At 35.3% G+C, this 107,508-nt stretch overlaps 1 protein-coding gene and 1 pseudogene across 1 annotated transcript; one reads left to right on the top strand and one right to left on the bottom strand.

Annotated features, from left to right (window-relative positions):
- Positions 1-5,684: 5,684 nt before the first annotated feature.
- Positions 5,685-92,565, bottom strand: BMT2 (base methyltransferase of 25S rRNA 2 homolog). Its single transcript, XM_032643675.1, has 5 exons — positions 92,293-92,565; positions 77,690-77,831; positions 60,805-60,975; positions 24,886-25,000; positions 5,685-8,903 (listed from the first exon to the last, which is right to left on the bottom strand). The coding sequence occupies exons 1-5, from the start codon at positions 92,450-92,452 to the stop codon at positions 8,274-8,276; spliced, it is 1,218 nt and encodes a 405-aa protein (XP_032499566.1). The 5' UTR covers positions 92,453-92,565; the 3' UTR covers positions 5,685-8,273.
- On the top strand, positions 9,645-11,037 carry LOC116759666 (annotated as a pseudogene).
- Positions 92,566-107,508: the final 14,943 nt, after the last annotated feature.

The raw sequence follows: 107,508 nt of genomic DNA, 5'->3' as shown, positions 1-107,508 counted from the left end.
TAAATGACACACCCACAGGTGCCATGACAGTTCTGAGGACAACCATAAAAGGTCAAAAAGTGGGCCATGGCCCAATTCCTGGAAATCTCCACCCCTTCCCCAAAATAACTGGAATAATTCTCCCACTAATTGGCCTTTGAAATTACCCAGCCCATAAAAACTAACCACCCCATATTTCGGGGCCTCTCGCCTTCTGAGATGACCCACACTCTTTCTGTGGAGTGTGTTTCTCTCTAAGTAAATTCACTTCTTACCTATCATTTTGTCTCTCACTGAATTCTTTCTGCAAGGAGACATCAAGAACCTGAGCTTCTTTAAGTCCTGAGACCAGGTGTGTGATCTCAGCTAAAAGACCATGGGTTCAGGTCCCAATCTGGGTTCCGGCTGGGTTGAAGTCCCAATCTGAGTTGCATGATTTTACCACCACACTCCCCCAACTCTGCACCCTAGCCTGCTTCCATTTCCTCAAATGCAGGGACATGTCCAGTTTTGCTCACCATTAAATAGGCCTACGTGGTGCCTGATATATAGTTGGTACTTAAATATTTGTTAAATGAAATAATAGAACAGAGTAGGTCCTCTCCTCCCACTTATTTTCTATTAGTGTCTTCTATCTTCTTGTTCTATTTCCCCTAACAGAGTATGAATTTCTTCATTTTCATTTCATAGATGGTGAGGGGTTGGAGTGGACAGCACGTCTATAAGTGATGAAGCACCCTCAGACTCAGATTCCTCATTTGTAAATGAAAATTTTGTGTTTGATTCTCTCCAGACTCCTGTCTAACTCTAAATTCAATCAGTACCCAGCTCCCAAATCTGTAACTCTGTTTCTCTGTTTCTCAGCGTCACATTTCCAACTACCTGCTAGATGTTTCTACTTGAATATATTGTCCTCACTTCTAATTCAACTTGCCTTTGATGGATTCCCACCACCTGCACCCTGTTTCCATGTGTGGTGAATTCTCCCCTGTTGACTGAAAAAAATGCACAACCTAAAAGTTGAGAATTATGTTTTATCTGGCAGACAAAACAGAGGACTTAAGCCCAGGACACAGTCTCAGATTGCTCTGAGAGACTGCTCCAAAGAGGTAAGGGAGAAGCCTCGATATATAGGAGTTTTCACAACAAAGACCAAGTAATCGGAATTTCAAAAGATTAGTGTTAATTAAAGAAAACCAGACATCTCAAGTTAATGAATTTAACACTTTTCTATGTATGGGAAGATGCAATAGTCTGGGCTTACTGAAATCATTTCTTTGATATGTACATCAGCTACCTTGAGCCAGTATCCTGTGTTTTCCCATCCTGAGTCTCCTCAGGTCTCACCTTCCGGCGGTGGGGAGGGACCTGTAATTTGATGGCTGCAACATTCTTTGTTTACTGACATGGCAGCCAACATTTTTCACTCACACCCCCCAACCTTACAAGTCTAGTAGCTGAAACTGAAATGCCAAGTATTTACTCAACCAATCATGAGCACCAGCTGGAAGCTATTGACTCAAAAAAGCAGGCACAGAAAGCTATGCTCCCTGGGTAACTGCAGGAATGCAGCAAGGTAAGCTCCTGGGGCAGTAGTGAGAGTGGTGATGGTGGCTGTGAAATGGTTAATGTGTGTGGAAGGCACAGAACAGGCAAGACTAAAAGAAAGTAACAGGGCTATTAAAGCCTATTTGCTAAAACAAATAATACTATGTGTTATATCCCTACTATGTGATAAGATTGTATTACTTGTTTTATATAAATTGTTTTTAAACCTATCTTCAACACAGCAAAATGTGTGGATTAAGAAATAAGTCCTGAGGAAATTTGCCCAAGATGTCATAGTATTTAATGGTGGAAACCTATCTGGATATAAAGTCATTGGGCAGTAGTTGGAATAATGTATCCCTTACACAAATTAAGAAACTGCTGGAGTACCACTTCTCTTGTGGAGTTGAAAGATATCAATTAGCTAAGTCTTCCTTTTTAGTATGTAGTAAAGGTAATGATGGTTTACAAACTTATTTTATTGGCAATGAGAGAGAGGTGGGGATTGGATGTCACAGAGACATGGTGAGAAAGGATCTGAGATTAAGATACAAGAAATCTAAATGGGTAGGAGTAAGCAAGCGGGGGGAGGGGGGAAGTTACTTAGTATTGATCTAAGCTATATTTTATACAAACCAATTCAGACTTTTCTGAAGTATAAATTGAGCTATATCCTGATTCTGAGAATACATTAAGTAATAAACAATATAAAACAGACCTAGACCTTCTCCCCTCCCCTGAAAAAAAATTCATAAACTAAGTATTGGCAGTGAAGCTGTGTCATCTCGCTTGCATTCTATAAAGTAAAATGAATTCATCTGCAAATATTTATTGATCACCTGTTTGTGCAAGGCACTTTTCTCAGCTGAAGATACAGAATAGGATGGAAGAGGGCCTTGCCCATATGTATAGACAAACAAGGAAAAGGATAAACTTCAGATAGAGTGATGCAGAGACTACTTTAGATTATGTGGACTGGGGAGATCCTCCTGAGGAGGTGACATGCAAGCTAAGATCTGATTAGCAAAAATCAGCTAGCCGTGCAAATCCAATATAAGAGGGAGAAATTCTAGGCAGAGGGACTAGCTGTTGCAAAGGTGAGCACAGGCTTGGTTCTCCCTTGCCCCACCCCCAGGGGGTTAACATTGAAGGTGAAGGAGAGAGTGTAGGAGGTTGAATTGGGAGAGGCAGGGAGGGGCATAATTTATATTTGGTACTTCCATGATGAGAGATACCCATATTTAATTGCATCTAGATTGGTTATGAACAGTGTGCCATAATCACATGAACAGATTTCATTGATATGTATCACCAAATGCAGCAGTGCCAGAATATACTATTCTTCAATTTTAAAGTTTTTCTTGCTTCATATTAATGCAAATGTATTTCTTTTTTTTTCTTAAGTTACATTGTTAGCTCTGAAGAGCACAACAGACACCTATTCCTTACAGTACCTAGTCTAGTGTAATAGTGTAGTAATGAAGCCTCAAATGATGAATCAAGCAGGACTAAGGAGATGGTTTGTGACATTCTAACTCCCATTCTATAGCTCATTCCAATTGGCATCATTCTCCAGGCCACTGGGGTCCCTCCTACCTTGATAATACTTCTGGTCACACAAGATCCAGAACTTTTCCTATCAAAATGTTATCTTGACTTTTAAATTCCAGGTCTCTATTTTTCCACAGTAACCTGCACTCTGGTACTTTAATCTGTGATAATATTTCAATGGGGTTGAAAAACATAAAAGCTCCTTTTCACAGTCAAGCCATTAGACCCTCTGTCTCAGGTCTCTTTCCTAAGCATCTTTCTACTTGCAGGCAGGCTCCAGGGATTTAGCCTGCTTACCTCTCTTCTTGCCAGCAATCATGCATCTACTTTACTTCTAGGCCTGGCTTTGCGAGTGTTTTCTCTTAGATTCCTAGTGAAAAGGCCTGTGGCGATTTAAAAACTATAATTGTTTCTGGATGACTTTATCTTTCCTACATACTTTAGCCTGTCTCAGCAAACCCTCTCCAAACGGGATATGTTACAGGACAAGAGTTTGAGGGAGAACTAAATTAATACTGGCCATGGCCATGTTTGTATTCTTTTTCCTTGGTAGAAGGTAATGGGAATAGCTAGAGTGGCATTAGTTAACTCCAGGAAAGATTTGTAGGTCTAGGGAATAAATGTAAATGACTTACATGTGGATTCCATAATAGCCTCATGTAGACTGTATCTGTGACAAGAAGTCATATTCTTCTAGATATCTGATTCCCCCCACACCAGCTCAAAGGTATATGGAAAGAATGTTATTAGGAGATCACTGATTTACTTCGTTGTGTCTGCCTTCAATAGATAAGACATACAAGCAATAAAAATGCATGTACATTCTCCTGGCTATTCTCTGTAAAGAGGTACAAATAGGCCCAGTGCCAGGAAATGCTACCAGGCATTGTTTTGTCTTTTGAGTAATGCTTCCTACTACTTTTATCATTTACGTAGGTATTCCAATCCAACAATATTAACAAATTTATGTTTTACAATCTTATTGACAAATTAAGAAACAATCCTGCAGTCAACGCCTATGACCTAATTTTTTGTATTTTCCTGTAAGTTAAAAAACATAGGTACCATCTTTGGTACTACTGATGGGGCCAATCTTAGAAACTGTTAAAATCTATAGTGCAAAACAGTTATCAATATATTCAATTACTAAAGACAAGCAGTGACATGAATAACAAGTGCTTTATATTATTGCAAAAAGTGGAATTGAGCAAAGGTGTTCTGTTTAAAAATAAAATTCACAGTTGAACACTGCTTATGTAGACTCAAAGTTACCACTCAGTAGTGCCATCTGTAACAAATTCTTATCTGAAAAATACATACTAAACTACCGAGCTCATTCTGAAACAAATTTGGGATAAAACATACATTCAAACTTGAGTTTAAAATAAATTAAGAGATTCCAATTATTAAGGTTTGAATATCTCTAAGACAAAATAGGGTTTAGAAAACCTAATACTTCTCTCCTTTTATAACATTTAGAGGTCTTAATTTGTTAGCTATTGTAGCATGCTTGTTTATTGGGTATTATGTAATATAGGCCACCACTAATAATTTTGGGGAGCTTTGTGTTCAGTTGATCATGGACATGAATTTTTTATTGTGAACTATCATGCAAGTTACTGCAAATCAAGTTTTTGGAACGAATAAAAAAACTATAATACAAACATTCTTTGTAATAAACGTTTGTATTGTTTTTTGGGACTAGTAATTTAGAGGTATTTGGTTTTCACCTTTGCTGTCTAACAATTTCCAACACCAAGAAGGAGCCAGATCTTAAGTCTACATTCTACTTACCTAGTATGTGGACTCTTGAAGACGAATACCATTGCAGCACTGTGCTCAAAAAGTGTGGGAAAATGGAGCAAAAGCTCAATTCCATTTTTTCCTTGCCTTTAACGATTAGAATTTTCAGTTTGCACTTTTCTGGAGGGATGAACAATATATCCCTCTTATCTACAATGTGTTTGTGATTTGCTAAACAGTTTTTGTTGTGTTTTAAAATTTTTTTGTCTCTTTTTGTTCTATTTAGGAAACAAATTAAGGAAGTTAAGCAGGAGCAAAGGTATAGGATCAGTAGGCAATCATTCCTAAATACATATGTTAACTCCATGTAGAATGCTTGTTGTCTTCATTAGATCGTAAGTTCCAATGAAAGCAGGGGACTGAGAACACACCAAGCCCTGCTGTTTCCCCAGCATATTGCACTTGGTAGAATTCAAATATCTGTTTAATGAATAAAGAACCCTTTCACATTATGAGAAAGCCATCTGCTGCCCTAAAATAACTGATATACTTAGGTAAATTATCTTGGATGTAATTAACTTTCAAGAAAAGCAGGGTATGATATAGTTGACATATAATGAACTATAATTTGTTGTTTGTTGTCCTTGTTCGTCGGTAAATAGCATGATAATGGATAAGTCACTTGAGCTCTCTGGATCTCAGTGAATGAATTTATGAAATTAAGGGACTGGACTAGATGAAACCAGATAGAAAATTCTAAGTCATTTAAGTTTTAAATTGCTTCCCAATTCTGAAATCACTTAGTGAGATTAGGTCAAGACCACAAAACTTTCAGTTCGTAAATAACAGACAAGGAATATTAGAAAATTTAAAATTTTTAATAAATGTGCTTTGTTCACAAAATGTGAAAAAATACAACAAACACAAACATACATTTTCAGGTAAGCCACCTCCCACCACTTGGCAACTACCATATAAACCACTTGATCTAGTCATAATCCTGAAGAAACCAAGCAAATGATCATTTGTTTTTGAAACATCAAATTATTTTGGAGAATACTGTTGTGAATGTGACAGGACGCCCCTTAACTTCTTCATATCCAAACAAAATCATTCTCAAGAGTACCCATACAGTATTAAAGGCTCTAATAACTTCTTGTGTCATTACATATATAATCTGGCACCAAGCCACATGACTGCTTATATTTTAACATTTATATGTTGAATTGGCTTTGGTGGAATACGTATTAGTTTAAATCCTGCGCCAACCTAATTTTGAAGATGAATTTACAGTAGTAACAAATGAGATTTATAAATCCAAACAAATTTATACTAAGTGAGAGTATAGGTTTTTATAAAGAGATTTTTCTTTAAAGTACTACTTAAAATACATCATGCACACTTTGGAGCATAAGCAGAATCAACATCTGTAAACAATCAGAAGAATTTATAGCACCAACATTTTAGCTGTAACACATGGGCTAACTCCAAGGTCATATATCAATACTTACACCAGCCTCTCAAAAGCACTGTTTTCATTTACTTTCAAAGCGCTTTTGTTTGGTATGTTGCTTTTCTTTGCCTTTAAGATAGCATTTAGCCAAATCACAGAAAACGGACCGTATGGTAAAGGAGGTACTAACAACACACATTTTTCTATGTTACCCTGAACACAGTGTTTTTTTTCTTCTTTTGGGCGAGTTACAAGACTTGACCTGTAGTTCTTAATTGGAAAGAAAGTCCTAATTATTCCTTATTATTAAGTAATCTTATGCTATTGAAAGTAAACGAAAAACTTCAAGTTACTTCTGGCATATTTGAGCAACCAATATTTATTGCATTTACTCAACTGACTTTTAGGTTAATTACAGTCTTGTTACTTTCATTAATTTAGAATGTGAAATTTAATTTGAAATATTGGGTATACACACTCAACCATTTATATCTTAAAGGGTAAATTTTTTATTTCTAAATAAAGTTTGACATTCAGAGTTAACTACAGCAATTCACAATAAGCACAAAAACACTTTTATCAGAGTAAAGAAGTTCAGTTTATGAATTTAGGATCAACTATTGAAAATGCAAATTTCCTTTAAAAACGCACACACACAACATTAACCATGAAATCTGAAACTGTGATATTTCAGTGCAAAAACCTCAGTATGAGGTAATTTTAATGTAATAACCACTTGAAAAAAAATCCACACAGTGGCACTCTTAAAAATGATAGTTTACATGACAATTGCTGGCTGACAAGACAATGTGGACTAAATGTTCTTAGCCATTTAAACTAATCTTGTCTTGTTGGACATATATTTCTCCTTAATCATTTGCTTCTGATTCAGAAACACAGAAAGGCATTTATCAATGTGGAAAGGGAAAATTCCCACAGCCAACTAATGGTTTATATATTCAAAGAAAAATTTCTGCTAGGATTTAGATAGAAATTAGAATACCGAAACGTCAAAACCATTTTATGAGATTACCAGCAGAGGGTTAATTTAAAATTTTTCTATATAATTCCAGACTTGTAGTGCAGCACCTCCTAATGGAAAGGTGAGGACCCTATTAAGGTTGGTCTAGGTAGAACATAAGCTCTCTTACAAGTGCAAACCCTTTCACAAATGTGTTTCGGGTCAGTATTGAGTATTATATTGTTCCTTGCTTAAATAGAAAATTTTGTAAATGAAACCTAAATGTAAAAAAGTAAAAGTGAATTCTCACCGTTAAATATACTTTACACCAAGGCCCAAATCAACAAGAAAGATATGAAAACTCTATTTTGGCAATGGTGTTTACTGTACTATGCTAATCAAATTAGAATACATACTTTGGGGGAAATATCTCCCCAATGTCTGATGCTGCCAAATGAGCAAGCAAGAAAGAATAAGAATTATCAATTCCAAGAAGTTTGGGGAATGTTCAATCATCAGACAAAACTGAGCCAAAATGGCTTTCTATAACAGGTAACAATTTAGTTAGAAAAAAGAATAAGTGCATCACAAAACTACTAAACCAATCTATCTCTGTCACATTTAACTTGTGAGTCATCAAAGTGCAATCTACAGCTTTCTACATATCTTAGTTTCTCATTGCAATGGTTTAAAGTCAACACTGAAAAGATGAAAATAAGAAAAATACATAGCAAATTATGCTTCATTTTTCACAATAGCACTAAAGAGAAAAAGGTACCTTTCTATAATATCTTAGTGCTAAATGCTAAAATAACAGTGGTTTCTGCTATGACAGGAGTCACTCTGCATGAAACTTTAAGCTTTCTATATAAGAATAAATTTTAAAATCCAGAAGTAGAAAAAAATAGCAAACTCTGTAAACCTTTGCATTTCTTCTATGCAAAGCAGGTTTTAAGTACTGAGTTCATGTTAGTATTTCTGATTAGTGTAAGCAATTAAGTTTAGGAGTCTGGACTGAAAGGGCCTTTTGCTTTTATATTAACTTAAAAGTAATATGGGATCTTCTAGCTCATAGAAAGGAATAGAGCTGGATTGACTTTCTCCAGAATCTGAGTCGTATGGAGCTTCAGGGAGCTCTGTGAAACCATATGCTAGCTGTTCATCTTCTATATCTGATCGAACGTAGCAGGAAGGGTTAGAATATTCCTCATCTTCTATACTGTTGAAATCTTGAGGAATATATAACATCCCTGGGTAGTTCCTACTAACCAAGTCACTTGTGGTTTTTAGGGAGGTTTTTCTAAATGCCATCAGATGCATATGTGAAAATTTTGAATACTTGAAACGTTTAAAGCCCAGGGACTCTATAGCAATCTTCCAGCTTTTCATCATCATAGCGTGACGGTTCTGATGGGAGGAATCAGGTGTGATGATAAGCAATAAACCATTTAACACTAACAGTTCATGGGCTTTCTTGCAGCAAATCCATCGCTGGTAAGGTGATGGAAAATAGGAAAGAAGGAGAGAGAAAACAACCACATGGAAAAGTTCTCCAGGAAGAGAATCAATAGGGTTTTTTAGCTGCTTCAAAAAGGCATCTATAGCATCCTGTGCAAGCTGGAGTGGTTGCTGAAGCTGCAAATTCAGGAAGTCACATTTATACACACTCTGCAGAAAGGGAAAAACAAGGCATGTTAAGAATTTTAAGATTACCTCCACCTAATTACATACATTTTAAACCAAGCTATTTCATAGCATTTCTATATAATTCAAGCTTTAATTATGTACCTTTCCCTTATAAATATTCCACTTGCACAGACTTATTCAACCAAAACTTTTACTCAGAAAAATCTCAGAGTAATTAAGCCCAAAGAATTTCTAGTCATTATTAAAAAAAAATATTTCTGAGTAACAATTAATTAAGAATTAGAAATAATGTTTAAGTATATATTTTTTAAAAATAATACGGGTTTATTTGAAATTTTATTTGGGTAAGAGCCTACAGGGATGATTTATTTCTAAACTTAGTCATATTTATATTCACTTAAACATTTATAGTTACCAAAAAACAGGTTTACATAAAAATAACTTTAAACAAGAAATACCATGAAATAAAGATGAATCAAAGAAGTCAAAGAGGATAATGAAAGAGTTATAAATGTGTAAAAACAAAATACCAGAACTTTTAAGGTCATGAAAAACATCTTTTCAACCATTAACTTTAACCATCTCAAAAGTAATTTTAATAATATATTGATTCTATTAAAAAGCTGATCTCCGGCTTGAAACAAACTATGTATTAAATTTAATTAACTGAGTCAAATGACCATGAGATACACTACAAGTAAAGAAATAAACAGCACTGTATCATTTGCTGAATATTAAAACTCTATGGAGACCCTCTGCCTCTGCCCTGAAGGGGCTGGATGGGCGAGTTTGGCGCGATGGCTCAATCCTGGGCGGCGGCGGCGGCGGCTGGAGGCGGCAGCGCGTCCTCCTCCCTGTCCCGGCACCGGCGATGACCGGAGCGAGTGGCCGCGGCCCCCGATGAGACTGCTCGCGGGCTGGCTGTCTGAGCCCGGCGTCCGTGTGGCTGGCGCGGAGGATGTGGACCCTGCGGAGCCCGCTCACCCGCTCCCTGTACGTGAACATGACGAGCGGACCGGGGTGGGCTGGCGGCAGCCGAAGGCAGCAGGAAGAACCACCAGTGGTTTGTGTGCAACAGAGAGAAACTATGCGAATCACTCCAGGCTGTCTTTGCTCAGTTACCTTGATCAAGGAACACAGACCTAAACAACAGCACTGAGAAATCGGGCTGGCTATTTATCCAATTATATCACTGTTTTGTGTCATCTGTTTTTAGCCAGTTTATGTCTAGAACATCTATCAATGGGTTGCTAGGAAGAGGCTCAATGTTTGTGTTTTCACCAGATCAGTTTCAGAGACTGCTTAAAATTAATCCAGACTGGAAAACCCACAGATTTCTTGATTTAGTTGCTGGAGATGGAGAAGTCACAAAAATCATGAGCCCTCATTTTGAAGAAATTTATGCCACTGAGCTGTCTGAAACTATAATATGGCAGCCTCAGAAGAAGAAATACAGAGTGCTTGGTAAAAATGAATGGCAGAATACAGGGTTCCAGTATGATATCATCAGCTGCTTGAATTTGCTGGACTGCTGTGATCAACCCCTGACTTTGTTAAAAGATATCAGAAGCGTCTTGGAGCCAACTAGAGGCAGGGTCATCCTTGGTCTGGTCTTACCTTTTCATCCCTATGTGGAAAACATAGATGGCAAGTGGGATAAACCATCAGAAATTTTGAAAATCAAGGGATAGAACTGGGAAGAACAAGTGAATAGTCTGCCTGAAGTTTTCAGAAAAGCTGGTTTTGTTATCGAAGCTTTCACCAGACTGCCATACCTGTGTGAAGGTGACATGTATAAAGACTACTACATTCTGGATGACGCTGTCTTTGTTCTCAAACCAGTATAAACATGTGGAGGTTGAAGTCTTCAGAGTCCACCCCAAGAATGTATGCTCCGGAAGAGGGTCTGTGTTCTCAATTTTGTGAAGGGAGGACATTTGGGGGCTGCCATTCTAAATATCATGCAGGAATTTTAAAAGCCAAAATACGAATTATTTCTTTGTAGTGTGTAAAAAATGTTTTTGAAAAACAAAACCCCAACTCTTTGAGGACTTTTATTAACTCTTTACTCAGTAATGCAGGTCACACTCCGATTATGGGAGATATATGTATTTTTTTGAATTTTTGAATTTTATTTATTTTTTATACAGCAGGTTCTTATTAGTTATCCATTTTATACATATTAGTATATGTCAATCCCAATCTCCCAATTCATCACAGCACTCCCCGCCCCCGGCCACTTTCCCCCCTTGGTGTCCACATGTTTGTTCTCTACATCTGTGTCTCTATTTCTGCCCTGCAAACCGGTTCACCTGGAAGATATTTTTTTTATACTTAATTGCAGGAGGGACTCATTCTCAGGCAAAGCAACAGTCATGACTTCACATGGAACCAATAAATATGGATTGTCTTTAATAAAATGAAGACTGGCAATAAAGCTGTCCATCCAGTTGCAAATACTGGTTACAGGATATAGCCACTGATACTCTTTTACGTTTAGAAATTCTATCATTATTCAAAAAATGTTTTTAATCATGCTAATAAACGTTTTTGGAGATGGAAAAAAAAAACCAGAACTCTGTGGAAATAATCCAGAATAAGAAAGCAGTTTTAAAATTAGATTAAAATTAGTTACCCTTATATACAACAATAGTTAATTAATTATCAAAGATATGAACTAATACCTTAGTCCCTCAATTCTGTTAGTGTGTAGACAAGCTGGTCACATAAGCATCTGGACTATCTATTAGGAAATGCGACACAAAGTTCTACTACGTGGAACTACGCGGAAAAAGATTTTCTTCCTTTTGCTCCTTTTGGGGCAGGGGGATAGCTTTATTGAAGTATAACTGGTGTACAACCTGAAGTATAACTGACACACAAACATTTAAAGTGCACACTTTGGTAAGTTTTAACATTTATACACTCATGAAACCACTACTACAATCAAATTAATGAATAGATCCAACACCTGCCAAAGTTTTCCTGTGCCCCTTATATAATCCCTTCCTTGTACCCTCCCTGTTCTTCCCCTGCCACTAGGCAATCGTTGATGTGACTTCTATCTCTATAGATCAATGGGTATTTTCTAGAATTTTATGTAAGTGGAATAATACAGAATAATGTACTATTTTCATACAGCACAATTATTTTCAGATTAATCCATTTTTTTGCTTGTATTGATAGTTTATTCCTTTTTAATTGCTGAGGTAGGCTACTATATTAAGATATACCACACTTCGTTTATCCATATACCTTTCATAGATAACTTGGTTGTTTCTAGTTTTTGGCTATTACAACTAGAGCTGCTTATGAGCATTCCTGTTTGTCTTTGAATGAACATGTTTCATTTGTCTTGGGCAAATACTGAGGAAAGGGGTGGCTGGATCATACAGTTCGTGCATGTTTAACTTTTAAAGAAACTTCAAAACTATTTTCAAAAGCACTTATACTGAGTTTTACATTTCTACCAGGAGTTTATTGCAGTTCCAGTTCCTCCAAATCCTCATCAACACTTGGAATGGCCAGGCTTTTAAATTTTAATCATAGTCACAGGTGTGTAGTAGTATATTGAAGTTTTAATTTGGATTTTCCTAATGAGTAGTAATGTTTACCTGAGTATCTTCTTTGGTGAAGTGTTTGTTCAATTTTTTTGCATAGTGAAAAATGATTGGGTCGTTTTAAATGTTAAAAACCTATTTTCTTTTTTTTTTTAATAAATTTATTTTATTTAATTAATTAATTTATTTTTGGCTGCGTTGGGTCTTCGTTTCTGCGCGAGGACTTTCTCTAGTTGCGGCGAGCGGGGGCCACCCCTCATCGCGGTGCACGGGCCTCTCACTGCTGTGGCCTCTCCCGCTGCGGAGCACAGGCTCCGGACACGCAGGCCCAGCAGCCATGGCCCGCGGGCCCAGTCGCTCCGCGGATGTGGGATCCTCCCGGACCAGGGCTCGAACCCGCGTCCCCTGCATCGGCAGGCAGACTCCCAACCACTGCGCCACCGGGGAAGCCCCAAAAACCTATTTTCTTATTGAATTTTGAAAGTTCTTTATTCTTCATTCAAGTCCTTAATCTGATATATAACTTGAAAATATTTCTCTCAGATTATGGCTTGTCTTTTCATTCTTTTAACAATGTCTTCTTTTTTAATTGAAATATGGTTAATTTATAATATTAGTTTCAGGTGTATAGCCCAGTGATTCAGTATTTTTAGAGATTATACTCCATTAAAGTTATTATGAAATGGCTATATTCCAGAGTGCTGTACAATATATCCTTGTTGCTTATCAATTTTATACACAGTAGTTTGTACCTATTAATCACATACTCCTATCTTGCCCTTCTTCCCTTCCCTCTTCCCCACTGGTAACACTAGTTTGTTTTCTATATCTGTGAGTCTGTTTCTGTTTTACTATACATTCATTTGTTTTATCTTTTAGATTCCACATATAAGTGATATCATATAGTATTTATCTTTGTCTGACTTATTTTACTAAGCATAATATTCTCTAGTTCCAACCATGTTTTTGCAAATGGCAGAAATTTCATTCTTTTTTATGGCAGAGTAAGGTTCCATTGTGTGTGTATGTATGTGTATATACCTGTATGTATATATATGTGTATGTATTTTCTTTATCCATCCGTTGATGACACTTAGGTTGCTTTCTTATCTCAGCTATTGTAAATAACGCTGCTATGAAAACAAGGGTGCATTTATCTTTTTGAATTACTGTTTTCATTTTCTTCTAATATATACCCAGGAGTAAAACTGCTGGATCATATGGTTATCTATTTTTAGTTTATTGAAGAACCTCTATATTATTTTCCTTAGTAGCTGCACCAATTTACATTCCCACCAACAGTGTACAAGGGTTCCCTTTTCTCCACATCTTCTCCAACATTTGTTATTTGCAGACTTTGAGGACAGCCATTCTGAGGTATAAGGTGATATCTCTTTGTTGTTTTGATTTGCATTTCTCTAAATTAGCAGTGTTGAGCATCTTTTCATGTTCCTATTAGCCATCTGTATGTCTTCTTTGGAAAAATGTCTATTCATGTGTTCAGCCCATTTTTCGACTGGGTTGTTTGTTCTGTTGATATTGAATTGTATGAGTTGTTATTATATTTTGATATTAACCCCTTGTCAGTCATATCATTTGCAAATATTTCCACCCATTCTGTGGGTTGTCTTTTTGTATTGTCGATGGCTTCCTTAGCTGTGCAAAAGATTTTAAGTTTAATTAGGTCCCATTTGTTTATTACTGCTTTTATTTCTTTTGTCCTAGGAGACAGATCTGAAAAAATATTGTTACAATTTATGTCAGAGTGTTCTGCCTATGTTCTCTTCCAGGAGCTTTATGGTATCATGTCTTATGTTTAAGTCTTTAAGCCATTTTGAGTTTATTTTTGTGCATGGTGTGAGGGCGTGTTCTAACTTCATTGGCTTACATTCAGCTGTCCAATCTTACCAGCACCACTTGCTGAAGAGACTGTCTTTTGCCCACTTTATATTCTTGTCTCCTTTGTCATAGATTAATTGACCATAGGTGTGTGGGTTTATTTCTGGGCTCTCTATTTTGTTCCGTTGATCTATGTGTCTGTTTTTGTGCCAGTACCATGCTGTTTTGAATACTGTAGCTTTGTAGTATAGTCTAAAGCCAGGGAGCGTGATATCTCCAGTTTTGTTTTTGTTTCTTTTTTCAAGACTGCTTTGGCAACTTGGGGTCTTTTGTGATTCTATATGAATTTTAGGATTAATTGTTTTAATTCTGTGAAAAATGTCATGGGTATTTTGATATGGATTGCATTAAATCTGTAGTTTGCTTTGGGTAGTATGGCCCTTTTAACAACCTTAATTCTTCCAATACAAGAGCACAGGATATACTTCCAAGTTTATGTGTCATCTTCACTTTCCTTCATCAATTTTTTATAGTTTTCAAAGTATAGGTCTTTCACCTCCTTGGTTGAGTATATTCCTAGGTATTTTATTCCTTTTGATGTGATTTTTAAATGGGACTTTTTTTTTTACTTTCACTTTCCAATAGTTCATTACTAGTGTATGGAAAAGCATAAGATTTCTGTATATTAACCTTATATCCTGCAACTTTACTAAATTCATGTATTAGTTCTAATAGTTTTTTGGTGGAGACTTCAGAGTTTTCTATATAAACTATCATGTCATCTGCAAGTAATGACAGTTTTACTTCTTCCCTTTCAACATGGATGCATTTTATTTCCTTTTCTTGCCTGACTGCTGTGGCTAGGACTTCCACTACTATGATAAATAGAAGTGTGAGAGTGGGCGTCCTTGTTTAGTTACTGAATTTAGAGGAAAGGCTTTTAGCTATTCACAGTTGAGTATGAAGTTAGCTGTGGGTTTGTCATAAGTGGTCTTTATTATGTTGAGAAATGTTCCCTCTATACCAACTATGATGACAGTTTTTATCACGAATGGATGTTAAATTTTGTTAGATGCTTTTTGTGTCTATTGAGATGATCATGTGACTTTTATCCTTTTGTTAATGTGGTGTATCACATTAATTTGCAAATATTGAAACATCTTTGCATCCCTGGACTATATCCCACTTGATGATAGTGTATGATCTTTTTAATGTATTGTTGTTGGATTTGGTTAGTTAATATTTTGTTGAGGATTTTTGCATTTATTTTCATCAAAGATATTGGCCTGCAATTTTCTTTTTTGTAGTGTCTTTGCTGTTTTTGGTATCAAGGTAGTGGTGGCTTGTAGAATGAATTTCAGAGTGTTCTGTCCTTTTCAATATTATGGACTAGTTTGAAGAGGAAAGGTATTAGCTCTTCTTTGTATGTTTGGCAGAATTCCTCTGTGAAGCTATCCAGTCCTGGACTTTTGTTTGCTGGGCGTTCTTTTAAATTACAAATTCAGTTAAACTACCAGTGATCAGTCTGTTCAAATTGTGTTTATTCTTGATTCAGTCTTGGCAGGTTGTATGTTTCTAGAAATTTATCCATTTCTTCTAGATTGTCCAATTTGTTGGCATATAACTGTTCATAGTATTATTATTTTTTTTTTTGGTATCTCTGTGGTATCAGTTGTTATTTCTCCTCTTTCGTTTCTTATTTTGTTAATTTGGGTTCTCTTCTTTTCTTGGGTGACCCTAGCTAAAAGTTTATCAATTTTGTTTGTCTTCTCAAAAACCAGCTCTTAGTTTCATCGATCTTTTCCATTATTTTTGGCGGTCTCTATTTTATTTATTTCCTCTCTGATCTTTATTATTTCCTTCCTCCTGCTGACTTTGGGCTTTGTTCTTCCTTTTCTAATTCCTTTAGGTGGTCCACGATTAGGTTGTTTGAGATTTTTTTTCTTGAGGAAGGCCTGTATTGTGATAAACTTCCCTCTTAGAATTGCTTTTGCATCCAACAGATTTTGGGAAGTTGTGTTTCAGTTTCCATTTGTCTTGAGGTATTTTCTGATTTCCTCTTAGATTTCTTAATTGAACCATTGTTTTTTTTAGTAGCATGTTGTTTTAGTCTCCCTGTTTGTTCTTTTCCCATTTTTCTTCCTGTAACTGATTTCTAGTGTCATACTGTTGTGGCTGGAAAAAATGCTTGATAGAATTTCTATTCTCTTAAATTTGTTGAGACTCGTTTTGTGGCCTAGCATGTGATCGATCCTAGAGAACATTACACATGCACTTGAAAAGAATGTGTATTTTGCTGTTTTGTGATGGAATGTCCTGTAGATATCTATTAAGTCCAACTGGTCCATTCTGTCATTTAAGACCACTGTTACCTTATTTTTTTCCTATCTGGGTGATCTGTCCATTGATGTCAGTAAGGTGTTAAATTCCCCTACTATTATTGTATTCTTGTCAATTTCTCCCTTTATGTCTGTTAGTTATTTGCTTTATATATTTAGGTGCCCTTTTGTTGGATGTATATATGTTAATGAGTGTAAAACTTCTTATAGTGATCCCTTTATCATTATATGCCTTTCTTTGTCTTTTGTTATACACTCTGTTAAATTCTATTTTGTCTAATATGAGTATTGCTACCCCCACTTTCTTGTCATTGTATGAAATATCTTTTCCATCCTCTCACTTTCATTCTGTGTGTATCTTTAGCTCTGAAGTGAGTCTCTTATAGGTAGCATATAGATGGGTCTTGTTTTTTAGGCCAATCAACCACTCTATGTCTTTTGATAGGAACATTTAGTGTATTGGCATTAAACTGATTATTGATAGGTATGTACTTATTGCCATTTTATTACTTGTTTTCTGGCTGTTTTTGTAGCTTTGTTCTTTTCTTCTTTTGTTTCTTCCCTTGTGGTTTGATGAACTTTCTTTAGTAGTAAGCTTGTGTTCCTTTCTTTTTAATTTTTGTCTATCTATTTTAAGTTTTTTTATTTGTGGTTACCACAGTGTTCATATGTATTGACCTATAATATAAATACTTATTTTGAACTTACAGTCATTTAAGTTCAAACACATTCTAAAAGATCTACATTTTTAATTCCCCTCCTATTTGTGTTTTGACGTCATATTTTACATCTGCATGATTCTCCCTTAACTGTTTATTGCAGTTACAGTTGCTTTCACAATTGATTCTCTGTCTTTACTATATATTTCCCTTTCCTAATGGGATCTTCCCTTTCCTGTAGATCCTTACTTCTTTCCACTTAGAGAAGAGCCTTTAACATTTCTTTTAGGGTAGGCTTAGTACTGATAAACTATTTTTTGCTTGTCTGGGAAGTTCTTTATCTCGCTTTCTATTCTTTTTCTTTTCTTTTAAAAAATTTTTAATACAGCAGGTTCTTATCCCTTTCTATTCTAAATAATCGTTTTGCTGGGTATCCTAGTTTGCAGGTTTCCCCTTTCAGCATTTTGAATATATCATGCCACTCCCTTCTGGCCTGCAAAATTTCTGCAGAGAAATCAGCTGATGGCCTTACAGGAATTCCCTTGTATATGACTCTTTGTTTTTCTCTTGCTGTCTTTAAATTTGCCATTTCTATTATGCTATGTCTTGATATGGGTCTGTTTGGGTTCATCTTTTTGGGACCCTCTGTGCTTCCTGTACCTAGATATGAGTTTTTTCTCTTTCAGGTTTGGGAAGTTTCCAGCCATAATTTTCTCAAATACATTTTTGATCCTCTTCTCTCTTCTCCCTCTGGGACCCGTTTAGCCCTATTTGTGGACTCTCTGTTATATTTCATTGATAATCTTGACACTAATACCACACTGTTTTCATTACTATAACTTTAAAATAAATTTTGAAACTCTCCAACACTATCCTTTTAAAAAGTTGTTATTCTAGGACCTTTGGATTTCCACACAAATTTTAGAATACATTTTTCAATTTCTACAAAAAAACCTGCTAGAATTTTTATCAGGATTGCACTGTATCTATAGATCAATTTTGGGAAAATTGATGTGTTAAAGATTTTGAGTTTTTCCACCAATAAATACAGTATATATCTCTACTCATTTAGGTCTTCTTTACTTTCTCTTGATAATTTATAGTTTTCAATATACAGGTTTGCCATATATTTGTCAGCTTTATATTTCATATAAATATATGTTCATATATTAAATACTTCATATTTCTGATGCTATTATAAATGGTACTATTTTTAATTTCTAGTTGATTGTGGCTAGTATATATGAATTGATTTTTATATGTTAATCTTATATCCTGCAACCTTGTTAAACTCACTTACTGGCTCTAGTAGCTTCTCTGTAGATTCCACAGAATAATGTAATAGATGATCAATGTCATCTGTGAACAAAGACAGTTTTACGTCTTATTTTCCAATCTGGATGCCTATCATTGCTTTTTCTTGCTTTCCTGCACTGGTAAAAACCTCTAGAGAATGCTGAATAGAGATGGTGAGAGTAACCTTATCTTGTTCTTTTTTCAGTTTTTATTGGAAAAACATTTTTCTTTCACTGTTAAGTATGATGTTAGCTGTAGGTTTCTTTTTTAGTGTATTACTGTGATGAAAAGAATAAGTGGAGTTTTTTTATGGCATATGTAATTTTATTTTTAACCATTTTTAAACTGAAGTATAGTTAATTTACAATGTTGTGTTAGTTTCAGGTGTACAGCAAAGTGATTCATTTATATATATATTCTTCAGATTCTTTTCCATTATAGATTATTGCAAGATACTGAGTAGAGTTCCTTGTGCTATACAGTAGGTCTTCGTTGTTTATCTATTTTCTATATAGTAATGTGTATATGTTAATCCCAAACTCCTAACTTATCTCGCCACCAAACCCGTCCCCCACTATCCCATTTGGTAACCATACATTTGTATTCTGTCTGTGAGTCTGTTTCTGTTGTGTAAATAAGTTCACTTGTATCATTATTTTTAAAGATTCTACATATAAGTGATACCATATGCTATTTATCTTTCTCTGTCTGACTTCATTTAATATGATAATCTCTAGGTCTGTCCATTTTGCCACAAATGGCATTATTTCATTCTTTGTTATGGCTGAGTAATATTTCATTGTGTATATATACCACATCTTCTTTATCCATTCATCTGTTGATGGACAGTTAGGTTGCTTCCATGTCTTGGCTATTGTAAATAGTGCTGCTATGAACACTGAGGTGTATGTATCTTTTCAAATTGGAGTATTCTCCAGATATATGCCCAGGAGTGGGATTGCAGGATCATATGGTAACTCTATTTTTAGTTTTTTAAGGAACCTCTATACTGTTCTCCATAGTGGCTGCACCAATTTACATTCCCATCAACAGTGTAAGTGGGTTCCTTTTTCTCCGCACCCTCTCCAATATTTATTATTTGTAGACTTTTTAACGATGGCCATTCTGACTGGTGTGAGGTGATGCCTCACTGTAGTTTTGATTTGCATTTCTCTAATACTTAGTGATACTGATCATCTTTTCATGTGCCTGTTGGCCATTCATATGTCTTCTTTGAAGAAATGTCTATTTAGGTCTCCTGCCCATTTTTGATTGGGTTGTTTTTTTGATAATAAGCTGTATGAGCTGTTTGTATATTTTGGAGATTAATCCCTTATTGGTAGCATTGTTTGCAAATATTTTCTCCCAGTCTGTAGGTTGTGTCTTTTTGTTTTGTTGATGGTTTCCTTTGCTGTGCAGAAGCTTTTAAGTTTAATTAGGTCCCATTTGTTTATTTCTCTTTTTATTTCCATTACTCTAGGAGACAGATCAAAAAACAAATATTGTTGCGATTTATGTCAGAGTGTTCTGCCTGTGTTTTCCTCTAAGTGTTTTATAGTATCTGGTCTTATATTTAGGTCTTTAATCCATTTTGAGTAGATTTTTGTATAGGTGTTATAGATTATTTTTTTTTAACATTAAACCAATCTTATACTCCTAGAATAAATCAAACTTAGCCATGATTTATTATCCCTTTTGAAATACTGTTGGGTTCAATATGCTAGAATTTTGTAGACAACTTTTCTATGTTTATGATGGATATGGTCTATAAGTTGTTGTTGTTGTTGTTGTTCTGTAATGTCTCTGGTTTTGGTATTGGGGTAATGGCCTCATAGAATAAGTTGGGAAGTGAAGCCATTTGAGCCTGGGATTTTCTTTGTGGGAAAGTTTTTAACTGCCAATTCAAATTTCTTTAATACATTTAGGGCTACTGAGGTTATGTATTTCTTCATGAGTGAGCTTTGGCAGTATGTGTCTTCCAAGGAGTTTGACCATTTCACTTAAGTTGTGGAATTTATTGGCATAAAATTTTTTGTAATATTTATTTTCCTTTCTTTTAATATTGGTAAAATATACATGATATCACACCTTTCTCTTTATTTCCTAATCAGTATGGCTAGTGATTTATAAATTTTATTGATCTTCTCAAAGAGGTAGTGTTTGCTTTCATTAGTTTTTCCCTACTATTTTCTGAAGGTTTTCTATTTCATTAATTTCTCCTGTAATCTTTATTATTTTCTTTCTTGTATTTTAGATTTAATGTGGGTTTGTTTTTTTTCCTAGTTGGAAAGTTGATGTCATTACTTTGAGACCTTTCTTATTTTTCTAATAAAGGTGTTTACTATTGTAAAATTTCCTCTAAGTACTATTTTAGTGATTTTAGTGGCATCCTATGCATATCTTATGTTTTTGATATCATATGTTTTTATTTATCTTCATTTGAAAATATGGTCTAGGGCTTCCCTGGTGGCGCAGTGGTTGAGAGTCCACCTGCCAATGCAGGGGACACAGGTTCGTGCCCCGGTCCGGGAAGATCCCACATGCCACAGAGCGCCTAGGCCCGTGAGCCATGGCCGCTGAGACTGCACGTCCGGAGCCTGTGCTCCGCAACGGGAGAGGCCACAACAGTGAGAGGCCTGCATACTGCAAAAAAAAAAAAAAAAGAAGAAAAGAAAATATGGTCTAACTTTCCTTGTGAGTTCTTCTTTGACCAATGTTCTAATTGTTCCATCAATTATTGAGAGAGGGGTAATGAAATCTTCAACTATAATTTTATAAATGTCTATTCGTAATTGCTACCTTATCAGTTTTTGGTTTACGTATTTTGAAGCTCTGTTATTAGATGCATATATACTGAGGATTGTTTTGTACTCTTGATGAATTGACCTTTTTATCATTATGAAATGGCCATCTTTACTGCTGGTAATATTGCTCTGACATCTACTTTGTCTGACTGTAATAGTGCCACAGTGTCTTTCTTTTACACATCCTATTTTGTGTGTTTATAATTGAAGTGCATTTCTTATAGGCAGCATATATTTGAGTTTTGCTTTTTTTAATCCAATCTGACAATTTCCACCTTTTAATTGGGGGTATTTAGGCCATATCTATTTAATGTAATTATTGGTAAACTTAAGTTTAAATGTATGCTCTTGCTATTTATTTTCTATGTTTCCCATCTGTTCATTGTTTCCTTCCCTTTTCTGCCATCTTTTGGATTAAAGAAATTTCTTTGTAATTCTATTTTATCTCCTTTGCTGGCTTATTAGCTGTAACTCTTTATTTTACTGGTTGCTTTAGAATTTATAGTCTACATCTTTAACCTATCATAGTCTACCTTCAAATAGTATTTTACCACTTTATATATATTATAAAAACCTATTACTATACATATAGTATATTTCCCTTTCTCCCCTCTTGTGCTATTGTTATCATACATTTTATTTTTATATAGATTATAAACTCTACATTACAACTGACTCTTGAACAACACGAGTTTGAACTGCACAGGTCCAATTATACATGGATTTTTCCAAGAAATATACAGTTAGTCCTCTGTATCTGTGGACATGGAACCCAGGGATATGAAGAGCCAACTCTAGGACCTGAGCATCCACAGACTTTGATATCTGTGGTGTGGTGGGCTGTCCTGGAACAATTCCCCTGGGTGCTAAGGGTCAGCTCTACTATTAGTTAGCTTTTATCAAGTTCAGAAAAATTCTGACCATTATTTCTTTCATTCCTTTCTTGGGGGGGCTCCAATTATGCTTACATTTGGCCATTTGAAATTAACTCACTGCTTGCTGATGCTTTTCCATTAAAAAAAAAATCTCAGTTTAATTTTGGGTAGTTTCTATTGCCATGTCCTCAGTTTAACTTTTCTTCTTCAATATCTAATGTAGCGTTAATCCCATTTAGTACTTGTTTCATATCATAGATCATAGTATCCGTCTCCAGAAGTTAGATTTGGGTTTTTTAAATTATCTTCCATGTCTCTACTTTACTTTTTGTTCATACAGAATACAGTCATAATGTCCCTATCTTAATGTCCTTGTTTCCGAATTTTAACATCTGTGTCAGTTCACAGTTGGTCTGTGCTGGATGACTGACCTCCTCATTGTGGGTCCTATTTTCTTGCTTCTTTACTTGGCTGATTACTTTTTTATTGGATGCTAGGCATGGTGAACTTTACTTTGCTGCGTCCTGGATGACTTGGTATTGCTATAAATATTCTAACTTTGCTCTAGGATGTAGTTAAATTATCTGGAGACAGTTTGATCTTTTTGGTTTTTGTTTCAGGATTTGCTAGGTGGGACTACAGCAGCCTTCAGTCTAAGGCTAATTATTCTCCACTACTGATGCAAGGCTTTTCTGTGAACTCTACCCAGGCTACTGTGATTCTTGAGGTTTCCAGTGTGGCTGGTGGGAACGGGTGCTACTTCCAGCCTGTGTGAGTGTGCTGGGCACTATAACCTCTAGATCTTTGAGGTGGTACTTCCTCCAGTCTCATGTAGTTTTCTCACAGATGTGTACTGATAAGTACTCAGCTGAGTACTCAGGGAGGATTCTTTGCAGACCCCTGGAGTTTTCTCTCTGTGTAGCTCTCATATCTTTGGTACTTTGTCCATGAGCCTTAGCTGTCTTGGTCTCTCAGGACTCTCACCTCTGCTTCTACAACTCAGTACCAGCTGGACTCTGCTTGGGATCCCCTGTTTGTGCCACACGTTGGAAACTCTCTGAAGGCTGTATGCTGGTGCAACCATATGGCTCATCTCATTTGTTTTCCATCTCTTGGGGATCACTGTCCTTCATTACCTGATGTCCAGTGTCTTGTATATTATTTTGAATATTTTGTCCACTTTTTAGTTGCTGCAGGCAGGGGGAAAGTGGATCAGTCTGGTCCTTGTCACTCCATCTCGACTGGAAGTATAAGTTTCTTCCCTTTGTTTTAAAATTAGTTATAGGGTTCTGGAACTATCAAAGTCAGAGTCTACTACTGAACTCATGTATAGTAGTTCTTTTGCCTATCTAATGGCTTTACAGTTGAAAATTTATAGCCCTATATATAAATAAGCTTAATATTTTAATATTTGAGCCTTAGGTTTAGATCAAATGGTCATCATGTCTTACCAGTCCTTGAAGGACATCTCTAATGTGTGTCTTGAGGAAGGAAGGGGAGAGAATCCATGTACAAATCCACCTGCACTTTAAAACTATAGCTTCTAATGGCCCAGGAATTCTCTGCAGTGGTAAGCTAAGAACAGCTGTTTTACCGTACAGCAAGTATCTGTCTACCTTTAGGAGATAATAGTAACGCTTTCAGCATTTTCTTATTCGTCAGTGTTAGTCACATAGATTCAATATAGACAGTCAAGCTCATAAAAATTAAAGAATAAATTCATATGAAAGTTGACTCTTCATGCAGGAACTTTTTTCAATAATAACAGCAAACATTTCTTTAGCACTCACTATATAACAGGTGCTTTGTTAGGTGCTTTAAATACTTTTTCTCAAGTAAACACGACAACAATCTTATAAGGTATAGTCCATTACAAACCCCACTGCACAGACGAGAAAACTGAGGCTCAGAGAGTCAAATCAGAGAGTCAAATCAAGGTTGAAAATAAGATTTCATTCTTTTATTCAACAAGTATTTAATGAGTACTTAGTATGCCAGGCACTCTTCTAGGTACTGGGAATATAGCAGTGGAGGAAAAAAATCTCTGAGCCTGAGTTTATACTCTACCACAATCTCTTTATAGCAATAAAAATTTGTAAAAAAATTTTTGTGTCTGGTACCATATCAGAAGTATAATGGCAAATGTTATAAACTTATGTCATTGAGGGGAAAAAAAATCTAATTTTAAAAGCAGAGGAAACATTCTTTGTAAAGTTGTTTAATCTACTAAGTACAAATAGCTGGGATTTAATAAAGTTTTGGCTGTCTCCAAAGCCCTTGCTCTTTCCACTATTCCATAATAGCTCTACATCAGAGTACATTTCAGAAAGAGATGCATTAAAAAATAAAATAAGGAATCTTTGCAACTTACTTAAGTTTCTTGATTGAAATGACAGATGATAAACAGGGAACAAAACAAAATGAAGACAAATATGGTATTGGTCAAATTAATATTAGTTAACTAAATGCTCAAATTTTCACAAAATATACTTTTAGTTTTGAACAGAAATAGTCTCTTATCAACTTGTACACAAGAAATATATTTGCTATTTCAGGAGTGTAAAGACAGTGCTTTCCTTTGTATATATATATGTAAAATATTCATCTCAAAACAAACAGAACTATGCATACCTCTACAGCAGGTACGATGTCTATGCCAACAGTTAGAAATTCTTCAAACTTCAGAAATGGGTTAAAGCAGCTGCCAACATCAAGTAATCTGATCTTTCCTGAGGTTTGTAGCAACCTAAAAATAGATTATTTTCATTATGCTTTTTATAAGATGAAATAAAATATAAGAAAAATTCAAACATTTGAGAATAAAAAAAATCATATAGATTATTGGCTCTCTTTTTGGTCTCATGATCCCTTTACATGTTTAAAAATTACTGAGGGCCTAAAAGAGCTCTTTTGTTTATGCAGGTTCTATCAATAATACCATATTTGAAATTAAAACTGAATGGTTTAAAAACATCAATTCATTTATAAAACAATAACACTATAGTATATGCTAATGTAAATTATACTTTCTAATGAAAATCTAGATTAGAAAGATAGTAAAAATGAGTTACTGTTTTACATTTTTTCAAGTCTCTCTAATGTTGGGCTTAATAGAAGACAGATGGATTCGCATGTCTGCTTTGCATTCAAGCTGTTGCAACATCACATGCCATGAAGTTTCTAGAAAACTCAACCGTACACTCAAGAGAGGATAAGAGTAGAAAAAGCAAACGATATTTTAGTATTATGATGAAAATAATTTCCTCCCCACAGAGACCCTAGAAGGGTCTCAGATCCCCAGACCACACTTTGAAAACTGTCTTTGTAGATGAAAGAATCCATTCACAAATTAATTCTCAGTAGTCAATATAATGATGTCTTTGGACTTTAATTTGTCTCAATGATTTAAAAGGACCAAAGAGCAAAGCAATGATAGGATAGTATTTCTTAAGTTATGAAAAATTTTATTTTGTTCAGGAGCGTTCCTTGTGTCCAAAAGTAGTAGGAAAAAAGAAGGTAAACAAAACCGGACATGACCATTAAAGTTAGTCAAATGCAACTATTGATAATACGGATCTACATAGCGGCAAATAAGGATGAAGGAAAACAGTGGATTTTTGTTGGTCTGAAGCCTATAGTCCTAGTGTTCAGACAGTAAAGCAATAATAAAAACCAACTTAAGACATATGCCATTTTATTGATATTAAGACAATTTTGCTGAAAAAAATTATGAGTAGACACTGGAAACATAAAGGAAAGAAATATAGTGAAATAACTGGGTAAAAACAGAATCTTGGTTCTTTAAAGCCTATAGGGCAGAGAAAATCTGCCCAGCTTCTGTTCCTTTTACCTCAGCTAGCATATTGCCATAGTGTCCATTAGAGAGGTGTTAAACTACAGACTGTAGTTAAGCTCCTGGAAAAGGCACTGTAAGTCAAAATAAAATAATATAATCTAAAGTTGATTTTTTTTTCAGAAAAGGAATGCAATAAATAGGGGTTACATTTTTTACTAAGAGCCTGATGTCCTAACATGTTATAGAAATGACCATAATCACCATTTGATTATAAATAAACTGTATACAGGACCTGTTTAATATAGTACATGGCATTTTATAGTACCATAAAAACAATATGAACCAATTAAAAGATTTTTGTCAACAAAATTTTATTTAAGAACTCATCCAAAGAAGGGGTTATGAGGGTATAAGGAAATAAAAGGAATACCTAGAAACTCCCTCAGCAACAAGAGCTGATCCTAGGGCTCAAAAGGTAATTTTCTGTACTGCAGCCAAATCAGGAAGTAGATTATTATGTAGTTTGGGTGATGTGTATAACAAATAATCATCTGTAAAGTTGAATTAAGTTTAGTGATACTTGAAATATCACAATACACTAGCTCTAAGGAAGAAGGAGGCCAGCGAACTACTGTGGTATAGGTTCCAAGTTGCTAAACAGAGCAAAAGATCCAGTAGATAGGTACCTTGAAATGCCTGGCATATAGCTGACATTCACTGCTAAATTAACAAATTTGAATACTCAAATCATAACCAGTTTGAATAAATGAATCTATAACAACATGTAATACTAAGTACACTACTAGATTGCCATTCTAATCCTTATGTGGGGCTATGGTTAAGAACAAGAGTTCTGGAATCAGAGAGACTAAAATCAAAACCTGATTCTGCCCTTTACCTGTGTGAAATGGGGACAACAATGGTACCCACACTCAAGAGTCGTTTCTAGGATTAAATGAGATAATGCGTTTATAATTCTTGCCCTAATATCTGGTACATGATAAACGCTCAAAAAGTGGTAGATATCATTGTTAGCTATTAATATCATGTTATATATAAAATCTTTTGTGGTTTGTCCACTAATGATCTTCCTGAACATGGTAAAAGCAGAATACTGGTAGACTCTAGTAAATTGGGTAACAAAAAATTCCTGATGGTCTTTAAAAAAGTGCTTCTTAGAAATTAACCTTTCTACCTGGATGGAGTATTCCAAATCATTCAACTTAATTCAACTTTAAAATATAATTACCAATAACTTAATATCATGGATTAACTTAATAACATTAACTCTCAGTAATACATTTAATCCATTTCAAATTCTTTGGTTGAGCTCTGTAATTTTTTTTGCATCAAACATATATTTAGTTTAAAGACTAATCACAAAGTGAACAGAACATCCAAGTAGTTATCACCCAGGTCAAGAAATAACACATTGCCTGCACCGTAGAAACAGGATCCTCCCTGATGACATCCCCTACCCCTTTCTGTAATGGTAGCCACTATCCTGATTTTAGTGATAATCGTTCCCTTGATTTCCTTTTATAGTCTTGCTATCTATGACTGAATGTCTTCTGAATAACATAGTTTAGTTTTACACTACACATTTGCTTTTGTGACTTTCTTCTTTCATTTAATATTAAGTTTGTGAGTGTCATTTGTGTTTCTGTAGTTAATTCATGTACATGGCTGTGTGATAGTACCTTTATACAACACATCCCATTGTGATTTTGATTAGCGTGGCACTGAATCTAAAGATCATTTGGGAGAATTAACGTCTTTACAATATGGACTCTTAATCCATGGACATGGCATAGTTCTCCATCTATTTAGTTCCTCATTGTCTCTCAATAGCTTTAATAATTTCTCTTAAAAGGTCCCATGTATATTTTGTTGGATTTGTATTTCTTGTTAACTCATATTTTTTGGTGCTTTTCCCCTATGGATAAACCTTGTTATTTTTTAAAATTTGATTTTCCATTGTTGGTTACAGAAATGCAATTCAGTTTTGTACAATGATTTGTATCCAGCAACATTACTAAATTCCTGTTATCTCAACTGCTTATCTGTATATTATTTTGGGTATTCTAGTCTAGGTACGTAGTTACATAATCTGTGAAAAATAATATTATTTCTTCTTTTCTTATCTATCCATCCACCCACCCATCCATCTATTTTTTGCCTCGCTGCTTTGCCCAGGACTTCTAATACAATATTAAACAGGACTAATACAAGCAGGTACTATTTTGTTTCCAGTCTCAGAGGGAACATTAAGTATAATGTTCACCATTAATGTATAACTCACCGTTAAATATAATGACTGTTGCAGGTTTTATATAGAATCCTTGATAAAGCTGATGAAGCTACTTTTATATTTTGCTAGCTCCTTTTAAAAAAAATTTCACACAAATCTATGTTAGATTTTATCAAATGTACTCAGCTACTGAGATATGACTTTTCTTTGATCTGTTTATGTGATACAGTATACTCATTAATTCTGTAGTGTTAAATCAATCTTGCCTTATTGGGAAGAATCTAATTTGGTTTTGATAAATTACTGTCTTCATAACTTAAAGGATTTGTTTTATATATGTATATATAGTTGGTTCTATTTGTGATGGGTCTGGTCTATAAAGTCACCACAATCACCAAACCATGCTCCTAAGGGAAATACAAGACTAGGCCTCTGGTTACAATACTTTCAACACCAGAGCTAACACATAACCTGGATTTATGTGTATTTCTGTTTAAAGGTAACTTATTTAATATGTATTATGATGCATCAACACTGAACTCACAGCCAACACCATTATAACTCATGCCTAAGGGAAGCATATCTAATACACTATTTTCTCTGTAAGGCATAATACAGCATTCCTGTGCTTAGACAGGCTCGATAGAACTTTAACATTATGCTTAGGGGCCATTTTTAAAGCAAAATAGGGCTTCCCTGGTGGCGCAGTGGTTAAGAATCCACCTGCCAATGCAGGGGACATGGGTTCAAGCCCTGGTCCGGGAAGATCCCACATGCCGTGGAGCAACTAAGCCCATGTGCCACAACTACTGAGCCTGCGCTCTAGAGCCCATGAGCCACAAGTACTGAAGCCCGCCCACCTAAAGCCCATGCTCTGCAACGAGAAGCCACTGCAATGAGAAGCCTGCGCATCGCAACTAAGTAGCCCCCGCATTGCAACGAAGTAGTCCCCACTTGCCAAAACTAGAGGAAGCCCGCGCGCAGCAATGAAGACCCAATGCAGCCAAAAATAAAATTTAAAAAATAAACGTAAAATCAATAAAGCACAAAAAATGTGATATTAAATACTGAAAATGGGACATTTTTATACTTGAGAGCTGAAACAATAAGGCAGAACTTGCATTGTTCAACTTCAGCTGGGAAGGTGTGTGTCAGATGACAAATTTTTCACCACCCTCAGCATGTCCACAAGTGAGTCTGAAAATGCCATGAGTACTCACCTTGGAGTTGAATTTTAGTGAGTAGGTGAATTGGCAGGTATGGAATTTCTGAATAATTAGGATAAACTGTGTGTGTGTGTATGGATTTTTGCATCTATGTTCGTAAGTGAGATCAGACTATAATTTTCTGTGCTAGTACTGTCCATGATGGGTTTTAATATCAAGGTTATGCTAGACTCTTAAGATGAGTGTGGGATAACTCCTTTCATTCTATTTTTAAAGAGTATGTATAAGAACAGAATTCATTTTTCCTTAAATGTTTACTAGAACTCGCTGGTAAAGCCATTTAGGCCCGGAGTTTTATTTCTGAGATCTTTAACCACTGATTTAACTTCTTTAATATTATTACAAAATTCCAACTTTTATCTCTGGCTTTTTCTATCTTCCTGCTCTTTACTATTTCCTTTTCATTTGGAGGGGGAAAGGGCCTTATTTGCTGAGTTATCTTTAATTTCTTGAGATAGATTCTTAGTTCACTAGTTTCAGCTTTTCTTTATAATATATGCATTTAAGCTATACATTTTCCTTTAAGCGATGCTTTAGCTATATCCACAAGTTTTAATAAAAAGCACATTTGTAACATCTTTTGACAAAAAATTTCTTCACAAAAAGTATCATTATTATTTAGTTGAAAATATTTTCTAATTTTTATTATAAATTTTCATCTAATGGAATTTTTTTTGGAAGGTTATTTACTAATTTCTAAACCTTTGGGTATTTCCTTATTGCAATTTGGTACCAATTTTTAGCTTAATAGCATTGTCTACATAATTCAACCCTTTGAATCTTACTAACATTTGACTTATAAATTTTTATAAATTAAATACCTTAAATATTTAATATAATTTTTTAAATTCACAATTTTTTAAAAAACATTTTTATAAATGTTACCTGTATGCTTGAAATGAATATTACTTTGTAGCTTTGGGGTACACTATTCTATATATGGCTATTAGATTGTTAATTATGTTGTTCAAATCCTCTACAGTCTTACTCACTGTGAATGCTTGCTCTCTGTTATTGAGAAGGTGTGTTAAAAATCTTCCAACTTTTTTTTAAGGAAGCAGATAAAGATCGCCATAAATTGATTTGAAATAATAGTTATTCAAATTAAATAATTATGAACACAGTATTCTGATTATAATCATATCAATGGGTGAAATTTTAAGGACAAAAAACTGCAAAGAAATCCTGAATTTTACTTAGTATGTTGTTGTGGTACTAGTGCAGCCATTTAAAAATTATTTTGTGTGTATTGAAGGGCTGAGCAAATAGGGAAATAAACTAAAGTTGCTAGAAGATACAAATTCAGAATGAGGGAAAGGAGAGAAAGAATCCTTCGGAGATAGACTAGAATTAGAGGTTTCATATGAAAGGGTGTAGATGCAATAACACCCCAGTAGCAGTGAGGATACCTAATGCCAGAATTTGGTCCCTTGCTAAAAGGAATCGGCACTTTTTACAGGAAGGCTTATTTCAGGGTTGAAGCAGAGAAAGTACAAGGTGAACTTCAACTATCTTGTTGTACAAGAAAGTAAGGTAACGCTCAAAAACTAATAGGAATATATCAAAAGGTCAAAGGAGCTAGCTTACAGGAGTTTCCACTGGCCTAATTTGAGATGATTTTAGCATCATAATAATGATAGGAATGAATTATAACACACTGAATTTTTAAAAAAATCTATCAGTCTACAGAACTTTAAAAAAGAGGGGGAAAAGGGAAAGTTTTTCTTTATAGAAGAATATCAACCAATGAATGTGTAAGCAAGCTAGAAATAGAAAAATCACCTATTTCCAACTATTATAGTAAAAAAAAAAAAACCGAAACAAAACTTGACTCAGGCAAGACCATGTTAAAGTTACAGTGAAAATTGTCAAGGAACAGGAAATTGTCTCGATCTTCACGTATAACCCAACAGATTAGAGATTAAAGGTGCCTTTACAGTGAAGAAATCTGGTGGATACCAATTTAGTCAAATGATGAAACTTAACATGAATGATAATGGGACAAACTGACATATGCCCTCTTAGTGATATACTGAGAACACAGTATCATCTATACCTATCAAAAATGTTTAACATGGATCTATCATGGGGAATTTTCTAGATTAATCAAGCCTAAGAGATATTCAACTAAATACAATATATAATATTTGATTGGATCTTGGATCAAACTACCAAACCACAGTTATAAAGAACATTATTAGAACAATCTGGAAAATTCAAATGTGAACTATGTAAACATGTAACTATATCAATGTTAAATTTCCTGAATGTGATGACAACTGTATTGTGGTTATGTAGGAAAATGTCCTCAGTCTTTGGTGATACATGATAACGTATTTAATGTTGAAGTAACTCAAATGGTTCAGAAAAGAAACAAAAAGAAAAATGTGTCTATATATACACACATAGATTTATGGAGTAAATGTAGCAAAATACTAACTGTTAATGAATCTTGGTAACAAACATAAATGAGGGTATTGGTTGTACTACTCTTAAAATCTCCCTTAGAGTTTTGAAACTTATCAAACTTTAATGCTGGGGAAAAAAAAAACAAACCTCCTCAAAACAACTGTAGGTTTGTCTGTCAATTTTTGCTTTATGTATATTGAAGCTATACTATTAGGCACGTACAAATTAAACACATATTCTCCTGTTAAATCACACCTTTTATTATTATGAGAAATATACTTTATCTCTAGAAATTATATTTATTCTACCATCTTATATTTTGGATATGTCTCTCATAAGCAACATAAACTGGATTTTTATGACAATAAAAATTTTCTTTTAACTAGAGTATTTAGATCATTTACTTTTAAAGTGATTTACCAACATATTTTGATTTATATATAGTATCTTACCTTGCACCTTCTATCTGCTCTATCTGTTCTACGTTTCTTTTCCTCTGCTCCTTGCTTTCTGTAGAATCACCCTGGGAGCTTCAAAATTACTTAAAGACTCTGATTTAATTGGTTTAGGATGGAGCCTGGGCATCAGGGTTTTTAAAAGCTCCCCAAGTGAATGTATTGTGTAAGCCAAGGTTGAGAACTGGTTTTAGATTTTTCCTTTTAAATTTTAATAATTACATATTGTTTCATTTTACTGATTTCAAAAATTTATAGTTTGTTCTTTTAGAAAAGTATATACTTAACTATTGAATAATCTTAGCCTTCTCTCAAACCATACAAATGCTTGAGACCACAATTCTGTTGTGTGGTTATGTTAGTCTTTTTGTGTATTCTGTTTTATAAATGTTTGTCCATATTTACCTTTTCGGTTGTTGTTGTTGTTGTTCATTCTTTCTTTCACTTCAGACTTTCCATCTGGGGTCATTTTCTTTCTGCTTGAAATACACCTCTAGAATTTCTTTTAGTAAGAGATTTCTCTCTCCCATTCTTTTCTCTCCTTCTGCAACTCCATTAAGAAGTTAAACCTTATTTTATCTTCTATGTCTTTAACCATTTTAATTCATTATTATTTTTTTTCCTTGTCCATATGTGGCATTCTGGATAATTTCATTTACTCTCACTCAGTTCAATAATTTCCTCTTTAGTTCATGTCATACACTGAGTTATTTTAATTATTTTATTTTTTATCTCTAGAAGTTTTCTTTTTAATTTTGGCTTTCCAAATGGCTTGTAGGTTCTTAAAGTTTCTAGTCCCTGCAGAAACTTTCAAGCATTCTTTTATTTTTAAAATATTATTTTATAAATAGTGACTCATAATTCTAGTGTCTGAGGCCTTTAAATATCTATTCTTGATACCTGCTGATTTTAGATCATGGCTCCTTGTTTCCATACATGCTTCGTAATTACTTCTTACTGTGAGATGTTTTTCTTAAAAAATTATTTATGAAGTTTCTTTGAGCAGAAGTATTCATTTTTGCTCTGTCAGGCAATCTGGGATACCACCAGTGCCGGACCACTTTCAACCAAATAAACAGGGTTTAAAGTTTTTTGGACCACCCTCGTGATGTGAATTTAGCAGTTTATGCTTAGGATGTCCTGTAGTTTCAACTTGTCAGAGTCTGTCATGCTGTGGACGAACAGGGTAGATTTATTCTGGTTCATCCTTAAACTGAGAAAGTAATTTTCAGAGTTGAAGCTCCAATCAGTCGAGTATAAAAACTAAAGTTGAAGTCTGCAGTTTGGAAAAATGCTCTCAAGGCTAAAGAAGCTTTGTGCTCTGCCTCCCTTTCTGGGCTCCTGCCAGCATTTGCATTTGGCCCTACCAATTCTTTGGTGTTTTTAAGATTTATCCAACATTTTATAAAAGTTATTCTTTTCAAGTTTGAGAGATTAGTTAGAATATCCTGCTAGCATATTCTAGTTAACTTTCAAAGTAAATATATAAACAGATAAAATTAATTTAGTCTAGTTGGTCAGCATAAAATCAGTCTGTGACAAAGAGTCAATAATTATAAAAGGAGTATAAGAAGTATTTCATTATTGTTCACAGATATGAAAATACTTATTATGTGAATACATTAGGTGTGCTAAGAGCAAAAATAGCCTCTGAATAATCTATCAAATGACTTTGAAGTTTCTTAATCAAAAAAGGCCAGAGAGCCAACCTTAAGTGACCTTATATGACAGACTTCATAGTTAAAATGCCAAATACAGATATGACTAAAATGACATTGAATTACCCAATTTTCTCATTTTAATCACTATTTCAAATTTTTCTGCAAGAGAAATAAGCAAGTCTTTTATGTTAATACTATGTAAAAGCTATCCTGGTCTCTCTCAGGTTTACCCTTAATAAATTCTTATGGGATTTGTAATCCCATAGTCCAAAATAAATAAAATTTATAAGGACTACTGTCACATCAAGTTGATTTTTATTGATAATAACTAAATCCTGGCACCTATATTTCTGTATTTGAAGCACCAATACTTCAAAATTAAGCAACAAACATTACTACTTATGCAAATTCTCATATTATAAATTTACTTGGAGGAAAAGCCCGTTTTATTTGCAAGTTAAATGATGGGTAAGGTGGTGGTTAGGTATCTGGAATTCAAAACATTGGCCTCAGCAAAGTAAGAATAATTCATTTAACAAAAGAAATACTTAAACAGTATAATAGGGTGTTTTTCTTTTTTTTCTCAATAGTACCAACAAACTACTCTTCCTCACTGAAGCTGAAAGATCTTGAAATTCCAGTATCCTGGCACCCAAATTATATTTCAGAATACCTTTCATTCACAACACAAAAACAAAACAAAATCTTTGTCAGATCGTATGCTCTAATTTTTGATGTGGAAATGTAAGTCTGAAGCCTCAAGGTTCTAAAATCAACAATAAGATTAGATTTTGGAAGGAAATTTTCAAGTTTATACTAAATAGCTATAATCATAAATATATAGTTAAGACTGTTTAATCTTAGCTTAGAAGTTGTTTTAATTTGAAATTATTCATCGAAACAGTATTTCAAATCTTCTACAAAAAACCTGAATACTTTTAGTATCATTTTTAAAAATACTTTAAATGTATACATAACTATAACTTGACAAATACTTATTGAATACTTATTGTACCTGTCTACCTCTTTTTAGGAGCTTGAGATTCCCAAGTAATTCAGTTCAGTAAAGAAGACACACATGCAAATACAACATGAAAACAATGCAATGACTGTATAGTAAAGGAGTGTATAAAATGTTATAGGAGCAGAAGAACACTGGTAGAAGAGAAGGGAAATCCATATCTGGGACCTGCAGGATAAGCAGGCTTCTCCCAGGAGAAAATGGGAAATGGGGGGTGAAGAATAAAGGGAAGGACTGTTGAGGTAGGTGACTGTCATTCCAGTCAGAAAGCATAGTAAGTGCAAAGGTACATGTTTCCAAGTAGGTGTGGACTTTCCATAAAATCTGTGAAACTCATAAAGTGCCTTTTGAAATGTCCAGTAACTGATTTCACTGTATTGTAGTTTTTAAGTCCAGAGTGACAATTTTTTGTTCTTTTTGCCCTTAACATTTTTAAAACTTTGAATTTTAAAAACAAGCAAACAAACAAAAAAGCCTCTAAACACATTTCCTAGAAAACAGAGAAGAATATTATCTGAAATGGCTCTTTCATTGATTTATCCAAGACTTGAAATCTAATTCCACTACCATGAATCAGTACATATATGTGTATGGCACTATTTTTCAAACTGACTTACATATTTTAATAGAACATTCACAATGTAATTTCCCCAACAAAATTTCCCCAGAAGAAATAGTTACTAAAATGCCAGTAACAGCACCTTCTTCATAGTGTTGTATAAACATTAAATGAGTTGACTATGCATCATAGATGGGGACAAGGAGTAAAGAAGTAATAATTATCAAAAGTTTGGTACAGTTAAAAAAAAAAAAGGCTCTGGAGACAGTCAACAGAACTCTATCTTCACTTCTGCTTTACTACCAAGTGACCTTAGAAATTTTACTTACCCTTTTTTGCGTCTCAGTTTTCTCATCTGTAAAATGAAAGGCCATTCTAATTCTAAAATTCTAGATCAGTTCTTGATAGAATACCACCCTCTTGCAGATTTGAAACCTGTCTGTATCAATGTCCCATTGAAAATAATCAAATAACAAAAACTAAGACTTCTTAAAAAAATTACTACCTAGTGAATTTTCCTGAGGTCCAAATTTCATGAAAATCTATTTTGTCAGATTGTTAATAGACATCTAACAGCAGCAAAGCTCTAAGGGGCATCTTTTTCAACGTTCCATATATAGGATAAAAACTGGCATAATTATGGCACTGTCAGATGCAACAATAATGAACCAAAGTCTTTCACTGCCTCAGCATGGAGGCAAAATGGAAAGGGACTCTGTCACTTAGGATGCCTCTGCATGAGGCTCTCTACCAACAGTTCTTAATATTTTTGGGTAACAAACTTCTTTGAGTATTTGATGAAATCTATGGCCTTTTCCCCCTAGACAACAATACACATATGATACACAAATCACATTTTTATATAATTCAGGGTGGTTCACAGACTCTGCTTGGATTATCTGAGTTTCCATGTATAGGCAGTGATGATGAAGATAAAGTTTTATAGAATCATTGTCTTGGTCTGGTATAGTTTTGTTGCAAGGAACAGAAAACACTTAAACTAGCTTAAGTAAAGTCAAATTTATTTTAAATATGAAAAGATAACTCATGGAATTCAACTTTAAGAAGCACAGTTGGTCTTCATGGGAGCAGAAAAGTTACCAAGGAGATAGTCTTCTGTCTCCTCCTTCTTTCCAGAAAGCTGCCTCAGTTGCCTACAAAAAATTTCTGGACTTTGATGACAAAAGTAGACATGGTCCTATATCCCTGAACTATACTATTAAAGTATAATTATTTTTCACTTCAGTTTATAGTAGTTAGTATTTACATACACAGTCAGGATATGAGCTAGATTAATGTAATATTTGTGAACTCCTCTCTGAGTTAACGTTCAGCATTCTTTGTTAGGATGTGCTCTTTAAATCCCTTCCAAGACACCTGTAACTCTCAGATAGCCCTTCTCAGATTATACTTTTCATGCTTTATTCCTCTTCCCATAGCAACCTAAGACTTATTACAGCTATATCATTTTCTACTGAAACATCGCTCCAAAAATTAACATCAAACTCAACCACAATAGACAATTTGCCGCCATTAAGAATGTTTAAAAGAAATGCGAAATGTAGGAGTTGTAACTTCATTAAACAGTTGTAATAAATTTTGTAGTCTACGGCAGCACTGTTGGAACATGTTAGTGTTCTCTGGAGACTACTCTGGGGCATTTAAACACATTTTTCTAAATGTGCACTAGGCTGTATGTAAGGCTTAGATTTTAAAGCCTTTTTTTGACATGTAAAATGTGATTCCAAAGAGATCAAGGAAAAGAAAAAAAAAAAAGTCATTATACCTTATGAGAAACAAAACAAAAAGGAATGGCTGAATTTACTAATGTTGGTAAGACAAATATTTGGAAAAAATTAGTTTTTCTGATCAGGAAAATCTTTATAACAGGTCAACAGTCTGCCTAGTCAGGAAACAAATGGTTTTCTAAAGGACAGCTAATTGAAATACAGTTAGACTGGTTCCTAATTTCAGCATATATGCACTCACTTATTTACATTCTGTAAAGTGATAAAACATACTGATAAGAAAACAAAGTTTAGCTAGAAAGTTTGTAATGCTTCCTCTACATTTTAATGCCTCTTTCAAATGTTCATTTACATTCCTCAGTAAATTTTCATTTTGCTTCTTTAGACAGATTTAAGCAGAGAATCTTAAAATTGTATTATTTAAAAACATTTTTAAAACTTAAGAATTCATAGTCTTCTAACTTCATTTGCAGTTTTTCAAAAGTGTTAAGAAAAAAATCTTATATGTAAAAAACATGTATAGGCTAGTCAAATGATAACTTTCTATTTAAATTTCCCATGTTGGTGTTTACTCAATATTGTCTTTGTTCTCTTTTCCAAAACAGTTATGGTAAAACATTACATTTCTTTACTCTCTCCCCCTCAATTCCCATCCACTGGTTAAGGAGTTTAGTAAGGAAATGCAGGATTTTATTTCCTACAAAATTTTCTGTCTGGCATGCTGCCAGTGTCAACAACAGCATCTTGAACTCCTCAAGACATATTAAGAGGGAGCTGTAAACTCTAAGTAAAATTTTTTGCTCATTACATAAGAAAATCTGGCAATATTTACCCAAGTATGCAGTTTACAACAGTTTTTCAAAGTGCTCTCTACAAAGCTGTAGGTATTTTCCAGAGTCCATTCAAGGGCCAACAAAGGCAGGTATGGGAGATATCTGGAGGCTACAACTTCTATACCCTTTAACCGTACCATAAAATGTTTCCTCTGAAGAAAAGGTTCTATGGTTAAAATGGTTGAAATCAATGATCTAGGCCTTATTAATTATCCCTGCTGGTTTGATGTAGAGGAAGGGAGAAATTAGATTTCCATATCTTATCTTTTTGAGAAGAAAAAACAAGAAGAAAATGCATTTTTGAGAGTTAGTATGTAAAACAACAGCACTGTCACTCTGACTCTGAATTCATGACAGTCATATATATGGAAATTTTTCTAAAGCCAAATTTTAGGGCTGATAGATGACAAATAAGTGGGGAAAATCTATTACTAGATACCTTGGATCATATAAAAATCCTTAGTTCCACCTATCCTCTTGTCTCAATCATTCCTTCAAGGAACAGCAAAAAAACCCAGTTAAAATAGAAAACTTCTGACTCTGATGACTTGGTTTATTATCATTTATTTAGCAACTCGTTCTTAGCATTGTACATAATCCATTTCATTTCTATATGTATTACAAATCCCTGAAATGACGCTAACAATTATTGATTTTGATGGCAATGTGTAAAAGCCAGACAACAGCCTCCCCTCCATATTTTGGTAGTAAAGAACAAAAAATATATTGGAGGGAGATTAAGTGTGTGAGTAAAGGTTGTTTATAGGCTAAATAATCTGCACTAAGTAGATGAAGTCAGGCTTTAAGAGGAAAAGAGAAAACAAGAGTTAGCTCATGGAGTTGATTTATATCTGAAGGGACAGTTTTTCCCAAAGCACATTTCACGAAATAGTCTTGCAAGTCGCTTCTTTGTCAATAGGTCAATGAATGTGGAAAATATAATCTCTTTTTGAAGAGCTACAAGCATGTAACCATATAATAGCTCTACAATTAAGAAACTCAATTTAATTTTAATGTCCAAATTTATTTTGTTGACAAACTCCCTTTCAAATTATGTATTACTTATTTTACAGAACTTCTCTGGGAAACTTTTGAGACGAGATAGGGATTCATGAGAAAGGCATGGATATCTAGTTTTTAAGCAAAACATCTGAAAAAAACTGAAAGGATGACCCAGAAAATCCATATACAGAGATCAGAGAAGGGTATAAAGAATTAAGTGAAAAGATCTCAGCATGGTTTCACATGAATGCCCAGATTCCTGCTCTTATTGACAACATTCTTTGTGTTGCCATCATGGTGATCATTATAATCATATAACAATGGTCACTATATCGGCAATGTAAAATTCTTATGAGTAGGTACTACTACTCTCATTTTATAGATGAGGGGAATGAGGCTTAGAGAAGTTAAATAACACATGGAAGGTCATATGCTAGTAAGTGATTTCAGGTAGAATTAAAATCTGTCTAACTCAGCAGCCTGAGCTTTTAACAATTATGCTCACTACGTTTAGCATAGAAGGAAGTAGCAGTTTGGATACAAATTAACAGTTGTCCATGCATAAAGTAAATATGCTATGGAAATATATACTATAAATGTAGTTCATTTTGAATACAAGCTAGTCATATGTATTAGTTTTCTATTACTATATAATAAACTACCACAAAGCTAACTTTAAAATACAACCTAATTCTATAGGTTAGAAGTTCCGGTATGCTTGCCTGGTACTCTGCTCCGGGTGTAATAAAGCTGAAATCAAGGTTTCAGCAGGCCTAGGCTCTCATTTAAGAGTTTTGTGAGGGAAGAATCCATTTCTAGGCTCATTCAGGCTGTTGGCAGAAACCAGTTCCATGTGGATGTAGGACTGAGAGCCCTGTTTTCTTGCTGGCTGTCTGCTCAGCTTCTAGAGGCCACCTGTATACCATGGCTCATGGCCCACCTCATTTTGAAAGCCAACAACAGCATACTGAATCCTTCTTATGCTTCAAATCTCCCTGATACCCTCCTTTTCCCCTCCTCTTCTGTTGCATTTGGAAAAAGTTCTGTGTTTTTAAGGGCTCATGTGATTAGATTAGGCCTACCCAGATGATCTTCCCATCTTAATCAATGGATTAGTAACCTTACCAGAAAAGACTAAGGTCACATGAGGAAGAGGGAAGTCTGCCTCCAGACTACTTTTAGACTCAAGATGCAACATTACCACTTCCCTGGGTCTCTAGCCCGCTTTCCTGCCCTGCAGTTTTGGACCTGCCAGTCCCTGTAATCATGTGAGCCAATTCCTTAAATCTCTGATCCTCTACACACACCCACAGACTATACTGGTTCTATTCCTCTGGAGAACACTGACTAATACACACTCCCCAAAAGAATCCCTGTATCTGGTGGTCAAGCTTCCTGTTTTTGTGTAGGGTTACCTGAGAGATGAGGAGTTCCAAAACACAGAGGAATACCAGTGGCATATCCCTGCTATTTGTTCCCTAGCAGCATACCACAATATATTGAGTTTCCTTGCTCCCAGGTAAGTCAATAGATGACTGAATCATTGGTTTTAATTAAACTAAGCCTCATGAAAGAGTAGCTTATCAAGATTCCTGGCAAAGAAGCTTAAAGGTTGGGGCTTCCCTGGTGGCACAGTGGTTGAGAGTCCGCCTGCCGATACAGGGGACACAGGTTCGTGCCCCGGTCCAGGAAGATGCCACATGCCGCGGAGCGGCTAGGCCCGTGAGCCATGGCTGCTGAGCCTGTGCGTCCACAGCCTGTGCTCCACAACGGGAGAGGCCACAACAGTGAGAGGCCCATGTACCGCAAAAAAAAAAAAAAAGAAAAAAAGAAGCTTAAAATTTGAAGATAATCTAAAAATGGAAACGCAAGGGAGTTACAAACAAAACAAAACAAAACAGATCTGACACTTCAATTCCTAGTAAAAACATTTCTTAGCTAGACTGAAGCAAGCAAAAAAAAAAAAAAAAAAGACTAAATCAGATCTGGCAAGAAATTGGAAAAATTATAAAGTTAACTGAAATGCAGATTTATATTCACTCATGACCTTGTCCTAAGTGATATTTTAAAATACTGTTTAGGGCTCCCCTGGTGGCGCAGTGGTTAAGAATCCGCCTGCCAATGCAGGGGACACGGGTTCGAGGCCTGGTCTGGGAAGATCCCACATGCAGCAGAGCAACTAAGCCCATGCACCACAACCACTGAACCTGCACTCTAGAGTCCGCAAGCCACAACTACTGAGCCCGTGGGCCTAGAGCCTGTGCTCCGCAACAAGAGAAGCCACCGTGATGAGAAGCCCGCGTTCCACAACGAAGAGTAGCCCCCACTCACTGCAACTAGAGAAAGCCTGCGCGCAGCAACGAAGCCTCAATGCAACCAAAAATAAATAAATAAAATAAATTTTAAAAATACTGTTTATTTCAACTTTCTCACCTGTTATTTATGAAATAAACAATTTGTTGGTAACCTACACTTCAGTATTTTTTAACAACTCAAAATTTTGTGATAGGGCATGATTCTTTAAAGGCAAGGATCTAGTGCTTGAGTGACAATATATTTTATATGTAACGGAAATCTTTTAAGAGTTAATATAGTCTTACCTGTCTTCTTAAAAATGACTTGAACATTATCTTTCCTGGACATCAGAGGTATTCATCATGACCATTAATCATCTTTATAGATATATAAGACTCTGCCCCTCCAAAAAATTTGCCTGTTTCTAGAATTATTTGTTGCTTTTCTTTAAGATAGTTGGTCTTTTCTCTGTCACATTTTGTTATTATGTAAACTGACTCTTCTGTTTTCTTAAGGTTTCTAATCTATTATGCTTTGAGAAACTCTCTCCTTTATTTCCTCTTCTTCATTTTTGTGTATGAAGGCCTAATTCCATGGCAATTACTTGAACTGATCTCATCTTTATTCAGGGTGGTTAAATATAAGTCGGCTAAAACTAGATATACTGTCTTTTATTAACCAGGGTAAGAAGCCAAATAGTAGAGATATTAGATTACCAATGTTTTCTGAAGATATAAAGTGTCACACACAACACCCCCCAACATCTGCACCCCCCTTTTAAAACCTTTACTTAGTCTACTTCTAACATTTTAATCCTTTGTTGTTTCTCCTTGGGATCACCCATAATCTGTTGTATTTCTGGCTCCATCCTACTCTAAATACTTTGGGCCAACATCACCATACTCAATGGTATACAGAACTGAAAAGATATTCTAGGGATAAAAAGAAAATAAAGGAAACAGAGTACTACTAATTTTCCCTGTTTCTAACCTCGATTAAGTCATCTTTTTCTAAAGTCACAGTTAATCATGAGATTAGCACTATTTGGGGTTTTGGTTAAAATTAATTTTATAGTCCCTTCTAACAGAATTCATTCATTCACTGATTTAGTGTGTTCCTTTATGTGCAAGGTTACTGTGTTAAAGCCCCCAAATTATAGCAGAGAATAAGAGAGTTTGGACATCTGTCCTCATGATGCTTTATACACTAGTACATGGTCTGGAAAATTATAATGGTTAGGAAGATTATAATGCCCCTTGGGCCAGTTACTAAAGTGAATAACTTAATTCTTTTAGAATTTTCTAACCCTTTTTTAAAGTTCTCAACTACTACTAAAGCCTAAAGAAAACCTGGCCTTTAGACACAGACACAAGTTCTCTTGTGATTTTATGATAGAGTAGATTATTTTACTTAGAATAATTTACTGTGAATTCTGTCAAACATACAGACTTTCCCAGGTTTTCAAAATTGTTTCTACCTTTGAGAATATGTATTCAATCTAGAGTTAATCCATAACAGTACAGAGATCTTGGGAGGAATAGGCTTTTCCTCTTAAACGGAAATAGACATAAACATTGCCTAAAGGCTTAGAGATTGAGTGAGGTAGACAATGTCATTCTGAAATACCTTACTACTCTACACTCATATTTATAGTTTAAGTTGTAGGCTGTGACCTCTATCACTGTTGGCTTAGATAAAAATTAACACAGGTAACATTGTTTCTTTGAAGGCTAAAAGCCACTGCTTTGGAAAACTGAGGTAGAAAAGAATCCAGCTAGCTAAGGTTCTTTAACAACTTACATATTTCACAGAAGCCTTCCACCTCAGATTCACATTTCATCTCTGGTCATGTTCTTAAGGCCACATTCTTAATTTTAAAATATTCTCCAGAAGTAAAGCGATTACGCTCACACTTTCTATATTAGATTACTCAATTGTTTCCATTTTTCTTTCATTTATTCAAATATATACTGAGTACTTATTGTATGCCAGGTATTCTGTAGGTACTGATGACACAGTGGTAAGGCAAACTTACTGTCCTTAAACTTACACAGCAGGAATCTAATTTAGGTAAGTGCTGTATAAATAAAACATCATGAATTATTTTCATATGGCTTTCTATAAGTAGAGCTGAACTGAGTGAGAATGGGAAATACACACAATATAATAATTATATAGTACTACATGAGGACCACCACTTCAAAAAAGAGTCATAAATAATATATGGTTTGGGAACTGAAGTGTCTATTCACTCCTCCATATACAGTTACTCAGTATCACTAATTTGGCTACTACCAGTATAGTAAGAATAAACTTAGTAACAATGTGTTATTAAATTTGGTGCAGGGAAACATTTCAGAATTCTGTGCAACACTGTGACTAATCTAAAGACTCCAGCTCTGACTTTGGCAGATCCTCTAGTAGGCAGTCTCCATGGGCCAAGTGAAGCACGGAGAACGGTCGAGAATCAAGGAAGGAAAGCTATTGGGTGAGAATCAAGGAAGGAAAGCTATGAACTACTTGCTGCTGCCTGGTGAAACAGAAGAGGTCAGGAGGGAGAGGGCTGAAACCCAGGAAGGCGGCTGTTTATTGTTTACAGAGTTTCAGTTCCTATTTTATCTCTAAATAGCAGCTTTCCCACAAGCTTCATGGTTGAAGGTTTAGAAAGCCAGACACCAACTATTCTTCACTATAGATCTCAAACTATAGATCCTGTCTAGGCCTAAGTACTAGATCTCAGAAGAGCTTTATAAAATCTGTAGAGTACTATCCTTAACCATGACAGTTATCACAGCAATATTTTGACACTTTCATATCAAAATGCTGTGACAAAGATTGAGTTATGTTTATCAAAAGGCAAGTGACTGAAGAAAAAAAATGTCAAAGAAAACATATGTACCATCACTCTCGAACACTCCATATAAAATTAGTGAATGTTTTCTAAGGTTCAATACCAAAAAACCAAGTTATCCTAGTTAACTAGGAAAGATAGCACTAACTAATAGAAAATCCATTCTCTGAGTGTAATGAATGATTTTAAAAATTACGGACCAGAAAGACTTACCTACAAATGAGGGGGGGGGGATAAGAACAAAGCTTTCAAGTAAATAAAGCATTTCTTTTGGAGAAGTACTAAACAGGAGATTTTTATTAAGAAAGTGATTCTCCTAGGGATAAGAAGGACGTGATGATTTAAAGTTGCAGCACAAACACCACAATTTACTCTTCAACCCACTCAGTTCTATACATATACATACATCTTCTGTTCCTTGACTTTAGCCAGTTGCTTGTATATCTCCATCCTCTAATTTAGTTAATGCTGTTGTATTAGCATTAAAAATAAATCCAGTTAAATTCTTATTTAGATGATTCAAGATAATAAAAAAATTTACTCTATAGACTTACAAGTACAAAATAATGTGTGTGTTGTAGTCACTTGGGGAGAACTCCTGAATTTCCCTAAAGACATTATCCTATCTTAACCTTTTCACTTGCTATCATGCTTCTCTTTAGAGTATCATTACTCTATAAACACCCCCCCCCCCCGCCGAAGAACATCCTCTCAATCTGTATCCAATTAATGATTATCCTCCTAACTCTTACATTCATTATACCTTCCTTTTCATTCCTGTTATACATAAGCATTCCCTAAAGTTCCATAATTAAGGTTTCTCTCTTTCCTTCTCTCTTTCTACTTTACAATTTTTCTCCAGACTGATTCAGGTGATATTCTGTATATCCAGATGATATCATGTACTTCCAACAATCAAAATAATCCCCAAATGCAGATGATACTTCTATATCTACTTTCTGATTTAAAAAATTTTTTCCTAGCTCTAGACTCACATTTCAACAATATGCAAGATAATAATAAACACATGCTGTTGAATTCAGTAATTTAACAAGTATCTATTGGGGACCTTGTATGTGTTGGCACTATGCTAGGAGCTGAGTTACCCACAAGGCAGACATGGACCTTATCTTCACGGGGTTTACAATGTGGTCTAAGAGGAATGACAAACCATAAACAGAATAAGGAAAATACAATGAGTTAGAGCAGGGGTTTTCAAACTTTTTGGTTTCAGAATACCTTTCTACTCTTAAAAGTTACTGAAGACATCAGAGAACTTTTCTTTATGTGGGTTATATCAATTGATATTTACTGTATAAAAATTATAGCTGAGTAAATTTTTTAAAATTTATTCATAAAAATGGCAATAATAAAATCATCACAGGCTAACTTTATAAATAGCATTTTTGGAGAAAATTATATTTTCCAAACAAAAAATTAATGAGAAAAGTGACACTGTTTTACATTTTTTTTGCAGATCTCTGTTGTCTAGCTAAACAGATAATAGCTGGATAATCATGCCATCATGCTTTAGTGTGCTTTTTGTATACTTCCCATTTCATCACATGACATTAAAAAGACAATTACTCAATAGTTAAGTTTAATACAATTTATAATTTTTATTGCTTCATCACCAACAATCAAGTTGAAACTGGACTTTTTTTTTTTTTAATTGTGGGTTCATGGCGAAGAATACGACTATTAATATAATTTGGTTTCACTGCCTTGATTTGTGCTAAGATGTCAGCAACTTTATCCACCATTGCTTCTGAACTATCAGTACAAATAGCAACATGGTAAAAAAGGCAAATAATATTTTAATATTAACATGGAAATACTGTGAACTCACAGACCTCCCCAAAAGGGCCTCAGAGACTCCTAGAGATCCATGGATCATACTTTGAAATCTGCTATGTTAGAGGATTCTGGTAGCCTTGTTGATGATACCAAATCTAGGAGTAAAGGAAGTTCCTCCTCAGAGTGTTGAATGTTTAAGACTATATGTACGGATTAACAGGAAATTATCCAGGTGAAGGGGTTGAATGATGGGTTGTGAGAGGATGCTCTGGGCAGAAGGAAAAACACCAGGCCGAAGCTGGAGTTCTACATGAATGAAAGAAACATCAGTATTATTAGGTCATATAGTTAAAAAGAAAATCCCTGAGGAAATGAGGGATGCCGAGGTCAATAATGAAGGACTTTCTATGTTATGTTAAGGAGCCTGCATTTTATCTGAAGAGCAAAAGAAAATCCCTGAACAGTTTTAGGTAAGAGAGCTGGCATTATCAGGTTTATGTTTCAGAAAAAAATTCTCAGGATGAACTGTGGAGAATGAATTGCAATAAGACTGGAAATAGAAGTCTATTGTAATTGCCCTGGTAGGAGAAGAGGACAGAGAGAGGTAGACTGACTGAAGTGATATTGAGAACTTAGAAATGATAATAGGACTTGGTGATTAACTGGATGTGGGAAGTGAGACAGGGAAGGAGTCAAGATAAAATCTTTAAGTTTCTAGCTTGGGCATACAGATGCATTTAATGAAACAGGGAACATTGGAAGAGGAACAAATTTGGGTGATTCAGAGAGTAGGAAAGGGGAGAATATTAGCTTGCTCATGATACAAGGGTATTTCACAGGCACAAACGCAAACAAAGTTTAGTAGGCACCTAGATATATGAAGCTCAGATCAGAGCTCTGAACTGGAAATACAGATTTGGTATCACCAGCATATACGTGGTAACCAAAACTATGGAAGTAAATTACGCTGCCATGAGAGGATATGAAAATGAAGAGTAGACAGCACAGGACCAGCATTTAAGAGGCAAAGAAAGGGGATGTACTGCTATTAAGAAATGACAAGAAATGTACTGATAAAAGGACGTGTCCTTACAGCACATGTATTAAGATGAAGACACTTATTTTTTAAAGATAACACTGCAGTCATAAGGAGAAGAATACATAAGTTGATTGTTAATAACCACTAAATTACCATTAAGACTCATAAAATAGGTAATATAGCACATGCCTCTACCACCCCCATAAAATGAATAACATTCATTGATATTTGTTTCAGGACGAGTTTTATTAGGCTTTAGGTAACTCACTAGAAAATGGTAATTTGTTAGTTAAAACACCAAAGACTCTATTTCCTAAATTATACTTCTATAATTCCATGTAAGTCTAATTAGCTTTATATTTTTTATTAGATCAAATTAGATTCAACTCCAGTTACCAAAATAATAAACAACTTGTTTTAGATAGTAAATCTTTAATTTACTATCTGTTGAGGACATAATATACAGAACTATAATAAAAATCCTATAAACTGAAGTTAACAGAATTTGGGGGGAATGCTTTAAATCTTACTAAGGAAGCACATTTACTTTAAGAATTCCTCCAAACAGGGACTTCCCTGGTGGCGCAGTGGTTAAGAATCCATCTGCCAATGCAGGGGACACAGGTTCAAGCCGCGGTCCAGGAAGATCCCACATGCCATGGAACAACTAAGCCCATGAGCCACAACTACTGAACCTGCCCTCTAGAGCCCGCAAGCCACAACTACTGAGCCCACATGCCTAGAGTCCGTGCTCTGCAACAAGAGAAGCCACCGCAATGAGAAGCCTGTGCACTGCAACGAAAATTAGCCCCCACTCACCGCGACTAGACAAAGCCGCTGCGCAGCGATGAAGACCCAACACAGCCAAAAATTAAATAAATAAAAGAATGCCTCCAAACAGAATTTTTCGTAGAAAATATTTTTTGGTCATCATTTTCCTTTATATATACAGTCAGATTATAGAGGGCTGGATCACGGTATTCTTCTTATGACAATTCGCCCATTGTGCTATTGTTACCCAAATGATGCTTTGAACCTATATAATCATCACTACTTTCATTCTCAACATCTAGTACTTTGGGTCATTATCTGAAAGCTCAGACCTTTGGGGTCTTTATACATAGTTCTTCCTATTTTTTTTTAACAGTTAGAAGACTATACAGCATTATTTTATTTTTATAAATAAAGGGAGACTCAGAAATGTTAGATATTTTCCCAAGGTTATTCTCTGAGCCAGTGTTAAAATTGGGAAAGGAACTAACTAACGTTTTAAAAAGGAGCAACTGATAAGCACGGATTATTAGCATTCAGCTTATTCATAATCTCCAATATATATATTTTTTAAATGAAGAAAACCTATGGAGGAAAACTTTACATTTTGAATTAGTAATTAATACACATTGTTTCTGTAGAAATAGCTTTAAAATATTATACATGGCTTTAAATGGGACTTAATATCTTTTCTTTTTTTCACAAAAGGCATCAGCCACCATGTCTGTCTCTTTTTTTAAGATTTTACTTATTTAGTTATGTATGTATGTATGTATGTCTGCGTTGGGTCTTCGTTGCTGTGCGCAGGCTCTTCTCTAGTTGCAGCGAGTGGGGGCTACTTTCATTGCGGTGCACGGGCTTCTCATTGCAGTGGCTTCTCTTGTTGTAGAGCACGGGCTTTAGGCGCACAGGCTTCAGTAGTTGTGGCACACGGGCTTCAGTAGTTGTGGCTTGCAGGCTCTAGAGCGCAGGCCCAGTAGTTGTGGCGCACGGGCTTAGTTGCTCTGCGGCATGTGGGATCATCCCGGACCGGGGCTCGAACCCGTGTCCCCTGCACTGGCAGGTGGATTCTTAACCACTGTGCCACCAGGGAAGTGGGACTTAATATCTTAATATTTCTAAAACTCCATATTTGATACTTGTAATCACAATTTTATCCATTTAGTGTTTCAGTGAAATAAATGAATTTTACTCTCAGGTTCAAATTTATATTTGTATATATGCTTTAATATGTAATGCATTTCAAACTAAGAGCAAAACACCTGAAAAGCACTACTGAAACAAATTTTTCATTTATATACTGTATTATGTTCAAAAGACATTTAACTTCCTCCTTTACTACCGTAATATCTTTCACTTACTAGGATAACCTTCAACGTTAAAAGCCAAAGAAAATACGAAGAATGCTAAAAACTGAATAAAAATCAACTGCTAACTAAAACTTTGAAAAAAAAGAACACTAAAATGGTATTCAAAACCACTATTTAATTATTATAAACCGAACTCTCAAAACCAGCATTAATATGTCAAATTAGGTCCTCTTTATTAGATATTACCTATCATCATGTATTGTATTCTCTTTCTGTCACAAGTCTTTTAAGAATATGTCCAATATCTTACATCCTAAGGTAGTATGCAGGTAAAGTCCATTAGACTCTTGGATTGGCAGTGACCATCTAATATATAGTCTTTCCTTTTGCTCAGTGCCACCTCTTCCTTCCCCCTTTCTCTACCAATTAACTAAATCTCAAGTAGATGATTAGAAAAACCTGATTCTACTGTCCTAAATATGTCTTTCCTTCTTTCATTTCCTTCCATCCATCCGTCCATCTGTCTGTCTGTTCTTTTACCCATGAAGCATGTGTTAAGCCCCCCTCAAATCACTATAAATGTCCAGTAATATCCTGAGTACTAAAGAGCTCATATAAATTGACAGACTTAAGATCATAAAACTTAAGAGAGCAAATGACATGAACAGACAATCCTTAAAAAAAAAAAGAAATAATAAAATGATCCTATTCGAATCCTTGGCTTAGATGCTAAGAAACTTAGAGTCAAAACTGTGTGTTCTATTTGTAACAACAGTAATGGACATAAATGGCAGATGATGAGTTTCTTCTCTTATATTGACTGATTAATTGGAAACAGCTTCTTAGAGTGCTGTGTAAAAAGGATTCTGAGGCAAGTCCAGGCTCTGTAGGAAAGATCCAATGACAAACTACCTACATTTATCATGGATTTTGGAAAGTATTATGAAAGCATGTATGCCATGTTTCTACCATAGCAAGTACTAGAACATCACAGAATGAATTTTATTTTTCTGATTTCATATGATTTTCTTTTATTTAAAAATTTTCCTTTTTACTTTAGATTGGGAAATGGGAAGACTGGTTTAACATCTTAAATTACATTCTGCTGGCCTCACAGAATGAATTCATAAGTGTTCCCTCTAATTCTATATTGTGGAACAGACTGCAGGGAATTGGAATCTTTTTCCTTAAATGGTAGATATCACCAGTACAACCAACTAGGGCTGATGCGTTCTCTTTTGGAAGACTATTCATTATTGCTTTAACTTCTTTAATTAATTAAAACCTATTCAGATGATCTATTTCTCTTCCTGTGAGTTTTGGTAGATTGTGCCCTTCAAGGAATTTCATCTAAGTTATCGAATTTGTGGGCATAGAGTTATTCATAATATGCCTATATTATCCTTTTATTGTCAATGGGATCAGTAGTGATGGCCCTTCTTTAATTTCCAATATTAGTAATTTGTCTTTTTTTTTTTTTTTGGTTAGCTTGACCAGAGGTTTATCAATTTTATTGACCTTCAAACACCACCTTTTAGTTTCACTGATTTTCTCTATGGCTTTCCTGTTTTCAATTTTGTTAATTTCTGATCTAATTTTTATTATTTCTTTTTCTCTGCTTATTTTGGATCTAACTTGCTCTTGTTTTTCTAGTTTCCTAAGGTAGAAGTTTAGATTACTGATTTTACATTTTTCTTCTTTTCTAATATATGCATTCAATGTTAAAAATTTCCCTCTAAGCATGCTTTAACAACATCTCTTCAAATTTGATAAGATGCATTTTCATTTAGTGCAATTAGTGCAAAGTATTTTAAAATTTCTCCTGAGACTTCTTGTTTGACCCACGTGCTAATTAGATAATCGATAAATATTTTGGGATTTTCCAGTTCTCTTTGTTATTGGTTTATATTTTAATTCTATTGTGGTCTGAAAGAATACTTTATATAACTCAAATCTTTCTAAATAGGTTAAGGTGTGTTTTATGGCCTAGAATATGGTCTATTTGGTAAACGTTTTGAAAAAATAATACTTTTGAGAAGGAAGCAAAGTACTTATTTTGTATCATTTACAAGTATATATGTACAACATGACGGAGGGTTGGGACACAGCTATCTTAGTATTAGAAGGATTGGTACTAATTGGGGCTTGGGATAAAATTTCCATCAATCACATTATATACAGATTCAAAAAGTGTCACGTCTCAATTCTGAGCTATAGGTGACTTTAAAAAGTGACTCTAAAGAGGAAATAGGCAGTCTACCTGAAAAAGAATTCAGAATAATGATAGTAAACATGATCCAAAATCTTGGAAATAGAATAGAGAAAATACAAGAAACGTTTAACAAGGACCTAGAAGAACTAAAGAGCAAACAAACAATGATGACCAACACCATAAATGAAATTAACAATTCTCTAGAAGGGATCAATAGCAGAATAACTGAGGCAGAAGAATGGATAAGTGACCTGGAAGATGAAATAGTGGAAATAACTACTGCAGAGCAGAATAAAGAACAAAGAATGAAAAGAACTGAGGACAGTCTCAGAGACCTCTGGGACAACATTAAATGCACCAACATTCGAATTATAGGGGTCCCAGAAGAAGAGAAAAAGAAAGGGTCTGAGAAAATATTTAAAGAGGTTATAGTTGAAAACTTCCCTAATATGGGAAAGGAAAGAGTTAATCAAGTCCAGGAAGCACAGAGAGTCCCAAACAGGATAAATACAAGGAGAAACATGCCAAGACAAATATTAATCAAATTATCAAAAACTAAATACAAAGAAAACATATTAAAAGCAGCAAGGGAAAAACAACAAATAACACACAAGGGAATCCCCATAGGTTAACAGCTGATCTTTCAGCAGAAACTCTGCAAGCCAGAAGGGACTGGCAGGACATATTTAAAGTGATGAAGGAGAAAAACCTACAACCAAGGTTACTCTACCCAGCAAGGATCTCATTCAGATTTGATGGAGAAATTAAAACCTTTACAGACAAGCAAAAGCTGACAGAGTTCAGCACCACCAAACCAGCTTTACAACAAATGCTAGAAGAACTTCTCTAGGCAAGAAACACAAGAGAAGGAAAAGACCTACAATAAAAAAACCAAAACAATTAAGAAAATGGGAATAGGAACATACATATCGATAATTACCTTAAATGTAAATGGATTAAATGCTCCCACCAAAAGACAAAGACTCGCTGAATGGATACAAAAACAAGACCCTTATATATGCTGTCTACAAGAGACCCACACAGACTGAAAGTGAGGAGATGGAAAAAGATATTCCATGCAAATGGAAATCAAAAGAAAGCTGGAGTAGCAATTCTCATATCAGACAAAATAGACTTTAAAATAGAGAATATTACAAGAGACAAAGAAGGACACTACATGATGATCAAAGGATCGATCTAAGAAGAACATACAACAATTGTAAATATTCACGCACCCACTTAGGAGCACCTCAATACATAAGGCAAATACTAACAGCCATAAAAGAGGAAATTGGCAGTAACACAATCGTAGTAGGGGACTTTAACACCCTCTTTCACCAATGGACAGATCCATAATGAAAATAAATAAGGAAACACAAGCTTTAAATGATACATTAAACAAGATGGACTTAATTGATATTTATAGGACATTCCATCCAAAAACAACAGAATACATATTCTACTCAAGTGCTCATGGAACATTCTCCAAGATAGATCTCATCTTGGGTCACAAATCAAGCCAGGCTAAATTTAATAAAATTGAAATTGTTATCAAATATCTTTGCAGACCACAACGCTATGAGACTAGATATCAATTACAGGAAAACAGCTGTAAAAAATACAAACACATGGAGGCTAAACAATATACTACTTAATAACCGAGTGATCACTGAAGAAATCAAAGAGGATATAAAGAAATACCTAGAAACAAATGACAATGGAGACATGATGACCAAAAACCTATGGGATGCAGCAAAAGCAGTTCTAAGAGGGAAGTTTATAGCAATACAATCCTACCTCAAGAAACAGGAAACATCTCGAATAAACAACCTAACCTTGCATCTAAAGCAATTAGAGAAAGAAAAGCAAAAAACCCCCAAAGTTAGTAGAAGGAAAGAAATCATAAAAAACAGATCAGAAATAAATGAAAAAGAAATGAAGGAAACGATAGCAAAGATCAATAAAACTAAAAGCTGGTTCTTTGAGAAGATAAACAAAATTGATAAACCATCAGCCAGACTCATCAAGAAAAAAGGGAGAAGACTCAAATCAATACAATTAGAAATGAAAAAGGAGAAGTAACAATTGACACTGCAGAAATACAAAAGATCATAAGAGATTACTACAAGCAACTCTAAGCCAAGAAAATGGACAACCTGGAAGAAATGGACAAATTCTTAGAAATGCACAACATGCTGCAACTGAATGAGGAAGCAGAAATATGAAGAGGACAATCTCAAGCCCTGAAATTGAAACTGTGATTAAAAATCTTCCAACAAAAGCCCAGGACCAGATGGCTTCACAGGCGAATTCTATCAAACATTTAGAGAAGAGCTAACACCTATTCTTCTCAAACTCTTCCAAAATATAGCAGAGGGAGGAATATCCCAAACTCATTCTACGAGGCCACCATCACCCTGATACCAAAACCAGACAAAGATGTCACAAAGAAAGAAAGCTACAGGCCAATATCACTGATGAACATAGATGCAAAAATCCTCAACAAAGTATTAGCAGACAGAATCCAACAGCACATTAAAAGGATAATACACCATGATAAAGTGGGGGTTATCCCAGGAATGCAAGGATTCTTCAATATACGCAAATCAATCAATGTGATACACCATATTAACAAACTAAAAGAGAAAAACCATATGATCATCTCAATAGATGCAGATAAGGCTTTTGACAAAATTCAACACCCATTTATGATAAAAATTCTCCAGAGTGTAGGCACAGAGGGAACCTTCCTCAACATAATAAAGGCCATATATGACAAACCCACAGCCAACATCGTCCTCACTGGTGAAAAACTGAAACCATTTCCACTAAGATCAGGAGGAAGACAAGGTTGCCCACTCTCACCACTCTTATTCAACATAGTTTTGGAAGTTTTAGCCACAGCAATCAGAGAGGAAAAAGAAATAAAAGGAATCCAAATTGGAAAAGAAGTAAAGCTGTCACTGTTTGCAGATGACATGATACTATACACAGAGAATCCTAAAGATGCTACCAGAAAACTACTAGAGCTAATCAATGAATTTGGTAAAGTAGCAGGATACAAAATTAATGCACAGAAATCTCTGGCATTCCTATACACTAATGATGAACAATCTGAAAGTGAAATTAAGAAAACACTCCCATTTACCATTGCAACAAAAAGAATAAAATATCTAGGAATAAACCTACCTAAGGAGACAAAAGACCCGTATGCAGAAAATTATCAGACACTGATTAAAGAAATTAAAGATGATACAAATAGATGGAGAGATATACTATGTTCTTGGATTGGAAGAACCAACATTGTGAAAATGACTCTACTACCGAAAGCAATCTACAGATTCAATGCAATCCCTAACAAACTACCACTGGCATTTTTCACAGAACTAGAACAGAAAATTTCACAATTTTTGTGGAAACACAAAGACCCCGAATAGCCAAAGCAATCTTGAGAACGAAAAATGGAGCTGGAGGAATCAGGCTCCCTGACTTCAGACTATACTACAAAGCTACAGTAATCAAGACAGTATGGAACTGGCACAAAAACAGAAATATAGATCAATGGAACAGGATAGAAAGCCCAGAGATAAACCCACGCACGTATGGTCAGCTTATCTTTGATAAAGGAGGCAAAATATACAGTGGAGAAAAGACAGCCTCTTCAATAAGTGGTGCTGGGAAAACTGGACTGGTACATGTAAAAGTATGAAATTAGAACACTCCCTAACACCATGCACAAAGATAAAGTCAAAATGGATTAAAGACCTAAATGTAAGGCCAGAAACTATCAAACTCTTAGAGGAAAACATAGGCAGAACACTCTATGACATCAATCACAGCCAGATCCTTTTTGACCCACCTCCTAGAGAAATGGAAATAAAAACAAAAATAAACAAATGGGACCTAATGAAACTTCAAAGCTTTTGCACAGCAAAGGAAACCATAAACAAGATGCAAAGACAACCCTCAGAATGGGAGAAAATATTTGCAAATGAAGCAACTGACAAAGGATTAATCTCCAAAATTTACAAGCAGCTCATGCAGCTCACTATGAAAAAAACAAACAACCCAATCCAAAAATGGGCAGAAGACCTAAATAGACATTTCTCCAAAGAAGATATACAGATTGCCAACAAACACATGAAAGAATGCTCAACATCATTAATCATTAGAGAAATGCAAATCAAAACTACAGTGAGATAATCTCACACCAGTCAGAATGGCCATCATCAAAAAATCTACAAACAATAAATGCTGGAGAGGGTGTGGAGAAAAGGGAACCCTCTTGCACTGTTGATGGGAATGTGAATTGGTTCAGCCACTGTGGAGAACAGTATGGAGGTTCCTTAAAAAACTACAAATAGAACTACCATATGACCCAGCAATCCCACTACTGGGCATATACCCTGAGAAAACCATAATTCATAAAGTGTCATGTACCAAAATGTTCATTGCAGCTCTATTTACAATACCCAGGACATGGAAGCAACCTAAGTATCCATTAACAGATGAATGGATAAAGAAGATGTGGCACATATATACAATGGAATATTACTTGGACATAAAACGAAACGAAATTGAGTTATTTGTAGTGAGGTGGATGGACCTAAAGTCTGTCATACAGAGTGAAATAAGTCAGAAAGAGAAAAACAAACACTGTATGCTAACACATATATATGGAATCTAAGAAAGAAAAAAAAGTCATGAAGAACCGAGGGGTAAGATGGGAATAAAGACACAGACCTACTAGAGAATGGACTTGAGGATATGGGGAGGGGGAAGGGTAAGCTGTGACAAAGTGAGAGAGTGGCATGGACATATATACACTACCAAATGTAAAATAGATAGCTAGTGGGAAGCAGCCGCATAGCAGAGGGAGATCAGCTGGGTGCTTTGTGACCACCTAGAGGGGTGCGATAGGGAGGGTGGGAGGGAAGGAGATGCAAGAGGGAAGAGATATGGGAACATATGTATATGTATAACTGATTCACTTTGTTATAAAGCAGAAACTAACACACCATTGTAAAGCAATTATACTCCAATAAAGATGTTTAAGAAAGAAAATGTGATACACACACACACGCAATGGAATGTTATTCAGCCATAAAAGAAGGAAATTCTGCCATATGCAACAACGTGGATGTAACTTGAGGGCATTATGCTTAGTGAAATAAGTCAGACAGAGAAAGACACTTATGATCCCACTTAAATGTGGAATCTATAAAAACCGAACTCATAGAAACAGAGAGCAGATTGTCAGCGGCAGGAGGTGGAGGGGGAGAAAATGGTAAAGGTGTCCAAAGGGTACAAATTTCCAGTTATAAGAGGAATCAGTTTCTGGGGATGTAATGTAAGGTAATGTTCTGTACGTGAATATAGTTAACAATACTGTATTGTATATTTGAATGTTGTCTAAGAGAGATTTTAAAAGTTCTCTCCTCACAAACACACACAGAATTCTAACTATGTGAAGTAACTGCTGTATTAACTAACCTTATTGTTGTAATCAGTTTGTAACATATGCATGTATAAAATCATTACATCGTAACCTTAAACTTACACAACGTTATATGTCAATTATACCTCAATAAAGTTAGAAGAAAAAAAAAAGTGACTCTAGTAGTAATAAATTTTTGGTTTTCATGAAATGTAAGTTAAAAAAACCCAAGGTATTTTTGCTATGTGAGCCATCACTATCTGAACCCGGAAATCAAAATGACTTGATTTTGTGATAACACTGGGAAAAAGATAAACCTTGCTAGCTACACTTGCTATCCAAAGTCGGAAGTCAAACAGATTTAGATAGTAACAAATACATATCTTCCTACATAATAATATCTATAAATAAAGAGAGTAAACATCTGACCTTTGACTATTTCATCTACCTCTCTAGAAGTGTGTATGTGTAAGAGAGCGAGAAATTCTCTTTGGAAAAATTGATTATTATTTTGTATGAGTATCACTTTATATTTAGACACATAAAGTGGTAGATATTTATGATAAAATATAATGCAGAATGAGTGTTTTAATAGCACAGGAAGAGCAGTTTACACAAAATTTTTTATACTGCATGGTCTCTATTGTGTAAGAAAACAGTGCCTATTAAAAAGACTGGAAAGAAATACACCTAAATGTAACCAGGATTGAGTAATAATTTTTCTACACCTATAATCTTCTCTACATGCAAATTTTTCATACTGTTACCTTATTTCATTTGCAGTCAGGAAAATATACAATACTGATTTTAATACAACATGATAAGTACTGTAATAGAGATATTAAAAGTTTGATATTGGTACCAGAGTACCAATTCTTTTGAGAAGTTAAAGTTAAGTTCTAGAAGGGAAAATGCTTCAAATATAGCCTAATATAATACAGCAACAGTTGATCAGAAAGAGGATATATTGTACTTGCAAATGCCACAAAGTAAGAACATGAATGTGCCACTAGGGGAATTTAAACAGTTCCATAAGACTAGAATACGGGCTGCAATAATGGTAGGAGGAGTGGGAGGGATAAGTCTACATACACATGTTGGGGCCAGATGCTATACAAAGTAGTTTCTAGAATGAAGAAAATCTAAACCTAGCCATCCTAGGCTAAGATGTTTCAATGCTTAATTTCAATACTAAGTCAGTCCTGACCTATAACAATCATATTTCCTTTAAATACTTAAAACTACTTTTTCTCCTTTAAAATTAAAACAGAGACTGAAATTTCTTGACTATGGCAGGGGAGAGGCTGGCAAATCCACTCCTCAGTAAACAACTATAACAAAGAACACAATCATCAAACACAACCATTTCAGGGCTCAAACCTAGGCAAACACGTTGCAAAGTGTTCATTCATGAAAACCAGCTAAATCTTAGCTAACAACAGTGGGGATCTGTGGTGTCTTTGCCTGAAGCCACTCTCATCATCCCCACCCTTTGCTCAGTTGGTATGGAAGTTCTTTGAGGACAGGGCTGGCTGTGAGAAACAGCAAATTCCCTGCTGGAAGGGGTTAACGGGATTTGGAGCAGAGGGTGAAAAACCCACAGAACAATGTCAGTAAAAGTAACAAAATGGTAAGAAACAAACAGGGCAAGTCAGCAGCTATGCCAGCTTCAGGTTGCAGTTTTGGTTGGCCAGAGCTGTAGACTGGAAGACTGGTCAGAAATTTAGGAATTCCAGAAATATCCTGGAAATGAAAGAGGCACAGAAGGGCTAAATAAGCTTTCCACATAGCCTTGGTTGATTGGGAGGCTAAATGAACATGCACGGGAGACCCACGAGGGCCTGATGGAAAGCAAAAAGTGAGGCAGACTTGGAAACTGCCTGAATTTTAAATGTACTCCCAAATCAACACACATCCACTGGCAGAGGGTGGGAGCCTTACAGGCTGGAGAGGTGTTTGAGCACAACCTCTGACCTATCATTGACCCCTAATCTGTGCAGACACAAGTGCAAACTGTAGGAAACCAGCCTAAAAAAATAAAAATAATAGTAATGTACAAACTACCAGGGAAACAGACTCCACAGATTAAGTGCAGGGAGATTACTAAAAACCACCACCACCATCACCACCCTCCTTGGGGAAAAATCCAAAACAAGAGTTTCTATAACTTCAAAAATATATTGGACAGTTTTCAACAAAAAATTATGAGACATGCAGAGAAAAACAGGAAAGTGTAGTCCATATTCAAGAAAAAGAGCAGTAAATAGATTCTGAGTGAGCCCAAATGTATTTAGCAAAGACCTCAAATCAGCTATTATAAAAATGTTCAAAGAAACCACGTTCAGAAGAGTAAAAGGAAAATATGACAATGACTTAACAAACAAAGTAATCTCAACAATGAAACAGAGACTATAAAAAAGAACGATATAGAAATTCTAGGGTTCACGTTTTCCATATGTACCTGTTTTTGATAGCACTGTTAACTATATAATTTCTTATGCTGGTCAATATTTTAAAAATATTCAAGAATGTTCGTAACACCTGAGTTATAAGATGTTTAGTAACTCATTATGCTTTGTAAGCTTTGTAGTAACCTTTGAATAAAGGTAAAGATCTTTTCCTACAGAACTAATCAAAGGTATATTAATTTTTGAATGAAACTGCTTATACCTAACTAGATAATATTTCAACATGGTATAAAATCAAAGTAACCAAAGGTAATGTTATGTTGATATCTACAGGTTTGGAAATGTTTTAAGAGGTTAATTTAATTTTATTTCCATGGTTAGCCTGCAGTGTCTATTAGGAATGTTTCTAGAATTATTCGAGCTTAACATTTTCAAGAGAGTAATACAATATTACTTGATTCCACAAATTTATTCTGGTACTAAGGTATATAAATAATTTTAATACTATTAAAATTAATTGGATTATAATACATACAAAATGAAATATTATTTAGCCATAAAAAAATGGGAAATCCTGCCATTTGCAACAACATGGATGGACCATGAGGTCACTGCACTAAGTAAGTCAGACACGAAAAGACAAATACTGTATGATCTTACTTCTATGTAGAGTCAAAAAAAAAAAGTCAAACTCATAGAAACAAAATAAGATTTGTGACTGTCAGATCACAAATTTAGGGATTGGGTGAAAGGTACTTCCAATTATAAGATAAATAAGTTCTGAAGATGTAATATCCAGCATGGTAACTATAGTTAACAATACTGTATTGTATATTTGAAAATTGCTAAAAGTTCTCATAAGGAAAAAAAATGGTAGTTAGGTGAGGTGAGGGATAGTTAACTAAACTTACTGCGGTAATCATTTCACAATATATACATATATTAAATCACTTTGTTGTATGTGTTAAACAGTGTTACATGTCAATTATATCTCAGTAAAACTGGGAAAATACTCATGTACTTATTAAATAAAATTTATGCCTATATGCATATATATATATATTAGCAGCAGGCAGATTTTTATATTGAAAATAAAATAATGGGAATTGGTTCTATTAATAATCTTCCATTAATTCTTTATTTGTGATTTGTCAGTGGATTTAATTTAACTGGATTTCACTGTTTTGATTCTTTGTATTACCATAAAATGTAACATTTAATGAATGATTCTTTCTCATTTTTAGTGAGAACAATCGATGTTATGGAACTACTAGTTTCCCAGATATCCCTTAAAATTTTATGCTACTTTCCTACCTAATAATATAACAAATTTACATTTCTCAGACTAACATATGACCAGAGAAGCAAGCAAAATGCCCACTACTTGCTGTAAACCATTACACTATTTTACATTATTAACACAGCAATCCAGGATAATGTTAATAATCTAAGTAGAAAAGTATACTTACTCAGTTATAAATTCAGGGTTTGTAAAGCTGAGGTTGGTTAAATGACCTTCAAGTTTAGAAGATTCACGCGTATTTAAGGCTGGAGTGGTCTTAGTGGCGAGTACAGCTCTTTTTTCATCTTTTTCAAGTGCTTTTCTCTTCCCACCATTTTGAAAATATTCTCTGCATACACTACAAGGCAAAATAAAGTTATATTTTAAAACAATAGGTATGAATATAAAATAAAATGGGAAAATATTAACCTTTATTAATCAAAATGGGAAATTTTCAAATTATAGTGTCCTATTTTTAAAATGTCATAGAGGTAAGTTTGAGCACCTGTAGCATTTTCAAATTTTTAAAATTACCATACAACAAAGCATGATTATAGATTTATGTTTAAAAGTGTTTTTTCAGAAGTACAATGTGCCTGTATGTTTTGCTGAACTTTATTCTTAGCTAAAACATAAGTTCCTCCAGAAAAGCTTAGATAACTCTGTTATTCAGTGACAGAATCCAAAAAGAATAGTAGTCACAGTTAACTCTGAGCCAGCTCTGCTGGTAGTAGACAATTGTTTTTCAGATCCCTCCTAGTTTATAAAAACAAAGTCACACATATATACACTAATATGTATAAAATAGATCACTAATGAGAACCTGCTGTATAGCACAGGGAATTCTACTTAGTGCTCTGTGTTGACCTAAATGGGAAGGAAATCCAAAAAAGCAAGATCTATGTATACATATGGCTGATTCACTTCGCTGTACAGTAGAAACTACCACAACATTGTAAAACAACTATACCAATAAAAAATATATATATATGTATAGTTATCACACAAAAGAGAAGCTCCATTAAACTATATCCAATTGCTGTTAAAAAAAAAGTAACAAAATCAGGTTGCCAAAATATTAAGAATCATGCCATTTGCTCTGAAAGAAGAGCATAAAAATCTGGTTAAGGTAAAAATGGTATCATATTATAAAGGTATACATTCAGAGAGAACAAAGGTTTTAACATAATAGTGATTTTTATAACACTTGGAAATTATTCCTGTCCATCAAGAGACCACTACTGCTTGTCCCAATTCTTATAATATAAATGGATATTAAAATGCAGATTTTTCAAGATGTATTATTTCAAACTCATTTAGTTTAGCCCATATCAGGTTGTTATCCGTAATCAGAAACTGATGACTGGCATTAAGATTAAACAATTTTCTTCATACCTAATACAATTTTAGGGTGAAAATAGTAGGGTACCACGCCTGGGTATGTAACAGGACAATAAACATGAACCACAGAATCAACTCAAAACACTTACTAGCTATTAAAGACAAAAAACTTAAAGGAAGCAAGACTGGTATGATCTGCCTCTGGCCCTTGAGCTTACAATATGACAGGAGATACATACTTAGACAATTAACTGATATACTTATCAAAGCTTAAAGTGAATGTAAATGGAAACTAAACAAATTTTCTTTATTTTTAGATTCTTAAACCACATTATTATTCCATATAGCTCATACTCTGAACAAGCTAGACTATTTTTCTCCATAGACACTCCTTGGTGCAGTTTCAAAAACACATGGCTAGAGAAGAAGTGAAAAATTAATTTAAAACTGATTTCAGCAAGTAGAACTATGGTGTCTAATGAAACAATGCTCATTTCCCCTCATACTTAAAGGATGCTATTAGTTCAATTTCAGTTTGCCTAAGTATCTAATAAAGACTTCTTTAACTTATCCTATGGGATTTAATTTTAACTCAAATTATATACAGGAGTTGAAACTCATTTATCACTAATCAAACATTTATTAAGTACCTATCATGTGCCAGGCACATAGGTGATGGAAAAACAAATTGAAGAAGGCATTGCTGCCCTCAAGGAGCTCAGACTAGTGAAGGAGACAAATAATTATATATTGGGTTGGCCAAAAAGTTTGTTTGGGTTTCCAAAAGAAATTTTTGGGCCAACCCAATAGTAAAGAAAATACAATTGATAAATACCTAACGCCCAATCTAAAATCAGTAGTATAAGCTGATTTTAGGAAGATAAGTAGGAATAAATCAGGCTAGGAAGAATGTTAGCTAAGGAGGAAAGTGCTTTCCTGGCAGAGAGAACAGCACGAGCAAAGGCATGGAAGAGAAAAGCATCATGGATCCCGCAGAGATAGACATCGGTTCAAGGCATGTGAAATTTAAACTGCCAGGCAGAAAATGGATGGATGGACTCATAAGTGAAAAGGCCCTAAGGCCAACACACATATAGAGAGGAACAACAGCCACGTGACACTGGAGAGGTAAGCAAACTTCAGATCATGCAAGACTGACAGGCCTATTTAGGAATGTGGTCTTTTTTAGAAATCTAATCTAATGACAGAAATGGTTTAGTGGTTTCTTTGAGTGGGGGGTGGGCTGACTACAGAGGTGTACACTAGAGCTTTTTAGAGTCGTGGAAAAGTTCTGTATCTAGACAGTGGTGATGGTTACACAAGTGTAAACAACTGTCATTACTCACTGAACTGTACACTAGAATGGGTATATTTTATTGAATATTAATTAAACCTCAGTAAGGTTGATTGAAAATTATAGCCTGAATCACCTTGGAATTAATACTAAAAATAATACCTTTATCATATAATATTTCACTAAGGCATGAAACACAAGGGTAAAGAGATTACTTACCTTTCTATTAGGTGGAACCACAAAGAGCTGCTGATATTCAGTAGTTCTTGACCCACAAAAATTGCAATTTTATGTGGTTCAATCTCAATGTTACCTAGACACTTGACTGCAAAATACTTAAAGGGCTAGAATTCCAGATACTCATAGGATAATAACCACCATCTAAACCCCAATCTCCCTACAAAACTTCCAAAAAATATACAAAACATTAGAAAGAGCAAATAAAAGCACACACAGTTCACACCCATGGCATAACTAGGAAACAGGAATAGCACCTTATTTTACATGTAATTGGGGAAATAAAAATCTGAGGCCAACTGAGTTGGTTTTGGAGTTACCCGAAGTACAGAGTCAGATGAGGACTGTGTAAGAGAGGAAGGTATGATGGGGTCTTAGAGGTGGCACAGAAAAATCGATAATGCCAGCTAAGGTTCACCACAGAGAGAGTCCAACTCTGAATGGAGAGATCTTAAGACTTATGGGACGTAGTGAAACAAGGCATTAGGCACAGGAAGACCAAAAGGAAAAAGTTTGGAAAGTATATGGGAAGGGCTGTCACCAAAGGTGAGAGCTCTGTGAAGATATTATTTCTGAGGGAGAAAGGAAGCACCTTGAAAAAAGGGGGTATCTCTGGAGGTGTGTTGATAAAGGGAAAGAATGAAGCAATTAAGAATAAAGAGCATACTGACATAAGTTAAACCTATTAAAAATTCATAAATCAGCCAAAAGAGGACAATACTTATTAAAGGAACTCCACTTTCATATCTGTAGCAATCAAGCAAGGATCTTTGGAATTAAGAAACAAAGCAAGCACCCAAACCTCTACCTATACCTCTATACACAGTCTAACATAAAAGACAAAACGCATAAAAGAGATGTCCAATGAATCCAGCAATCGTACAAGTTTCTATTAGAAGGGAAGAGAAAGATATCAAAACTTTTCAGTGGATGAAAATTCTCAAAAACACAGAAAATAACAGCTATAAAAGAGAAGAAAATTGTAACCTAACACTTCAATATTAATTATATATAATTAAGCAATGCAGATATGAAAAACATTTCAAATTTGAAATTAAATAGAAAACTGAGGATAAAGAAGAACTACATAAATAGATATTCCATGAATATGGATAGGAAGACTCAATACTGTCACTATGTTAGCTCTTCCCAAATTGATTTATACATTCAACACAATCCCAATCAAAAGCAGAGCAAAATATCTTATAGATAAAACAAATGGATTCTAAAGTGTACATGGATAAGTAAAGGACCCAGAATAGCCAACACAATATTGAGGGAGATGAACAAAGTTGGAGGACTGACACCATCTGATTTCAAGACTTAATATAAAGCTATAACTATACTATTACTATTAGTAATCAAGGATAGTATGTTGTAGGCAGAACAATAGACAAATAGATCAATGGAACAGAAGAGAGAGTCCAGATATAGATCCATGTAAATACATTCAACTGATCTTTGACAAAGGAGCAGTGGAGTAATACAGTGGAGTAAAGACAGTCTTTTCAACAAATAGTGCTGGAACAACTGGATATCGACATGCCAAAAAATGAACCCTGACACAGACTTTACACTCTTCACAAAAATTAACTCCAAATGGATCACAGATCTAAATGTAAAACACAAAACTCTAAAACCCTTAAGAGAGTTTTATAAATTTTTAGGAGAAAATCTAGATGAACTTGGGTGTTATATCTAAAAAGTCATTGCCAAATCTAAGTCACAATCCTTAAAAAAAAAAAAATTGAGACGCTAGACTTAATTAAAATAAAAAACTTCTGCTGTGCAAAAGACAATGTCAATAGAATGAGAAAACAAGCCATAGACTAGGAGAAAATATTTTCAAAAGATCTATCTGATAAAAGACTGTTATCCAAAATATATGAAGGACCCTCAAAACTCAACGTTACAAAAACAAACAACCTGATTAAAAAATGGGCAAAAGACCTAACAGACACCTCACTAAAGAAGGTGCAGATATCAAATAAGCATAAGAAAAAGACGCTCCATATCACATGTCATTGGGGAAATACAAATTAAAATAGCAATGAGATACTACTACACATTATTAGAATGACAGAAAACCTGAACACTAACACCACCAAACGCTGGTGTGGAGCAACAAGAACTCTCATTCACTGCTAGTGGGAATGCAAAATGGTATAGTCACTTTGGAAGACAGTTAGGTAATTTCCCACAAAACTAAATATACTCTTCCCATATAATCTAGCAATCAAGTTTCATGGTATTTCCAAAAAGAGTTGAACACTTACTTCCACACAACAACCTGCAGATGGATGTTTACAACAGTTTTTTTTTTTAAAGATTTATTTATTTTATTTATTTTTGACTGCTTCGGGTCTTAGTTGCAGCACACAGGGTCTTCATCGAGGCATGTGGGATCTTTCGTTGTGCCACACAGGCTTCTCCCTAGTTGTGGCGTTTGGGTTTTCTCTCTCTAGTTGTGGCGCACGGGTTCCAGAGAGCATAGGCTCTGTTGTTTGTGGCACGCAGGCTCTCTATTTGAGGTACTCGAGCTCAATAGTTGTGGTGCACAGGTTTAGTTGCCCCACAGCATGTGGGATCTTAGTTCCCTGACCAGAGATCGAATCTGCATCCCCTGCATTGTAAGGTGGATTCTTTATCACTGGACCACCAGGGAAGTCTCTACAGCAGTTTTGTTCATAACTGCCAAAATGTGGAAGCAACCAAGATATCCTTCAGTAGCTGAAAGGATAAACAAGCTTTGGTCCATCTAGACGATGGAATATTATTCACCACTAAAAAGAAATAAGCTATCAAGCCAAGAAAGACATGGTGGAACCTTAAATGCACATTATTAAGTGAAAGATGTCAATATGAAAAGGTTAAATACCTTAATTCCACCTACATACATTCTAGAAAAGGCAGAACTATGGAGACGGTAAAACAGTCAGTGGTTGCTGGGTACGGGGGGAAGTTGGGGGGAGAAGGAATTAACAGTTGGAGCACAGAGGATTTTTAGAGCAGTGAAACTGTTCTGTATGATACTATAATGGTGGATACTTGTCATTATATATTTGTCAAAACCCATAAAATATATAATACCCAAAGTGAACCCTAATGTAAACTATGGACTTTGGATTCTAATGATGTGTCAGTGTGGGTTCATCAACTGTAACAAACGTAGCACTATAGATGGATGGTGATTGTGATGTGACTGCCCATGTGTGGAGTCAGGGTGTATGGGAGCTACCTGTATTTTCTGCTTAATTTTGCTGTGAACCTAAAACTGCTCTAAAACAATAATGATTATTTGAAAGAAAAAAAAAAGAACACAGAATAGATCATGTGCCTCTTGATGCAGTACCCTGAGAAGGATACAGTATCACCTATGTGATATTCTTGCTAATAATATGCTTAACTTGAACCTAATCACAAAGAAACAACCATACAAATCTAAACTGAGAGACAGTCTGTAAAACTTTGACTTTACAAAGTGTCCATGTCATAAAAGACCGAGAATTTTTCTAGATTAAAGAAGACCAAAGAGGGATAACAACTAAGTGCAATGATACACACTGAAGGATTCAGGAGCAAAAGTCTTGTGATCTCTGCAACTGACTTTCAAATGGTTCAATAGAGAGTGCAGGGAAAAGGTGAGGGGGGTGTGGCGGGGGGAGAAAAAGGGGAAACGATACAAAATGAGACTAAAATAGAGCAACATTTTTTTTTTCAAAACTGAAGGAAAGAAAGTGTGAGTCAAGGATTTTATATCTAGCCAAGTTATGCACCTTGTAACAAAACTACAGAAAAATAGCTTTTGGTATGTAAGAACTCATAGAATGTCACAGTTGCAAGATTATTAAAGCATGAACTTCATCTATGAGATGACTGGGAAATGTTGAAGAAGAGGCTGGTAGAGAATAAAAAGCATTAAATGAATTAAAAACGTATACTTTATCATGCTGAAGACCACAATTCCCAGTGAAGCCATGTACTATGTATCGTAGCAGCCATCCTTACAAAGCAGAAACTCCATGAGATGCATGGAGAAACAGGCAAAACTAAAAACAGGGAACTTTAACACACCACTCTCAATCAAGTAAATGAACAATAAGTAAGGTTACAGAAGCCCTAAAGAGCATAATAAGGTTTATCTTATCACTGCATAACAAACTTCACTCTATTCTTTTTCAAGTGCACATGGAATATTCATAAAAATTACCATATACATGTATTAGGTCACAAATAAAACTACAGTAAGAGCCATAGGAAAAATAATATAGACAAAATCATCCAATCTCAACGCAATAAGGCTAGAACTAATAACAAAATAAAACAAAAAATTCATTTCACCTGCAAATTTTTTTAAAAGTTAAATAACTCTGGAGTTAAAGTACTAATAAAAATCACAGAACTTCTAAAAAACAATAACAAAACCACCACAAGTCAGAATCTAAGAAATGCACTAAAATAGTGACCTGAGGAAAATTCAGACCTTTAATATTTATATCAATACAAATGAAAGAATCAAAATAAATAAAATAAATATCCAACTCAAAGGATTAGGGGAAAAAAGTAAAACAAAAAAAAGGGAGTAAGATATTAATGTTAGAAAAAAACAGAACCAACAAATAAATACATAAACTGGTTCTTTAATTTGTATAACTTTATACAAATAAAGCTGAAAACTTAGATGAAACATAATTTTTCTAGGTAAGTATATTAAATATAGGATATAGGAATATAGGAAAATTTATTAAACTTGACTCTTGATTACTGGTAGAATTAATAAACTGCAGTTAATTTTGCAATTAAATTGCAAAATTTAAACAAACCCAAAATTCATAGATGAAATAAGAGAAAGTTATCAAAGAGTTGCTTCACCAAAAAGCATCAGTATCCACTGAGGAATTCTACCAAGGCTTCAAAAATCAGATAACCCCTGTATTTATCAAGCTTTTAATTTTCTGTAACTTAGGATGTTCTGACATCTGGGAGGGCCTTACAGACCCAGGGAGAAACTGCCTCTCCAAGGCTAGCTAATTCCTAAAGATAATAAACAACTTACTTGGGAGCGCGCCTCTCAGAGTTGCAACTATGGGTTGCAACCCAACCATTTCCTTTATTTAACTCTCACACAAGTCCATGTTTCCCAAACCCTAAATTAACTCAGGTCCAGGTACCAGACAGTTAGGGACAGCTCCTATGTTCCAAAGCCCACCAAAGTTATTCAAACTAGCCAGTCCTATACTGTTTACACTGCTTTGCCTTTCCCATGTAAACCCTATAAAGGATCAGGTCTATTTCTTCCCCTCACTCCTGCTTCTGCCTCCTGACCAAATGTGGTGCTTCCCTGTGTAACATGGCATACCCACTTCTCTCAGGGCATGTAAGTAATAAATTCTTTCAATGGCAATGACCTCTCCATGCCATCACTCAGTCACCTCTATAAATAAAACACACAAGTACAAATTAGGCAATGCCAAAACTGTTTAAACAGTTCCAGACCATATAAACAAAGGAAAATTTTCTAAAGTCATTTGTTATGGAGCAAATACAATGATAATCAGGTGTGAGAATGTCTACAAAAAATACAGAAATATAAAATACAAAATATAAAAATAAATATCAATGTAAAATATGAAATAAAATTTTAACAAACAGAATCAAATATGACCGAGTATGTATCTCAAGAATATGAGGATTATTCAATATAAAAAATCCTTCCATATAATTCACTATATTCACAAATCAAGGAGAAAACATTCACTTCCACAGATGCTGAAAGGACATTCAACAATATCCAACAGCTATTCCTAATAAAATCAATCAATCAATCAGAGCTTGGTGAATACTTCCTAACAGTTAAATTGTATCTATATATCAGCCAAAAAAGCCAGCAACTTATATAATGGGGACACACCACACACATCACTGAATGAGTAAAACATAGCTAATGCAATAGACAAGAGAAAAATAATTAGTCAAATGAATTGGAGAGAAAGAAATAAAACTCTATGTATACACAGATATGATAATATACCTAGAGAATCCAAAAGAATCAATCACAAAGTAATACAAACAGTAAGAGAATTCAGTAAAACAGGATGTAAAACATACAAAAATCAAAAGCCTCCACATGTATACAAACAATAGCCTGTTAGGATATACAACGGAAGGAAAGATTTCATTTATAATAGCAACAAATGATAAAGTACCTAGGAATCAACATAATAAGAAATGTGCATAATCACTATACAGAAAACCTTAAAACACTACTGAAAATTCAAAAGTGGACTAGAATAAATGGAAGGATATATAACTTTTTCATGGACACAGTGACTCAACATTATAAAAATTCCACTTTTTTCCAGTTATTAAAAAATTTAAGGTAATCCCAATAAAAATACAAACTTTAAAAAATTTAGTTATCAGCCATAAAAAGAAACGAAACTGAGCTATCTGTAATGAGGTGGATAGACCTAGAGTCTGTCATACAGAGTGAAGTAAGTCAGAAAGAGAAAGACAAATACCGTATGCTAACACATATATATGGAATTTAAGAAAAAAAAAATGTCATGAAGAACCTAGGGGTAAGACAGGAATAAAGACACAGACCTACTAGAGAATGGACTTGAGGATATGGGGAGGGGGAAGGGTAAGCTGTGACAAAGTGAGAGTGAGGCATGGACATATATACACTAACAAACGTAAGGTAGATAGCTAGTGGGAAGCAGCCGCATGGCACAGGGAAATCAGCTCGGTGCTTTGTGATGGCCTGGAGGGGTGGGATAGGGAGGGTGGGAGGGAGGGAGACGCAAGAGGGAAGAGATATGGGAACATATGTATATGTATAACTGATTCACTTTGTTATAAAGCAGAAACTAACACACCATTGTAAAGCAATTATACCCCAATAAAGATGTTAAAAAAAAATTTAGTTAGACCAGTTGATTCTAAAGTACATATGGTGAAAAAAAAAACAAGAATAACCAAGAAAATCCTGAGAAAGAAGAATGGTGGTGGGGAGGCGGAAAAATGATGTAGAATAGCATGGATTAAATGATATAGACAAGGAATCATTACAGGAAGTCCTAAAACAGAACCAATTATGTGGGGAATCTTGGTATATCATGTAAGTATATGTCAAATCACTGTAGAAAAGGTAGACGTTTTCATAAATGATGTTGGAGAAATAAATAACTATTGGGGGGGTTAGATCTATACTTTGCAACAAACACTGGAATGAATTCCAAAGAGGTCAGAGATCTAAATGTCAAAAAAAAATGATTACCATAAACGTACTACATGAAAACATGAGTGAATTTCTAACAGGAATTCTTACAGTCTGGGAATCAGAAAAGCTTTTCTAAGACAACTGGAATCTTGAAGCAGTAAAAGAAGAGACAGATATATCTGATTATGTGAAAACAAAAACCTTCTGCATGGCAAAACAAAAACTTGCATGGCAAAAGATACAAACTCAAAGAAAAAGAGCACATATCTCTAAATTATATAAAGAGCTCTAAAAAATAATCAAGAAAAAAGGGACCAAAAACCGTTAGGAAAAAAAGCATCAAAAACACAAACACATAATTCACAGAAAAAAAAGGCAAATATTTCCTAAGTATATGAAAACGTACTCAACATCATTCATAAGAGACACGTAAATTAAAATCACATAGAGATATCAATTCCCATCTATCAGACTGGCAAAAATTCAACAGGTAGGCAACATACTCTGTTGGTAAGATTTTGGAGAACCAGGTATTGTCATTTTTGCTGGTGGAATTAAATGATATAACCTCTATGGAGGGTGATGTGGCAATATCCAACAAAATCACATATGCATTTACTCTTTTACTCTGCAATTCCACGTCTACAAAGATACAATGCCAAAGATACAAAATGAATATGCACAAGGTTATTCATTACAGCACTATTTGTAACAGAAAAAGCTTGTATGTAACTTAACAAAATGAGGAAGACATCTATATACTTGTGATGATCAATTTATGTGTCAACTTGACTGCGCTATGGGGTGCCTAAATATCTGGTCAAACGTTCTGGGTATTTCTGTCAGGATATTTCTGGATGAGACTAACATTTAAATGGGTAGACTGAGTAAAGCAGATTGTCCTTCTTAATGAGGGTAGGCTGTATCCCATCACTTGAAGGTCTGCGTAAAACAAAAAAGCTGACCCTCCTCAGAGTATGAGAGATTCTTCTTGCCTGACTGCCTTTGAACTGGAACACTGAATTTTTCCTCCTTGGACTCAAACTGAAACAGCAGCTCTTCCTGGGTCTCGAGCCTGCTGGCCTCAGGATAGGAATTATACCACTGGTTTGGATCTCCTGGGTCTCTGGCATGTCAACTCATCCTGCAGATCTTGGGACTTGTCATCCTTTACAAACACATGAGCCAATTCTCTGGAGAACCCTGATTAATACAATAACAAATAGAATGATCTCCATGACATAATATTAAGTAAAAATGAAATGTACAAAAGAGAGTATATGACATGTACCACTTGAAGAGATAAGAAAGGGTGGATACATGTATATACATTGTATGAATTTGCTTATTTCTGCAAAAAGGAGAAACAAGAAACAAATGAAGAAAATGGAAGGGAGCCTATTCTGAGTATACCTTTTTGTAAAGCTTTGACTTTTGAACCACGTAAATGCCTTATATTCCCCCAGATTAAAAGAAAATAAGAAAAAAGCCCATAAAACAAAGTGAAACCAACTGCATAGTAAATTGGTAACATAACCATACACAAAAGAATTGTTTCATGTAACTTTTAAACACAGTATTCTGACCCTTAGTGAGATATGTTCTAAAGACGAAAGAACTAACTGCAAAGAAATCTTAAACTTTACTCAGTTTGTTGTTAGAAGTAGAATTGGTACTGTAATTTTGAAACCATTTTATGTGAACTATAGAACAAAGCAAATATGTTGATGTTATTCCAAACTAAGTCCTTCAGAGTAACAGAAGAGATAATATACAAATATAAAACAAAGAAGTTAGGCAAAAAACCTGTAATGTTACATTTGAACAGCAAATATCAATTATGAATTTAAGACTATATAATATTTCTGTTCAGTGAAAAAGTCTAGAAGAAAGGACACCCCAGAAGCATATCTAGTGCCCAGATCTTAATTTCTATTTCTCACTACAAGAAACTAAGGCTCCTTGATTGTAGGTCTTGACTGGGAAGGTAAAGCTTATCTTGTAGTAGATAGCAAGAAGTGCTCAAAGGTGACATCAGAACCAAGAAGCCAGCTTTGAAGAGGCTCCCACTGGCTAAATACAGATTAATTTGAACACAAACACACACTCAAACACAAATCAAAGACTGATGGAAAAAGTGAATCCAGGAGCCTGCAGTGATATTCCAAAAACAAACAGACAAAATCCACCAAAACCAAACCAACCAACCAAACAACAACAAAACCACAACTCACTTGTCACAATTGGAATTGACCATTACACCAACTCCTTACTCTGAAAATTGCTAATTAAACAGAAAGAATTACATGTATATGTTTACTTTTACCTAGCCTCTCCAGAAAACATGTAATCATTCCCTGTTCATAAGGGAAAGTTTTTATTTACAGAAGAATGACCGCTAATAAATGCAAGGAATGATACAATTAAAAAAATCATTTTACCACCCCAGATTTATTTAATAAATGGAGTAAACCTGTTAGTTGAAAGATTGTTGGGAGACAGGATTGACTCACAAGCCAAAAACGTCACTCTACGTATGACTTGCTAATTACAAAAGGAAAACATAAGTTTACAATGGAAGGATCTAGTAGTTACCACCTTAACCAAATGGCAAAATTTATCGTCTCTAACAGTGGAATAACCTGACAATAAGAACTTGCTAACGTGATGCAATGTGAAGTATGCAGTTTCACCTAATAAATATTTTGGCAAAAATCTGGGACCTGAATCAACACTTTAGACTCAATGTTCAGTTTACAAGAAATAAAGGAGACTGAGGAAGTAGTTAAATGGCACCATGATAAAACAATCAAATAAATCCAAAACAAAGACACAAAGCTAGTTTTGGATTAGGATACAGATAATCACAATAGACCCCTGGTTGTGCTATAACTAGGAAAAAAGAAAAATACCTAAACAATCTAAAAATAATGTATTAAAAAGAAATCAAGAGAACTGAGTATGCAAAGAGGTCTAATGGAAGGGACCACAGGCACTTTGTGCATTTGCTGAAAAGGAGCATGAGTGGTGAAGGATCAAGCCTTCCAAGGTAGAGGAATTTTGTTCGATTAAAGGAAAAGCAGCAGAGCTTTCAATGGCTGCTTAGAATGGAGTGACACACTGGAAACTTTAAGAAACCCAAATGCAGAGATTGTTCTCCCCATTCTCCTGCCTTCCCCCATAGGTCTTTTTTCAAGTAAGAAAAAGATGGGGGAGGGGGGAGCACTGGAGACTTGGAGTGGGACTAAAAAAGCAAAGAAAATTCTCTGCACTCTTCCATGGGCTTAGGTCCCAGAGTCCTGCTACAGGTTGGTACCTGTAATATACACAGAACAGGACTCACTCTCAAGGCATTTGAAGCCAGATGCGAACTGAAACTATCTAAAGTGGTAATCAAGCTTCAACCCAGCCTAACTCCTGATAAGATCAAAGTGTTCAATCTCTTATCCCAGCTGCCTATCAGAGAAAAAACCATGCCCTCTCTGGGAAAATAATATTTACCCCAGTCCCTTCTAAACATAATGCCAGTATATATGGGTTGGCCAAAAAGTTCGTTCGGGTTTTTCTGTAAGCTGTTACGGAAAAACCCGAACAAACTTTTTTGGCCAACCCAGTGTACTTTTTAAAATTACCAGACATACCATGAAGCAGAAAAAAATGATCCATAACCAAAAGAAAAAACAGCCAAAAGAAACAGAACCACAGATTAATTTTATGTTGGAATAAGCTGACAAGGACTTAAAATAACTATTATAAATTTTTTCAATAGAGAAAAATATTAACTGAATAGATGAAAATATGGAGAACTTCAATAGAAAATGAAATCTTTAAAGAAGAGCCAAATTATTATAGAAAAATTAAGTAAAATGATATCTTGGAAACATCTCTTTTGGTAACTGATAGAAGGCCAAAAAGAAAAATCAGTAAGGATATATAGAATATTTGAACAATGCTACTAATCACCTCAAACCAACAATCACAAAATACAGAACGTGGTATATTTTACAAATCAACTAACATTTCTCTAAAAACAATGCAATGTTAGGGAAAACAAAAACAATAACCTAAAAAATTTAACCACCAAAGCACAAGCCTTGATTTAGGGGGAAAAAATTATAAAGCATGTTATGGGGACAATAACAAAAATCTGAATTTTATGAACTAGATATTTTAGGAAATTACTGTTAATTGTCTTAATGTGTTTACAGTATTGTGGTTATGTAGGAGATGGAGATGAAATGTCATGTCATCTGCAATTTACTTTCAAATGGTTCAGGAAATGGTGTGTTTATATGTTCCTCTGTGTGGAGAGTTAGAAAAGGTAAATTCTTTTATTAAACATACAACTATAACTTTATATTGTATTTTGTTTCTAATTTAAATACTTCATATTACAAATAAAATTTTACTAATTTTTAGAAGGAAATCTTATGTATAATTCTTCAAGCTAAACTGTCAACAAACTCTCAGCAAGGTAATGTCAGTAAGACTTATTGCACATATCAAATTCCTCTAAAGTTTTAAGTATAACTACTGGAAGCAAACTTTTGTCAAACCCCTTTTAAAGCTGATTTTAGCTTTTCAGAGTGACACTGCTCTCTTAGAATTGTCAACAGGGAAAGGAAACACATATAACCCAAGTTAGAACTACAGATAACTCATTTCAAAATTCAATATTGCTTTGAAGCCTTTTTTCCCCAACCTACTTTTAAGTTTAAAGTAAAGACACTATAAAACTTCTCTTGGGATTACTTTCCATAGTAACATCTTTTTACCATATTTTGCCACTGTTATTTTTCAGCAGTTTGACCTAAAAATAACCTCTTTCAGAACACATGTAGATACAAAAACTACTGATAAAAACACAAATCTGAGGAAAAAGAAAGAAGAGTGAAGTGTGAGGCATATTCATTATTCAAGTGGAAGGTACAAGCAAATGCTCCTATGAGAATACCACATATCAAAGTGGTATTTGAAATAAAGTCTGAGAGCTTGCCTGATGTATTGGAATACTAATTTAAAAGCAGTGCTGCTAAGAGCAAAGAATGTTGGTCTTAAATAGCGATGGTACTGACTTCCTGATTGGATTACATTATTACTTTGTGTCACAAGGGAAATATTTGGCTCAGTAGTATGCCTCAATTTGCGTTTCTTAGCTTGAAGGAGAAATGTATACTCCGTAGAACAGTCACATTTATAACCATTTTTTCTCTAGAAAAAGCAAAAAAAAAAAAAAACCCAAACATTTTAATCCCAAGCATCTCATTTCTTATTACTCTGGCTCCTTCCTTTAATCCTCAACTCCACAATTCTTTGGCTCCACAATCCATTGATAATACCAATCTTTTCACTGTTCCTCACCTACCTCACATTTTCAGCTCACTTCTTACATATCATCATAATCACCACCATGTATATACATCACCATCTCCCCTGCTCCTCTCTTAAGTCATTATACTCATTTGAGCATTAATCCTACCACACCATCTGTCCATTCACTCTCTCCTTCTCCAAGAAAACTGTTTCACTATAACTTTGTGCCTTGATTACCGTAGCAGCTTCCTAACTGGTTTCCTTACTAACATCCTTGCCTTTTCTATAGTCTATCTTAACACTACAATTAGTTCTTAAAAATCCTTGACACATTTCAAAAGATTAGTAAGATCCTGTAACTTCTTCTTCTTAAAACATTTAATGACTTCGCATCTCACGCAGAATAAAGGCCAATGTCTTCACAATGGTCCACAAGATCCTACAAAATCTAGCTGTTTGTTATCTTATTTTCTATCACTCTCCCCTTCTCATTCTGTTCTAGCCAAACTGGTCTCCTTGCTGTTTCCGAAACATGCCAGCAAGCTCCTGTCTCAAGGCCTCTGGACTTGTTAAGGCTTGCTCTCTTACTTCCTTCATGTCTTTTACACATCACGTTAGTGAGGCCTTCTCTGTCTACCCTATTTAAAATTGTTTTATTTCTCCTTGCTTTATTTTTCTCACAGCACTTACCATTATCTGACCTAGTGTATATTTAACTTATGTATTGTTTCTTGCTTCTAACCCTCACTAGCATGTAAGTTCAATGAGAGCAAGGATTTTATCTGTTTGGTTGAATGCTATACTCACAGTGCCTATGATGTGACTGGTACACAGAAGACAATCACTTAAAATTATTTATTAAATGAATAAATAAAAGAACAAAGTAAAATACATATTTTTCTCTGGATTATTTATTGAATAAATGAAATAGGCACTATTATATAACTTTTAAATGAAATCAAAATAGAAACTTTGAATAAAAAATAATTGAAATGAAATATAAACCTAAAGTTACCATAAACTTATTGTCCAAGCAGAAAGATAACGTTTTGTTTTCTGGAAATTGATTTTTAAATTCAGTCAATATACAAATTCATTCTTATTATTTTACCACTTGAGAGAAATGATCAGCAGTATTCATTTTCTGATGTTTTTAAAATTAGAAGCTCTGCTATGAGAAAATAAACATTATCCAAAGTCAATGTAAGTGCTGGAATACCCTGAATCACATATAAAAATTCAGGATTTGGAAACTTTTAAGATGTTTTCAGCTTTAAAGAATGGAAAGTATTCATTTTTACTTGAATCCAAATATAATTATCTAAAGAAATTTCTATACTATAACTTATTAATGATGAGTCAAGTGCTAAATCTCCTATTTTAAATGTACCAATGCTTAATTAAACAAATGTATTTAAAGTTATACATTTAAAAAGCTGAAACAAAGAAATTTAAGTTATATCAAAAAAACATTTTGATTAAAAAAAGGTGAATGAAATAAATATAGAGAAAGTGAGGCAATGGGGAGAAGCTATTTAAAAGACATCATCTGTTTTAAAACATTTCTATTTTGGTACAATGAATCATATACGGCATTACTTAGACTTAAGAATTTAAATAATACATTAGAAACCAAAACTGTTAGTTCATAAAAACACTCACCTACAACACCACTCAATACGACCTTCGCCCTCACAAGTTTTTGCCCAATGATTATCTGCCAAATTTTTCATTGCAACAGCATATTCACAAAGTGTTTCCTCATCCTCACAATGTTCTCGCCAGATCTTATCAAAATCTCCCACTAAAAACAAGGAAAAAATTAAATTAAGTTGACTTAAAATACATCAGGCTCCTAAAAGCTTCAGCATAATCTACAATTATTTAAAGATGAATAAAAGCAAACTCATGAAGTAAAATTCTATGAAGTTTAAACTTCATAATTTTCGAAGTTCCTTTATGCAAATTGGATTCATCATTTTAACCATGATGATTTGATAACCAAGTAAATTTTACCATTTTAAACAGATGGATTTGTGAAGCTGAATAAAACTAATAAATATAAGTAGACATATACAAGTTATCAATTTATAAACCAAAAACATCCTGGTAGGGGACAAGTATGGCTGGGCATTCAAACATTAATTGTCCTGCTACCATTGGGCAATACGACCTTGCAGCAACAGAGAAGCCACTTAATCCTTCTTCTTGTCTGTTATTTTCTTGGATCTCTACAAATTTATCATTTTCTATATTAAAAGGGGTTGATAAGTGAGATGGCAACATAAATTAGCATGCAAGTTAAATAGTTGTGTATTGATACACTTGGACTTGCTGTAGGCATACTACACTTAAAAAATTATAATCCTAGTGCAAAAACGTTGCTAGAGAAATTACCTTGGAAAACTCTCCAAAGTTTTGAGTCTTTATAAGATGAATAAAAATTATAAGTTGACTACATTATCTGGCCACAGCATTACTTCCAGCTACTACCTTTTTTCCTTTTTAATTAGATTAGTCATCATATTTAATTTGAAAAATCAATGTGAGTTCTGATAAAGAAAGGTATGAATATGCCACAGCCAAATAAATAACATTTACATAATTGTAAAGGTAAAAGAGTAAACAAAAATTATCAAGTTGGCTTCAATCAATGCTCTTAGACATAATCTAGGTTCTCTTGCCACATGTTCAAATATAGGCAATTGTTTAGTGACAGAATAAACTTAAAAACATAAATACAACAACCAAATTTGGGGATGATAATTATAGTCAAGTTCTTTCCCTAGGTGAGACAATTAGATTCCAGTACTTAAGAGTTGGGGTTTTTTTTTTTAACAGAAAAGGAATTATAATAGTTCAAATTTAACAACACTTATCTATTCAAAATTTGAAAAACTTTACTGGTTATTTTAAGCACTTAGCCCAGCACATACTGAGCTGAAAACCAAACTATTAGCCTTCTAGTTTGACCAATACCAGAAAGAGCAATAAGGGTACAAATATGCCCTCACACTCACATTGCTCAGTTAAGATGAATATCTATCAGTCTCAGCCTTGGTCTGAATATTGACTTTAAACCCCAAAAGAATGAAAAGCTTTCTCTTTTTTCATGGTTATGTTCTTATACAATAATATTTTCATTAATCACTAATATTTGTGTAGTGACAGGGCTCTCAATTTGTTATACAGCAGGTTGGCAATAACTGTCCACTGAAAACAAGCAGGCAAACAAATTTTTCTACATTCTCAAAGAAAAACCCCTCAGTGTCAGTAACATCTTTCAGATGTAGTTATTTATCAAGTATCTAAGTAGGACTACAGGAAGTAAAGTCTTTGAAACAAATACTTTGATTAATGATACCTTAATAAACCTATGATGTTCATAAGACTGTTCCTGGCTTTACTTATCAGACTTGATGTCAAATGATTCATTAAGGTACAGTATTATTTTAAAGGTGCTTTATCTTTTTTTGAGATGGATATCTTCAACTCTAAAAGGCCCTTTGTTTGAATATGTAAGTTTCACTGTCTTACGTAATGTACATATTATAAATAAATACATAAATTTACTACATTTTCTGGTAATAGAAGTCATTCAAACAAAAGTTTTATGATCAAATACGTTTGGGAAAAGCTATGTTTAACATACTTAAACAGATTTCCTTTTTTTAAGACTTCTTAGTTTAGATTCTACAGAAGGTACAACTTAAGACAAGGACCTGGGTTCAAGCAGTCTATTTAGGAGGGAACCCTATGAAACAGGAGTGAGGGAGTGGGGAGAACAAGTTAAGGGAGGAGAAAATGCTAATACAAGGGTGCATTACTGAGGCTGCTGCTGTGGGCAGCACAGAAGCATACAAAAAGCCTCTGGAATTGTATACCTAAAGGATGGGAGGCTGGAGCATTTATCTATCAGTTACTATCCCCCATTAACTGAGGGTTGTTTACAACCTGTACCTCTAAGTCTACACTTAGGCACTGAAAAAGGGGATTCCCTCAGTGGTCTCCATCAGTGTTGGAAAAAGGTGAAAAATAGAAAAGAAAGCAACACACATTTAAAATGGGACTCGGTCAGGGTCAAGTGCCTCTGAGCTCACAGTGTTTGTCCACCACACCCAAGGACCAATGGTACGCTGTGTGAGCCGCCAAAAGCATCTACTATAAATTCTCAGAGTCCTTACTATAACATTGTATACCGTGAAACTCAATTTACTCTAGAATTATTCTACTAGTTATGAGATACAAAGACGAGTTTATATATATGTGGAAACCTACTGCCCTTCAGCTTTTTAGATGACCTCTAGTTTCTCACACTCAAAATTCTCTTTAAATACTTCAATTTTTTATGTAGTTTTAAGGCTTACTATCTGCTCTACTGAAGTTTTGAGGAAGGATTCACATTTTGTCTGTAAGCCTATCAAACTGATTGTAAACTTCTATTTAATGTTTTCACTAACATTTAAGAGTCTCCAGACTCTCTAAATATGCTGATACTGAGATTAACGTGATTAATAAAGTCAGTACACTTAATATATAATTGAAACTAATGCAATTGTACATACTTTTCATTCCAACAGATTTGCTGGGAAAATACTCTAGGTGAAACACTATAGAGAATAATAAAGTTAACGAGCAAGCACTGGCATCAAAGGAAGGGGAGAAGATGTATTAAAATGTGGTATCTGCTCTAATAGAGATACGAACCTGACATATTCACTATGGCCCATGTAAGCCATTCTGGACCCAGAACTTTTAAATCATGTATTTATTCAATAAAAGTATCAAACCCCAACTACTAGGTATACACTATGTTACATGTCTGGTGGTTACAAAGTTGAACAAAAAATACAGTTAGCCTTCAGAAATTCCACTTTCCAGAATACCCTTGAAAGGCTATTTTTAAAATAAATAAATTTATTGAAAACAGAATGGGAAAATTCAGTATTTTTTCATAATAGCCCATTATTTGTTTTTACAGTATTCAAAATAGTGCTATTTACCTTTTAATCACTGTATTTTCAAAATGATTTATGATTTGGGTTCCAAAAGTCAAAAAAAGTTGAAGTTCACCAGTGCCCAGTATACAAATTCAAAACTCTGCTGCTAACTTGGTCAAACTGCATATGCAAAAAATATGTTAAAACTCAATTCTGAGGATTTTTTGGTTGTTGTTATCTTTTAGTTATTAGGTCAACCAATATTTAAAAGACTGTCTTATTTAAAAGGAAATACTTTTTCATTATCGAAAGGTAAATTAAGAACTAAGAACTTCCTGAGGTCTGCATCAAAGATCTACTGAACAGAACAAGAAATGCTTAAGTATTAAAGTTCAATCAATCAGAGATCTCAATGAATTAATAATTAGCTTTATAATGATTTTTATATATTGGTATTTGTGATGACTCAAAATCATTGTGATTAATAATCTATTTTCTTACTTATTTCTTACAGGCATCCTATAAAAATATGAATGTATCTTAGTTAAAGAGAGAGACAGAGAGAGAGAAAAGGGGGGAGGGGGGAAGTGAAGAGAAGGAAATGGAGAGAAGGAGAGGAAAATCTCTAGTTAATGCATACATTCGAATTTGTCCTAACACAGAGAAGTCTCGGCAATTAAAAAATTATATTTAGAAAGCACAATTAAACATATATATGTCCTGCAGCCTAACTTGAAATTAATAGTTAATAAACATTTTATAGTCAGACTAAAATAATAAATCTAGAGAAGAAATCAGTATTCATTTGTTCAAATACATCATTTTAAGATCAACTTAAAGCTCTGTCAGGTCTTAAAGATAAAGTCACCTGATGGTCTCATAAAATTCTAGAATGAAGTTCACATTAACATGACTTCTATTCATTATATTCTCTTTACATTTAAATTTTTAAAAACACTAATTAAAAAATTAATTAATAATTCAAAACACAAGTGATGCCAACTTAAAGTTGCCAAAACAAATTCAGTATGGAAATCGGATGAACCAAATTATTCTGAAGCTTGGTCCTACTGTCAGGAATAATACCATAATTATTGACTAAACTCACCTTCACAAACATGCAACAACTAAAGAATAAATATAAGTTACTTCCTATGAAAAGACAATAACTAGGAAAAAATAGCATATTCATTAGTTGATTAAAAAGACAAAGTTCTATGGAATCTAAGAAGGAAAAAAAAAAACCAAACAGCAAGCTCATAGATACAGAGAACAGACTGGTAGTTGCCAAAGGCAGAGGGTAGGGGAGTGGGCAAAATAGGTGAAGGGGGTCAAAAGGTACAAACTTCCAGTTATAAAATAAATACGTCATAGAGCTGTTAAAAAAAAAAAGTTCCATTTTTAAGAATTTTGTGATTAGTTTAAGATAATTATTACTTTGACTGCAGGTGTCTTTGTAAGAACCAAGTATAATAAGTTAAGGAGTTATTTATTGTTGCTCAAGAACAGCTGTATTACAGGTCCAAACTCAGGTGAACCAATGGAATCTCTAAACTGTCTCTTTAGAATGGATACGCTTTAGAATGGATACTACTCTTCCTTTTTGAATTAACCTCTCTCATGCCTTCAAAACATAACTGAGTTCCCATGTTCTTCAAGAGGATTTACCTGCCTCCCATTTGATCATCTTACAATTCCCCCCATATGCATTTGCCATCCTTATAGTACTCTGTCACTTGTTTATATAGAGTTTTCTATTAAAACCAGGTGTGATATTTCCCATTAGAAAGTATAAATTGAAAGGTAAAGACTACTTTTGATTTATAACTTATATAAGCTATATAAGTTAATCGTGGTACCCCATTAATGGGGGAGAAAATATTTAAATTTTCACCGTGCTCAAAAATTATAAGAAGGGCTTCCCTGGTGGTGCAGTGATTGAGAGTTCACCTGCCAATGCAGGGAACACGGGTTCGTGCCCCAGTCTGGGAGGATCCCACGTGCCGCGGAGCAGCTGGGCCTGTGAGCCATGGCCGCTGAGCCTGTGCGTCTGGAGCCTGTGCTCCGCAACGGGAGAGGCCACAACAGTGGGAGGCCCGTGTACGGCAAAAAAAAAAAAAAATTATAAGAAACAGCAAAAATTACAAATTAAATAGTTGCTAGAGTAAAATTCAAATTACAGTTCATAACTGTCAATAGATAATAGTGATGAATAAGCAGTAAAATTTGAATACTTCAAACAGTGTTCTCAAAATATTAGTTATGAGACGTTTAGGAAACCAATAGGTTCAAAGTCAATTTGAGAATCTCTCCACTGTTTTAAGCTAATTTATCTTTTTTTTTCACTTCACATTATTGTCAAAAAAAAAAAAAACCAAACTTGCAAGTGGAAACACAATCACATCTATTAAATTCTTTGATTATAGTACATGGGTCTTTTTGGAAAATCTATAAGGTTAAGAAGAAATTATTGGTAACACATTACATAGATAAAGAATTACTTGTAAATGAATAAAATGAATAAGAGGTGCTAAGGTTCATGCATTTTTTCATGCTGGGACCATTTGATGTTTAGAAGTACATTAGAAATAATACTATTTTTTCAATAACTCTATTCTAATTCTCAGTATAAAAAGACAGAATATAAAGCACAGAAGATAAGACATTTAGCAAGTGTAAATCTGAGGCCAATTTAAGAATAGCATGTCATTCTTGTCAGTTTAGCCTTGTGAGTCACGATACCAAAGATTAACATTGCACTATTGTGGTCCTTAAGTGGCGTACAATGCAATGGAGAAGCTATCACATGATTCCATGTATATAAAATTCTAAAATATGAAAAAAAATCTACAGGGACAAGAGATCAGTGGGACCAAGAGTAGAGTGAGAGAATGACTGCAAAGGAGCATGAGGAAATTTGGGGGGCAACAGAAATGTTCTGTGTCTTGATTGTGCTAAAAGAATATAGGGTGTATATATTTGTCAAACCCAGTGAATTATATACTTTAACTGTGTGTAGTTTATTGTATATAAATTGTACCTCAATAAATTTCATTTTAAAATATGACATGCTGTGAACACAGCAAAAGTTACAAAATAAAAACTGTATTTCATTAAATTTGAGGGTCATCAAATACTCTGAAAACAAAAACAAGGAGTTACCTTGAGTATCACAAACAAGTCTTAAACTTTTAGAAATTCAGAAAAATTTCACTTTTACTTAGGTATATTACCAAATAGATAACCAGATTACCAAATTCAAGTTCAAAGAACATTTAAAGGTCATTTTCTTTAATATGAAGTAAGCAGAGAAACTCATGACCAAGTGGAAACAAGTTCAGCAGCCATTCCAAGACATTAAAACAAAGTGATCAGGACAAGATTGTCTCACGAACATAGTTAAACCACACACAGACCAGCTTTCTCAGTATTCTTGAGCATCTGATATAGTGACACACACAGGTGGGACAAAAACATCCAAGATGTTTGGTGCTGAAGCAGCTCCTGAGAATCAAACAAACGAACCACCTGAAAACCTGCATCTTACACCTAACGTGTTACGACTAGTCATTTCTCTGATAAGGGGAAAAAACTCAGTATTCTAATGTGCTAAAAAGGTTGGACCTTTCACATAAAAAGTTAAAAATACAAAAAGCAAATGGGTTAAGAAAAAAAAGAAAAGAAAAGAAAAAACACTACAGCAATCCTAATACTGAAGAAGAAAGACACTATAGAATAGTCTAGATACAAATTCCAGAAACCATTCAATCTTCAATGCCCTTAATGCATCCAGGTGGTAGCTACAGATATACCTTTAATTTTTAAAATTATGTATTTAATACAAGTAATGCTTCCTATGTGCCAGATACTGTTTTAAGCACTTTACAAATATTAATTCATTTAATTCTAATACCAACCCACTGAGGCAGATATTTTACTTTACAGATAAGGAAATTGAAGTATAGAGAGATTAAGTAACCTTCTCAAGGGTACACATCAAACCTGGCACTCAAGTGCCTAAGTCCATGCTCATAACCGCTATACCACCTTGCCTGTCTTTATGAGTTTTTAATTTATAAACTTTCATGGATATGAACAACGCTTTGCACTACAGCAAAGTACACTGACTACTAGCCACAAACAAATGGTCTTTTGTCAGTCAAATGCAGTTATTTAGTCTCTGCAACTGCATTATTTGTTAGATTTCTGGCAGTGATTTCAACTCTGGCTGCACACTGGAATCCCCTAGAAGTTTCATTTAATTGGTCTGAGGTGGGAACTGGTCATTTATTTCACTGCTCCCCAAATGAATCCACTGTGCAGCCATGGCTTAAAGCCATGGGTCTATGGCAAGACTGTAAACTCAAAAGTCTGGTGAAATAATACACAGAGCAATTGAGACCTGGGGCAAACTGAAGAGTCAAATTTAATTAAAAAACAAAACACTGCATAGATAAAAGTTCACATTTATAAACACAGTTTGGCCCATGGTGCATCTTCTGTACATGGAGCACTCTCTTACTATAAATATATTTATGATAAAAACAGTTAATTGAAATATAAAACTTTGAACACATCCTGTACAAGAGATGGAAAAAATTAAGAAAAGTTAGAAATAATGGCATCAGTATCTGTTATTCCCCTGTGAAACAACTTTACCGAAATGTGTACCACCACACAGATCTCTTGTTTAGTGTAAGCAAAGGACTTATGGAGAAACTTCAGTGACTTAAATTTTTATATAAATGGGAATAGGAATTTCTATATAAGTAGAGCAATTTCTGTATAAATGAGAATAGGGGATACTCAGATGTCCCTCTAAAGGCATGGGGTTCTAAAATAACCCTTGCAATGAGCATCAATATATCTACACTTAAAGCACAATAAATTAGTATAGTTTAGATCAGTGGTTCTCAGATGTTTGGATTTTACAACAAGTACAAATTTCACCTCCAAAATTTAGGCAATTGATATTGGGGTTGCAAAATTTTGTGTGTGAAATTAGAGGATATAATATATATACACATACACAAAATTATCATCTTCTTATACCAACACACACAGAGACACATTATACCACACACAATATCCTTATTAGTTCTCATTTTCTGAGAACAAAAATTTTTTTTATCTATATTTGCCACTATTTACAGTTTTTTTAATAAAAAAATGGAATGATACTAATAATGATAATTTGGACCATTTTCAAAAGGTTAAATTAATCTAATATACTCACTTTAAAAGATATGACCATAAATTCATTACAAAAAATTTGTATCCAAAGTTAAAATTTTAAAGTTATGAATACAAAAAGATTAGACTCAAACTATAAGGAAATATGTATATCAGCTTCTTTCTTTTGTGTGTGTGTGTGCCTTAAATCTACAAGGCAAGGTGCTAGGTACTAGGGATACAAAGATAAAAGGCAGAGTCCTACTCAAGTAACTAAATTCAGTGAGAAAGACAAGTGAACTGATAAGTGATAACTATGATAAAAGCAAGGCAATTGTGCCATGGGAGCATACGGTAGAATGGGCAGTACTTACGTAAAACTGGACACTACTGGTATCTTCCAAGGATCTGTCCTCAGTTATACATTACCATCACTCCATTGGGTCATTCATCTGCCCTCAAAGCTACAACTTCAAGAGAGAGCTTCCAATCCTTCACTTCCAAGGGATACATTCCAAACTAAATCATTACCACTATCCCTATGACAAGCCAACCTGCCTGTCTACTCCTTTCTCCCTGCTCCCACCTCAACACAGACATTTCCAAACTGGATGGAAATGGCTATTTATATTTTTCCAGGCAAGAAATCTTGGCATCATCAATGACTCTTTTCCCCTTTACTTTCATTAAAACTGCTCACTTTGACTTCGACTTATGTTTGACTATTTGACTTATCTTTCTCTATTTTCATGATCACTACTGTTATTTATGCTATTATTCACCTTTAAAAAATAGATTCGTGTAAGAGTCTCCTAGCTGATCTGCTTTCTTCTAGATTCCTTCCTACTCCAATCTAGAGTACTTTAGCTAGGTGTTCCTCAACCCTTTTGTCCACTGTATAATCTATGGAGCTTTTAAATAATACAGATGCCTGTGTTCCACAAAGTTCCAGAGATGATACTGATGTGGAATCAAGGCTAATATCCACTGCATTTGTTGTTATATTTTTTCCCACAAAACAATCAAAGGATCTATACCAATACTTTTTAGTTTTACCGTATCTTTTTAAATACAAAAAATTCCTAAAAAGATACAAAGATGACTAGAAATCAAATAATATACTATGTGTACCTCACTGAGCTGACTGTTTATCAATGTTCCTTTTATCTTTTAGTGTTACTAATTATTAAACTCTTTTCATTTTTTTTCCCCCTGCTAGAATGGCAGTTCAAACTCTCCTAGGGCAAAGTTAACAAGCATTTCTGTGGACACTTTTCACCTTATTTTGTTGATTGAGCAAAGATTCTACCAAAAAACCCAGCATTTTCAGATTCTATATCAGAATCAGAAAAGACCATGTAAAGAAAAAAAGAGTAAAACTTCACTTGTTAAAAAAGTAAAACAGGGCTTCCCTGGTGGCGCAGTGGTTGAGAGTCCGCCTGCCGATGCAGGGGACGCGGGTTCGTGCCCCAGCTGCGGAGTGGCTGAGCCCGTGAGCCACGGCCACTGGGCCTGCGCGTCCAGAGCCTGTGCTCCGCAACGGGAGAGGCCACAACAGGGAGAGGCCCGCGTACCGCAAAAAAAAAAAAACAAACAAAAAACCCCCCACATAGTCTGTTATCCTAATTTTAAAAACAATTTCAAAACTTTGTTTCAGGAAAAACTCTAACGATACATTTATTCTTTCATTTTTAGACCCTTTGGTTTTAGTTTAAAATTATTTCTAATTCAAATGTTTTTTTCCTTCCCCCCTACAGTTCTCATTTTAGATGTATGCTAAAGAAAACTCAATCACAAATATATTTTTCAGCTTATCCTAAACTGCTATTCTAGCTCACCCTTTGTCTCAAACAAGGAAGAATAATTTCAATAATCAATAAGAATTAAACATCTAAACTAGGCTATTTAGTAGTTGACTCTTAAAATGCTGCTCACAGCTGTTAACCTTTGTAACAATATTTTCCAGACTTAGTCTACAGAACCAACCTACTGTGTTCTCCTTTTCTGTTTCAGTATCAGTAATCTGTTACTTACTCTAACCACTTTTATAATATTATCATTGCTACTAATAAGATTGATTTTTTTTTAATGCAGAAAAGTATAATAAAGATCTCCCATTAAACCATGACTTTGAGAATATCACTGTTAACAGGGTAACGTGCATTTTTATTTTTGTCTGATTGATAACCTACACGGGTTTATGTGACAAACTTGTTTAACCTGCTTTGGCATACAGAATAAGTAAATTCAGAGACTTAATTAAGTTGATGAAAATTGCTAAAGTAAAGACATTCACATGATAAGTTAAAAAAGCAAAACTAAGGAATGGGGAATCATACTTTTATTCCTAACAGCTGTAGCCTTTACATTTTCTTGTAGTTTTTACACGGATACTTTCAATTTAAAAAGAGATGCCAAGCATAATAACAATCATTACAGGAATAAGATTATGTGACTAGGATTATGGAAAAAAATCATACAAAGTCAACTGAAAATACACACGGCTCTACTTCAGTTCTCAATTAGATATGTACTTATCAGGCAGATTTGATTAAACAATGACTCCCTGTTCCAAACTCCCTGTTTGGAAAGAAAAACTAGCTGTTTCTTATTTAAAAGCTGTCTCCAATCCTATGATATATTTTAAAATATTTTTGGCTTATATCAAGGCCATTATTTTGAAAATTCTGTATAGCAAAGACAGAAAACACCTACATCTGCAAGCATATTTCCATTTATATAAACTCAGTCTAAAAGACTGTCCCTTATCTATAAATGGCTGACACCAGAAACACCCTTTCTCATCACCATTGCTAAACATTTCCCTACCATTTCCTTTTGGTAACTACTTCAGATATCAGCACTGCCTGGAACACTGACGTTTATCTCCAGTTCTCACTTTACTCTTATACAAATAGAGAAAGGATCTCTAAGTGGTGACACAGGACAGGCAGTAAAATGGAGCAGAGAGGGGAAAAGTGGTAAAAGAGTACATTAAACTTACCTGCTAGTCTTTACAATCCTATCCACTACCCCCTACCCCAAGCCTGCTCACTGCCACAACAAGCATCAGTTTGGACAAATGGACTGGGAAGGATGGAGAAAAACCTTTTTCTACCACATCAGAAAAATCTTATTTTCAATCTTATTCCTGCTTCATGTTCAATTCCACTACCAGAGATAAGGAAAGGGAAAACTATATTATCCAACCCTACACTCATTATCCAGGTCTCACTCCTGTCTACTATCCAGTGAATGTTTTGCCTCCTTCTTTATTCTACCCCAACTTATTTCCTTCTTTGCCATAACTCCCTAAGAAACCCACACCTCACATAGCCCTAACTCAGCGAACCATACCTATCCCATGGATTGCCCCATTCCCGTCAGTTTACATCCTCTTACCCAACACAAATTCTAGGGCTACGTCCTGCTTCCCATTTTCCCTACCACTCCAACATTTGGAGACACCATTAGGCTTTGAATTGGAAAGAAAAACACATTATTCCCATAAAATACGTTCTGTGCTAATGATAAACTATCCAAACTTCAAGCAAGTTATTTTACTATGTTTAGGATTCAGCTCACTCATGTGTAAAAAGGAAGGAAGTAGTTTAGATTACCAGTCCAAAATCTGGCTGACCAATTTCCAAGCACCACTGATAGGGATTCTGAAACTGTACATCTGAGGTGGAATGGAGTAATTTTCTAAAAGGCAACCATATAAGTCTATTGTTTATCCATGTTTGGGAATCACTGATAAATGCTAAAGTTCCTTCTAGTTTAACATTCCAAGATTCTAAGCTGGAACTTTCACTGCATTTTCTGATAGGAATATTGTTATAAAAGGAGTAAAGTTTGCATAGTTATTGGTGTTACAGTGCAGGCATGTTACTGATCAAATAGGCCTTTGTAACCTGACCTAGAACCTAAGCACCATTTATATTATTATTTTATAACCAGAGATGACTTTGCAAATGATATTATAATGATACTAAGACCTCAAAGGAAAGCACTAAAAATTACTTCTTTGGTATTATTATGTGCATAATCAGACTTTTTCACAGATGGCTTTTTCATGGATTTTTGTCAAATCACAACTAAGATTTGACCTACAGGTCAGAAATAAAGGTAGAAAGGGGAGACTCTTTAGGACCTTTTACTTTGCTAATTCACTGATGGGGCTTTGTATATCATTAGAGTAAAGCCTAGAGAAGTCTAGATCACTGGTGGAATTCAGGGCATTAAAACGCCTAAAGAACTGTCTCATTCATATGTTTACAGACTGCCAGGACTTTACCTGCCCTAAAGCACACTAGATCATTCACTTATGTACTACATGTATCTATTCTAGCTCTCATAACTTCCAAATACTAATTCTCATTATAAACAAATGTTCCCTTGGTTAATATTCAGGCTTAAAGACATGTTTCAACATGTGAGAACTAAGCAAATATAAACAGCTCTTGAATGCATGATGACACATTAGTAGTATACTAAATGGAATATATTCATTTATGAATAAGTTAATAATGAATAATTATAAAAAGGTAAAAATGGAAACTGAATTATATGCTACCCATTTTTCTTTAAAAAGATGTACTTGCTTAAGTTTATGCAAAATAGCATGATAAATTAAAGTGTGTCCGTTTTATTTGCTCATTTCTCCAAACAACACAAGAACCTACACTGAATGCCATTATGTAAGTGCACTCTCCGAATATCAAGAATGATGCAACGATTGCTATGGTAACTACTCATTTTATTGAATAAATTGTGGGTTGGGGTTTAAAGCATTCTTTTAAAAAACAAATTTTAACATCTCAGTATGCCCGATAAGTCTCTTTCTATTGCTACCTATTAAACAATAACTATAGGCTAGCTTTGAGGAGGACTATTTAAGCAGCTATTAAAAAATTGAGGCTTGAGTTGCCAAGGGGAAAAAACTCTTAAAGTTTGAGAAATGAAACACATCACCTACACTCAAGAGAACAAAAGACACTTAGTTTTTATCTTCCAGAGTAATTGAAAAGTGTTTGTAACTCGAAAGTAACATGATCTTACCTATCTGTTCCTTCACTGTCATAATTTTGCTTCTAATCCTAACTTAACTAAGACTGCCGACTTTTGTTTGCAATTAAGCTAAAGACAGAAGAAAGTTATCCCTCGTTTTAATCTTTAGAAGAAATGTCTCCTGAGCGCATGAAAAAACTGGGAATTTTCACTGCTAGTTTCTTATAAAATAGCTCTGTAAAAAAGCCTATATTTTAAAATACCAAGGATAACTGTAGATCCCAACTATAAACCTTCCTCAGGCCCAAGCAAAAGCTACTATGGCTTTTTCCTTTGCTCAAGACCTTCCACAAGAGGGGTTCCCAGCGACGGCCGGCTTCACCAGGGTCTGTATCCTTAGGAGGCTTGGTAGTTACGGATTAGTCAAATCTAAACAGTATTTTGAGAACCTGCCCCAGATCTCTTCCTCTCCCGCCTAAATAAACCCTAAGATGCAGCATTTGAAGAATGGGGGGGCGGGGAGCAAGGATGGAACCCCTCCCCCTTTTAACAAGGTGAAGTCTAGTCAGCTCTAAGGCCTGCTGACTTCGCAGCCCTGGAAGCCAATGCGAGGAAGCTCCGGCCCGGGCTAAAGCCACAGAAATTAGGTACTAGGAAGGGGGTCTGACGAGGCAGCAAATCAAACAGGCTCATCAGGCGCGAGGCAGCGAAGGGTAACTCGGGCTTCCTTCAGTTCGTCTTTCTCGAATGGATTCTACCTGCCTTCGTGTTTTAGCTTCATGTCTCTCGCAGCGAGCGACCTCCACCTCCTGTGAGAGGATTTACGTGCTTGTGTGTGTGGTGACAACAATCTCAGCACCCCGGCTGGGGACAGGGGATGGGGGAGGTGGGCACTCGGCTCCTCCACAGGCCTGGAACTCTCCTGAAGGGCCCTCGAAGAAAAGGGGGCGGGAGGAGCACGCCTGACGCCGACCGAGTACTCGACCGAGAAGGGGGCGTCCGGACCTGGGAGAGCGGCCCTAGCAGAGGCTGACGTGCAGCTCCTTCAGGTTGTAATGGTGGCCCCTTGGGGGGAGGGGAGCGGTTGACAAGGGGCTGGGGGCGACGAGGCCTCCCCTTCCCCCCGCTCAGCTCGCTGTTTACCTTCCCGGTACTTCTTGCGGAGCCGCCGGTGGACGCTCTTTACCACCCCGGAGAGCTTCTCCTGCTCCAGCTTCCGCTCCTGCTCCCTGGGCGGCGGAATGCTCGGGGGCCTGGCCCCGTGCCCGCGAGCAGCGCTTCGGCCGCCGGCCCCCGGCTCCATATCGCTGCCGCCGCCGCCGCCCCTCGGGCCCCCGCAGCCGCCCGCCTGACGGAGGAGGTGGGGAAGGAGGAGGCAGCAGCGGAGGCAGCAGCGGGAGGAGACAGAGAACCTGGAGCGACGGCCTAGGAGGTGGCCACTTACCCAAATGCACAAGCTGATTGGTGGACTCTGGAGGGCTGGGCGGAAACGGAAAAGGCCAACGGCCAATGGACGGAGAGCGCCAGGGACGCACCCGCTTGTTTGGGAAGGCGAGCAGCTGAGGGAGGCGGAGTTTGCAGGCTGGAGTTGCCGAGGCGGTAGGAGCGCCAGGCCCGACTGCTCCTCTCCTCTCCCCGCCGCTCCGGGGATCCTGTGCGCAGGCGCTGTGGTGAGGCCACGGAGACGCGCCGTGAGCCACGCGCTTGCGCGTCTGAGTTTGCTTAGGTTGGGCATCTTTCTACCGCCTAGCATCTTTCTACCGCCTAGCATTCTTCCCCCTTTTGCGAGTTATATTCTGGTGTGTTGTAGCCAGGGTCCTCTACCTGAGCCCCCGCTGCACCTTGTCGGTTGTAGGTTCCCTTTAGCTGTGTAGCCCTGAGAAGCGCTTTAGAGGTGACTTGGCAGCACTAGAATTTTAGACTTTAAGGAACCCAGGCATGGATGCTTTGGTGGGCGCAAGAGAGGTATGGCTGCCAAGTACTGGCTTAATTCACGGGCCAACAATGGTTAATGCCTGTAGTGCAAGTGCTGGGCGAAAAACACAGAACTTGGGGAGAGGAGAGGGCCAATAAAAACAATATAAGATGGAAGAGGGGAAAGGAAAGATGGGGAATCCACAACAGATGCCCTCAAGAAGTTTCGTGGTGGCCCGGGTGTCAGAGAAAGCCTGCGTTGGTCTAATTTGCGTCAGAACTCTGAGCGCTTTTAAAGTTGGGTTGGGTAACCTCCTGCCTTTTATTTGGTAGGTTAATATATGCGAACGCCTAAGTGGGTTTGGCAACCTGTTCTACCTCCGTCCTCTTACATCTTCTCATGGGAAGCTTATGGAGAATATGGTTACTGACTTCTGCCCCAGAAAGGTGGAACGCTGCTTTAGAGAGAGAGAGAGAGAGAGAGAGAGAGAGAGAGAGAGAGAGAGAGAGAGAGATTCTGCATTGGCTTCGAAAGTGGTAGAGACTGCTGGAGTGTGAGACAGTCAACCAGCTGAGAGCCCTTAATGAATTGTGTTAGGTTGTAGCCCCCGCACTCCACCCACCGCACTGCAGTTGTCGGTTAAATGATGTTGTTTGGAAATTGTTGCAGTAACTATCTGATCAGTAATTTTATAAGTATGAATGAAGCCTGCGTTATGTAACCGTTTCGTATGGCACCTTCTGAATAAAGAAGACCCTGAAGAACGTAGCATACACTCTCGAGAACATAGGAGAAGCAAGAGGGAAGAAGTGAAGGGAGAATACTGGTGAAATTTAAGATGGAAGATTATGTCCCTACCAGCACAGAGAAGAAGCAGATGAAACACAGATAAACTTCATAAGAACTAATTGTAATTATGAGGAGAAGTTACATGGACATGCCTAATAAAATGAGGATATGCTTCATGAGAATATGGGGGTCTTATTTGGGGGGATTTCATTTGGGAAAAAAGGGAGCTTGAAAAGACATACCTCGTTTGGCTCTTACGTATTTTAATATTTATCGGAGGCAGAAAGAGGTGCAAATATTTGGAAGTTATAATCATAGTAAAGAGAGCATTAAATTTCATTTATACTGAATTGTAGTTAAAAAATTTTTTTTCCCTCCATGCGACTACTAGCACATGAATTTTAAAGTCCTTTTAAAAAGTAAAGATTACACTGAGGGGCACCTGGAAAATACAGAAAGGAGTAAAGAAAGTAAAAGTGCTAAGAGAGTAGATCTTAAATGGTTCCATCACAGAAGAAGTGGTAACTGTGATGGGATGGAGGTGGTAGCTAATACTACAGTGGTAATCATTTTGCAGTTTATAAAAGTTTCAAGTCAACTGGATGCCTTAAACTTACACAATGTTATGTGTCAATTACATCTCAATAAAGCTGGTGGAAAAAAAGTAAAAGTCACCTGGAAACCCAGAATTGAAAGATAACAGTGCTTTTTGTTTTTTCCTTTGCTTGTACATACTTATTTCAAATGAGATATTTCTTATGGCTGTGTGATAGTCTATTATACGAATAGCCTATCGTTTTAGTAACCAATTCCCAGCTATTGTATATTTAGGTTTTTTCCAGCTTTTCTGTATTCCAAGTAATGCTTTGATGAACACCCTTGTACACAAATGCTTGTCCATTTCTTTAATTATACATTTCACTAGACTAAATTTCTAAAAGTTGAATTTCTGAATCAAAGGATCAAACATGTTAAGGTTTTTCACGTACATTGTCAAATTGTCTTTTCTGAAAGGTGGTAGCAGTTTATGTCACCTCCAGCAGTAACTGTGAGTGTTTATTTGATTGCACCCTTACCAACTGTAGGTAGTACAATTTACAAAGTCATTAATGAGATTTTTTTAAAGGTCTCTATTTTTAAGAAACGTGGGAATTTTCTGCTGTTTCTTAACTGGCTATTCTGGTTGGCATAATTTTTAACACTAATACTAATATAAGAGCAAGTAAAAGGAACTTATTTAAGACTATCTAGTTGTCATTTTTCAAGAAAATTGAAGAGCTCCACATTTTTAATTTGTTTTTTGATTTCATATTTTCTTGAGAAGTAACTCAAGATTAGAAACTAAATAGCTGGATTTTATTCTAAATTTGAATGAATTCACATAGGGCAGAAGGCCAACATGTCCTGAGATACATCAATACTGAATTTTCTTTGGAGGGCTATGGCAACCAGCCATAGACCACAGTATAAAAAGGAGTTTATAATCTTCCTCCAGTGTGATTAGCAATATTGGGAAAAGCTTTCTGACTGTTAAGGTAGCAGAAGAATGGTAGCAATATTTTCCATTTAAGTAAAATAATTGTCCCAATTGCTGGTAAGAAGAATTCACTGCAGAAAGTAGGTTTGGTGCCATATTCAATGAGCATATCCTATGCTCAGGAAAATATCAGCATCTTCCCCCTACCCTCTCTATGTGTGACAGAATTTCATTTACTGTAAATATCTTTAAATTATTTTTCTCATTATTATTTTAAATGGCTGTTGGGAAAAGGGATGTTGGAATAAAACAGTATTCACTGAACGGGACAAAACAGTCTGGGAGGAAGAGACATTCCTAACGACTGCACTAAACCCCTGATAACTAAGTTTCTCATCCTCATTCTTTACCTTACCTGACGGACTTTTGCACCCTTTCCCATGCACATTTGGTATGTCATAGTAAGCTTCCTATGTCAAAGGACCACTCAGTATAGGAAAATATCCTTGGCAAGAAAAATACCGTGTCTTCTTCGTTGCAGCTATGTTCTTTGTAAGGAAAACAAGTTCCCACAGGCAATGAGAAGAGACAACATGTAAAGATAAAGTGCATTCTATTTTCAGTATGAGTTCAAAACATATTAACTGGTGATGAAAAGTAAACTTGTAGGATCCATATCAAAATCTGGGTGGTGGCACTGAGTTAGCAAATAGAAAGATTCTGGGTGCACTTTGCAAAAGTGTTGTACTTTTCATTGCTACATTTATTGAGTTTTCCTGTAGGAGGGAGAAGCCTACACAATGGAAATTGGGGTTCTTTGATTATCTAAAGCATTAATCATTGGTATTTTTTACTCCTCTTTGACCCTCTTTATCATCAAAATCTTAAAAGCAATTAGGTTTTAATGTGTAGTTGAAGTATTTATATTAAATTTCTGTTTATAAAATACACAGTGGTGTGCAACAGTGCAAAAAGACTTGATGAACCTCTTTATTATTGAAGATAGAGATATTGCAAGCTGGCTAAATCTTTGGCTCATGGCTATTTAGAAATAGAATTTTTAGAAATTCAGTTAAAATGAGGACTGGAAAAGTAAAATCTATATTATTGTTTAAAATATTTATATATTATTTGTATAACTCTTACCCCTTAATATAAAAATATCCATGAAGTTTAAGTACTTTGTTTCTAGTAATTCAAATTTTTAAAGTGTAGAGGTATCATTAATTGGGCATATTTAGAGAAACTGTTGAGAAGCTTTTGTTTTTCAAATTTTATTTCAAATCACAGAAACTTTTTTTGGAATATGTATTTAATGTTTTGATAGAAACAAACATAGCAGAGAACTAGCAAGAAAAGAAATATTTTCAATGATATATCTTCATTCAGTATGGCAGATTACAACTTTAAAATTCCTTCTATTTATTGAAAATAAAATTATTTTCTTTAAAAATTTGTTTATAGTAACTAGTACAATGTGTCACCTGCAATTCTTAACATATCTGCCAACATAAAAATCTTTAAAATAACAGAGGTTAGCTGTCTTTCCAGAGTTAAAATGCAGAATGGTGTTAAGACTAGTATTAACTACAGCAAGTGGTAACAATTAACTACTGCCTCACTCCAAATGCAACTATAAAATTTACAATATTTTTGTGATTTACTAATTATGAAATACATTTAATTACCACAACAAGGCTAATGTAGGAGAAGATCTACATAGGAAATGGGAAGTATTCTTCTAGGTGATAGATAATGTCCTTATAATGCAGAGTAGGACTGAGAGATTTTCTGCATCTTGATTCCAGCTTTATGCTAACCGCCAGAGCAAGGTACTTGATTTCTCTGAGCCTTATTTTTTCTCCTTTAAATGTAAAATGAAGAGATTGGATTAGACTAGCATTTTTCAATTTTTTATATTCACCACGACTCACAGTAAAAAATACATTTTACATTGGGGCTTGGGATGTACCCCAAGCCCCAATGTAAAAAAATATATATATATATGTATATGTATATATATATACACACACACTATATATATACAAATATAAATATATATTATACATATGTATGAATACATATATATTGTACATATACATATATATAGACATGTAGACACACATATACAATTAGGACAAAAGTTTCACCAGACAGTACTTACCTTCCCTAAGTGCAATCCATAGTGGTATTTTCAATTCTATTTTAATTTTTAAAACTATGGAGCACACTACATTGATTTTTATGATGTTCTAATGAGTCATGGCTAAAATTTGGAAAATACTGGCAATTTAAAAGATCCCTGTCAACCCCCAAACCACTGTCATTCAGTGACTCACAATGATTTTAAGAATGCTTTGTGACATGTACCTTGCCATGTTGAGGCTATTCACTCCTTTTTAAATTTCATTTTTATGTTTGGGGAATTTCCCCCATTATGAATGTAGGCTCAAATAAGTGACTGGACTCTGCTAATCATATTCTCTGGAATGACCTGTCTGTTCAGAAAAGGGCAGAACAACGAAGCAGAAGCTACAGGGAACCTTTTGGTTCGTTGAGGGAGACTGTGCTGGTGTGGGTCTTTTAGGATCATAGTGACCGAGGTCCTGTCTTCTAGTGTCCAACATTTGCCGTTAAGCCAAAAAAACAAAGGTAGTGAGGTCTGACCTAGCACATTAGTCACTGGGTCTGACTTAGGTGTTGATCTGGGCTGGGTAGTCTGCAAGTCTGCCTCACTGGTCCTTCTGGAGATTAGGGGGACACCTAACATCTTTTAATAAATGCCTTTTCTATTCGAACAGCTAGAGTGAATTCTATTTTTTGCACAGAAGTGTCTAATGAAGAAACATCTCAGAAGAGAATTAGGTGACCTGAAAGCAGTTTTCACTAGCTCTCACAGTGACTTTTGGTGATCTGTTATCTGCTGGGTTCCTCAATTTCCTCAGCTGCCAATGATGGCGACTTGTCATTCTTACTTCACAAAGTTGTATGAATAAAAGAAAATCGTGAACTGAAAGTGTTTTGAAAAGTTAAAAAATTACAAAAGCAAATGAATGTGATAGGTATTATTTGTTTTTAAGGGGCGTGAAAAAGTGAAATTGCCTGGATGCAAGAAGCTAAATCTAGACTTTCTTTTATTGAATGTTCATCTGTCTCCCTTTAGATTTTAATAGTTTGTCACCAAATCACTATTTTCTTTTTCTTTTTCTAAAGGTAGAGCATGCTCCAAAGATCTCATATTAGTTCTGAAATTACAAGGTGTTATATGTCAAAGAATGAAGCAATTACAATACATTTCCTAAGGTTGACCGTATCTCCCCCAAATTTTGAAAGTATAATTAGAATGTTTTTTGAAAAGCCAAATCAAAATTCCCCGCCATAACATTTTAATAAACATGATATTTCTAATTTACCTAGAGTTTCTTAAAATTCTTTATTCTAAAACTGAACTTCAACAATTCTTCTTTTATCCCTTAAAAATGTATTCAGCCATTGGTCAGAAGACTCAATGTTGTTAGAATGTCGATTCTCCCTAAATTGTTGTAAAGATTCAGGGTAATCCCAATCAAAATCCAAGTAAGCCTTTTTGTAGAACTTGACAAGCTGATTCTAAAGTTCATGTGGAAAAAAAAAAACTCAGAAGATTCAAAACAATTTTGAAAATGAAGAACAAAGTTGGAGATCTCAAGATTTAGTATATGGCCACAATAATCAAGACAGTGTGGCAGTGACATAAAGAGAAACAAATACATCAAAGAAACAGGAGAGAACATTCAGAAATAAACCCATACATGTATAGACAACTAGTTTTTCCACAAAGTTGCAAAGCTTATTGGTGGAGAAAGGATAGTATTTTTGACAAATGTTGCTGGAAAAATTGGACATCCATATGCAAAACAATGTTCTTCAGTCCCTGCCTCATGCCATATATAAAAAATAACTCCAAATAGAACACAGACCTCAATATAAAACCTAACACTGTAAGACTTTTAGATGAAAATCTTTATGACCTTGGGTTGGGCAAATAGTTGGCAAAAAGTGTGTGAAAAAGTGCTCAATATCGTTAGTCATTTGGGGCAAGCAAATTAAAATCACAATGAGCTACCACTACACATCAGTGCTAATGACTAAAATTTAAAAGTTTGGCCATACCAAGTATTGACTTGAACATAGAGAAAGGAGAATTCTCACACAATGCAGGTGCAAACGTTAAACGGTGCGACTACTTTGGAAAACGGTTTGACACTCTTAAAAAACTAAAAATACACCTACCATATTATCCAGCCATACCACTCCTAAGTATTTACCCAAGAGAAATGAAAGTGTATATCTATATAAAGACATACATGAATGTTCACAGCAGCTTTATGTGTAACAGCCCCAAATGAAACAACCAAAATGTCCCTCAGCAGATGAATGGATAAACAAACTGTGGTTTAGCCATACAACAGAATACTAGTCAGCAATAAAAAGAAATAAACTATTGATTCACACAACAAAAAATAATCTCAAAATAATTAAGCTGAGTAAAAGAAGCTAGACAGAAAGCAAACCATACTTTATTATTTCACTTACATAGAACTCTGGAAAATGCAAACTAATCTATAGTGACAGAAAGTGGATCAGTAGTCATGATAGGAGGGATTATAAAGGAGCATGAGGAAACTTTTGAGGACAATGGATATGTTTATTATCCTGAATTTGGTGGTAGTCTTATGAGTCTGTACAGACGTAAAAATTTGTCACACTGTACATTTTAAATGCATGTTCTTTGTTGTATATTAATTGTACCTCAATAAATCTGTTAAAAATAATATATTCAGCAACTATTATATGCCAGACATTCTGCTAGGTATTGTAGCTTCAGTGGCAAAAAAAAAAAAAAAAAAAAAAAAGAGAGTGTCTATATTTTCATGAAGTTAGCAGTTACTAGTAAGAGGATGCAAACCAATGGAATTTTTATTTATGTACTATTTATAAAATAAAGTAAGTGGAAATTTGATACAAACTAGTTACTTATTTTGCTACCTAGAAAAATTTAGTGTAAACATAGCAAGGACTCAGCATATCTGTTAAATGAGAAGATATATAAAAGTGAAAGAGAGATATCAAATACTTCTTGACTATATCTCTTAACAGTGTCCATAACTTTAAAATAGAAAGCGATAGACAAAGTTTTAAATTCTTTTTTTTTTACATCTTTATTGGAGTATAATTGCTTTACAATGGTGTGTTAGTTTCTGCTTTATAACAAAGTGAACCAGTTATATGTATACATATGTTCCCATATCTCTTCCCTCTTGCGTCTCCCTCCCTCCCACCCTCCCTATCCCACCCCTCTAGGAGGTCACAAAGCACTGAGCTGATCTCCCTGTGCTATGCAGCTGCTTGCCACTAGCTATCTACTTTACGTTTGGTACTGTATATATGTCCATGCCACTCTCTCGCTTTGTCACAGCTTACCCTTCCCCCTCCCCATATCCTCAAGCCTATTCTCTAGTAGGTCTATGTCTTTATTCCTGCCTTACCCCTAGGATCCTCATGACATTTATTTTTTCTTAGATTCCATATATGTGTGTTAGCATACGGTATTTGTCTTTATCTTTCTGACTTACTTCACTCTTTATGACAGACTCTAGGTCCATCCACCTCATTACAAATAGCTCAATTTCGTTTCTTTTTATGGCTGAGTAATATTCCATTGTATATATGTGCCACATCTTCTTTATCCATTCATCCAATGATGGAAATTTAGGTTGTTTCCATCTCTGGACTATTGTAAATAGAGCTACAATGAACATTTTGGTACATGACTGTTTTTGAATTATGGTTTTCTCAGGGTATATGCCCAGTAGTGGGATTGCTGGGTCGTATCGTAGTTCTATTTGTAGTTCTTTAAGGAACCTCCATACTGTTCTCCATAGTGGCTGTATCAAGTGACATTCCCACCAGCAGTGCAAGAGTGTTCTCTTTTCTCCACACTGTCTCCATCATTTATTGCTTCTAGATTTTTTGATGATGGCCATTCTGACTGGTGTGAGATGATATCTCATTGTAGTTTTGATTTGCATTTCTCTAATGATTAATGATGTTGAGCATTCTTTCATGTGTTTGTTGGCATTCTGTATATCTTCTTTGGAGAAATGTCTATTTAGGTCTTCATGCCCATTTTTGGATTGGGTTGTTTGTTTTTTTGTTATTGAGCTGCATGAGCTGCTTGTAAATTCTGGAGATTAATGCTTTGTCAGTTGCTTCATTTGCAGATATTTTCTCCCATTCTGAGGGCTGTCTTTTGGTCTTGGTTATGGTTTCCTTTGCTGTGCAAAAGCTTTTAAGTTTCATTAGGTCCCATTTGTTTATTTATTTATTTATTTATTTACTTTTTTTTTTTTGGCGGTACACGGGCCTCTCACTGTTGTGGCTTCTCCCGTTGTGGAGCACAGGCTCCAGACGCGCAGGCTCAGCGGCCATGGCTCACAGGTCCAGCCGCTCCGCGGCATGTGGGATCTTCCCAGACCGGGGCACGAACCCGTGTCCCCTGCATCGGCAGGTGGACTCTCAAGCACTGCGCCACCAGGGAAGCCCCCATTTGTTTATTTTTGTTTTTATTTCCATTCCTCTAGGAGGTGGGTCAAAAAGGATCTTGCTGTGATTTATGTCATAGAGTGTTCTGCCTATGTTTTCCTCTAAGAGTTTGATAGTTTCTGGCCTTACACTTAGGTCTTTAATCCATTTTGAGCTTATTTTTGTGTATGGTGTTAGGGAGTGACCTAATCTCATAATTTTACATGTACCTGTCCAGCTTTCCCCAGCACCATTATTGAAGAGGCTGTCCTTTCTCCATTGTACATTCCTGCCTCCTTTATCAAAGATTTAGGTGACCATATGTGCGTGGGTTTATCTCTGGGCTTTCTATCCTGTTCCATTGATCTATCTTTTTGTTTTAGTGCCAGTACCATACTGTCTTGATTACTGTAGCTTTGTAGTATAGTCTGAAGTCAGGGAGCCTGATTCCTCCAGCTCAGTTTTTCGCTCTCAAGATTACTTTGGCTATTCAGAGTCTTTTGTGTTTCCATACAAATAGTGAAATTTTTGTCTAGTACTGTGAAAAATGCAGTGGTAGTTTGATAGGGATTGCATTGAATCTGTAGATTGCTTTGGGTAGTAGAGTCATTTTCACAATGTTGATTCTTCCAATCCAAGAACATGGTATATCTCTCCATCTATCTGTATCATCTTTAATTTCTTTCATCAGTGTCTTATAATTTTCTGCATAGAGGTCTTTTGTCTCCTTAGGTAGGTTTATTCCTAGATATTTTATTCTTTTTGTTGCAATAGTAAATGGGAGTGTTTTCTTGATTTCACTTTCAGATTTTTCATCATTAGTGTGTAGGAATGCCAAGATTTCTGTGCATTAATTTTGTATCCTGCTACTTTACCAAATTCATTGATTAGCTCTAGTAGTTTTCTGGTAGCATCTTTAGGATTCTCTGTGTATAGTATCATGTCATCTGCAAACAGTGACAGCTTTACTTCTTCTTTTCCGTTTTGGATTCCTTTTATTTCCTTTTCTGCTCTGATTGCTGTAGCTAAAACTTCCAAAACTATGTTGAATAAGAGTGGTGAGAGTGGGCAACCTTGTCTTGTTCCTGATCTTAGTGGAAATGCTTTCAGTTTTTCACCATTGAGGACGATGTTGGCTGTGGGGTTTGTCATATATGGCCTTTATTATGTTGAGGAAAGTTCCCTCTATGCCTACTTTCTGCAGGGTTTTTATCATAAATGGGTGTTGAATTTTGTCAAAAAGCTTTTTCTGCATCTATTGAGATGATCATATGGTTTTTTCTCCTTCAATTTGTTAATATGGTGTATCACATTGATTGATTTGTGTATATTGAAGTATCCTTGCATTCCTGCGATAAACCCCACTTGATCATGGTGTATGATCCTTTTAATGTCCTGTTGGATTCTGTTTGCTAGTGTTTTGTTGAGGACTTTTGCATCTATGTTCATCAGTGATATTGGCCTGTAGTTTTCTTTCTTTCTGACATCTTTGTCTGGTTTTGGTATCAAGGGGATGGTGGCCTCGTAGAATGAGTTTGGGAGTATTCCTCCCTCTGCTATATTTTGGAAGAGTTTGAGAAGAATAGGTGTTAGCTCTTCTCCAAATGTTTGATAGAATTCACCTGTGAAGCCACCTGTCCTGGGCTTTTTTTTGTTGGAAGATTTTTAATCACAGTTTCAATTTCAGTGCTTGCGATTGGTCTGTTCATATTTTCTATTTCCTCCTGATTCAGTCTTGGCAGGTTGTGCATTTCTAAGAATTTGTCCATTTCTTCCAGGTTGTCCATTTTATTGGCATAGAGTTGCTTGTAGTAATCTCTCATGATCTTTTGTATATCTGCAGTGTAAGTTGTTACTTCTCCTTTTTTCATTTCTAATTCTATTGGTTTGAGTCTTCTCCCTTTTTTTTCTTGCTGGGTCTGGCTAATGTTTTATCAATTTTGTTTATCTTCTCAAAGAACCAGCTTTTAGTTTTATTGATCTTTGCCATCGTTTCCTTCATTTATTTTTCATTTATTTCTGATCTGATTTTTATGATTTGTTTCTTCTGCTACTTTGGGTTTTTTTTGCTTTTCTTCTCTAATTTCTTTAGGTGCAAGGTTAGGTTGTTTATTCGAGATTGTTTCCTGTTTCTTAAGGTAAGATTGTATTGCTATAAACTTCCCTCTTAGAACTGCTTTTGCTGCATCCCATAGGTTTTTGGTCATCGTGTCTCCACTGTCATTTGTTTCTAGATATTTTTTTATTTCCTCTTTGATTTCTTCAGTGATCACTTCGTTATTAAGTAGTGTATTGTTTAACCTCCATGTGTTTTTATTTTTTACAGACCTTTTCCTGTAATTGATATCTAGTCTCATAGCGTTTGGTCAGAAAAGATACTTGATACAATTTCAATTTTCTTAAATTTCCAAGGCTTGATTTGTGACCCAAGATATGATCTATCCTGGAGAGTGTTCCATGAGCACTTGTGAAAAATTGTATTCTGTTGTTTTGGGATGGAATGTCTTATAAATATCAATTAAGTCTATCTTGTTTAATGTATCATTTAAAGCTTGTGTTTCCTTATTATTTTCATTTTGGATGATCTGTCCAGTGGTGAAAAATGGGGTGTTAAAGTCCCCTACTATGAATGTGTTACTGTCGATTTCCCCTTTTATGGCTGTTAGTACTTGCCTTATGTATTGAGGTGCTCCTATGTTGGGTGCATAAATATTTACAATTGTTATATCTTCTTCTTGGATCGATCCCTTGATCTTTATGTAGTGTCCATCTTTGTCTCTTGTAATATTCTCTATTTTAAAGTCTATTTTCTCTGATATGAGGATTGCTACTCCAGCTTTCTTTTGGTTTCCATTTGCATGGAATATCTTTTTCCATCCCCTTACTTTCAGTCTGTATGTGTCCCTAGGTCTGTAGTGGGTCTCTTGTAGACAGAATATATATGGGTCTTGTTCTTTTATCTGTTCAGCCAATCTGTGTCTTTTGGTGGGAGCATATAGTCCATTTACATTTAAGGTAATTATCGATATGTATGTTCCTATTCCCTTTTTCTTAATTATTTTGGGTTCATTATTGTACGTCTTTTCCTTCTCTTGTGTTTCTTGCCTAGAGAAGTTCCTTTAGCATTCGTTGTAAGCTGGTTTGGTGGTGCTGAACTCTCTCAGCTTTTGCTTGTTTGTAAAGGTTTAATTTCTCCATCAAATCTGAATGAGATCCTTGCTGGGTAGAGTAATCTTGGTTGTAGGTGTTTCTCCTTCATCACTTTAAATATGTCCTGCCAGTCCCTTCTGGCTTGCAGAGTTTCTGCTGGAAGATCAGCTGTTAACCTTATGGGGATTCCCTTGTGTGTTATTTGTTGTTTTTCCCTTGCTGCTTTAATATGTTTTCTTTGTATTTAATTTTTAACAGTTTGATTAATATTAATTTCTCCTTGGAATTATCCTGTATGGGACTCTCTGTGCTTCCTGGACTTGATTAACTATTTCCTTTCCCATATTAGGGAAGTTTTCAACTATAATCCCTTCAAATACTTTCTCAGTCCCTTTCTTTTTCTCCTCTTCTTCTGGGACCCCTATACTTCAAATGTTGGTGTGTTTAATGTTGTCCCAGATGTCTCTGAGACTGTCCTCAGTTCTTTTCATTCTTTGTTCTCTATTCTGCTCTGCAGTAGTTATTTCCACTATTTTATCTTCCAGGTCACTTATCCGTTCTTCTGCCTCAGTTATTCTGCTATTGATCCCATCTAGAGTGTTTTAAATTTCATTTATTGTGTTGTTCATCATTGCTTGTTTCATCTTTAGTTCTTCTAGCTCCTTGTTAAATGTTTCTTGCATTTTCTCTATTCTATTTCCAAGATTTTGGATCACCTTTACTATCATTATTCTGAATTCTTTTTCAGGTAGACTGGCTATTTCCTCTTCATTTGTTAGGTCTGGTGGGTTTTTATCTTGCTCCTTCATCTGCTGTGTGTTTTTCTGTCTTCTCACTTTGCTTATCTTATTGTGTTTGAGGTCTCCTTTTTGTAGGCTGCAGGTTTGTAGTTCCCGTTGTTTTTGATGTGTGTCCCCAGTGCTAAAGTGGCACCAATCCTCTGTGCGGAAATCTTTCCGCTTTTCCCCTCGCACCCCTGTTGCTGTTGCTCTCCTCCGCGAGCCCCCGAAGCTTTCGCCCTCCACCACCCTCAGTCTCCACCCACGAAGGGGCTTCCTAGTGTGTGGAATCCTTTCCTCCTTCACGGCTCCCTCCCACTGGTGCAGGCTCCATTCCTATCTTTTCGTCTCTGTTTATTCTTTTTTCTTTTGCCCTACCCAGGTACGTGGTGACTTTCTTGCCTTTTGGGAGGTCTGAGGTCTTCTGCCAGCGTTCAGTATGTGTTCTGTAGGAGTTGTTCCACATGTAGATATATTTCTGGTGTATCTGTGGGGAGGAAGGTGATCTCCGCGTCTTACTCTTCCGCCATCTTCCCCCTAAATTCTTAATGTGGTTTAATTCCCAGAAGTTGACAGTGATAGAAACCGGATTTTTGTTTTGAATTGAAATATGTGCTACTTAATTTTAGGAGAATATGTTTTCTTAAATGGAAAAAGAAAATTCCCATTAAAGTATCAGACTAGTTAAAGAGAACTAGTGGCAGACCAGTTGAAGAGGAGTATAATACATTTTTGTTTTACTCTTTGGTTCACTTTACATGTTTTAGAAAAGCATGAGATGGGGACAATCTTTGTTTGTTGATTATTTTAAATATTTATCTGTCAAGTCGATTTTAGCCTATAATAAATTGGCATATGAGGTTTATAAAGCAATCATAGTTAGTAATTAACTTTTCTCAACTGAAAGAAAAAATACCTACGGAAGTGACATACATTTTTAAGTAGAGAAATCAAGCAAAGAAAAATTGTGATCTAGATAACCTGAAGCAATATAGCTTAAATTGGATGTTTGGGACTTTTATATGGTGATTTTATACTTTTCCTTTTCTTTCTTTTTCATTACATTCCCACCCTACATCCTTTTCAGCACTTGCATCTTAAAGATATTCCTATCTGGGGCTTCCCTGGTGGCGCAGTGGTTGAGAGTCCGCCTGCCGATGCAGGGGACACGGGTTCGTGCCCCGGTCCGGGAGGATCCCACATGCAGTGGAGCGGCTGGGCCCGTGAGCCATGGCCGCTGAGCCTGCGCGTCTGGAGCCTGTGCTCCGCAACGGGAGAGGCCATAACAGTGAGAGGCCTGCGTACCGCAAAAAAAAAAAAAAAATAGATATTCCTATCTGGGACTTCCCTGGTGTCTCAGTGGTTAAGAATCCGCCTGCCAATGCAGGGCACACAGGTTTGAGCCCTGGTCCAGGAAGATTCCACATGCCGTGGAGCAACTAAGCCTGTGCACCACAACTACTGAACCTGCGCTCTAGAGCCTGCGAGCCACAACTACTGAGCCTGCACGCCACAACTACTGAAGCCCATGTGCCTAGAACCTGTGCTCTGAAACACGAAAAGCCACTGCAATGAGAAGTGCACCACACGAAGAGTAGCCCCTGCTTGCTGCAACTAGAGAATGCCCTCATGCAGCAATGAAGACCCTACGCAGCCAAAAATAAATAAATAAATAAAAAGATATT

Source organism: Phocoena sinus, chromosome 9, assembly GCF_008692025.1.
Source record: "Phocoena sinus isolate mPhoSin1 chromosome 9, mPhoSin1.pri, whole genome shotgun sequence".
Lineage (NCBI taxonomy): Eukaryota > Metazoa > Chordata > Mammalia > Artiodactyla > Phocoenidae > Phocoena > Phocoena sinus.
This window is presented reverse-complemented; position numbering and strand designations above follow the sequence as displayed.

What these genes read in the sequence shown, in the direction of transcription:
- BMT2 (XM_032643675.1), bottom strand. Translation starts at nt 92,452, where the DNA reads ATGGAGCCGGGGGCCGGCGGCCGAAGCGCTGCTCGCGGGCACGGGGCC. An exon ending in AACCCTGAATTTATAACTGA is followed by an intron (nt 25,001 to 60,804) that starts GTAAGTATACTT and finishes ATCTATTTTTAG; the next exon opens with GTTGCTACAAACCTCAGGAA. An exon ending in ACATCGTACCTGCTGTAGAG is followed by an intron (nt 8,904 to 24,885) that starts GTATGCATAGTT and finishes CCCTTTCTGCAG; the next exon opens with AGTGTGTATAAATGTGACTT.